This window comes from Talpa occidentalis, unplaced genomic scaffold (genome assembly GCF_014898055.3).
Source record: "Talpa occidentalis isolate TD23 unplaced genomic scaffold, MPIMG_talOcc4v2.1 talOcc4.16, whole genome shotgun sequence".
NCBI lineage: Eukaryota > Metazoa > Chordata > Mammalia > Eulipotyphla > Talpidae > Talpa > Talpa occidentalis.
The window spans coordinates 52,233,416-52,377,594 of record NW_023601653.1 but is presented as its reverse complement, the minus strand read 5'-3'; the positions used below and the strand labels follow the sequence as shown (position 1 = coordinate 52,377,594).

Here is a 144,179-nt window from a genome sequence, read left to right as displayed (position 1 = left end):
CAGTGCTTGTATGCATGTATGTATAAATCAATCAATCAATAAATAAATAAATCTTAAAAAAAAAGGGGACCCTTGAAACAAAATCCCTTGAAAGGGGACCCTTGAAACAAAATCCATAGCTCCTATGATCTATAAGGTCCTGTTTGCCTCCTTCCTCTCAACTCATCCTGCCTCAAACTTAGTATGTGCTAACCACTCTAGTATCTCAGTTTGGTTTTTGATGTACAAGTCCTTCCTGCAAGTACTTCAAATGGTTGCCATCTCTGCTGGAATGTCCTCATTCTCTGGGCTAAATATCACCTTCTTTGAGCTTTCCTTCTTGATCGCTCTTATTAAAGTAGGTCTCCTTATTTTCTACCTTAAGCACCTTTCCCTTACCTTCTTAGTACTGAAACACAAACTGTAACTATTTTGCTTATTTGTCTGTTTGCTATTTTGTATTTGTCTCCTTCTCCAGAATATAAGATTCTCCAGAACCAAGTCTTCATGGATTTATATATGTGTTGGTGTATGAGAGTGCAAGATCAACCCTAATGATAATTTTCTAATTTTCCTTCTTCCCATGATATTACTTTCCTTTGGATATAAAATTCACTATAAATAATTTTCAGAAAATTTCCCACCATGCTTAATGAAAGGGAAGACCACCTGTTACCATCTAAGAATATATTTTCTGTGTCTCCAATTTACCAGTAAGGTAAAGCATGACCATCATGTTCCTTATTATTTTCCCAGAGTTTACACAGGGCTTAGCCCATAGTAAATATTCAAAAAATATCTACTGATTAATTGGTATTATTATAAAAGAAATCAAGTTTATATCCTCTTGCCTTTGCATATGTATATGGATGTTTGTGTAAGGGAGAAAAAGAAAATTTTGTACATACATAAGCATACACATTCATATCCAACAAGATAGGGACTGTAGCATATGCACCTTTTGATATAAAGGTGATACAGAGATAACATGTACAGATATATCCTCTGTATCTACCTGTGAGACTTGTTAAATAATGATCTCCAAAGTTCGTCTTTCTGCCTGTATCTCTGAAAAAAATCTTTAAAAAGTTTTGCCAACCTTATCAAGTGAATGACTCATTGTGACCTGATAACATGCCATACTGTGGTAGGAACTCAATTATATATATCTTTAGTGGATTCCTATAGGCTTTGTTTTTTTGTTTTAAATTATCTTTTTTTTTTTTATTTTAAAGATTTATTTATTTATTTATACAAGCACTGGGTACAGTCAGAAGCGCGGGAGGGTGAGAGCCAGAGCAGAGAGCAGAACAGGCAGAAGGACCAAGGTACACTGCTGAGGGGAGCAGCGGGTGGCCGGAGAGGTCTGTGCGCTATGTGGGACCCTCGCCCGGCGGCTGGGAATCGAATTGGTGCTGCAGAGGCTGCGGGCATCTTCACAGCCCAGCACTCAACTGCTGCGCCACCGGGGAGGCCCGGATACCTATAGGTTTTGAATGTCTATTTGAATTTTAGTTTTTCACTTGACTAGTTTCATTTGGATATGGCTTACTTATTTCAAATTTTGAACTAAGTCTTCATGGATTTATATATATGTTGCTGTATGAGAGCACATGATCAACCCTGATGATAATTTTCTAAATTTCCTACTTCCCATGATATTACTTTCCTTTGGATATGAAATTCACTATAAATAATTTTCAGAAAATTTCCCACCATGCTTAATGAAAGGGAAGACCACCTGTTACCATCTAAGAATATATTTGCTGTGTCCCATGACAGGTCCTAGAGTGGTGTCTGCAGCCAGTTTCCATACCTAACCTTCTTTGGGAATGTCCCATCTCAACACTTACCCTACTCGGTTTATGTGATTTTTACCTTTATGTGTCATCTTGGCTGAGTCATGCTACACAGATATGTGGCTCCACATTATTCCAGATGTTTCTATAAAGGTCTGTTTAGATGAAGTTAACACTTAAATCAGTAGCCTCTGCATTAAAGAGATTACCCTCCATACTATGTATGGATTGGTCTCATCTACTCAGTTAAAGAGTCTTAGTAGGAAAAGATCACCTTCCCCCAAAGAAGAGAGAATTCTTAGAGCAGACGACCTTTGGATTCAAACTACATTACCTCCAGGTCTATATTGCAGATTTTGGACTTGTCAGCCTCCAGTTCCATGAACCAATTTCTTAAAATTTCTCAATAGATTGACAGAATCATAGGTAGATCTACTTATACACACACGTATTCTATTGGTTCAGTTTTTCTGAGGAGCCCTAACCCTAAATGGGTTTCCATCACCAACACATTTTCAATTTACTTCCCATTTTTAACAGTATGGTAGCAGCTACTAACAAGACTGAGACTCATTTTCCAGGTTTAAACATTTACGGAAAACAAGAATAGCTGTGATTGAGATAAGTAGAGGGACTGCTGTGCAGTAGAGGTCATTACTCTCTGTGGCCTCAAGTCTCACCCTATCACCCTTCACACCAACTCGAAGGTTTTAGGTTCTGTAAATGCTGTCATGCCCGAGAGCTTGGCTATCCAGGCTCTCAGCTCTCTGCTTCTCTTTAGACCAGCTCTATTGACTTTGGTCAGGTGAAAAGCTTTTCGCCACTTTAGTTTCCCCATCTGTTTGTGTAATGCTTATTCCTCCAATATTTTCAATTCCTTCCATAAGCAGGTGCCCCAGAAAAGCAAGTATGGTTATTGATCTGGTGCTGTCCCCAGAGAGGCTCGAATAACACATCTCAATCCATTCCCCACTTTGTCATATATTAAAAAGCTGCAGATTACCCATATTTGGTTTGGGTTGTCCTTTGAAAGATATGACTATAACCACAAATATGCACAAAGCACTCACAGAGGACTCTTGAATCAGAAAAGGTAAGTCCTTCCCTCTTCTTGCCACAATCTTTGATGGCAATGAAGAGTGTGTTTACTCAAGTTTACAAAAGGGAACTGGGTTTGCTCTGTTTCAGCAACAGATTAGGATTTTCAAAGAAATACTAGCAATATAGGTCATTTTTATTTTTTTTTTTTGAAAGAGCTTTGAAGCCAGGCTGAAATCTTATCAGTGTGTCAAGATTTTAAAATTCCCACCTGCACATCTCCCTCCCTCGAACTCTTGAGCGGCTGCCGTCTCCTCTGTTTGTGGATTATGTGTGAACATGTGAACAAAAGCAGAGCACACACTCAGCCCTAGGCACTAGAACCCAGTAAGTCATTTCCATCTCCTTGTGGCCTATCTGGTAGGCAGATTCAAAGCAAACATGAATTCCTAGGGATATATTACAGATATATTACGTGATTAAATTGTGCTGGCTCACCTGCAGTGGATTTGCACTCACTCTCTCTCATAGCGCCCATTTTTCCAGCAGTAATCTTCCCAAAGGGAAGCCCTGCTCACTGGGCTCTTGTTAAAAGGCGTGCAAATCTCAACACTGCAACCATTTGATGCCACAAATGTGATTGTAAAGAGAGCACAAGAGAATGAGAATATTGTATTTTCATCACTCATCAACAGAAGGCTGATACGTGTAATATACCCACTGCAGTCCGGTCTAGTGTGCATATTCATCTGTTCAGGAAACACATCAAATTACTCCCATTACACAACCACGTAAATCAGGTCACAAATCAGCTCAGAAAGTAAGGTATGAAGAAAAGGTCCTCCAGAAAAGAATATGCCTCTTGTTCTTTTGAGCATCATAGTCTGACTTTTCTAATTTCTACATAAACCAACCAAAAAGCTCTGGTTTTTGCAATGACAACTCACTCCTATAGGATGCGTACATGTGGGGGCATTCATGGAGCATGCGTGCAGTCCCATTGTAACTTCAGAGCCTTCTTTCGGCTGAATAGGATTCTTCCCCAGCTCTCTTCCCATCTGACCCTAAGGGGCAGGCTGCTGAACTTCATGCCCCATGCCAGCACACTAAAACCAGAGAATTAAACGCAGAGAGAGTCACTCAGCAGGGCTGGCGCACAATAAACTTAAGTCACACCTCTGATCTAACTTAATGTCTTCATATATTTTCAAAAGGGCAAATTTTGAGTAAGCATGGAACATTATCTGCCCCCTGGCCCACACTGCAGTGCTTCTCTTCTGCTCTCCTGGAAAGTTGGAGCCAATTTTTTTTTTTTACCAAATAACACCCAAGAAGAACTTGCTGTCTACGTGTTATTTTCCCAGCTCAATGTCACAATTATTTAGTGTGTGGAGCACTATACGTCTTTTAATTTCCTATAATCCCTACCCATAGTAGAATGTGGAATTCCATTTATTCTATTTTAAAAGGGATGAAGTCATCCAGGGTGGAAACTATGACCTGATTCAAAGTACTGAAATGCAGCTATGTCTCAGACTGGGCTCTGGCACATGGAGAAGTATAAATTAAACTCTTCTGCAGACATTTGATCTCTTGCTATGAAAAGGAATATTGTGTTTCCTCTGTTTAACAGTCTCCTCTGTCCACTGTGAAAAGAAGCCTGTTTGCTTAAAAAAGCGTGGCATATTTTTTCCACCACGAGTGGCATTGCCAATGAAATCACAGCACCCACCTAATGTGGTTCTGCGAATCTATCAAGAGAAGCCAATGTTGAAATCGCGGTCACTTAATAGGAGACAAATAATGTAATTATAGGATGACTGGTCACAACCACATCTCTGGATGCCAGAACTGGCAGCTTTTGTTCTGTGCTCACTACCTGCAGACAGCGCTACGCAAAGCAAGTGAAACAGACAGCCTTGCCTCCTTGTCCCAGTCCCCCTGGCTGCACACCAGAGGCTGCCCGCACACAATGCTGGGATAGCACCACTATCCACATTTTCCTGGAAGTGCCTGCTCACTCTATCAGTTAAGCAGAAATATTCTCTCTTCTTTTGCTGTCTGCAGATCCTGTGTACGTTGTTAACATCATCATCACTCTGATAAAAACTCTGAAAATTTCTATGCTTGCCTACAATGAAGATGCCCTATGATAAACCTTTGGTTGGTACCTGGTATGGGGAGGGTCTGTGTGACTGAGTGAAGCAACACTTTTATCCTGGAGGAAAACTCTCGCAGAGGCTTTCACACTCCGTTCTGCCCTGTGGAGGTGTTTTGGGAGTTACCAAAATCTCGTTTTTCATATAACATCAGCAATTTGTTACTCTCTTGCCTTGAACTATCCTCTCCTACCCCCAGGGAAGCTGGTGAATTACGAAGGTGGAAAACCTCATAGACATCTTCTACCTCGATCCCTCTGGCCCCTGTGGAAAGCATTGCTGCTCCTCTTCCTTTAAGTACTGGGATTTTGGTGTCTGACTGCTAGAAATATAGTCTGAAAACCATTGCTGGCAAGCATGTTTAGTGCCTTCCACATATTTTATTTTTAATGACTTTTATGCAGAGATGTTATAGATGAGGAAGAATACTTGGTGGGTAACACATACCCCAAAGATGCCCTTCATTATCTTAAGCATGTAAAGTCTATTGGAAGAAACAAAGGATGTATTTTTTTTTTTTTTTTTTTTTTTTTTTTTTAATAGAGGCATGTTATTTATTTATTTATTTATTTATTTGTTTGTTTTGTTTATACATGCACTGGGTACAGTCAGAAGCGTGGGAGGGTGAGAGAATTCACCAGAGCCAGAGCGGGGAGCAGAGCAGGCAGAAGGACCGAAGTACACTGCTGAGGGGAGCAGTGGGCGGCAGGAGAGGTCTGCGCGCCATGTGGGACCCTCCTCCGGTGGTCGGGGAGCAGCCGGGGATCGAACCGGCGCTGCAGAGGCTGCGGGCAGCTTCGCAACCCAGCGCTCAACCGCTGCGCCACCGGGGAGGCCCGGATGTATTTTTCTTAACTAAAACACCAATAAAAATTTATTTCAATTTGTAATGAAAGGAAAATATAGGCTGGCCCACAAGTTTGTTTGTTTTTTTTTTTTACCCCAATCTAATTGGCAATACTTTCTTTAGTAAAGTGATCTGGAGACCCCATAAAATATTTGGCACTGTTACTTTTTATATTGCAGTCATTCCGTATGCTGAAGGGGCCTACAAAATGATAGAATATGTAATCACAGCTATTTTCTCATTATTTTGATGCTAAGTTTCTGTATGATAGTGTCCCTCTTAGAGCTTAATAATCTATGGTGAGTTGAAGAATGATGCCTTGCTCAGTTAGCTCAATCATTTTTGTGATGTTTCTCAAAGTTCCTTGAATATCAAGAACATCTGGAGCTTTTGACAGAAACAGATTCCTAGGTCCAGAACCACACCCATCAAAATGTATAGGGGCATGTGTCATTATCTGCCTACCTAACAAGCACCCAGGATGATTGTGAACCTCGTAGGAGTGGGGAGAAATAACTGGAGCCTGGCCTCAGTGAATACGTGCACCCCCCATTCCACCCTCTCTCCCTTCCTCCCATCATCCCAGGGACGATCCTACTCAGTCTTGGCAACTGCACACAGCAGTCCTGCCAAACCACCAGAATAGCTGAAGTGATCAGTTTAAGATCAAAAGTGAAATACGTTCCATCTGAGTGACATACCAGATATGTAAAGAAAATGTGCTTTTCCCATATAAGTAACTATAAGAGCATTAGCATCTCCCAGATAGCCCCTTCATCTTAATGCATTTTAAAGAGAAAATAACTGCAGGGTCTGACAGCTGAGATGGGGGAGCCTACGCTGTGTTTATCTAGATTTTGAAAACTTTCATTGTGCAGTTTTGCATTACCCCCACGACTCTGGGGGATGTTTCTGAGTTTTCTTTAAATTCCTCATAGCTACTACTCCCCAGATGCTAAGGTACTGGAACGATCACATACTTACCCTTTTGAAAGTCCTTCAATGAAAAGATTGGTGTGTGTCTTTGGGGGTGACAAATGACCTTGCTCAATAAATGAGGCACTCACTTTCCAAGAAAAGTGAAATATTGAGTGGCTATCTGGTGAATTCAAACAGTGTAGACAATGAAGTGAAGAAAGGCAGGTCCAGAAAATATATATTACCAGTGTGATGAGATTCACTTTGGGACCCGAAATGCACAACCGATTCATCACTTTGGACTTGGAATTTGCAGACTGGTTAGTGCTCTGCCTGCCCACTGCTCAAAACCCTTTAGAGACTCACAGTCTCCTACAGGATCAAGTCCAAACCACTTACTGCAGCACAAGAGATGCTCTGTGGATCCAGCTTTCTCTCCGCCTCGACCTTTTTGCAGCCTCAACCTACATTTGTTAAGTCAGCCTCTCCAGATCCTGCTATTTTTTTACCTTTACTTGTAGAATCCCTTCTATCTGGAATTGCTGTTGCTGCCCTTGTCTTTAAGACACAGCTTAGGGCTTGTCTTTTTAGGAGTCAGTCCATCCTTGAAATCATCAGTGTCATGATAATGTCCAAGTACTAAGATGTGAGCAATGGGAGCAAGGATCAGAGGTAAGAGGAAGCTGGTGGCCTGTGTCTCTCAATGCCCAGTGCAGTCTGGCCCACAGAAGGTTCTAAAAAAGATCATTATTGACTCAAAGGATGTCAGTCAGTCTTGCGAGTGTGTGTACATAGTTAAAACAATGAGACTAGATTATTCCTGCTAATACTGTTTTTCTATTGTCTGATGTCCTTCAAAAATGACCACAGTAATTTTTTTATTACATCCTTGGGAAGAAAGCCAACATTTCAAAAAAAAATCATTCCATTCATTTTGGATATAATGTATTTGTTTGGTATGCAATGCAATTCTCTTTTTGCCTATTGAATGTACATGTAAAAAATTAGTTGCACCTTTTTCTTTTGAGGTGCTTAGTAACCGTGTTGTTTCAGATACAAAGGCCTACAGAGCAATGCCCACTGCCCCGTCAATGGGGCCTTTGTTCTCAGCGCTGTTTTGGTAGGAAATGGTTGCTATTTAGGTCTCCAAGAGGGAATATAAACTATGCTCACCTAATCAAACAGACCAGTAAATACAGCAGTTAATCTGACAACTTCAAATTCCTGAGTTGCATTCTGTGAAACAATTTAACACCAACAATCATTTAAAGCCTATGTAAATCATAAGCCTTTGGTTACTAAGAAGTTTATTGTATTTTATTCCATTTCATTTCATTAATTACTGCAAATGCCTGGTTCTAAATCATATTTCGGCATGGAGATTTCTTGTTGGTGGAAAAGAAAAGAAATCACGCTGGAAAATACAGCATTAAAGCTCAAAAATAAAACATGGCATCCAGATGTCAAAGAGAGGAGGGAACAGGATGGATAAATATATGAGAGCAAAACATTACCCTATCATATTGGAATGCTAGAAAGATTCTCGATCCCGAGGACAGGAGAAACCCTACTGTAGGTCTACAGGGCTAATGAGCTAGCTTGTCCATTGTTTTCATCTCTTCAGAGTTACTTCAAACAAATCTGTGGCTGTGAAATAAAAAGCAATACCTGTTTGTTCAAGGTATTAACAGGTTTATAATGCCCTTACCAAGTCACCTTGAAGGGTTACTTAGCACTTGAAGAACAAAAGTACTGAAACAATACTTGCATGAAAAAAAAGTTCCACCTAGTTCTGAAATGCAATATATAATACTTTAAACCCAAACAAAAACAACCACCAGGGGTAGAAATACCACCATTTAGAGCCTACCCAGCTGTTCACAATGGCAATAGCCTCTTAAAACTATGTCCTTGCAGTTTATCAGGGAGCAGAGCCCAAGTACACACAGCATGTATTAAAAGCACTATCTGAACTATTCCTTTCCTCTTGAAAAAAATCTAGTGTTTCTGGTTTTTAAAGGCACCATTGTCACTTGTGGATGAATGTTTATTTTACTGTCTCCCACACAGTGGAGGGAATTCCACCTATAGTGACTGTAGAACACTGGGACAATTTGAATACTCTCATCAATGATCATTAGAGTCAGAATAAATAAACTTTTATGGCACCAGGGTTCCTACCCTTCATGGAAATTATTGTTAATTTATTGAATCAATAATCTTAAAACAATAAATCATGATGTCTTTTGTTTTACTAAGCCTCTTCACAGTGTGTTAAAAAGCAAGGACTTTATAAATATTGTAACAGGCTGGAAGGAGATTTTTTAACCAAGTCTTTGTATGTGGTCAGTTATGCAAGAGATTAGACTGGAGAAGTTAAAGGTGTGTTTGCTGGGGGGGGGGGGGGGGCATAGACTTGAATATGAATAGAATGAGTAAATTCTTAAAAAAAAAAACAATTCATAATAATCCCTATACCATTTAAAGTGGCTGAGCCAGGAATCTGGATTCTTTCTCTCTTTAATTCTGCCCCTGCTTGAGGTGATTTGTTTTTATTCTTCAGTCGTCTGAGAATTATTTCTTCTACAAGCATATTTATTACCAATCAAGGAGAAGGATTTTTGGTGGATACAGGCTGGAAGCTGGCTGTCCAGGAGGAATACTTGTTCTCAATATTTTTCTCTTACCCACATTCTCATGTTTAATCTGTTCTCCACCAAAACCCTTTAGGAAAAACAAAACTTGGAGACTCATTTTGGATTTCAAACCTCCTAACTCTCTTGATATCTTAAGGATAAGATCCAGTGCCTATAACAGTGTTTGGCACATGGCTGCTTCTAAACCAGATATAATATTCCTTCTCTGGAGCCACTAACCCCTCCCCTCTATCCCCCCACAACACACAAGCTGAACAGGTCATGAGAATTGTATCCTCGAAATCTTTATTAGTTTTCTCATTATGTTTTTACCTTTCATAGCCATCAAAGTATCTTTTGGGTACCTATTCATCCTGTTCCGAAACTGTACCCAAATGCAAACTCTCTGGCTTTAAAAAATAAAATATAATGGAGAAAAGTGCACATTTGGGGTAATATCTACAGATGAGACATTACTGTAGAAGCGATGTCCCAGAAGCACCCACTATCCAAAGCTTTCTGTGTAGATTAAGCTCCTCTAATGGCTCTGCAGCTACTATCTACAATTATCTGCACGCTAACAGCATCCCTTAAAACATACGTAAGGGATCTTTGAAGTCGAGCTCTGCATACCTTAATTACGGAACCAATTTGGGACACTATTTGTTCCAACATTTTTTTAAGGCCTTCCCTCGATTATAAGAACACATCTAATTCAGGTTTATTTTTTTGTGCTTGGAGACCACACACTTGATTGTAGGCACTTGGAATGGGCCCCTCGGGCACCAGTGTTTGCCCCACACTCTGCTGGGGGTTTTATAGTTTTTGTTACAGGACTGACCTGAAACCAGAAATATTATGCCCTGAAGCTGAACTGGTAACATATGGAACTGTAATAATTTAGTACCTAACGGACCCGCCAAGGAGACTAGAAGTCAGTCATTCATGGGATTTCCACCAATCATTTCCAGCAACAACTCTGAGGAATTCCCTGTGGGTTCAGTAAAATCTCGAGGACTCTTCCAGGGATTCTGAAGAGTTCAAGAGATAAGCCTGGACCACAGATAAGTCAAGAGATCCAGTGTGTACTGAGTACCTGTAATATGCCATCACTGACACAAGGTGAACTGAGTCCTCCAAGAGCTGAGCCTTTGGCAGTCACTCTCAGAGATCTACTTGTAAGAGATTGCTCCACCCAAGGAAATTCTTGGACCTGCTTTCATTTACAGGAAGACTGGCTAAAGTAATGATTCTAATTCAGTGCTAGCCCCCCAGATGTCACAAAGCAGCTCCAGAGCCCTGGAATCTGGCTGCAGAATAAGGAAGAGCCAATTCTATGAGTATTAATTACATTCAACTGCTGACAAGAATCATTAGGATTTCAGGCCCTCTGTGAAAACTGTCTCTAATAAACATAAAAGCTGGCTACAGGAGTAAAGAACTGGCAACTATGTGGTGAGCACTGGCTTAGGAGACACACATAATTTCATTTTGAGTTCTTATAACAGCTATAAGTAAAGTGTTGCAATTTAGATTTTAGAAATGAATAGAGCTGCAGAGGAGTTTAGGGATTTGCCCAAGGTAACAGTCACTGAGCTAGAGGTTGCACCTGAGCCTTCCTGGTCCACAGGCAATCCTTATGTCAAGAGACCATGCTGACCAGCTTCTAAAATTATTGTAATTATGATGTTGCTTCAGCTTGCGTTTATTCAGGGACTCAGCAACACACAGGCTCAGAGAAATTAATCCAAAACTTGCCCTTATGGATATTTCACACTCTGAAATTCTCATAAAGAATCAATACCCACTATGTAAGCACAAGATTCACAGAATTCATTCATAAATTGGAAGCTTCGATATTGATTTAACATTAATGGATCTATTAATATTAAAGCTAATTAACTATGTCTAACTTTAGTCTTAATGTTTATGCTCATTAGAATATATTCTGTCTTCAAGTTGAGATTCAAGCTACCTCAGGAAATAAGAGGAAAAGATGTTATATAAATATATACACATATACATATTGATATATATATATATATATATATATATACCCACTTATATATGTCCATCTAGATAGTTAGCGAGCTAGTGTCTATTAATGTGTGTATCTGTCTGTCTGACATTTATCTATCCATCCATCCATTCATCCAAAAGTGAATCTTAGGGAAATCCAGCAACAATCATATATATGGTTTTCACACAACTTAAAAACATGAACGATCTAAGTCACCTCTAGAAATTGAGTTATTTTGTTGTTTTGTGTTGTGGATACCAGTTTTCAATGTTCAGACACCCTTTAAGGAGTGAGGCTCTCATCCTCCCACCCAACCCTTGCATGTCTGGTCCTGATGTTTGATAATTGAGACCCTCTCTAAGAGTCACCACTGACAAAAGGGAGCCACCTTGCCCAAAGTTCCACACACCCTAGGGGAGGTCCTCATGAGGCTGGGCCCATGGCTCCATGCACAGGTACAGAGGCTCTGCCCCTGTTTCACTTAGTCTTGGCTTTGGGGGGCACTTCCAGCTCCAGGGCTCCTATCAGATCAGATGAGGACCTGTTCTCAGATCCAACTGAGTTCAGTCTCTGCCTAATACTGCTTTTCTTTCTCCATTACAGCTGATTTCCCAGGAAACCCTTCCCACCAAACCTCCTAAACACAAATCTCAGAGTCTGTTTCCAGAGACTTGAACTAAGACCCCTCTGAAGGCACAGAAGCTGATGAACTCTTTCCTGTAAGTCACTTAACCCTGCTCTGCCTCTGCTTCCTCTATTCTTGTCAAGGCCAACCAAAATCATCACCCTGAACAAATGCAGTTTCTTTCTGTCTCATGGCTTCTATTTGTTATGGCTTCTGCATACCCATAACTCAAAGCTTTAATTTTCTCTTGGTCCTCCATGGCTTACCCAGCATCTGCCTTGGTCAGGCAGTTTTGGTTTAAAGTAGACCATCATTCTACATGTCACAGGTCATACAATGGATTTGGTTAATTTGGGCTAAGTTGTCTGCCAGTCTTTGGTATGTCTAGTTGGAGGTGATCTAAGGTATAAAATGTGGCCAGCCTTCTTAAGAAAATGAATTTTTATTAGTAAAGAGAACCACATATGACATTTTTTCTTAAAGGAGCTGGACTTGGCTGGCCATGTAACTAACCTATCCATTGCACTTGCTTTGGATATTTGTGTCTCCCAAAAAATGCATACATTGAAATCTGAACTCCCAGTGGGATGATACTATAAATTGGGGCCTTTGTGGGGTAATTAGGTATTGAGGGAGGAACCCCACAAATGGGAGTAGTGCCTTTCTAGAAAGAGGCACAAAAGGCTGCCACTCTCTCTGCTCTCTGCAATGAGAGCGTGGAGGAGAAGATGCCCATCTGTAAAGCAGTGAGCCCTCCCTAGATACAAGAAAGTGAGCCCTCCCTAGATACAGGCTCTGTTGCACCTTAATCTTGGACTTCAAAACCTCCAGAACATTGAGAAAGTTACAGTTATTGTTTAAACCAGCCCATCTATGATAATTTGTTAGAACAGCCCAAACAGGCTGAACCAGCATTCATAGACCAAGTCTAACTCTAATCAATATATCAGATATGTAGGAATTAATTCAACAAGTACTTATTGAGCACCTATTAGTTAGGCTCTATTTTAGGTAAGGCAATAGAGCAGTAAACAAAATGACAAAAACTGCCCTCACTGAGTTCACATTATAGTGTAAATGATAGGAAAAAAAAATAAGTAGTTGAAATCCAAAGGGAGTAACAACAAGCAAGTCCAATCAATTTATACCTCTTCACTGAGAAAACTTCCTTCCAAAAGAAAAGGCAAGTAAGTCAAGGGTACCTTCTACCTTCCTCTACTCATCCTTTCCTTAGAGTATTAATGGGCAGGGAATAGAAAAATAGAGGTTAAAAAAAAACCCACAAAGTCTTAAATAATCCACTTCACTAATAAAGTTATCTGGTATAGGACAGTAATAAAAATCTTAGCCTGAGAGAATTCTTTTGTCTGTATTCAGACCATTTTAGCCAGTCATTTATAATTTTTAGCAACATTTATATAGCATTTTTATGGTTTAGAAAGCATTCCCCTTAAATCATTCATTTGGTCACTCACGCAGTAAGAATTCATCATTTAATAATGTGTGTCAGGCCTATATTTCATCTCCTTTCTTCCACATACAGCTCTGAGAGGAGAGTAAATATTATTAGCATGCATACCTGTGTACCAGATGAAGTTGGAAGGAGAATAAAGCCCTTGGATAGATCACAAATAGAATAGAAAAACTTAGGCTTTAGAGCCACTCTGACTTAGACTGTATTTTTCCATATTATATGTGCCTATAGGGCTATCCTTGCACATACAAAACAAAATTTTCCTGAGGTCATGGACAAGAATGCATGCAGCATAGTAAGGTGAAGTGAGACAAGTGGATTCAAAGAAACTTAGGGAGGAAGGATAAGGGTAGGAGGAAAGCTGAGAACAGGCAGCAAATTCAAACACAGGTATGTATGTTAACTGTGCTAACAAGAGCTTTTATAAATATTAAAGTTGGGCTTCAAAACTTTTATGAACTTTGTGGCTATTAGGGAAAAGATGGAAACAGAAAAGAAAATAATTGTTTTTCAGTGAATACATTGCAAGACAGGAAAAGAAGGAAAGAGGTAGAATTTATAGCTCAAAAGAGGATTAGAGACACACTGTGTATACCCTTCTGGATCCTGACATAAGCAAACCAACTGTAAAAACCAATTTCTGAAACTATAGGGGGGGGGTTTAAAAAGATTTATTTATTTGTGCATATAAGAACTGGAGTACCCGCCAGAGGTGTGGGGGTGAGAGGATCCACCAGAGACAGAGTGGGGAACAGAACAGGCAGAGCGACTGAAATACACTGCTGAGGGGAGCAGCGGGCGAGTCAGGAAAGGTCTGCTGTGCCATGTGGGTCGCTCCCTGGCCGGCTGGGGATTGAACTCATCTTCAGTGGCTGCGGATAGCTCCATAGGTTGTGTCTTAACCTCTTGTGTCATGAGGGAGGCCCCCAAATGGGGGGATTTTAAAGTGACATCTTATTAACTATTAAGAAGCTGCTAAATTACGTGTGATGATGGTATTAAGCTGCTCTTTTTAAAAGAGGTGTCACCTTTAGGATACATACTGAATTATTTACAGTGGAACAGAAACAAAAAAAGAAGGTTCCTGTTCACATTTTTGCTGTTACTTTGTGCCAGTTACCTTATGTTTTTCTCCTATAAACTGAAAGAAATGCAAGCTATTGCCTGCATTTTTTTGTGAAGATTAAATGAGACATGTACAATTGATCCTTATGATTTGTGAATTTCCCTACTCGCTCTCCTTCCAATTTTCATACTGTAAACTCGTGTCCTTTTCATGGTTGGTTTAATGTCATTTTTTTTTAATTTTGTTGTTTTTTTTGTTGGTGATCTGACTGTTAACAATGGCTACATGTGTGATACTGAAGTGCTAGCTAGCGTTTCTTAGCACAAGAAGGATGTAGTGGGCCTTCCAGAGAAAATCTGCATTTGTTTCTTTTTCTTAAGCTTTTTTTTAATAGAAGAACTGGGGTGTACGCCAGAGATGTGGGGGTGAAAGGATTCCCAGAGACATGATGGGGAGCAGAACAAGTGGATTTACTGAAATACACTACTGAGGGGAACAGCAGGCAAGACAGGAGAGGTCCGCTGCACCATGTGGGTAGCTGCCTGGCTGGGGATCAAACTCAAGCCATAGCTGTGAGAGCACTGAGACTAAATCTGTAGGCCAACAGGGAGGTCTGAAAATCTGTGTGTTTAATAAGCTTTGTTCTGGCTTCAGTTGTGATACTGTTGACTGTGAGTTCAAGAGTAGAGAATCAGTATAGCTTAAATAAGGTGTCTTTAAACAGAAACACACATAAAACAAGGTTTTATGTATCAGTAGACAAGTTGTGGCCAGAGGTTCATCAGAACTGAACCTTGTATTTCCCCCAGGAGCAGTTGTGCAGTATTCACTAATTCAGCATTCACGGTAACTCTATAAATATAACTACCATTGATAACAAAAATCACTGCATACCTAAAGCTTAGGTCCATGCCCACTTAGAGCAAGTATTCCACAGATTTTTTTTTTTACCTTTTCTCTTATGTGACGGAGATCAGCTCCAAACCCCCTTCTTCAGACTCATTTCCTGGTTTCTTTATTCTTGACTTAACCTCTAAGACTGTGAGTAAATTGTCATGTGTAGAACACACAATTTGATCAAATCAACCTTTATCTAGACATAAGTTTTCCAACCTTTAGTCAAATTTTCTTTCTTGGGGGTCACCTTGCTCAACAGAAAATGCACTGGATTTGGGGTCAGAGAGCCTGCACCTATTTCTTGCTCCTCAATGAACTATGTGACCTACAGTGATGTCTAATACACCTAGTAATTCTCAGAGATAATGACGTAAAAGAAAATAGAATAAAACTTCATGCTCTTGTCGGAGCTTGGGAAGAGAAACTTAGGGCACACATGGAAAGCAAGTTTGAAGCTACCTTCCTTGGTTCTGCATCATTGAATGTTGCCTGTTCCCATCATAGGGGAAAGCTCCTAAGCAAGTGGAATATCCCTCACTATGATTTCAAAATAAGCATTTGTTTCTGGGATTCTGAATGAGTATGTCAGGACGACTCAACTATAAGATCAACATGCTGCCTGGCATAGCTATTTACTACAATGTTCACTGAGAAGAGTAGGTTAAAATAAAATGTACTCAGTAATCAATCCAAAATTCTACTTAGAATGATGTTGTTCACACTTTTGGTATTCCATGGTTCCTCCTTGAATTTCAACCAGACAGTGAAGGGCAGTTCTCATGTAAGTTGATGGCATCCTAGCCTAAGTGAGTGCCCACTGCATCTCTCGATTTTCTGCCACAAGCCTTTTCCCTAAACCTCAGGAGCTTGATCAAGCTATGAGTAGAGGAGACCCAGAAGTGCAGGCAATTAATGCCTGGGCAGAATCCATGTCTAGCAAGTCATGAGTGCCTAGCTCCCTGTCCTCCAAGGCAACAGTTCTGAATAGCAGTGTACATGCTTCCTTGGAGGGTTGAGCTCTGGTTCCTATAACAGTAAGTAGCTCAGTGATTTATCCTTTATTGAATTTTCACCTTCCTGTTTCATTCTCCCAACTCTCACCTTCCCAATAAACTCCCTGTACCCAAATCCTTGTCTCAGTCTCTGCTTTTGAACGTAAGGGGAACCACCTGGCTGGAAGAACAGACTTGAGCTCCATTTGCACAGCTGTTTATATTAAACTAAAACAATCCCATTGCCTGTTTATAGGCACTGAACTGATAACAGATATGTGATAAATAGGAGGACAATATGCTTATGTCTAAATTAAATCAGATGTCAAAAAAATTTTTTATGGTAGCTATGTTGCCCTAAACTCCCATCTATTCTTCTGTCTGATTAAGGATCTTGAGTGAGAAAAAATAAAATAATTCTAATCTTTATCATCAATATTTCTCACTCACATAACCAATCAGGAGTTGACTGTTACTGAAAGACACTGCCAAGACATATAAACTGTGTCTCAGCAGGTGGGGCTTGGAGGATGCTTTAGTGTTTAGCTCACTTGTTATGAAATTCAAGGGAATCCATGTCATGAGAAGAGTCTGTCCTTCTTGTCAGGCAAGAGAAATGGGAGACTGATTCAGTGACCTGGATATAGTCACAGTACAGAAATAGAGCATAATCAGCACATTAACGTATTAACACAGAACACATTGACATAAAATTAATTTTCTTGAAAATCTGATTTAAAAAAACTTGTATACACTAGGTATGTTACTGTTATACCTTGGAAAATTTCAGGAGCCGCTTCTTTAAACATTACTACTACAGGGCCTCCCCAGTGGCACAGCGGTTGAGCGCTGGGTTGCAAAGCTGCCCACAGCCTCAGCAGCACCAGTTCAATTCCCCTGCCACTGGGCCAGGGTCCCACATGGTGCGCAGACCTCTCCTGCCACCCGCTGCTCCCCTCAGCAGTGTTATATCATCAGTCTGCCTGTTCTGTTCCTCGCTCTGGCTCTGGTGAATTCTCTCACCCTCCCGCGCTTCTGACTGTACCCAGTGTTTGTATAAATGAATAAATATTTTTAAAAAATTACCACTAAAATGAAGGTCTTCTTAAACATGAAAAATACTTGTTACATTCAAATTGGATAAATATATGTATTTGGATACTCCTTCCTTAGAAAAAAGGCAGATATACTGTTGTTGCTGCTATGTGAAACTGAAGAAAGGAGCTGAATGAAAGGAAATTAGTGGCTGATTTTTAACTTTTTAAAAATATTTATTTATTTATGCATACAAGAACTGGGGCGCAGGGCAGAGGTGTGGGGGTAGCTGGGGGTGAGAGGATTCACCAGAGACAGAGTGGGGAACAGAACAGGCAGATGTACTGAAATACATTGCTGAGGGGAGCAGTGGGAGAGTCAGGAAAGGTCTGCTGTGCCATGTGGGTAGCTCCCTGGCCAGGGATTGAACTCGTGCTGCAGTGGCTGTGGATAACTTCATAGGTTGCATCTTAACCCCTTGCGCCACCCTGGAGGCCCTGATTTTTAACTTTTAGTAATATCACGAAAGATCAGTTTATACCTATTAAGAGATTCCCTAGGATGTCCTGTGCTAGACTCTAATCGATCACCCTTCAATTGATAGTATAATATCAATGGCTTAAAATATAGTCTTCTCTGAGTTTTATGAGAGAGTTGCAGTGCTGGTTTTGGCATGGAGATCTAGATTGCTTTCACTCTACTGAAGCTCAAGAAAAGCTGAATTGTTTGTACAAGACTTCCATCCTCATCCTCGCTGGCTTGGATTTTGTTTTGTTTGGAAAGGGGTGACAAATAAACAAAACCCTCTATCAAAAGCAATGAGGAAGTCACAGTTTACAATATATTCTCTTTAAAAATGTACCATCATTGCTTTTATTCCTTATATGGCAGTGATGTGTCCATCCCTACATCCTCTGAATGTGGAAGACACAGTGGTGAAATCAGTTCAGCTTCCTATTGCCAAGATCAGGCAACACATGAATGGCCCAGTTAGGAGTATATTGCATGTGTTCTGTGAGTTTATTGTAAGTTGGTGCTGGATTGGTTTTGTCTCCTCCTCTTCTAAAATACTAGAGACTGATCCCAAACACTGCTATTTGATGACAAAAAAAAAAAAAAAAAGTTTGGCTATGCTGCTTTTTCCACTCATCCGTAGGTTTCTTCCAGCATGCTCTGATTTTATGCAGTGTCTAAGCAGTGGCCTTTCACAAACCTGGAGAATGGAATAGGTGACATAGTCACCACTACCTACATGCACCTGCTTTACATTCCAGTAGTTTCCTCCATCACCAGAAACCCAGAATCCTTGGCATCAACTCAACTGACTGGTCCAGGAAGAATTACATAAATTGTTTTGGCATAACTTCTCCTTCTTTAAAATGAAGGAGAAACCATCTGAAGTTCAGTGCTTCAGCAAGGATATGTCACTCACACTGATAAACACCTGAGCATAAACACATTGCTTTGTGAGTGAAAGCAGTTTGAAAATGGTAATGTATGTTCCATGTAAATGTGCTGATAATTTTACTTCTGGAATGTTTCACTGCCCGTTGGTGGTCAGGCCTTAAAGTGTCTTGCAGGTTTGTTTGATGTGAATTGGTGGATAGATGTTCATGAACCCTTCACATACCTCCCTCTGCTAAAGGCAGTACCAAGTTTTCCATGACAAACTACTGAGAGAATAGTTTGATGGCAGAGTGACATTATGCATTATACATTTTTTTAAAAATAGGCTTTTACACAGAATTCAGTGAGAATTATAGTCTAATGTAACACATTCATTCCTTCATTGACCCATTCATTCCTTCATTATGCAAACATTTACTCACCACCTACTATGTGATCCACACTCTATATGCCCTGAAAATTCAAAAGCATCTAAGATAGCTTTTTCTTTAACAACTCATGGCCTAACAGAATCAGATGATAAGGGCTCATATAGGTGTACAGAGGGCTAGAAGTATGGATGATGGATGGTGCAGCAGTTGTATTTTATAGTTCCGTGAGAAAATCAACTTGCTTTTCATTGCCTCAGATCCACTTGGCCTTCCTTAAAATATCTTCTCTGTAAACTAAGAGAATTCAATAAGAATTTCTGCCTTTTAAGACACAGGTGCCCTAGCGTAGGGAAGAAAAGGAATATAATCTATTTTTGCACACATGGCTGCTGGATGGGCCATTGCCGTGGTCAGAGTAAAGTCTGAAGCATAAATCACCGTTCTTTCTGCAGCTGCACCTAAGCATCTGATGCTCACGTGGGGAAACAAAGAGATGATGAAAATCTCTTTCTAGCTGAAAAGTAGGAAAGATGAGCTTTCTCTAACTTTAAACTTATTTTCCTTTTTTTTTTTTTAAGATTTTTTTATTTATTTATACAAGCACTGGGTACAGTCAGAAGCGTGGGAGGGTGAGAGAATTCACCAGAGCCAGAGCGGGGAACAGAACAGGCAGACTGAAGAAATACACTGATGAGGGGAGCAGCAGGCGGCAGGAGAGGTCTGCACGCCATGTGGGACCCTCGCCCTGTGGCCGGGGATTGGACCGGCGCTGCAGAGGCTGCAGGCAGCTTTGCAACCAGGCACTCAACCTCTGTGCTACCAGGGAGGCCCCCTAAACTTATTTTCCTTTTTTGGCAAATTCTAAGAAGAATGAACTATAGTCTTCTCAAAAGGCATTATTATGCAGAAAGAGCATGGAAGAAAGACTAAGAGAGTGAAGAAGGTAAGGGAGGGAAGCAAGGAAAGGTAGCAAAAAGGGAGCAAGACAGGGAGAAATAAAGACTTGCAGGATAGGTACAGTATTTATAATAAGAGAATTTTTTTCCTACTATAAAAAATAACCACAAGTCATATCAATTAACACAAGAAGTAAAAAAATGTTGGAGAATAAAAACCTAGCCCACAGTCCTTCCTTAAATCGACTTCATCACTGGACACTCATCTATTATTAAAGGTACTGGGTCAATCTTCACTTGCCTGCCTGTCTACCCATTAGCAAAAGCTGCATGTTAATTTTCCTGCATCTGATTCTGGTGTGCAGAGCATGCTGGCCCACTGTAATAATAACTGGGTCTTTGGAAGCAGAGAACTAATGACCACAGCATGTAGTTCTCCTGGAGTGCAGAGCACAGCTCACAAAAGCGGCAGAGTGAGACACAATCACATGAACTCCTGGTAAGGATTATAGAGGTCCAAAGACTATCTCTGAAATAAATCCCTTTCAGAATACACCTCCCATCTTCTACATTCTCTTGCATCAAAGCATTTCTTGACTATAGTCAAGCAAACAAAAATTAAAAGGGCATTAACATGCTCTAAGGGAGATTCTAACTCTATTAAAATAAAAGACAGGTCTCCTTTCTTTGCTTAATATTTATTGAATGTTTCCTAAGACATGCAATTTGCTACAATTCTCTCAGGTTTGTCACAGTGATGAATTAATACAGTTGTTAAGCACATCAAATAAGATTTTTTTTCCTGGAGGGAAATCACAGAGGAGGAGAATTGTCAGGAAACTGTTCTTGAAGCTTATGCTAAATTAGAATCATTCATTGTTGCCGTGAAGTTAAATCATGAAATTTAAATGGTAACAACTTCTCAGTATTTTCTTTAAATTGGTATTTTATTTTGGAACATTATCTCTAAGTAGGAAAATAACAACAATCAGTCATTCAATCAACATTCAATCATTATCAATGACCCACTACGTGCAACTCGCTGTTCTGGGATCTGGGGAACAACAGTGAGTAGACTGTGTGGAGTTGACTTTCAACAGGGGGAGATGGACAATGCACAAACAAATAAGTGATGATAGAAGGTACATACATCTAAAAACTCTCCCAAACATCTAAAAGCACTGAGAAGGCATTAAAATACAGCAATGGGATAGAGAATGGCTGAGTCAGTGTGGGGCATGGGGGTCAGTTTAGTGTGTTAAAGGAGACCCCTCTGAGCTAAGACAGGATAAAAAGAAGGGAGATGTGTAAAGAGCCTGGGGGTGAGGACTTCAGACAGAGGGAATGGAAGTGCAAAGGACTTGGTGCAGTGAAGACATTGATATTGGAGTGTGTTCTGTGTGGCTCGACAGAGCTCGGGCACATGCATGTATACTGTTTCCCTCAAGCCTCACAGAAAGCCTGGAGCAAGGGTTCTGCCAGTGGCACTATTCTCACCTCACCTATGACAGATCAAACACCTAGTGGAAGATCAGATGAGGTCTGAGATGCCAGTGCTCTCCGACCATGTGGATGCTTCTCTATGTTTCAGTGATGATGAAAAACACACGCAGCATCTGAGCAGGTGGTTTCATGCTATGACCAGCTCCATTTTTTCTCTCTTTCCTGTATACAGTGGATAAAGTTTGAGCTCTGAGTCCAACAGATCTTCATTTTACTCCAGCCCTGCCTCAGTTTGGTCCCTTCCTGCCGGTTAAATAGATTTGTCCATTCTCCCATTAGAGCCAAACCCTCCACTTGGACACTGGGTCACAGTCCCTCCTGCCTACTAAAGAGATGTTCTCCCCTCTCCCCTCCACCATAAGGTTTTCTTTCTTTTTTTAAAAAAAAATTATTCATGCATACAAGAACCGGGGTACAGGCCAGAGGTGCGGGAGGGTGAGAGGATTCACCAGAGACAGAGTGGGGAGCAGAACAGGCAGATTGATGGAAATACACTGCTGAGGGGAGCAGCGGGCGAGACAGGAGAGGTCTGCCATGCCAAGTGGCTGTCTCACTGGCTAGCTGGGATCGAACCCACGCTGCAGAGGCTGCAGACAGCTTCACAGCGCTGCACTCAACCACCTGCACCACCAGGGGAGGCCCCACCGTAAGGTTTTCCCCCTTAGCTGGGTCATCCCCACCAACCTGTTTACATGTGGTTATTTCTCTCATTAGAATATTCACCTGTCTCCATATCTCCTGTGATTAGCTTGCCATTTTGTTGCTCTTCTCTTCATTATTTATGCTCCAAAGAGTTGTTTATACTTACTGTCATCAGCCCTTCTCTTCCAATTTCCCATAGTCTCTGTATTCCCACTGATCAGGATGAAAACCTTAACTCTCTCATATAGCTCTTACCTAATCTGGCAAGAAATTTAATTAGTTCTACCTTCAAAACACATCCAAACACTTCTTACCATCTCCATAGTTACCACCCTGGTCCAAGTCCCTCATCTTTCACTGGAATTATGGAGAGTTTCCCACCAAGCCTGCCTGCTGCTATGTTCTGTACCTGGTAAAGCATCCAGAAGGATCCTTTTCAGAAGTAAGCCAGGAGCAGACTCTTCTACTGAAAACTCTCCAAGGGGTTCTCAACTTGCTCTGATTAAATCAGAGGCCTCACAAGAGCTTGTGAGATCCACTAGATCTAGGTCCCCCACACCCCTCCTGTGACCTTATTCTTATTTCCCACCCTTATTTGCCCCTGACCCCTCTGTTGGAAAACAAATTCCGCAAAGGCAGGGATCTTTGCTCAGTTCACTCATGTAACCCAGGATCCTGGAGCAGTACCTGGCACAGAATAGACATTAGTGATGTACCTGTGGAATGGATAGTTCTGAATAGTCCCTACCTACCTAACACAAAGTTGGATGCAGATTTGCCTTCTGAATATAATGAGTATATAGAATTTCCTCCAACTCATATCACATCTCAGTTACTGAATCACTTTTTAAAGACATAAAGATGCAAGGTACAAACTTCCATTTCACTCTTGGCCCTTCATTAATATCTTTCCTATATGGAAAGGCTGTTACTTTGGCTTAGTATAAGGGTCCTGTCTACGTCGAGAGGAAAACTACTTGGTATTTTTCAAATTGCAAGTGCACCAGTTCTCCAAGGCCTAGAAATAGGAATCTACTCAATCTACTATTGAGTTTCTTTTTGAGTCAGTGAAAATCTCCATGAGAACATACTATATTTCTTAATTCATTCATGTAAAATAGAAAATGTTTCCTTATAATATAAAAACTGAAATTTTCCTTTTAACATACTTTGTAACGGTTTAGTAATTGGATTAGGATTTTCTGGATTCATGAAAAATCTTTGAATACACATCAGTGATGATGATGAACACTGGGGTGCTCAAGTTATACGATCATTTTGCAAGATATGCATAAATTATCATGCTTTACACCTGAAATTAAGCAATATTCTATGTCCCTTCTATCTCCATTTTTATTTTTAAAAAAGAAACAAGGGTTTTTAAATATAGGCATGGTAGAGACTAAAAGTAATGTAACTTAGTCAAATAAAAATATGCAGAAACTGAAGCCTTCAGCTGAATCATCAGACATCAATCTCAAAAATATCATTGCTCTGAAGTGTCCCAATTCTTTAATTCAACAACAAAAACTGTTAAAACAATTGTATTGGGGTGGGGGGTTGGTCTAATGGTCTAGAGTTAAGTGCACATTATGAGAACTTCCCTATCTCTCCTGTCACTCACATGTCTAAGATTATTTTCAAAAAATCAATTTATTCTCAACATGTATTTTACCCACTTCAAAATTTTTCTTCTTGGAATGCTCACAACTTTGAAAACTGGTTATTAGTCCTGATACTGCCCCCAGTTCATTCTCCTGCAAGGAAAGAATGAGTAAGGAGATCACAGACCCTGGGTACAAGGCAGATCTTCCACAGCCACTACAGCTCAGCAGCTTTTTAGTTCCAGGGGTGCAGCCTCCTTAACCTCGAGATCTCTGCAGGGGTTGCTTCTTTTGCTGTAGAGAGCAGGATTCTCCATTTCCCACAATCTCTACAGAGGTTGTTACAATTGGGGATTGAAGGAAACCCACAACTGATTGTCAAAGAAAGATTATGGGTGATCTAGTCTTCATTCAATTCCTTACAGCTCAGGCCTACAAATATATATCTGACTTGCAGACTTGGCACCAGTACCAGTGTGCTGTGCTGTTCACTCAACCTTGCAATTACGAGGAAAGATCTGGACACACTCACTCCTAGACCGACTTTCAAACACAAGTGAGGTGTAAGAGGGTGGAAAGGGCATTCACAAACTTCATGAGTCCATTTTTAATGATTTAGTTAAAAAAAATTAGAGAGAAGGGAGTTTGCTTGATATGTGGTATGTTAAAAGATCCTGGATTATCTGTGTAAGTTTATTTTTGTTTTGTTCACCTTTGCTGAATTAACTTGGGGTGTGTTGTAGGCACATATTTAAAATACTTGATTTAATTTGCCTCCTATGGTATAAACTTCTTCATAAAAACATTAGTTACCCTGATCTGAGTTTCAAGAGTATAATTAATATATTCTGGATTAAAGTAAAAATGCATTTGAACTCAGTTAAAAGACATTTAGTTTAATAATCAGTTTAAAAATTTTGACTGTGTGAGATTTTTAAAGTGAAGTATTCAACTTGAGGATTGTTTACCAATATTGGAAGAAATCCTAACTTTTTTTAAAAATAAGGCCTGGATTGCGATTTCTTCAGCCCTTTGTTAGTTTGTCTTCCTTCATACACCCACTGTGCTTATTTCTATAACATATGGAACTTTATACATTAAAGCAATGCTGTGTTTGTAAAAAAAAAAAAAAAAAACTACTCGTTTTAAATTCCAGTTTTTATTCCACGTATGCTATACCCTGTTATAAAAAAGTTACAGATCATTGCTATTTTTGCCTAAATTTCACCCTACAGACGTCTCTTTATTAAGAAAGGAGAGTTAATGAAAAGAAAAGTAGGGCTTCTGTTTATATGGCTACAAATATCACTAGGGAAATATTTCATGTTTACATTTTGCTGAACTATTTATAGCGAGGACACATACTACAGTAAAACCCTCTTTTCCCCATATAATGGATATCTTTGTGCCTGAATTCTATATACTTATATGGTTTACATTTTTATCCAGTCTGACCACATTTCACTCCACATTACTTTGTTCTGTAAGCCCAGCTATATTATAGCAGCACCTTCTGGCAGAACTGAGACACTGGAAATCTGGTGAAATAAAACGGTGTCTGCCTAATGGTGTTTTGAATGATTATCAGGGAACTCAGACTAAATGTAGCTATTTAACAAATCTCTCACATGGATGGTTAGGGACTTCTTGTTTACCCCCACTGGTGATAGGTGAAAGCTCTCAACTTTAAGTAGCTGAATTTCTTCCTCTAAATTAATGGCTAATACCCATTGCTGTATTTTAACTACTTAGCTTGGTGTGTTCATAAGTGTAAATCTTTGATATGTTTTTTGACTGAAGTGCAGTATCAGTGAATGAACATTTGAGTCCCTCTCATGGTCATTTAAATCGATGTTAATGAAACTGGTTTCTCATAACCTCTAAGCCCCCAGCCTCACCCACTCTGCCCCACCCCTAAGCATCATGACACATAATTCTTCACCCAGTCCTGTTAAGTAGATAAATTCAACACAAATAATTTCTATACATTCTAACATCGGAGGATGAGAACATTTTTGCTCCTGACATTAGACTAATTAAATATTCTCATGTTCTATGGCTCTGCTGTAAGTTGTAATTATTGCCAGCTTCCATTTCCTCCATGGGCTCTGATAGCTCTGCCTTCTCCCTTACTTAAACAGACTGCAGAAGTGAATTTTTAATTAATTTATTTCTTCACTTGCCTGATCTATGATGACTTCTATTTCTTTTTGGTTTCCTGATTGAGTCCCTTTAAATGTTCCTTTAGTTTCACTAATTGAAAAGCCCAAGCAGAAAACATTTTATTCAGAATACACAGTAGCTTGGAGGTTCCCTGTGCAAGTATACTGTGGCTCCTACATCTACCTACTTAGGGATGAAGTCTTCCCATGACTGGCCCTTGTGTGAAAGAGGAGGCTTTTGAATAGACAAAGCCTTGAATTGTGCTTAAAGGTGATTAAGAAGTTATTTATCTAAACAGAAATGAGATGTCTTTTTCATATTATAGGTTGTCCCCTTGACATTTCTGCTATTATTCATGTTTCTAGTTGATGATCTCAGAATTTCAGAGCATCGAACGTCCAGCTCCCACACGTGTGTGGTTTTTCTGCATACAGACGTATCATCTGCTTTCACTCCCAGTAGAAAGATATTCATTCTTAAGGACTTTGTTTGTTTCTGTGCAGAAAATGAGTTTATTTAATTTGCTATTTAGAAAAGGAAAGGGATGAAAGTTGTGATTATACTGATATTAAGATCATAGAGTGCTCCTTAATCTTCCTCTGAATACCTCTGAATACATAATTTTCCTCTTGTTCGAATGGGTTTGCTTGAGTATCAAAATGCTACGTTATGCAACACTAGGACCCCAGGTGTTACGCATATTATTATATTATACTGAAGAGAACTGAGTACAGAGCTGTAGTCCAAAGCATGATCACAACACTACTCATGCTTTAAAAAATAATAATAAATATAAAAACCTACATCACACATCCTTAAGACTATCAAAAAAATTGTCTAACAGATGTAACCTTGTTCACTAGGAGCTAAATATAAATAGCTTTGCATTTGTCCAAAGTCAGCACTAATAAGAAAACATAGAGTGAATAATGTGCAAGAAAAACCATGAATGGCATCTTTCACTGCCTTTCTTAAGTGTCACACTACACCACCTATGAAAAACAAACAACAGTGCATAACCTCGTTTGCAAGTATCTTTTCCCTGTAGTTTCTTTAAGTCACTTTCATATACTGTGTGGCCTCAGGGTGCTCAGTGCTTTTGAAGGGGGATTAAAGTTCACATTTTAATTTTTTAAGGAGATGTAAGCAATTTGATATACAAGATAGAAAGTATGTTTCATTGTTCTCTAAATTGTTAATAATAGTTACTTTTGAATTAGAGCAACCAAATCTTCTATGTCCTGGAGTTCATCATGACTGATGAAGGTTTTCTGAATCTCAAACTATGTGATTTGTAGACTTTTCTTGAGTAACTGTTTCAACCGTTGTCATATGGTCCTAATTATTTTAAATTGAAGGATCTGGCTGACAAAACTAGAAACGTGGATGCTTAGCACCATCTATTGTTCAAGAACAAAACAACTGTATGATAAATAAAGGGGAAAGTCACTTGAGAGGCAGGAAGTTTAACGAGAAGATTCCTATTCATTTTCTATGACTGCTGTAACAAATTATCATAAACTTATTGGCTTGAAACAACATACATTTATTATATTGAGTTTTCTAATTTTAGATCTGCAGCAAGACTCTGTGCTAAAATAAAGGTGTCTGCAGGCCAGCATTCCTTCTAGTGCAGAGTCCACTTCTCTACCTTTCCTAGCTTGTTGAGAACATCACTTTTAGAAGCTACCCATATTCCTTGCCTTCTAGCTCCCTTCCTTCTCTGTCAAAGCCAGACACATTGCATCTCTCTGACCTCTGCTTTTAAGTCACATCTCCTCTGATTCTGACCTCAGCTAGGAAAGGTTCCCTGCTTTTAAGGATTTATGTGATTAGGTTGAAGCCATTCACTTTGTCCATCCAGAACAATATTTGAATCTCCAGGCCCTTAACCTATCTGCAAAATCCCTTTTTCTACATAAAGCAACCTATTCACAGGTTCTGGGGATTAGAACCCAAACATCTTTGGGGAGACATTCTTTTGCCTGCCACAGAATCTGAGAGAACATTAATTAATATCCAAAATTTAAGTCCTTGACTTTTGGGAGAGGCCGTCCAATAGTGGTGGTATGTTATTTGTCACGGGAATATTCCAATTGCAACATTTGTCATGTTTAACATTTTAGTTCTTATGAACTCAGGCTACAGTTTGTTAATTTTCTCTTACTAATGCATATCATGTAAGCAGTCTTAAAGTGACCATCACTTAGTCTTCTGGATAAGTTTAATATACCTAAAATAGTAAGTCCACAATAAGTCCTTATTTCCTCCTATCTCCCAACACCAACCTTTGCTTCTCACACTTTATCATTTCTTTTTTTTTTTAAAGATTTATTTTTATACAAGAACTGGGGTATAGGCCAGATGCGCGGGAGGATGAGAGAATTCACCAGAGACAGAGCAGGGAACAGAACAGGCAGACTGACTGAAATTCACTGCTGAGGAGAGCAGAGGGCGAAACAGGAGAGGTCTGCTTCGCCATGTGGGATTCTCACCGGCTGGCCAGGATCGAACCTGCGCTGCAGAGGCTGTGGACAGCTAAAACAGTGCGGAGCTCAACTGCCTGCGGCACCAGGGAGTCCCCCTTTATCATTTCTTGACCTGGTCACCAATACAGATGTGTGCACGCACACACAGGTATATACATACCATCTATACATATCATTACACCCAATAAGGATTGTTATTTTTCTAGGGTTTAGTTTCTGTTCTATCAAGAGATTCTGTTTTGAATGTCTCTTCTAGAACATAAAGATAACTTTCCTACCTGCCTTGTTACACCGAAATGCCACTTGTCACTATTCTTATTCATTTTCTTTAGCAATGCTATTAATATGTTAGAGTACTCAACTTTCAATTTTATTGTATCTATGACAGCAATATAAATACATGCTCTGTTGGGCTCTCAGGATGTTGCTGGCCTTTCATGGCTAATCTAGAAGGAAAAGGACAGGCATTAGAGAAATGCCCAATAGTCTTGCTCTACCCTAACTAAACCCTCATTTGGAAGGAGATCTTGGGTGTAGTTGGAAACATGATGTCATCACTTGTCACTGACCGGCAACATCATTCATAGTCTTCATTGTGCTGACCCTTAAATATCTGTGGGGGGACAGGAAATACCTTAAATATCTGTGGGGGGACAGGAAATGGTAAGTTCTGGCCAAACTTGCTCTGGGATGTGTTTGATATTTCTCACTTTGAGATGGGAAGAATTTTATAATGCCTCAAATGTAGTAGTAAAATTAAGGAACTAAGTTTTTGAAAGGCCTTGAAAACTTATGTCACCATTCACATCTATCAGATCATCACTCGCAAAGTAACTAGAATGTATATAAAGATTATAATTTATAAACCATGTTCCCAACCATCTAACTTGAGAAGACACTAACCCCCAGAGACAGTTATTTGATAGATGAAGAGACTAATGCTCACATCTAATTGACTAGGATGCTAAAAGAACATGTTTGCTGACAAGGACAAAGAGAATTATCACTATGATATAATGCTGGTGGTAGAAGACTTGTTTTTTCTTCTGTCAAGTATAGCCAGTCAGGTTTAATGTCAGTGCCCATCTTATTAGTAAGTAAATAGTAATTTGATGGCTAAATCTGAGACTCCAAGCAATGAACTTATACAAGCTGGAAGTCTATTTCTATGACATGGGTTGGCTCTGTTTTGGGTAAATCCTGAGCCAGGGTGCTGTCAGCAACACAGGCTCCTTCCATGTTCTGCTTTCCAGTCCCTAAGACAATGGTTCCCAAATTCTACTGCACATTGGAATCACATGGATTTTTAATAACACTGATGTCTGGTTCCCATCCCAGGTTATTGATTGGTCCATAATGTAAGCAGAGCTTTGAGAGTTTGAAAAGCTCCCTAAGTACTACTAATGTGAAGCAAATTGATCCAACTTTTCAGAGGGCAGTTGACAAACAAAACACTGAAACATGTTTTTTAATAAAAATTTTTGTTCCATCTTAAATAACTAGAATTACATAGTAATGGAATATGTGTGTCTATTGGGCTCTGCACAACTTCTCAAAAGCTAGAATTGTATGGAACATCACCCCCCTGTTTCTTGTTCTATATTGATTTTCATATAGTACTTAATTTTTATTACTGTAATCACTGAAAACCCAGCTTTGCAAAAGTATGACATCATCAGCAGGAATGTAGCACATACTAATGTTGTAATTGTAACTGCCATAGCTATAGTTTATGATGGATGCCAATGGAAACAATGTTTCTTGAGAATGCTTATAGTAACTGTGGCAACCCAGGTGTTTGCTACAGTGCACAGGGGTGTCTTGGCACATAGTTTGGGAACCATGAGTCTAGGGGAGGAGCCAATGTAAACAGGGATTTGAACTTAGTTGCCTAACTCTTGAGCCTGTATTTCATATGCTTAATATAAATCTTTGATATAAATTTTATACTGTAAATAATGTATTTTTAAGGAAAAGTTTAAGATGGTGAACAAAGGTTGAAGTAAATATTCATCTGAGAGTTGTTTATGACAGCAATAAATTGTAAAATCTATGGCAGAAATGGCAGGATATTCAGCAAAATCTATTTCCCCTGTTTCCCTGGACATACACTGGTTTGCATTTCCCAATTTTTCTGCTGATAGAGAGGATTATAAGACTGTGTCATGGGTGATGGAATGTGATCAGAGTGACAAACATCTTCAGGTTCTGATCCATAAATACTTCCCATGTGATCCTTTGTGCTCTTTTATCCTGATTGGTGAGATACCAAAAAATCCACTGAGGAATCTCAAAGGACTAGATGATAATAAAAGAACCAGAGGAAAGAGCGGGGTCCTTCCATGGAGTGACCATGTGGAAGACTATACCCCACCAGGAACATACATTCTACTTTGTGTGAAAAGAGATAAAATTTTACTGTGTCAAGACATTGAGATTATGGGCTACAGAGCTAGAGTTGATCCTAGTACATAATTTGGATGTCTAGTAATAGCTAAAATAGTCAAAATTAAGTGACTTTCTTGCAACATAAACTTACTTTGATGACTTGTTGATCACAATCTGGGCAGTAGCCAAACCAGAGCAGATATAAAAGTATGCAGTATTTATATTCTGCTGTATTATTCAATTGTAATCCCAAACTATTGAGTGAGTGCAGTACAACTCAATTTGATCGCAACTTTTGTTGCCTGACTTGGGATCATTCTGGTTTACATCTCTGGTTTTGACCCTATAAGTAGCAAATTAAAAAAAGAAAAAAGAAATTCACCAGGAACTAAATCCTTAAAAAAAATAAAACTATGCATTTTGACCAGTGCCTTCCCATGGAAGCATATATTTGTAGAATTAAGATGAATTAGGGGCTGATTAAGCCAATGACTTGGTGGCTTGAATTCTAGACACAATATGCAATCAAGGAGTCATCCATTTTTTTCTTGAACATCTCCAATTCTGGGAACTCAGTGAAAAGAGGCTAAAAAGCAACTTGGGCTTTCTGTATCTATTTTACAGAACTAATAATAAAGATAAGAAGATAAAAGTGGTCCAAAAGGAAAGCTAGTATTTACTCAATGCACTTTGACTAGGTCCTGTAATATCCATATATATTATTCAATCTTCACAGCAACCCTATAGGGTAGAAAGAGAATGGTTTGCGGAGTGTGAGGAAAGGCAGTGAAACTCTTTTAAAAATAAATCCTATGGGATCCATGTATAAGCAAAGCTGAGAATGGTGTTGGTGTTTGAGGTGGGATATGTGGAACTTCGTAACAGATTTCTCCTCTGCAAGAGCCTAGTCTTTTCAGACCAGTTTGGAGATCAGTACCTCCTTGAATGCATGGTACATGGGGTGCTTGTTGAAAATGCAAATTCCCAGGTGCCAGTCCAACCATTATTATTCAGAAAGACTGATGTGGGAATGTTGATTACTGAAATGCTCTCCTGGCGATTGTGATGTACAGCCAGGTTTGGAATGTGTCAATGAAACTACCCAGAACAAGCCCTCCAGGCTAAGACAGTTGAATGAATTCTACAAATAATGTATCTCTCAGGTACCTAACAAAGTAGGCCACATCATAGATTGATGGATGTTCTCTATTTAGCAACAGAATAATGTGGCAATGAAAAGGGTTTAAAGTTATATAATTATAGGATGACCAAAACTTGGTCTGGGAATTTGGCAAAAATGAAAAATTCATTTACAACTACTGTAGAAAAAGCAGAGTAGTAGCCCATCTCCATGCACAGCAGTCATAACAGAGGCTGCTAAAATTGTGGACTCCTCGGTGAGTTTCTGTGTTTGATTCATGCCCATTGATTTAGCTGTTTGCCCTTGATCAAGTTTCTTTTCTTTTCTTATTTATTTGAAATACAACTTTATTCTGATTCTAAATGAAAAGGAATGGGGATGATGGTAACAAGCAAGATTTCACCACTGAGTATTGTGATGTGACTGTAGCAGACTTACATTTGAAACTCAAGAAGGAAACAATTACATTCCAAAATAGCTAAATCTGCAGGTCCAAAAAATGAAGGTTTTTTAACTGCCACATTCACTCCAAAGTCCATTCATCTCCTTCAGCATCCCAAAGATTAAGCACATGTTCTGCTTCATTATATAATAGAGTGGCAAACAGGCTCCACCAGTGACATCACAGGATTGTTGGCATTAAAACTAGACTCCTGATGCTGTACACTAGCTTCATCCTCTCACAGGTCACTGACCTCACCTGGGAGTGCAGTTGTCTGAACATTCCCTAAATCGTGCTCATACTGCGTTGCCATGGCTGGGTCCATGACAACCTCTGGTGCAGCAAGAGCAGGCATGGCAATGAACTCCAAGTTAGGGTCTCCAATTAGTTTTCTAGCAAACCAGAGGAAGAACTTTGCAAAATTGTAGTTACTTTTAGCAGAAATGTCATAGTACTGAAGATTCTTCTTTCGGTGGAAGACAATAATTTTTTGCCTTAACTTTCCTGCCCTTAATGTCCACTTTGTTGCCATACAACAAATGAGGGATGTCTTCATATACTCATGCCAGATCTCTGTGCCAGTTAGGCACATTCTTGTAAGTAACTCTAGATGTTACTTCAAATATTATAATGGCTCACTGGACTTGGATGTAATCTCCAACCCTCAGTCTGCCTGACCAGCTGTATCCCACACATTGAACTTGTTGGTGTGGAACAGGAGGGGATGGACCTCGACACCCAAGGTAGCTACACACTTCTCAAATTCATTGGCAAAGGACACTTCACTTGGTTTTCCAAGTGCCACCATCACCCTCCAACACAAGTTTGAACTGGACCTGCAAATCTCCCTGGGCAGCCATTGCAGTGTCCCTTCCAGAAGCCTCTCCAGACCCATCTGACTGAGGGCTGGAAAGATGACAGAAGCACAATTAAAACATCTGGCCAAGTTTCTTACTCAGAACATAAGGAAGGTCAGGGATCCCAGGACAGCTGCCACCATTCCCAGCCACCTGTAGTACTATGTTGGGGAACTCCCAGGAAGACCTCAAAAATGCCTCCGTGGATATGTTCAGCAACTACTGGGGAATAAAAGCTCTCCCTTTCCATACATTGCAAACCTCATGGTAGCAAAAGCTTACCCAAAAGCACTTGGGATAGAGATTCTGAAAAGTTTATCTCCAGAGTTCTCTGCTGCAGAAGCAGAAGGTAGAGGGGCTGAGTGAGCTGAGTTGCTGACAGACAATCTAGGGTAATCTCTCTTCTGCTGCCATTTTTGCAAGGCTATTCAGAGTCCAAAATTTGCCACAGCAAATGTTTGCAACTCCCTACCACAAACACAATCACTACAACAATCTGGCAAGTGGGCAGCTGTAAAGAAGAGCTACCACATGCAGTGTGGTAAGGGCTCATGACCTGCTTTCTATGATTTCTGCCAGGACTTGTGGGCATGTAGCGATTTCCCCAGCTCACCTACACTATTCTTTTACTCTTCTCAGGCAGAGAGAAGTGGGTTTTGAGAAAATGTTATAGCAGCATCACCTCGGGCCACTTGAACCGTTTGAGTCGATGGTTTCTTGACTTTGTGTAATCAGTTAATGACTTCACTCGCTCCTCTGTGCCGTCCCCACTCTGCCCCGACATTACACAAATTCACATCATGACAGTCATGTTTGGAAATGATAGACATTATTTCATAAGCCTTATCTGTCCCTGGATCCTTATTCAATATAAAATGGAATTAGAATTAAATTGATATCTCACCCCTTTGGAAAAAGACTTCACTGAGTGTGTGTGTGTGTGTGTGTGTGTGTGTGAGTGTAAAGTAATTTGTACAAGTTAGAATTATGTCTAGGAACTCACAAATCACATCAAATTTCTACCTAATCAGCTGGCAATTAAGTGTTCTTAGGAAATGATAGATTTCCCATGGATATTTTAGAGTATGGACATAAAAAATAAAATCATGAGAGAAGATAAGCCAAAACATGTCAATATTAGAACTTTCAGATATAGTAATGAGCCAAAGTGAACAAAGTGTTCATGTATAAAGCTTCCAAGATAAATTCCTCTCTAGACTTTTTCACCAAATATTTTTAAAATTGAAGGCATTTCTAGATACAAGAGCCTGTGGAGCCTGGGCACCGAAAAAATTATAATGTTGTATAAGATGTTCCAAATTACTACATCCAATTAAAAATGTTTAATGATAACTTTATAAAAATGACTTACATACTGTATAATAAAAGAGAACACACCCATCTTGAAACCCAGCTAATGAGGGGAGGATTCAGAAGATGAAATTCTTGTTTTCAAGCATCAAACAATGCACGTTAATTTTTAAATGCTTAACTTCTTAACAGCAAAAAATTGCAGTCTTCTTCAATCACTCAAAGAATGCCACTCCATTGCATGCAATCATTGCTTGCTTCAAAGGATTGGTGATGGCATTTTCTTTGGTCAAGTTGTCCTTATTTCCACCCCAAAGGTTAAGCATTATCAAATCACTTGAGAGGTAAGATCATACTCTTTAAAAATTCGCTGTATTTTTCTTTTTCTACAAATGTGCTGACAACTTGATATATATCACATCAAAATTGAGTTCAAAAATGATCAAATATTGTGTCTTGTAAGTAAAGTCATTTATATAACCCAATGTTTCTATTTTCCCATTTACTTCTACGTTGATAGAGACAATGGCTGTCACTGCAAGGAGCAAAACATTACATTTCTTGGTCACCAAAGAGGGGTCAAATGTATCCTCTTTAGCTGCCTCCAGAAATTCATCAGTATCCTGTCTTTTAGTTGAAATATCTTCACAGTTCCCTCATGATCCAATTACTTCTAAAAAAAGATTTTTTAAAAAGATTTATTTATTTCTGCATAACAAGAACTAGGGTACAGGCCAGAGGTGTGGGGGTGGGGGTGGGGGTGAGAGGACTCACCAGAGACAGAATGGGGAACAGAACAGGCGCATCTACTGAAATACACTGCTGAGGGGAGCAGAAGGCAAGTCAGGAGAGGTCTGCCTCTCCATGTGGGTAGCTCCCTGTCCAGGCATCGAGCTCATGCTGTGGTGGCTGCGAATAAACTTCTAAAAAAATTTTTAAGGCTAAATTAAGTTGAGAATAGTGGTCATATAGTTATGAGCTTGGACCTATTCGGTATCCATATGATGCGAAAGGTCTTCAAAAAAGAATCAAGAAAACAGTCTGGGCCTTAAAAGATGCAGGGAGAGAAGACTCCTAAGGAGAGAATATTTTAATTTCTGTAGAGAACTATTTATCTCAAATATTTTGTTAGTGAAAACCCACAAAAGAAAATACTTCCTTTTGAAATATTTACCCACAAAACTTGTGTCTTACAGGTATGCATAAAATGTTGTATGCAAGGACTTACTCCCATTTTGCACAAAAGTAACCAGTAATTTGGTTAACACGTAGCCTAAACTAAAAAAAAAATAAAATATAAGGACCCTTTTTTTAAAATCCATCAACCTCCTTTCTAAAACATTCCCTCCCTCCCTGCGTGGCCATTATTCCATGTCTCCTCTGTCCAGTCTGGCATCCTTTTCCTTTCACACCTGAGTGTGACCCTGGTGACCTCTCTGTGTCACTGGCACACCATTGAGAATCCCAAGTGGAACATCTGTGGTCAGTTCTTTCTGTCGTAGCCATCTTTTGTTCAAACCAAGAATGAAGGGAGTTTTTCTCAACTAACATGAAGTGTCAAAGTCACATGGCTAAAATAAGTCATTTGAATGTCTCCGCATTTCCAAAGAGGATAACATATGCATATACATTAAAAGAGAAGGTCTCCATGGCCAGGCCATCTGCTGCAATCAAATCACATATCTCCAGTGCCATATTAGGGTTGCAAAATCGACATTGATAAATAGAAGAAATAGGTCCAGCAAGCCTTCTACCAGAATGAGGAAGTCAGACATCCCTTATCTGGCCAGCTGTACTCACATACTATAGCTGTGAAAGCCTCCTGGAATAATCTTACCCATTGTTGACAAATGAAGGTAATATTTGACTTTCCGGGCCTCCCCTGGTGGCGCAGGCGGTTGAGCGCAGCACAGTGAAGCTGTCTGCAGCCTCTGCAGCGCCGGTTCGATCCTGGCTGGCTGGCGAGGGGCCCACATGGCACTGCAGATCTCTCCTGTCTCGCCCACTGCTCCCCTCAGCAGTTTATTTCATGTCTACCTGTTCTGTTCCCCATTCTGTCTGGTGAATCCTCTCACCCTTCGGCGCATCTGACCTGTACCCTGGTTCTTGTATAAATAAATAAATAAATCTTTAAAAAATATATTTGACTTTCCCCTACCCTTCTTCCTCATACAAATTGTTCATTTCTCAAAGAAAGGACATCATTTTCTGTTTACTACTGTGTAGAAATTCTCGGGAACTTGCTGTCAAGGACTAGAACTTTAAAGACAGAAAAAGAACATTAGTGATTCAGCATCAAAACAAAAAGCATGAGCTGCTGGAGACAGTGTTTTCATTCAGAACAAATGAGAACTAACCCCAAATATGTGGATCAAGCTGATGAAAGAAACAATACTAACTAGGAGAAGATTTACATTCAGTGGCTGGGGTTACTTGATTGTGATTTAACTTCTGTTTACGCCAGGTGGGTACCTGCCATAAATACCTGGTCTGTCAAACATGTATTTAAAACCACATTTTGTGATTTTCAGACTGAGAGTAGACATTCATTTCTCTATCCTCTATAAAAATTCCCTATGGGAGCTTATTCTCATCTTTGAATTCAAAATACTCCTAAGTTTTGCTTCAATATAACTGCTCCAAGAATACCACAAACATGTCCATGCTGGAAACTTTCTGTCAGAAATGATCAAGGAAAAAGGAGCCTGGTGGACAAAGTTCTTCTGAGGAGGGAGCAAAAAAAATGCATGTTATTACAATGCTTTGAAGCTGACTGAGAGCAGCTCTTTATCTTAAACTTCTATGCAAAATGAACATCCTCAGTGGGATGAAAAAACATTTCCCAAACTTTCATACTTGGAAATGCCCTTGTCAATAACAAGAACTAGAAAGTTGGATAGTAAGGACATCCCCAAGATACAGTTGTTTGTGTGAACAAAGCGTTTTACAAGTGGGGAATGTGAAACACCTCTGCTAACGTTAATCCAAGGAAGCTGTTTCAAATATACAGGCCATCTCTGTGCTGAGATGTCCTCACTCATTGTTCTGACTCACAGACATCTGGGGCACTGAATCCAGGTAAGCAAGTCTTCAGCAGAGCCTGGCATTCCATTTTATATCTGGACATTTTATTTGGGAGAAAGCTGCTAGTAAGAACCCCTTGTTGAGCTTGTGAATGCAGAGTTGGTGACCTGCTGGAAAGACATTTGTTCAATGCATCAAAAGGTTAGGTCTTAGGCAGCATGGTGACCTGCTGTGGCTTATTGAGCTTCCCTTCTAGAAGTTTTGAGCAGAGATATTGAGAGGCTGTTTGGTAGTGATCATGACTCTAAAGTGCAGAAGTATAGGAGGGAGCACAAAGCAGTCAGTCCCAGACTTGTAGGTTCAGACCATGGAGCACTGAGGCACTGTTTATATATTTTCCTTCCTAGAATCACAATACTTCAGATCACCACAAACAAAATAATTAAAAATTAAAATAATAACATTTAATTCCCATCTCATATTCAAATTACTCCAATTTTCCCCAAAGGCCTTGACAGCTATTATGGCTCCCTGCTTGTTGCCAGTGACCTGATACACCCTAGGTCATCCCCAACACCACCCCATCCACCCTGACTTAATTACTTTTATTGAAATTATTATTGAGATAATTGTAGCTTCACATGCTGCTTGTAAAAAGTAGAGCAGAGAGATCTCAGGTATACTTTATTCCCCGTGATAAGTAATCGTTTATGTCACTGTCGGGATATTGACTTGGAGATCATGCACTGTGTTCATTCACATTTGATTTTCAGAGTTTACTTGTATATTTGGGAGGGGGAGATGGATGGGTGGGGTGTTTAGTTCTATATCTGCATTCATTTCAACTAAACTGAATGGGAATCCTGCCATCTTCCTGCTGTTGTAAAAAGTCATCTCATTGTGTAATCTCACTGAATACTATGGATTAAGTACTATTCTTATCCCCAGTATGTGGCAGTGGCAGAGCAAGGCCAGTTCACTTAATGATCCCTCCGCGCATCTCTACTACCAGTTGTGTCTCCATTGTCTTGTGAGCTACACTATGACCTGAGGGGATGAGGCTGGGAACACACTTCTAAAACAACTGTGAAAGTCACAGCCTCTTAGGGAGGGGGGTGCGGGTGTACATTAATCTGTATGGTGCACTTATGGTGGATATGTAGCATTATGTGTATGGGGGCTTTGGTGGTGGATGTGATATGATAACATACTTCTGACGAGGTGTCAACCGTTCTCTACCTCCAAAGACAAGACATTGTTGTGGACCAACGTTAACTCAATGAAATAAGACAATATTTTAAAGAAAACCCATAAAACTGAACAACACAGAAAGTGATCCCTAAGTACAGTTTGGGTTTTAGTGAATAAAATGTCTTAATATTTGGTTCACTGACGGAAATAAATGTGCCACACAACCGCAATAGGTTAAGAATAGGGGTTGGGGGAGGAAGTATATGAGAACTCTCTGTCTTCTTTGCTTAATTTTCTAAAATAGCTCTAAAACAGACTTATAATTTAAAAAACATGTTAAGTTAGTAGCCCTTTCCAGTGGGTCAAGCTAACAAAGTAACTGAAAATACTTTATCTTTGGAATTCTCCAAACTGTGGAGAATTTGTTTTTCTCCAGCTGCCTTATGTTATCCAAAGTGGTAGGAAAATAGTGACAAAAAGTGAGGCACTTAGAGGATGCCCTGGGGATGTCTGTGGCTTTCCCCCCTTTTTCTCCCCTGCACCAACCTCAGCAGCTGAGCAGAGTGAAGGCAAACAGAGCAAATTGTCTGTAATTCCCATCCATTCCTGACCCCCATGGAGTTGGAACTTATGCTCACTTATGCATTGTTACTAGAACATTAAATCTTAAATGTCAAAATAGTCTTCAAGGCAGAGGGAGGACTTTGACATGGTGCCCACAAATCTCTTTTCCATACTGTTTGGCTGCTCTGAGAGAAAATTTGCTACTGCTTTTAAAAATACTGTTTTAATATTCCTGTGGAAAATAACAAAGGGAATATTATGTTGAATCTTTACCACAAGCAGAAATACTTATTTCTGATGGAAACAATATTAGCCATGAATGGCATGGAAAATATTATCTAAACTTTACAGTGGGTAAAAAAATTCATCTTGTATCTCAAGTGTATTGTTCACATAGAACTATCAGGAAAGTTGCCAAAGACTCCCTGCCTGGGAACGCGTTCCTTCAACAAACACCATGGTCCTGGAAAGATTGTACCAGGACACATTATCACATAAAACCAGAGAGGCAAATTAATCTTAGCAGTTATTAGGAGGAAGATATTTGAACATACCTGACCTTCCTCCACCCCAAATCACAATCTAGTATTAACTGGAAATCCTTTTCATTGACTTTGGAAGTTGTAACCTTTGAAGATAATCTATGAATATGCATATGGCCTTTAGGCACTTGAATTGCCATTTCACCCAATTAACAGATAATTAAAAATACTTCATGTGAGTGCCTTTTCCACATTTCTTTAACACCAAAGAGTGAGCAGTGCCTGTAAGGATGTCGGAAGCAGCTCACATCAGTGGCAGGTGCCAGGGACAACCAGAGCGAACACGGCCAACTTCCTTCCCGCTTTGTCACCTGACCCGCCACCTTTGCTTTCTAATGATCTGCCATTCTCCTTTAACTAGTTAAATAGCTCTCTTTGATTTTCTTTTTTACTTTTACTGAAGTATCATTGGTTTATAATACTATATATGTTCCAGGTAATCATGATAATTCAAAATCTGTAGGCACAACATTATGATCTCCATCAAAAGTCTAATCTCCATCAACAACCATTCAATTGACCCCCTTTACCAGTTGCCCACTCCCCATATCCCCTTCCCTCTGATCTCATAATCTTAAGAGCCTGTTCTTAGTTAACTGGTTTTGATGGGACCAGTCATGAGATGTTTCCAAAGTTTCAATATGTTGCTAGTATCATTTTCATATACAGTACCATGGATGGATTATTTTCAGAACCAACAAGAAATAAATCATATTTACAGCTAATTGGTAGTAAGATCCATTTGTAGATCATGTTTCTATCTTTTCCACACTCATCAATGGTAGGAAAAGGGCACACATAACCTCAAGAAATAGAACTGGACTTGATATAATAATCAAATAAATGTTTTAATGGATTTTTTTTTCTATAACAACCAAGATAGACTACATTAACCTATGATAATAAATAACCTTCTCTCTCAATGAGTCCATCCAGGTTTATTTTTCATTCAGGCAACATATTCAACAAGGTCAGACTTGCATGACAGAGGCTTCATGCTAACTCCTAGTCCTATGATGACTGGAACAAGGAAAAGGAAATTTGCAGTTGAGTGCACCCATTAAATGCTTCCCTTTGAAATGATGCTTGCATTTCCACTCACATATTAGTGGCTGAACCAAGTCATTGATCAATCTTAGCTTCAAGGGACAGGAAACCAGCAATCTTTACGAGAGCTGGACAGGAAAAAAATAAGAATATTTGTAAAGAGCTTTAATTGTTATCATACTGCCTATTCCTTGTGACTTTCCCATGGGGTTCAGCAATACAGTATAGTTGGGTGAAGATTGAGAACATAGCATTGAGTGTTTTCACAGTATGAATGACCCTGAAAGTACAAGGTATACTGCCAGCGGGAAGCAGCTGTTGAGCCCATGAGTTCACTTCATGGTTCTATTTGCCACTGGGAAGGGAACTGAAAGCATAGTACTCATATATGACTAAAGAATTTAGCTCTGGGAAGATAGGCGAGTAAGATGTAATTCCTGAAGAGTTTCTCATCAAGAGGGAGAGGCAGGTACTGCCATAAACCATTATTTTCATCGATCTCTACTGTAATTCAGAGGAGGTTATGAAATCGGTGTCTCATATGAGAACACTCGGTTTTCTCTTCTAAGAACTCGTCTTTGTTTTATGAATTATGAAAGCCTTTATCTTCCTCTGACAAGTTGGTATGCTTCTGTTTGTAAACAATTAGAATCTATTGACTTTGCAGAGAACCAGGTTATAAATTTTTTTTAAGATATATTTATTTATTTTATATAAGAACCAGGGTACAGGCCAGATGCGCGGGAGAGTGAGAGGATTCACCAGAGACAGAGTGGGAAACAGAACAGGCAGACTGACAAAATACACTGCTGAGGGGAGTACCGGGCGCGACAGGAGAGGTCTGCCATGCCATGTGGGTCCCTTACCGGCTGGCTGGGATCGAACCAGCGCTGCAGAGTGGCCAGGATAGAACCGGCGCGGCAGAGGCTATGGACAGCTTCACAACGCTGTGCTCAACCGCCTGCGCCACCAGGGGAGGCCCCAGGTTATAAATTTTGAATGAGCCCCAAGAGTTAACATATTTAACTTTTTTTCTCCTTTGTAATTAATTTTTAAATGGTATTATATTTGTCCTTTTAATAAACTTCCTCAAATCCTTTTTTGAATTAGATGGGGAGTGAGTGAAAATTAAAGTTATAAAAAAGTCCACTTAGGATAGATTCCACAACAGATAAAATTCCACAAAGCAATGAATACCCCCAAAGAACACTTTAGAGTATACCCCTTGCTCAGGCAAAACAGAGATCTTGCCCCAAGGTTGCCTGCCTACCTGCATCCATAAAGCCATCTCTTTTTTTTTTTAATTTTCATTTTTTTATTTTGCAACAGGAATTTATTATTTTTTTAATTTAAATTTTATTTTTATATTCTTTTTCTTACTAAGCCTGCCCCTTTCAAAAGGCATATTCCTGCCCTTTAAGAATTCCCCATTTGTTCCTGTTTTTCCTTTTCTCTTTTTAATAAACCTGCCCTTTTAAAATTCAAAAAAAAGAAAAAAGTCCACTTAGTTAAAATCAGAAGTTTTCCTGGTTACAATGTTGTATCATAATAATGCAAGATGTTACACTAGCAGAAACTGAAGGATATATAGGATCCCTGAGTATTATTTCTTTTCTTTTTTTTTTTTAGAGGCATTTTTTTTAATTATTATTATTATTATTTATTTATTTATTTGCTTGTTTGTTTATACATGCACTGGGTACAGTCAGAAGCGCGGGAGGGTGAGAGAATTCACCAGAGCCAGAGCGGGGAGCAGAGCAGGCAGAAGGACCGAAGTTCACTGCTGAGGGGAGCAGTGGGCGGCAGGAGAGGTCTGCGCGCCATGTGGGACCCTCCTCCCGTGGCCGGGGAGCAGCCAGGGATCGAACCGGCGCTGTGGAGGCCGCGGGCAGCTTCGCAACCCAGCGCTCAACCGCTGCGCCACCGGGGAGGCCCTCTTTTTTTTTTTTTTTTTAAAGATTTATTTATTTATTTATACAAGCACTGGGTACAGTCAGAAGCGTGGGAGCGTGAGAGAATTCACCAGAGCCAGAGCAGGGAGCAGAGCAGGCAGAAGGACCGAAGTACACTGCTGAGGGGAGCAGCGGGCGGCAGGAGAGGTCTGCGCGCCATGCGGGACCCTCCTCCGGTAGCCGGGGAGCAGCCGGGAATCGAACCAGCGCTGCAGAGGCTGCGGGCAGCTTCGCAACCCAGCGCTCAACTGCTGCGCCACCGGGGAGGCCCCTGAGTATTATTTCTTACAACTGCATATGAATCCATAATTATCTCAAAGAAAAGCTTTTTTTAATGAAATCTACAATAGTCCCCCCCAAAGTGGGCTGACTGCTTGTACTGATACTGTAAGTCTTCTTAAAAGACTTGAAAAATGGCAAGATTCTCTTTCAGACCGATAGACCATCAATATACCAGGCAAAACATGAGATTGTGTCAGAGACCTGGAAAAACAGACAGGAATTAGTTCCATGAATTGATAAAAAAAATTCAAAAGATTCATAAATCAAGTCTTTCCCCCCCATCCTCCCTGCCTACCTCCAGTGACCATTTTCTCCAGCTAGCACTCCTTCTTTCCTGCCTTTCTTTCTCTTTCTTCCTCTTCTTTCATTTGTTCTTACGTAAAATACTATTAAATCTCTCCTATTGCCAAGGGCTATGGGAAGCAATTGCTAAATAAGACAGAAAAGCTATCTGCCCACATAGTGGTATATTTTAATGGAGGAGATAGCAGTTGAGATGTGTGCCTTGAGGAACACTGAGAGAGTGCACAGATGGGGTCCTGGGGACGAGGGGCCACCTTCAAGTGGTCACCTGAGGAGAGGAAGAGAAAGGACTAGAGTTATGAAGAATGGGATGGGAGCAGTGCAAGCAGAAGGAACCTGAGCAAAAGGCCTTGACTGGATCTTCATGAATCTGAGAGTCTGGTAGTTGGCCAGTATGACTGGCAGGTGGTTAGTCAGGAGAAGTGTTGTTCCAAGCGTTCTTGTGGGTGACTTTCAGCCAGGATTAGCACAACCACTTACATCTGTTCTAAATTAAACAAATTTGTTGTTGAACTAGTAAACTTAGAGTAGTTCTTTGACACAACTGCAGTATGTATGTTTTTGTTGCCATATTCTTCCATATTTGATGTTCATTGAGAAAACTAATGAGCAAGGACATCAGGCAAATCGGAAAGAAAAGTAAAAATTGTAATTGTCGCTGCAGTTCTACATATGTAAATAAAGCAAAAGAAAATCCATTTTTTCATATGCTTAGGACAAAATATTGTCCTTTTTTTTTTATTTCTCCCCTTAGGTCTTGTAAAGTCAGGAACGGACACAGTGCAGGTTTTCTATGATCCAGCAGACCAGGTAAAGGAGGAGTCAGAGTCTTCAGTGGCTTTTTGCAGGCTTTTATTGGGATTTACCCGGTACACAGCAGGCAGGGTGCTGGGGGGCCGGAAGGCTGGTAGGCCTCCCAGCCCCCAGCAAATCTTCACTCTATCTGGGCTTTCCAGCGCTCTCTGCTTCTCTCTTGGCTTCTGCTGCTGCTGGCATCCCAGTGACGCCACCCTTAAAAGCCCAGTCTTAGCCCAGGTGAATCCCATCTACCTCTGCCCATACCCTAATCCAGGTGTCCGCCATCAGGTATGCATTCAGGACCACAAGGATCCAACATCTATTTTGATGGCGGGAGGGCAGAAAAGCCTGACATTTTTTCCTTACCCTATAGGTGTCATCTCCTTAATTCTTCCACTACCATAGCACCATGAACCATCACCATAGTCCCTGTGCTGTTCCCTCTCCTGTTTTGACCCCTCTCCTGCCCCCTCCCTGCTGTGTGCCTCAGATCTATGGTTTGCCTGCAAGTTTTGTCTTTTTCCTGATCCTTTGTTAGGTTTCCCTATATTCCCTCTATAAGTGAGACCATCCAATATTTTTCTTCTTCCTTCTGACTTAATTTGCTTAGCCTGCATTCCTATGTTTATTGCAGCACTATTTACAATAGCTATGAATGGAAACAACTTAAATGTCCTAAAGCAGATGAATGAATCAAGAAGATGTGGTATACATGCACAATGGAATACTACTCAGCGATCAAAAAATAAACTCATACAATTAGCAGTAACATGGATGGAGCTGGAAGGGAAATAATATCTCTTGCAAGGGTAGCACTATCACCTAAATTTACATTGAAGACTAAATGACTCTCCTGGAGAGAGGTTATCTCCTAGGGCCTACAGGGAATTGCAATAGAGGAGAGGATTAAACATTAATGGTGGTATCTTTTTTATTAAAGTATAGCATGGGTGCATGGATGAGGAAGGCATTCATCTTTATAATGTTTTGCTTTTGTATATATTTCTTAATAGCTTAATTTTTTAAGTAGTTGATTATGCATTTCTTACACTGTCTGATAGAATGTTCCTATTTGGTTTCATTTGGTAGTTTTTTTTTCTTTTTTCCCTACATGGGAATCCTAGTACTGTTCATTTATTTGGGAACATTTTTGAGCATTCCCAGCCCCAATGGCAAACTGGAGAAACTGTATTAAACAAAGATTGTGAAGGGGAAGAGGAAAATCACCTTGGTTGAAAAGAAAAAGACACCGAAGAAACAACTGCATTTGATTATCCATAAGGAGCAAAGCATGTGGTTAAAAAAAAAAAAAAAAAAAGCATAGTATCTGGAAATAGAAAAAGCATGCCTCTTAGAAAGACTGTGTCCCTTCTGTTGACCAAAATATTACTAAAACTCATTGTCCACGCCTGGAAAGTGAAAATAAGCAGAGAGCTGTGAGAGAATTCTTGGTAACCGAATAATAATATTTCATCATATGGAAGGATGGGATATGGAGAAATTTAGGTTATCTTCAGTTTGCAGATGTTTGTCTGTATATGGAATATAAAAAATGTCTTTGGCAGCAAAAAGGATTTAGACTTTAGATTTTTAAAAATACATCTTAACACTTTAGACATTAGAATGATCTCCTGAAAGGACCAGCTGCATCTCCTATTCTGGTGATAGTTCAAAAGGAATAAATTTCCCATCGCTATGTCAGTTTAGATGCAATCCAGCCCCCATATAAGAATTACTTCTGGTCTAAATAAAAACGAGGAACCAAATTTCTGGTAAAAGTTAAACCAACTGACTTGACTCTCAACATTTGAATGTCAAGTTCTTGAAATCCTACTAAATTCAGAACTGGGGGAAGAAACACATTGGCATGGGTTGGGATTCATCACTACACCCCAGTACCATTTAGGACAATTGGAGTTTCACAGGTTATCAAACAACCAGCCGGTGACTACACTTCATTAACCTCAAATTTCAATTTAAAGAGAGTGCTTACTTAGGTAGGTCTTCCAAGAAACATAACAGCAGCCGCAACTTGGCTGGGAATCTCGTTTATCTTTCTAATTGTGCATTTATGCCCAGCGGCTCTCCAGTGACTAAATATAAAGAATAAATAGTGTGCAGGAATTCAGTAATTAAGACTTTCCTGTTGTTTCCTGTGTGGTAATTTTCACAGAGACCACCAAGATAATTTATTCACATCAGACTGAGATAGAAAGGAAGTGCCAGGTGAAAACTCAGAAAGAATTAGTAATTTAGGAAGCACATTTCATAATCAAGTCCACGTATGTTGGGTTGTAAGCAAGTTCAAGATGACCTTGAGTCCAATGATGTAAAAATCACTTCCATTCCAGGACTGAGTATTTATAAAATTGATTCTGTTTTTTGAATGAATCTTATCTCCAACCTCACAGTAGTTTCTTTGTATCAATAGTACCTTCATTTGATATGACTTTGGTCCACTGAGATGTCTTAAGATCTGCTCTTTCAAATTTGAAGTTGCAGATCAATCATCTCATTCAAGTTCAGAATCTGATTCTATAGGTCTGGGGAGGGCCTTAAGAGTCTGCATTTCTAACAAGTTTCCAGGAGATGCTGCTGGTCTGGGAACGGATGCTTTGAATAGCAGGGTTTTAGATCATTTCTAAGCCCAGCAGGTGCTGTTTTGGACTTTAAAAGACAAGTTCAGAAAAATTAAATTAAATTAAGCCCAGGCAACAGGAAGCTAGGATGATTTTCAGTGCTAAATGGCTACCTCCTTTTGCCAAGAGGGAGCTCTTACATGTTGAGACCTCAAGAGCAAGCTGGCAGATGAAAGCAGCAGCAGGCAAGCCTCCGTGCTGTGGAGTAGGAAGCGATCAGTCCAAACCACTATGTCCAGGGGCTTATGGCAAGCTCAGGCCTAAGCAAGGCCATTTTCGATAACAAGGCAATACTATCTGGTTGATGGGGGTAAGGGTCCATCCAACAATAACCATAATCAAACAAGGGACTGTGATTTTGTTCCAATGGTGTCAATCTAGATTGAAACTGGACCCATCTATACCTGAATGGGAAGAGACAAAGCCCAGGCTTGAGAAGGTGGTTGGACCCCTGTCAAATGGGCTTAAGCTTTGAGCAGGGTGCCTCTCAGAGAACTGTATCAGGGAAGAAGGTCATCCATTGGGATGAATAGATGCTCAGGGTGAGCATGGGATCAGATCCAGGGGCTCATCTGAGAAATACCAGATGCTGGTTTTAGGGTGGCAAAGCTAATTTCATGCCCTTGACTGTCAATGCACTAGGAGACCTGTTTCCAGGAACTGGGACTCATGAATTGGGTGAGACTGAGCCTGCAGACAAGAAGTCTTCCACACTTGCAGCTAAGTGGTGCTTAGCCTGCTAGAGGCTTGGTACTGGGAAGGGGGGGAGGTAAAGGTAGAGTAGATATATTACCAGAGAATTTTGATCTGGGAAGATAGGAAAGTGAGTAAGATGTAATCCTTGAAGAGTTCCTCATCAAGTTCCTATCAGCAGCCACTGCAGCATGAGTTCGATCCCCTGCCAGAGAACTAACCCACGTGGCATAGCAGACCTCTCTTGTCTCACCCGCTGCTCCCCTCAGCAGTGTTTTCAGTGGGTCCGCCTGTTCTGCTCCCCACTCTGTCTCTGATGAATCCTCTCAACCCCCACACCTCTGGCCTGCACCCTTGTTCTTGCATGCATAAATAAAAATAAATCTATTTTTTTTAAAAAGAGGGAGAGGCAGACACTGATAAAAGCCATTGCTTTCATCAGTCATCTAGACTGACCAAGTGTGAAAGCAGAACTGGCTAGGCCTTCCTGCACTTGACTGAAAGCAAGCCATCCAATTAGTGTCTAGTAAGAAGAGGTCCTTGTTGAATAGTATCAGGAGGAGGTTTACTGCCTTGAAGCAAAGGTTGCATCAGACTGAGGGAGAGGAGAAGGAAATACTCTTGCAGAAAATGTGAATATTAACCTTGCGATTACCATAAAAGCAAGTCCAAGAAAAGTACTGTTCCTTCCCTTCTTAGGAAATATGAGATCACCTTCTCCTTGTGTGAGAACCACCTGGTGAGGAGCTATTTTGGATCATCTGTCTCCTCACTTAACCTCATTTGGCTTCCTATTGCCTCTTAAATTGCCTTGTCAGATCTCATTGGAGAAGCCGAACAATTTACTCCCTTTATTCAAGAGTTTACAAAAACTGCCTTGTGGAATACAACTTTGATATGTGGAGATATGCAGTGACTAAAACTCCAGGGACTATAAAGAGGATTCCTAAATTGAGTGTGCTTGTGAGAGCGTCATTAAGTCTGGCGGTGATCTGGTGGTGGTGCCATGTGAGGTCAGCAGGGTCCAGGTGACTCCTGCGATGGTCAGGCAGCCTTGCATGTAGTGAAACTGTGAAACAGGGTGACTGCTTACCTGACAAAAGAACCTGTGCCTTCACTATAGCAAAAAGAGGGTTCTTTTCATTTGCTGTTGATATTCTCAGTGCATAGATTCAGACCAGTAACAATAAGCTGGCAATATCTCATGGAACATTCGATGGTCCAATATTGTATCAGAAATACTTCCCTCACTGACAGCTGAAATTTCACTTGTGACATTTCCTCTCTGAGTTGGTTTGAGTTGTTTAACCCTGCCAATTCCAACTGCTACTAATCCCTTACACAATGAATACTTTTCTGAATACTGGGCATGCCTTAGGTTAGATAACTGAGGCAAAGGGAATAGTATGTGATTTTCTTCATTAAAAGAGGAAACTATAAGTGAGAATGTTAAGAATGGTCTTTGTTGCTGTATTATTCAGAATTCTGTAGAGAAAGAGACCTCTATCTATCTATCTATCTAAAAACTGTATGTACATATTATATGTAATATATGTTACATTACATATTATATAACATTAAAATATAAATATACAGTATATAATTAATTATATTAACTATTGTTAATTGTTGATATTAATAATATATTAGATTTATTTAAAGAATTGGCTCTTCTACTTATTGGGCTTGGTCCATCCACAATACACAGAGTAAACCAATAGCTGAGAAATTGAGGTAAGTGTTGGTGCTTCTTGAGTCTGAAATTCTCATGGCATGCCAGGCAGGCTGGTGGCTCAAGCAGTTTCTGTATTGCAGTCTGAGCCCAAACTCCTTTTTCTTTTGGAAATCCCTGCTTTCACGTAAGCCCTTTACCTGATTACATGAGGCCCACCCATATTATGGAAGGTAATTGGTTTCACTCAAATTCTACCCATTTAAATATTAATCACATCTAAAAGAACACAATCTGCACAGCAATATCTAGGCTAGTGTTTGTCCAAACAGCTGGAAACTGACACCTAAAATTAACCTTCACAGGTATATTCATGTGAAAGATGAAACATCATTCATATTTCTAAGAAGTAAAAACATCAAATTGCTTTTCAACAATTATATCAATCATTCCTTAATCTAGTCCCTGACTTTAACTTCCAGCCTTGAATGGGTCACACATTTCTAACTTACCCTAAGCAGGGGGTCCTGGGGAGCTACATGATGTCACTCATCTTGAAGTATTTGTGCAGTGGAACCAAGGACACCACCTCCACTGGCCATAGGAAGAGCTGGTCACCATAGCATCTTCAGTAACATTCGTGTGAAGTATCCAGTAGCCTTTCTCTCTTTGGTTTTATTTATTTATAAGAAATTCCATCAGTTCATACTTTACACATGAACTATCATAAACTTTTTACAACATTAATTCATTGATTCTTATAACTCATGAGGTTGGTACTGGGATGATGACCTATTACATATTTTGTACCACTTTAACTAACTGGTTTAAGATCCCAGGATCAGTGGGTGGCTCTTAACTAGTCTCCTAATTATTAGGCAATCTTCATGCTAAAAAAGATGTTTGGTTACAGCCAGCCATGGCTTGGAAAAATCAGAGATTAGAGAGACTATCCTCCACCTCTGCTTCTCATGAATATTGTTACTAACAATGAGAAATGTTTAATATAATAGATTAGTATAGCTATCTTTGAAGCAAATGCATCTCAATCTCCTTAATTAGCCCAATTTTAAAATAGGTCTCTTGTGTTTGGGATACAATGAACCTGAATCTTGCAACTCTAAAATATTTTCATTAGAGAATCTCATAGGTTTTCTCAAAAATTCTATTGACCCAGTAGTAAAGACCTTTGGAGACAGTGACCATGGGTTTGAACCAACACTTTCCCTGTTGTGTCGGGACAGCTAGAGAAGGAAACCAGCGACCATTAACCCATCAAAGTCTACGTCTTAGTGTGGGTTTTTTGGTTACAGAAATATGACCCCACAAGTCATCAATATTATAAATAAGTTACAATAACATTTCATCTAAAGATAAGTTATGGTGTATAGCAGCTAGAATGAGTCATACAAATGGGGTATAGGCCAGAGGTGCAGGGAGGGGTGTGTAAGAGGATTTACCAGAGACCGAATAAGGAGAACAGGCAGACTGACTAAAATACACTGCTGAGGGGAGCAGGGAGCGGGGACCGGCGAGACAGGAGAGGTCTGCTGCGCCATGTGGGTAGCTCCTTGGCAGGGAATGAAGTGCTGCAGTGGCTGCTGGATTGCCCCATAGTGCTGAGACTTGATCCCTTGTGCCACCAGGGAGGCCCTGGAATCTGATTCTTGATTGTAAAAACTATTCTGGTTCAAACTGAATCAGCTTAGCAGAAAAATAATTATAAATGTTGAAAATCCACCCCCCCCACCCTTTTTGTTTCTGTTAGTAAACTGCAGTAGGAGAGACACTTTCTGCCCTGAAGGAGATGGCTGTCTTAGCTGGTAAGTCATGTGAGCGGCAGTGGGTGCATGTTATCCTGTTCAGGCATGACGGCTCCATCTCTCTCATTCCTGCAGGATATGAATGTTGACACTGTACAAGAACTTGACTAATAACTTTCCGTGGACCTTCCAAAATATATTTTCTGGATAAAAATCTTAAAAAAGGTCAATATTTTCATGGGTTGACAGGGTCCAGAAAGAGAGTCACTAAGTACTGCTGAGACTAAGTTCAACGTATTGAAAATCTTTAGAGGTTTTTCTCTACTCACCATCACCAAGACAGTAAGCAGGAAAATGAATATTAGCTATATGACCCTCAAAGAGCCTGCACATGACTTCATTTTCTCAAAGGCCTGTGTAGGAAAAAAAAAATCTACACAGGCTTGGTTTGACTGAAAGGATGCATCTCACTGGTGTTCTCTACATTTAGATTGAATGCCTTTCACTTTACTTAGTTCTAAAACTAGTTAATGACATATGGGGCCTATTTTATCAATGGGGTAGATTCACTGTGACAGTGAATGGGAAAAAGTATTCTATTTCCCTTCGGTGCAAAATTCAAATGACCAGGCTTAATTTTACTGAGGACACTCCCATCCTTATCCAAATGTTTCAAAATATGAGACTCCCCAGTTGAATGTTTGCAGGTTTATTTGGTGTGCTCAATTCTTTTCACTCCCTCAATGTCATTTTGGTTTAAAAAAGCCCCCATTGCATTTACATCCCACGACAGAAACCTTGGAACATAATATAAATGTCTATTAAACATTATTTCATACATCTAACAATGTTGATTCAAGAGACTACACAAACAGGATTCCTTTAAGTTGTTTTATTGATGACAGGAACAGAGCATAAAGATTTGACGAGGAACCTGTAAACAATACAGTATGTGAGCAAAATACAGTTATTCAGGTCCTTCAGACTTATACAGAGTTCTTGCACACTAGATGTTTCATCTATGACAAAGACTTTTAGAATGTTTAATTGTGCTTCCACAAAACCTTCCCAAAATGAGGTAGTTTCCTTTGCCCTCTATATTTTCCACCATTACACGTTCAGTGAGCTTAAATCCTTTAACATAACATGAACACTTTTTCATGAAAGTCAAGCCCTATTTACAAAATCTCTTTCAACTTCATTTTTCTTATACAACTACAGACATGTGAGATTGGCATCAATAAGTATTAAACTTAGATGCAAGACAATACAATCTAAACACCCAAGAGTTACACAGATTCTTATCTTCTCTCAGTCATCATATTTTGTAAGCATAAATTCTTCAGAACAGTGGGTTAGGCTCCTTGTGTTAGCTAATTGGGAGCATGGTGGGTTCATTTTCCTAAGTCACCAGGAGACATTCGCAGAATTCTTAGGTACACCAAACAAGTGAAACTTAGGTACACCAGATAGGTGAAGCTTAAGACTTGATCCAACATCTTCTCATAGCCAGATTCTTAAGAGAATGCCTGTATTCTTCATGAACTTATCAATGAAGTTGGAACTGAGTCAGAATTTGTATTCCTTTCTTAACCCAGAGAATGTCTTTAAAGACTGTTGTGAAATTAGCTGGAGAAAATTGCAGTATGTTGTTGCACACTTTAGTTTAAAAACTAACTATAATATTCAACTCATTCCCAGATTAGTTCACCTTCATCAAGTGATATGGTGGCAAATCATATTTCTAACAGAAGACTAATCACAGTCTATTTATTGTCACTCTTTTGTTCAGTCTCCAGAAGTTTCACAAATCTTTGGATAAAGGGGTTGAAAAAAATGATACAACAGATCTTACCCACTAGGCAATTATGAAATAAACTCTCATTCCAAATGGTAGTAATTTAAAGCAGTTACAATCTAATCTGACCATCATTACTTCAAGATAATAGCCTAATTCTAATATTTGATAAACTGGCTGCTATACTTATTCATTTCCTGATTGGCACTCTGACATCATTTTGAAAGGTGAAACTCTTTATGGCTGGCACAACAGGAAGCAGTTCCTCACACAATATATAGAAGCAAGTCTGATTTTTCCTCACTCTTTCATGCCTTGCTTTCTCTACTTTCCAGTTGTTCTTGAATTTTTCTCCTTAATTCAATAGTGATCATAGGAGACCCAGCCCTTGTGAAAGGAATATGCAGAGAAATCTGTCAGTGAAACTACATTTTTTTTTTACTTAATTTCCTACCACAGCTCATGGTCCATTATTAGCATCACAACAGCCAATTCCATAAGCTGAACATTATGCAAATTAAATTTTAGGCCTTATTAATGGGGTCTACATAGTGTGAAAAATACATATTTCAGACAATAAGGTTATTTTAATCTTCTGTTTTTATCCAGCAGATCTTAAAGACCACTTCATTTTCTAAAATTGAATTTCATGCCTCTGTCATTCATTAAAGCAAATATGCTTACATGTATCTATTCTTGGGGAAGGATTTACCCCTAAAATGATAATTTTCTGTTGCTGTTTCACTATAAACTTCCCAAATTAATACTGATAACTCTTTAATGATGGTATAGGTGCTGAAGATGAAAAATAAGTCATTTCCATCTACCTTCGTATTTTTAAAAGGGCCTTTTGGCAAATGGTGAAATTGAATCTTTTTGCAATATTTTAATGGTCTTTCTTTTTTTAAAAGATTTATTTATGCATACAATAGCTGGGGTACAGGCAAGAGGTGCAGGGGGTGAGAGGATTCACCAGAGACAGAGCAGGGAACAGAACAGGCAGACTGACCAAAGCACACCACTGAGGGGAGCAGCGGGCGAGTAAGAGAGGTCTGCTGCATCATGTGGGTTGCTCCCTGGCTGGTCAGGGATCAAACTCGTGCTGCAGAGGCTGCAGATTGCCTCATAGCACGGTGCTCAACACCCCCCGTGCCACCAGGGAGGCCCCTGCTCTTTCTTTTTTATACCCTCAAACTGTGAAAAATTACTGTTAGGTTAAAGTTATTCTTGCACCTGTTATTTTTTTGAGTGACTGTTTCATCTTTAAGCTAACACTCTGAATAGTTTGATTTATAATAGACACTTTCAAAAAAATCTTAAGAAACACTTTTCTATTTCAATGTTATTTGACTTGGAGGTCAGAGAAGATGCTGTCATTGAGGTGTTCTTTTGTTAGTTGGACTATGATCGTTCAATATTGCTCCAAAAGATGAAACTAACAAATATACTAGGTTGGTAGCTGAGAAATAAACCATGTAGGCAGTGGCTGAGTAACCCTTAAATTACAGTCTCACCAAGCAGCTTCTTATTATGGAAAGGATGTTATGGAAAAAGGACACATTTCCTTAAAAAATGAAATGAAAATGTTCATCATGATTTTTTTTTGATAAGGGATGAGCTCTGGCCTTTGTCTCCTAATTATCTAATTGTATTAAATAATGCTTTTATACATAAAGATTCATTCAAGTAGTAAAAATTCTATGAGGGTAATACCAATAAATATATATGCTCTAAAACTAATTTCCTAATCGCTATTGCTGCTTTTGTTAGATGCACATTTGTGGGTATTCAATCAACATTTATCAAATTAACTGGTCAGATTAACTATAATCTCTATGATCTTTATCAATGAATAGGTGCCTCACTTTTGGAGGCAAGTATTTGGAAAACAGCTGAACAAATTCTAGTTTTGACAAGACAAAGTGACAGGTGTTATAAAGTGTTCACTAAAATTACCTGGCACCATTACTATTTATAACTTAAGCTTTCACTTATCCACATAACAAATTGACCTTGTAAGGAAGAATTCTTTCATCATGCTTAAAAGCAGGGCAAGAAATAACAGGCCCTTATGATTTCTCTAACTCATCTAAGCTCCTTGCTTTAGTGCACCTGAGGAATATTTTTTGCTCTAGAAATGTTAAAAACTATTATTCATTGAAAGTGAATGAATATTGTTTTTCTGCATAAGATGCAGTTTTTCTTAAGTACATTAGTAAGCTGAACATATGATTTTAAAAGGAAACTTTAAAAGGAAAAAGAATACAGCGATTAAAGATGAAAAATCAGTCACTCCCTTCTGCTTTTGTGTTTTTAAAAGTTTTTTTTTTTTTGTGAATGGAATGAGGAAAATAAATAGGCTTATTTTAGCAGCTGATTTCAGACCAATTTCACACTACAATTTTGTTGACTAGATATATCCATTAATTGCTCTCAAGTGCCCAACTGTGCTCTGATTTGAGGGAAGCAGGACAGTTTGTAGGTACAAATATATCAAGCAATGAAAGTGGTAAGATGCAGCTTTACCCCAGCGTGTATACAGTAGGCTTCCCCAGTGGTGCAGAGCCCTAACATCCAGGTTATATCGATGTTATACTCTGCTTTCTTGCTGCTACCTCTGATTTTATTTTGCTCTTTTAGCATTCTTTTAAGTACAAAAAGAATAGAGGGTGTTTACTAGATTAGAAAAAACATGATTCTCTGTGAAAAAAATTCTCAGTCATTTATTTTTCTTTCCCTTTTAACTTTGCCTTTGTACTTTTGAAAGCAAGGGCTAAAGCAGGAATGATCCATTTATTCATTGCTGCCAGCTGTGTTCTGTGAGAGACCTTGGGACACATCCCTGAAGTCACTCTTCTTCTGGCATGTCATGAGTAGAATCACTAATAAATGACTGTAACAAGAACAAAATTTTAAAAGCAAATATCTTTAGGTGGTATCTTTAGGAAATGGACAGGTTTTCCTATGTCTGCACACATCATTTCAAAATCCACTGATATCTTTTGGTAATAGCTGACAAACTTGATCTGAGATGTAAAAACTGAAAAAAAAGTAGTAGGAAGAGAACATGCAAAATAAGTTAATCATTATCATTTTAAGTGCCACCAGTTCTGTTTATATTCATGCACATGTGAATTGCTGAATCTCATTTGATCAACCCAATTAAACATTAAATAATTGCAGCCAATTATGCAAATATCAGCAACAATATTAATTTGTTGATCTTTTTGAGCAGATTAGCCTCACATGTTCCTAATGCTAGACTATCTTACGCCTTAAATGATCAATTAGTGTTACGATAACTAAGTCTTGAAGAATGGATAATTGCCTAGTTATAATGTGCTACTCACTGTATTAATCCACTGCAATTAAACAAATAGTGCACAAGGAAAAAAGATGTGCAGATGTTCCTTTTAAATCTATTTAATAAGTTAGTGTCAAGGTCAATTTCCTGTTTTATTACTTAAATAAGAATGACAGATTGTGTTCTCGGCACTAGGAGACCTCCGGTTTTTTTAAAGTGTATCCTTAGTCTTCACTAAGTCCAGGAGAAGGAGATTAAAATGCCCTTAAGGGTTTTAGGAAAGAAATCATACAAAGACAATGTCTAGACATATTGTTCTCTAACTTTTACAATGAACACATCTTGCCATACTAAATTTAGAGATGTAGAGTATAAAATGTATTTATGGCAAACAAATGGCTTCCATTTCTCATAGGAATGTGAATCTAGTTATTATATGCTACTTGACAGGCTAAAATTACCTGGAATTCTTCTCTAGACTATGTTAAAAATGAGGTCACAAGATTTAGGCACAGCAAAAGCTTCTCCTTCGAATAGTGCTTGGTTGAACATGTGTAGAAGACAAAGTACCTAAGGTCAGGAATGAACAGACTCTCCCAAGACTTCAAATCACCAGTTAAAAGTCCTCTAAAAGATATTTTTACCATTTCTTTTCATCTTTTACTTCCCTAATTTTCATTTCACCATTCCTGTCTAAAAAGACCCTGTGGCCAAAAGTCTTGGAAAAGAATCAAAGCCAATTTGTTATATGCTGCTAAATGCCTTAAGGATTTTTTTCCCAATGCAACAAACTTTTTGAATATTTTCCCCTTGCTCTGAGAAGAGAATGAAATATGATCAGCAAGATGAAAGTCTGTAGGACTGAGCGAAACCAAAATATAATGTCTGAGAATTGACCTTCTGAAGGCAAACATTTTCTGTCAAGATTTGAATTTCCTCTGGATAAAACAGGACCCAATTTTGACTCACAGTTTCTAGACAAGGAAAACAGCATCTATAATTAATAGCTCCCCCGTACCCTTGTTCATCCAATCCCCGTTCTTTAGGAAAGAGCACCTCCAAAACCAGAGTACAAAAACCAGGGCATCCTACCTTCTTTGCTTTCTACCAAAGAACTAAACAAGGTGATATATTTTGTATTTAAAACTCACTGCTTGCTGTTCCATTTGGTGGGTCTGACACCATGACTTCATTCTAGAGCTATAGCTTCCATTCTAAGACACGCTTCAATGTGACATAATTTCCCCAACAAACGGTGCCTTTGCATATCCCTAATGGCTTAGCCATCCATGGAAAATAAGGGCCATATACAGGAAATATACACCATGTCACAAATTCAAATAAAGAGGTTTCATAATATAGAAACAGAAGGTACACTTGTCTAGAAGCTGAGACCTCACTCATTCACTGAATGAGCATTCATTGGAATGCTCTTATATGCCAGGCATTGGGTAAACAAAGATCTTTAGGGAACAGGGCCCCTCGGTCTCGTGGAACCTGACAGATCGCAGATGACACACAGCGTGGAAAGGGCAGTAGCTTTGATGTGTGTGTGTCTTGTCACAAAGATGATCGCAGATGGTGACACCAGGAAGAAGGGAGAGGCTTACTGTAAAGCAGACCTGGGGCAACTGTAAGTAAGTATGATGGGAGGGATCCAGTCTTTCAAAATCTTGATTTAAAAAGAGCAAAATGCTTTCCAAGGAAGAAGCCTGTGAAATTTACCATGATCGGTTTTCAAACACAGAAAAACTCATTTGGTTTAGGAGCAGAATATAACTTACCCTAAAGAATAAACAAACATTTATGCATCTGCGTGAAGTATGGAGGGAGGCACTAGATTATTGAGGAAGATTCTATGTGTGGCTTACATTATCATCTTTCTAAGAGAAGGTAAAGTAAGCTTCTACTACCAAGTTAACAAAACACCATTTGATGATTGCAATTTTCTCTGGCACGAGGAAGTCCTCACCCTGGTAACACACTGATAATACAAACTACACTAAGTATATCTACAAACATGTAGCCAAAGAAATCCATCTTCATTCAAATGCAACAGTCCGTCCAAATAGCACGCAGATGGATCCTGCATTTTCCAGTCAGGACACTGTGATTGTCCAGTCACTTTCTTCTCTTCCGTACTACAACAAAAGCAAGAAAACAGGTTTCAGTATAAAGGCTAATGGCACAGGAAAAACTTATGAATAAGCTTCATAATACAACTAGTGGTGTACAAAAGGTTCACTTCTGTTGGAACCTTAAAAGCATATCACATCAGAAATAAGATCAGCGGGCCTCCCTCGTGGTGCAAGGGGTTAAGCACAGCACTATGAAGCAGTCGGCAGCCTCTGCAGCACAAGTTCGATCCCCGGCCGGCAGGGGCGCAGCAGACCTCTCCTGTCTCGCCCGCTGCTCCCCTCAGCAGTGTGTTTCAGTCAGTCTGCCCATTCTGTTCCCCACTCTGTCCCTGGTGAATCCTCTCACCCCCTGCATCTCTGGCCTGTACACCAGCTCTTATATGCATAAAATAAATAAATATTTAAAAATTTTTTTTAAAAAAGAAATAAAATTATAGAGAAAGAGGAAAGGAAGAGAAGAAAGGAGGAAAGAGAGGCAGGTACAAGGTGTCATTACATCTTACAAAAATCAGGAACGAACACACATAGGGTGGTAAAGAGGACAGTAGTTCCACAACTGAACTCAGTTATTTCGCTTGGAGAGCCAGAGCTAAATACAGAATGGCAATGACAAGGCAGGTAGCTGAATACAGAAGGGACCCACAGCAGCTTTAAAGAAATATGGGCCTCCCCAGTGGTGCGGTGGGTTGAGTGCAGCCCTGTGAAGCTATCCACAGCCTCTGCAGTACGAGTTCGATTCCCAGCTAGCCAGGGAGATACCCACATGGTGCGGCAGAACTCTCCTGTCATGCCCGCTGCTCCCCTCAGCAGTGTATTTTGGTCCGTCTGCCTGTTCTGCTCCCCAATCTGTCTCTGGTGAATCCTTTCACCCCCCCCCCACACCACTGGCCTGTACCCTGGTTCTTGTATGCATAAATAAATCAATCTTAAAAAAAAAGAAATAATTTTTTTTCTCTCATTAATTTTTTACTTTTCTTACATTGTTGTTCATTTTTGTACAGTATTTGATTTCTCCCCTCAAGTGAGGTCCCCATAAATTTCCATTACCACATCACCTATGAACCATCACTGTAGTCCCTTCTGCTTTTCCCATCCCTGTCTTGAGCCTTTTTCCTGTCCCTCCCCTCCTTTAAATCTCAACTCTATAGTTGCCTGCAAGTATTGTCTTTTATTGATCCTTTGTTCGGTTTCTCTGTATTCCTCCTATAAGTGAAATCATCCAATATTTTTCTTTTTCCTTCTGACTTATTTCACTGAGCATAATCCCTTCCAGCTCCATTCATGTTACTGCAAATGGCATGAGTTTATCTTTTTTGATTGCTGAGTAGTATTCCATTGTGTGTGTGTGTGTGTGTGTGTGTGTGTGTGTGTGTATACTGCATTAAGAAATAATGTTTGGAGTATATCCCCATGCCATTACCATTAGGCTCACTTGGTACCTATCAGAACTGCAAATTGTCAAGTCCCACCTCAGACATATTAAATTAGACCCCGAGGGAGGGTGCCAGCAATCTGTATGTCAATAAAGCACTTTCGGTGATTCTGATAGTTTGTGAATCCCTGCTCTAAAAATTCCCCTTCTCCACAGTGTCTTATGTTCATGGACAATTGATAAGTCCTGTAGACATGAACAGTGACTTTGTTCTGTAAATGAAAATGGCTCATTTGTGTTATGTTAGCATCTTGATGTTTCTTAATCCTTTAGAAGTTATAGAACTGTGTCATAATCAGAATTAATATTATTTACCTCAGCAAATAATTTGCTTTAGTGAAACTAAATTTTAAGACTTTAAAATGGAATTAAGTGAAACAAAACTATTCTGGATGTCAGAAACAGAAAATTAGTTTATTAGTTTTGGTCCTCATTTTGGTCGTACATTCATTCATTCAACAAACATTTCTGTATTTAGATGAGCCCTCAATCTTTGAGCACAGTTGACTTAATGCCAACTGTGTGTTTAAGAACAGTCTAGATTTATCATCCCATAAAACCCTCACAGTAACCTCTGATAGCCCATGGCACAGTCAAGCCCTTTTTATGCATTAGAAATGGAGTAGTAGTGAGATATATTTGCTCAAGTATGCAGTCAAAAGTGGTAGCACCCAGTCTCGAGCCAAGGTCTCTCTACACCAATTCCATGTTCTTCATCACCCTCTCGATTCCTCTCCACAAGTTATATGACATGTGTGCAGGTTGATTGCAAGAGACCTCATCCACCCAGAATAGGTGCCATTAACTCTGCCATTATGTGTTTCCTAATGCAGATGAGTTCCCTTCTTCACATAAATTGCCTTATTAGTTCTAATATAATTTCAGTTACAATTAATATAAAACATCTGAATTTCTGAATTGGAAAAAACTTGAATAGTCATCTAAAATTCAGGGGATAAGCCAAGAATGAGTGGGGCTCTGGATTTTATATCAGAATATTTCCACTTTTGTTTTGCATATTGGGATTCCAGAAAAGATGTCCACTATAGAAAGTTTTGCTCTGTAAAAATCACACGTGAAGAGCAATGAACTTCCTCTCCTCTATCTGGCTTATTTCATTTAGCATAATCCCCTAAATGTTCATCCATGCTGTTACAAATGGAAATCTTTCATTTTTCATGGCCAAGTAGTATTCCACATCAGAATCCATTCATCTGTCAGGCACTCCAGATATTTCCATAAATTGGCTAATCTGAATAGAACAATCAACTTTTAAGCCAAGCTTCTCATTTTATATATATAAGGATACTGAGTCTTTAGGTGTCAATCACAAGCCCAGTTCTACTGACTCCATCTAATGCTGTCCCTCCTTCATCATTGTGCTGTGTTTCTCTTAAATAACATTAAAGACATTAGAGAGCAGAATCTGTTGGTAAAAGATGCCGGTGCCAAGAATGGGTCTACCTACTGGTTTACATGAAAAGAAAAATGAAGGAAGCCCCAAGACTAGAAGTGACTTGGTTAACCATCACTCTTGCCTAACAGAGTGGGCTCCCACTTACTGACTATTGATTATTTATGAATGCTAGATAAATATCCCCAGATTCTGTCTGATTTATGTATGGTATCAAAATGACACCAGGTAACAGCAGAATGTGTTTTATTCTTTTTTTATATTCTCATTAATACATTAAATACTTTTGCCATTAGTAATGATTAAGAGTCAGCATATTGACATTTTAGCAGACCTAAGGAATTGTGATTCATGATCACTATAATTTCATCTTGAATTTCATCAATTGAAGTAAATTTGCTTTTAGTTATTGTTTTAATTTTTAGAAATAGTCAAAACCCATTTTGGGTTACTATGACAAGCAGGCCATATCACTCTACGAGCCTGCATAACACTTATTAAGTTTTAGCCCCCACATCCTGTAATTTATGCTTTTTGTAAAATCGTAGCCTTCTGAGATGTAACCTACAGATGTGATTATACAGGTAATTCATAATTCTAGACCTAGGCGGTTAGCAATCAAGCTTTTCATTTGACTGACAGATAATTCGATTTAATTTTTCAAGGCAAAATAATTCAAAGAAGAGATGATAGATTATAGCAGAGATAAAAATTGTATCTGTCCCTTAAGAGCATGTGTCCAGAGAAGTTTAGGTGCTAGAGAAGGCAGGTCTGCATTACGTCATTGTCAAAGTCATCGCAAAACCACTGCAGCAGGCCCATTTTATACTTGGACAGTCTTGCTACAACTCACACTTACCTGACTTCATTCCCAGTAAACTGAGCTAAGCCTGAGGATGGTATTTTGAGCCTATGCTAAAGTCTATGAGTGTGATGTGCAAAATCATCATCATTTCACAAATCCCAGTTAGAACACTAAACCAAAATATGACTAATGACAAATTCAATACTTCACATTAAATGTAGGTATGGATGGCAAATAAATTTACTGACCTTTACTAAAATGCCTCTTACTTTCAGCAGAAAATTCTAGCCAACACAAAAGGACTTACTCCCTACAATGCCAGTAAAAATATATTCAGTGCTTAAAGAAGCAGTGATGAATACATACAATGGAATATGCTCAGCTATAAAAAGATGAAATCCTGCCATTTGCAATGATGTGGATGGGCCTAGAGGTAATTATGCTTAATGAAATAAGTCAGACGGAGGAACATAAACACTGTATGATTTCACTCATATGATTTCACTATATGCAATAACACAGAGATCCCACGCAAACAAATGAACTAAATAAAACAAAAATATACTTTAAATTATAAAATCAAATTAGTAGTTATCAGAAGGAACTTAATGTAGTATATACTGATGTTGATTTATAATGATGCACACTTGAAACTGACAGACTGTTAGAATCCAATATTATTGCAATAAAAAAAAAATTGTTATATAATCAGTGGCACCCACCAGGTAACTATTTGCTATTCTTTATTCTAAATCTGATTCAACAACTGTGCAAAACTTTATAATCCCATAACATGTGTATCAGGGAACAAGGAGAGGCCGGGAAATTGGTCAAGGCCTGAGTCACCAAGGCAATCTGGAAATGTCCCCTTAGTGTGCTCACAGACAGGAGGACAGCTCAGGTCATGGGCGGGGAAGGGGTTGGACTCTGCAGCTTATGTAACTAAAAGTTACCCAGCTGTTCCACTGACAACAAGAACAATACAATAACCATTAGTGATTATGTACTCTTACTGAGCTGTGGCCACTGGTAAGAATAGAGATTTTTAAATTCTACCTGCTACCCTGCAATCAGCACAGATCCTGCCCCTATTCCATTTGGACTATTCTTTTCCTACATTAAAAACAGCCCACTCTGTCAGTCTTAGCAGTTATTCCTTCTGCTTTCTGAAACATCAATGCCAGCACTGTTTGTTCCCCAAATATGCTGCTCTTGCTATTTAAGACTTGGGTTCTAGTTTCTATCCTATCCTGATAGCGATCTCTATGTATATCTCATCTTTGGAAAAATCTCAACCTCTGGCCTTTTTAAAAAAAATAATAATAACATTATTCAAGACTGTCCTCCCACCTCTTCTCAAAATGTGTGAATTTTTTTTGGCATTTTTTTATTTTGTTTCTTAGTATTTGCTCGGTGTCTCACTCACCCATTCATTCCTTTATTCATGTATTCAAGAAACAAGACAGGCATGTACTCTAGCCCAAGTCCCGTGCTTAATGCTTGGGTTACAAGAAGAGAATCAGATGATTCTGACGGTCAGACAACCAGAGAAGAAATTCAAAGTCATATGTAACAACCTGAGATGCTGCGGGAGCTGGAGCAAGAAGCAGCAGTCAGAGGGTGAATTTGTTTGTGCTGGAGAAATAGATTTGTTCAAGAGACATTTAAAAGGTTCCCAAAGGAGATGAGTCTTAATTATCTTATCAATATCTTATCAAGTGGGCAAACTGTAGAAGGGACAGAAAGCAGGAAGGAAGAACAAAAAGTAGCATGAACTGGAGAACAGAGAACACCCCAAATGGTAGAGCATAGGTGACAAGGATGGTGAGTAACTAGAATAGCAAAGAGTAGTGGAAGAGAAAGAAATGTGGGCACAGGTGTATGTTCTCCAAGTTTAAGCTTGGTGAAGTATGAACACAGAAGTGTCTTCCCTTGCTGCTTAGAAAAAGAAAGAAAAAAAATCCTGTCATTGGAAATGTTCCCCTGTTAAGAAGTATTGGTAGGGCAATCAAAGACCCAAGGAACTGAATGGATAATTAGCCAATGGGATGAATACTTAACCTCAGAGATTCCCACTCATCTACAGAAGTACACAAGTGAAATGAAAATGAAGTCTGTGGTTGAGAAGGAATTTCCCCCCTAGGTCACACTGGCATGGATCTCGAGGGCTCTTTGGTAGTTGCTCTTCTCCTTTTCAGGAGAACTGGTAGCAGAGTCCTTTGGAGAAAACATCTGTTTCCATGTAATGTCAAGACGAGATCAAGTGCAGAACATGATGCAATTCTATGCTTTTCTCAATAATTACTTAAATTATTTTTCTTGGAGCGAAACCGACAACCTGGTAGCTTGGCTGACAGCACCAATTTGCCATCTTGGAAGAGAATAATTTTGAAGCTTTAAGTTCCATACCCACAGGCTTAAAATAAATGAAGAAGAAAGATGTGGTCTCAGATTCAGAATGGATGGTCCTTTGTTACTTAACAATTTGGAGCCGATCTGGTGCTTGTGGTTTGTGGTTTAATTCAGAATCATTGTATTATGTCAGGAGTCTTGTGACTTTTCCTGTCTTCTTTGTTCAGGATGGAGCTTGGAATGTATTATTTGTTTTAGTATTACTACCACGTACTTACCAGCTAGGACAAAAAGAAATTAACTTCTACTGAGCCACAGGCACTAAGTTAGATAGGGAATAAAGTACATAAGAGGAAAATGTTTTATTTCTTCTCATTCGCTGCTTCATATACATCTTTTTTAAAGATGTGGTCTCACATTTAAATTGAATATTATTTTGTCCTTCTGTATCAGTGTGTTTTGACTTTTCCAATTTTTGTCCTTTTTTTTTTTTTTTTACTATATCTCACCAGAAGAGTCTCTGGCACACTGTCTGCCATTGATATACATATTTGTTGAATGAATGAATGAATGAATCAGTCAATCAAAAGCATTCATCTGAGTCACCTACATTCTTTGCTTCTGTAATCTTGACTTTTAAATATTCTCATTCTGAGACCTTTTATGATGGCTTCCCATCTTGACCCAAAATGATCTTTGGGCTTCCCTTAGGAGTCTGCAATCTGCAAGTATTTTGTTAGCAGTCAGTGGGGATGACACACACTTCTGCTCTTACCTCCTGATATTTCCTTCCACAGTCAAAGCTTCCTAATTATGTTGGCTGAACATGCTAGAATTTCCTTCCAATTCAAATTTAATAGAGTTCAATTTTTTCCTCAGTCTATTTAACTACTTTTCTTTTAATCCTTTACAACTAAATAAAATTGTACAAATTTTCTTATTTCACATTATCTCCAAGAAGTAACCTCACCATTCTCATTTTGTATATTAACTGTTACCGAATGAAGCATTCTCTTCTGTATAATTTGTTCAAGAAAATGTTCCAAAGTAATCTCCCTTTCTCCTTATTATAACCATACTTCCTCCTTGCTTAAAAATCTTTCAATTTCTGTTTTGGATAACCTAATCAGTCATATATACTTTAATTCTGTTTTTTCATTTGAGCAAAACACTATAACATGTTACCTTCAGCATTTACCCAACAGCTCTAAAATATCAAATTACTGCTAGTAGTCTTTAAATACAAAAGTAGAAAGCAACTAGATGTAAATTTCAAAATTTAAGACATTAAGTTAGTCCTCTATTTAGCTTACAGAAAATCCCTATAGAAAGCCTTTGTAGAAAAGTGAAAGTAAGACAGATTCCACACCCTTTGACCCAACAGTTACAATCTAGGAATTTATCCTAAAGAGACAATCAAGGACACACTGTTCATAACAGTGAAAGAATAGCCACTGGTAGAAATGTTTGTTCATTAACAAATTTTTTTTAAAAAGTCATGGTAAATCATAAGGGAAGGGAAAGGGGTGGGCATATTGGGGCAAAGGGAACAGATGTATGGTGGAGGATGGAACTGGATTTTTAGTGGTGAACTTAATGTAGTATAGACACATGTCAATGTCCAGTGATGCATGCCTGGAACGTATATAATGTTATAATACAGTGTTACTTTAAAAAACATGGTATAACAATAATAGAATTTAATTGAACTTTAAACATGGAACTGAGAAAATTATAGATATGAAGAAACTGGTAACAAATTCCACACAATCCCATTTGTTTAGAAAAAGCATCTATCTAAAAATATATAAATGTACAAAAACAAAGAAAATAATCCAGTCAAAAAATGGGCAGAAGAGCTAAAAATGGGCAAAGAGGAAATACAAATGGCCACCAGGCATATGAAAAAATGTTCAATGTCACTTGCAATCAGGGAAATGCAAATCAAAACTACAATGAGATACCATCTCACACCAGTGAGAATGGCACATATTAAAAAAACTAGCAACAACAAATGTTGGCGAAGATGTAGAGAGAAAGGAACTCTCCTGCACTGCTGGTGGGAGTGCAAACTGATCCAACCACTATGGAAAGCTGTGTGGAGATTCCTCAATCTACTAAAGATAGAGCGTCCATATGATCCAGCAATTCCACTCTTAGTTATTTACCCAAAGGACACAGAAACATTAATTCCAAAGAGCACCTGCACCCCTATGTTTATAGCAGCACAATTTACAATAGCTAAGCTTTGGAAACAACCCAAATGTCCAAAAATAGATGACTGGATCAAGAAGATGTGGTACATACACAATGGAATATTACTCAGCATTCAAAAAAGATAAACACATGCAATTTGCAGCAACATGGATGGCGCTGGAAGGGATCATGCTCAGTGAAATAAGCCAGAAAGAAAAAGAAAAATACCGGATGGTCTCACTCATAACAAGAATCTAGAAAACCTAAATAAGGGACCAGGAAAAAAGAATAACTATAAGAAAGAAAAAAATCAAAATCAACAAACAACTATGAACCAGAGACACACTTTGGCGGGGGGGGGGTGGAGGGGCGGAGAAAGGAGGGATTAGGGTCAAAATCAGGGGGTTGCAATTGTATGGGGAATATAAAAATAAAAAAAAAGTTAAAAAATTTTTTTTGATTTCCAACTTATCTTTGAGAATAATTTAAGACACAAATACCATTAGGAAAAAAAAAATATATATATATAAATGCTTACAAAATATTGAAAGTTGAGACATTAAAAGTTAGCTGTGGTTATATCTCAGTGTTGGACTCCCAGATAATATTAGTTTTCTTCTGTGCTTTCCTTTACTTTCAATTTTTTTTCTGTTATAAAAGTGTGCATTCTTGGGCCTCCCCAGTGGCGCAGCGGGTTGAGTGCTGCGCTATAAAGCTGTCCGCAGCCTCTGCAGCGCGGTTTCAATCCCGGCTGGCCAGGGAGAATCCCACATGGCGCGCAGACCTCTCCTGCCATGCCCGCTGCTTCCCTCAGCAGTGTCTTTGGTCCGTCTTCCTGTTCTGCTCCCCACTCTGTCTCTGGTGAATTCTCTCACCCTCCCGCACCTCTGACTGTACCCACGTCCTTGTATAAATAAATAAATCTTAAAAAAAAAAGTTTAAAAAAGGTGTGCTATTCTTTTAATGAGATTTAGAACTGTAATCAAAATTTATGTATGCATATTTCAATGTTACATAATTTGGAGTCCTAGACAACATTTCACTTTTTCTCCTCTTTTTTTTTTAATATGCATTTATTTATGTGTAGAAGGAATGGGGTGTAGGTCAGAGGTGCAGGAGTAAGAGGATTCACCAAAGATAGAGGGGGGAGCAGAACAGGCAGATTTACTGAAACTGCTAAGGGGAGCAGTGGGCAAGACAGGAGAGGTCTGCTGGGTCAATCTCCCTGGCCTGGGATTGAAGTCAGGCTGTAGTGGTGATAGTGCTGAAACTTGGCCCCGAGGCCACCAGGAAGGCCCTCCTTCTCTTTACTTATTCATGTATCTTCTCTTCCACTTCTGCTTTGTTTATGTGACACATACTTTCAGGAACATATTCCTTAAACTTATTGACCCCCAGGTGGGAGTATTTACTCTCTTCTTTCCGTTCAAATATGATTTGATTCTAACCTGTGATTGAAGATGAAAGAAACCCTTACCTGAATATCAGTCAGTTTCTCCAAGAGCCTGCTAGCCAGCTTAGGCCCATGCTCCATAGTTGGAATATGCAGAGTCTGTGAACATAAACCAGACATGATGTACTTTGAGAATATTCCCATATCAGTGACAAGAAGGAAGACACTCAACTACAGTATGCAGAAAGACAGCCCCCCTGAGATGAGGGATGTTACTATGAGAACCTGCTTGTATGTACTAGCTTCTTATGCCAGATTCTTTCCTTCTTTTTTTCTTTCTTTCTTTCTTTTTATTTTTTTGCATAGAACAACTGGGGTGTAGGCCCAGGAGGTGAGAATTGCAGGAGGTGAGAGGATTCACCAGAGACAGAGTAGGGACCACAACAGGCAGGTTGACTGAAATACACTAAGAGGAGCAGCCAGCGAGACAGGAGAAGTCTGCTGCATGTGGGTTAGCTCCCTGGCTGGGGATCAAACTCAGGCTGTAGGGGTGATAGCAGCCATCAGGGAGGCCCCTCTCTTTTTTTAAAAACTGTCTTATGGGGCCTCCCTGGTGGCGCAAGGGGTTAAGATGCAACCTATGAAGCTATCTTCAGCCACTGCAGCATGAGTTTGATTCCCGGCCAGAGAGGTGACCCACATGGCGCAGCAGACCTCTCCTGACTCACCTGCTGCTCCCCTCAGCCCTGGATTTCAGTCAATCTGCCTGTTCTGTTCCCCACTCTGTTTCTGGTGAATCCTCTCACCACCCCCCACACACCTAGCTTGTACTCCATAAATTAATAAATCTTTAAAAAAAAACTCTTATTTTTATTGAGGTGGTGCTGGTATACAATATTGCATATGATTCAGAGGTATAGGTTCACACCTCTTCAGAAGTATGACTTTTTCCTATTCAAATCTGAATAAAAATAAACTAGCCAATGAGAGATCACTTTTTGTCTATAGGCTGACTTTGGGGCACAGCTGGTTTATATGCCAGTCTTCAGTCTGATTTGAGGAAACAATGAGATGCAAAGGGTATCTAAAATAGTGGCTAAAAATCCTACCTCTTCCAAAAGTCTGAGAACCTACAGGGATGAACAAGTGGCCGCCATGTGAAACCCTCTTGTCAGAGAGTGAGAATCCAAAGCTATTTGGCCACAATTAAAATCAAGTCATTTCAGGGACTTAAAGAAAGCCAGTGTATGCCTTCACAAAGGGGGTTTTTAAACCTACCTCTGTTCCAAGCCAACCTCCAAGGCCACAAACTCCACCATGTTGGAGAAGATGGTTACATTCAGGGCTGAGAGAGATTTCATGTCTCTAATTTATACCAAGTTGTGCCCATTCATGCCTCGCTGGCTAATGAGCTTTTTGATGTTTGATTTTAGTAGACAGAGTGTGCACTTACTTTTCTTATTATGTTTTTTTAGGATAATTAGAGGCACCTTTTGGCACTGACTGCCCCCAAAAACACGACCTTAAAAGTATGTCAAACTTTGTAAACTTATTTCTAGAAGTGAAATAATACTGAATTTAAAATATGAGCTCATGACAACTTTAATTCATTAAAAAGGTCAACGAATAATATATTACATAGGTATTAATATATTATACTAATATATTATAACATAACATAATATATTAGTAATATAATATACTAATATAATATAAAACAGAAACTTTATAATCAGTACAATGTTGAACTATCACAGACTCATTCTCCCCTTGAAACAATGAATCTGTGGACAGACTTATGTCAGGAGCCATTTCCTAAAAGTAAGTTAAAAAACCTCAACAATAAAGCAGTCACCATTATAATCAGCAGAAAAAGACAATTCAATCAGCTGAGGAAAAATAATGTTGAGTTTACAAAGCAATAAAAGTATACTCAATATGAGTGACATAATTGAATTCATAACTTGAGACTAAAACCCACATGTTCTTAGTTACAGAATTAGGTGATTTTTTTTTAAAAAAAGATTTATTTATTTATTTATTTATACAAGCACTGGGTACAGTCAGAAGTGCGGGAGGGTGAGAGAATTCACCAGAGCCAGAGCGGGGAGCAGAGCAGGCAGAAGGACCAAAGTACACTGCTGAGGGGAGCAGCGGGCGGCAGGAGAGGTCTGTGCAACATGTGGGACACTCGCCGGTGGCCAGGGATCGAACCGGCGCTACAGAGGCTGCGGGCAGCTTCGCAGCCCAGCGCTCAACCACTGTGCAACCAGGGGAGGCCCTTAGGTGATGATTTTAATCGTATTAGTTTTGTTAAAAAGGGGAAAGCAAAAAAAAAACTGACAAGAAAATAGAAGTATTGCACAAATAAAGTCAGGTTAGCTTACTGGGAAAGAGAATTTCTACCCACGAAATGTTTGAATTGTTTTGGGAAGATTTTAATAAATGTACCAGCTTTACCAAATGAAAACTTTTTATAAACTGATCTAAATAATGATGATGATGATGGTGATGATGAATATAGGAGTTGATCAAATTCATTTTGCATTCCTATTGTAGTAGTTTGGAAGTATTTTTTTTTTAAGATTCATTTATTTATGCATATAAGAGCTGAGGTACAGGCCAGAGATGCGGGGGTGAGAGGATTCATCAGAGACAGAGTGGGAAACAGAACAGGCAGATTGACTGAGATAAACTGCTGAGGGGAGCAGGAGAGGTCTGAGGGGAGCAGGAGAGGTCTGAGGGGAGCAGGTGAGACAGGAGAGGTCTGCTGCACCGTATGGGTCAAGTCCCTGGCCGGCAGGGGATGGATCTCAAACCACGCTGTGCTGTGCTGCAGTGGCTGCGGATAGCTTCAAGTGCTGTGACTTAACCCCTTGCGCCACCAGGGAGGCCTGGAAGTATTTTTGGAAACCAGAACCTGAAATCTAACTACCTTCCCTCATGAGTTGGTAGAAAAAAATAAGTGTGGAAATCAACTGGCACATCTTCAATCCCTAACTTGGCAGAAGGAAGATATGATACTGGCCTAAGGAAGATACTGACTTTCCCACCTTTTTGAACATACATGAAACCGGAAAGATGATCCTAAGTAATTTGCTAACAAAGGTTCATGAAGACAAATTGCCCCCCAATTAATGGAATGACAAGTTAAAACAAAAAAATTTTGCATCCTGGGTCCAACTAGCATGTCATTCACACATTCAAAAAATTAAGCTATAGGCAAATGTTTGGGAATGATGGGAAGAGAAGAAATGCTGCCTTACCTCACCCTTGTGCAGTATCTCCGACACTGGGCAAACCACGCAGGCAGTACCAGAGCCAAACATCTCCCTCACTCTGCTGCCCTCCAGGGCTGCAGTCAGCTCATCCATGGTGAGGTACCTCTCCGACACCTTAAATTCACCCTGTGTGGAATGTGAAAAATAAAAATATACCGTAAAGGAAGAGCCATCTGAAACAAAGCCTGCAAATTTACCCTTATCCCCATCGCCTTATTTTCCTACTTTATATTCTGACTGAATTCAGATAATGTCATAATCATCTTGGAGGGGGAAATTAAGGGAAGCAACACTATCTCACTGGAGAAAACACTGAGATGAGATGTCCCATCTACTGCAAAGTCACAGAATCTCCAAATGAGATGATCAGAAGTAAAATGTAAGATTATTCTGACAAACCACTTGGTCTATTTTCATCTATACCTGCTTTTGAGCTTTTTATTTATTGTTATGGGTCAAGTCTCCCAAGTTATGACACCCTGAGTAGTGCTTAATGTCTTCTCCACTCACACCTGAACCCTATGTTATTACAAGAGACTATATTAGTCTATAATATCAATAACTATAGCTACTATTTATCTAGCACCCATTGTAAGCCAAGTTCTCTCATTTTTCAGGTGGGTGTTATTTATAGATGAGGAAATTAGGGTTCAGGAGGCTGACTGACATCCCAAGACTATACAGCAAGTAAATTGCAGAAAATCTATTTGAACTGAGGTTTGATGAGAACTGCTTCACATTTGGTCCTCTTTTTATTGTGTCTTTTATGGAGTAAAAACAAAAACTCAGTTTAAATATTTAAAATTTTCATAATTTTAAATCACTGAAGGTACATTTTGATTTTACTTGTGAAAATGAATTGTCCATTCATAGACATATTGATCAGTGGCTCAGTAATAGGAATAGTGAACTAGGATTCAGTAATATTACCTGTGAACCCTAAATCCACTGATTCAGCTGACTTTACATCATTTATCCTCTTCCTTCTCTTTTAGGATCACATAGGTTGAGTTTCAACATAGAATTTTTGGTATAATTTCTTTGCTTTTTGAATTATTTGATCATTTTATTTTCTCAAGGATGGAAAATGAAAAAAAATGCTGATCCTTTTTAAGCTATTCAGTTTATACAATCTGTTTAATAGTCATTCTGTAATCTGTTTAATTCTTATTCTTTTATATTAGTGATTTAAAGTTCAAAGTTTGCCAATAGGCTATTTGAATTAAGGATAACAAAGAATGGATGTATTTTTTAAAATAAGAAGAACACATTTTTTAAAACCGATAAATGCACAGGAGATGAAAATGGAAATCACAGGCAAGATTCAAAACATGAACTTAAGAACTACATTTGGAAGGGCAACAAAATATGTCTACAATATAAATAAGACTTTCTGAAAGTTTCAGCCTATCACAGTTTGCAATTGCAATGATGTTGTCCAAAGGTAAATAAAGAAATAAAGAAATAAAACCATCCCACAAACCAGCCAAGTTAACTGAAAACAAGCTGAGTTCTGTGTTCTGGATAAGGGGGAGGGGGAGAGTCTCTTGTAAATAAACAGAATTGTTTTTCCTCTGCTCACCCTTACTTATCTTTGGACAATTTCCCCTGTCTGGCAAGTAATGGTAACCCCCCACATGCCTCTTGGCATTTATGTCTCACTGTTTTAAAATAGCTTTTAAAATAAATTACAGCTAAGGAGTCAAGAAAAAACTTCCTCCATAATAACCTATTTTTCATGCTAGCAAATCATTAGTGTGGGAAGCCATTTCCACTTGCAGCTTGTCATCAAACCTTCTGTACTTGGTGGATTTTTTTTCCTTTAATAAAACAACAATTACCGAGCTTCAAAAATACATCTTTCCAACTGCAAACATATTTAGGACAGGGCAAGCTGTTTGAAATTATACCAACAGTTTGTAAATGTCATGCCCAATGTGCCAGCCAGCATGTGGCAGTTGGGTCTTGTCTACTTCGGGGTTTTGTAGGATTATTTATAGCACATTTCTTCTATTTCCAAAGCCTTTTCCAGAGAAACTGTGCTGGTACTCTCCTAGATAATGCATGTGTTTCTAAACATTTGTCCTATTAAGACTGTTTGACCACAGTCCGTCCAAAGTCTTTTCATAGTCTCTAGAGACCATTTGAACACATGGGTCAAAAGTTCCAGCCAAGGAGTTTGGCCAGATAACCAGCTCATTGAGAATTCATCTTGAGTATGTTATCACGTCATTTCCAATACCAAAGGGTTGAGCACACTTGTCTGTATTACATAGATCAGAAAGTCTATGGAAAATAACTCTTAATTTGCCTGGGTGTTTGACTTTAAAATATGCCTGAATGTGAACTAGGGAGGACAAAGGGCAGGAAGGAGGGAGAAAGAAGGCAGCCAACTAATAATGTATGTTCCTAGACATTTATAAGTCAATAAAATATCTTTAACTTCCATGACAAGCATGGTGACAACGGAATAAAGAAAGGAAGGGCAGAACTAGTATCACTACTATTTGGGAACAACACATTCAGACTTGCAAAGGTAAGGGCTGCCCTGATGGGAGCCCCTGAAGCAAAGACCAGGTGAGCTGGTAGGAGACAGGGAGCACAGCTGGAGACTAGCGCTGGCACACTCCTTTGCTGGGACAACTTGCTAAACTGGTTTCTCTCTGCCCTCCCTATAAACAATACTTATTTGATAGTCTTGCCAAGACAGTTCTTCTAAGAGAGTTTTTTTCACTCTAGTTAAGCTTTAAAGATTAGATAACATTGGTTGGAATGAGAGGATATTATTTCAACACGAAGTTGGGCTTATTTTGGTTACGTTTTGTTTCATGCTTATAAACAATGTTCAAGCCAAAGGCACCCACCCACTTGTGTGCCAGGTCCAGAATGCTCTGCCTTGTCACTCCTGGAAGAATGATGCCATCTAGCGGAGGGGTTGCCAGTTCTTCTTCTGTCAATTAGAAAATGGAATATTTTCAAACTTGAGCTGTATTAGCCTTGCCTAATATCAATAGTCATTTTTTATAACTATTTCTGGCAATTTTGCTAGTAAGGAACATGAAGATGATGTTACTGTATTGCATCATCAGATTTCCCAAATCAATTCAATTCAAGTAGGTCCTTATTTTAAAGATACATATAAATATATATGAAAGAAGAGAAAGCAAGCCACTCATTTAGTCCTCTCCAATTTAGCCAATAAAAAAGAGATAATTTTTCTACTGACAATGAAAGTTTTTTTGGAACATGCTGAAGAGAACCACGCTGAAGTCAACATTTACCATACTAGACTAGCACTGATCAGTGATTAGAATAATGTAGAGAGGGTCTTTTTAGCAATACTAGTCATTACCAAGCCTTATAATAATACTGCGGAAGAGCCCAGTACCTGTGCACACATTGCCCTTTGCTGAGACTGTCCATAATGATTTTCAGACCTGATGAAGCAGTCACATCAAATAGAAAGATGCTGACTTCACCCTCTGAGATTCAAATATAATGGTCTCAGGGTGGGTGCAATTTGTATGTGGCTAACAAGGTAAAAAAACAAAACCTCACAGGGCAACCTTGGACAACCAAGGTCAAGACTGCTAACACTGGGAGGCTGGATATCTGCAGGGTGAGTGTGCTCTGTTTGCTGTTGCAGTTCTACTTGGAAAAGATGCCTCAGGTTCTGAGCATACTCCTCGCCTCTCCACATCTGGTACCCAGGGATGTGAATCTTGTGACAAATGCAAACCCTAAATCATCAGTTTGTGAAGAAGTAGGACTTTATACAGAGGATGTGTTGCTCATCATATGTTTATAAAGGAGTTCACTTGAAGGGATCACCTGGGAGCCAAAGCCATACAGAAATCACACTGGCGTCTTTGAGCGCTTTTTGGCAGCAAAATAGGACTCACCTGTTTAAGTTCTTTCAGAATCATCTCATGCAATTTGTACATTACAGAAAAAGAAACTGAGATCCGTATCAACAAGTCACTTGATGTGTGGTTGGTGATACTGGAGGACAGTCAAGACCAGAGCCTAAGGGACCCGAAACTGGCCTCTGCCTTTCCTCTGGTCTGGGCTCAGCCACTCTGCTATGCTTACATCAACATCCCCCACGGCCAAGCCATGTGAAAGACTGAAGCTCTATTCATTCCCATATCCCTAAAACTCGGCATCATGCCTGGCCCAGAGTGGTCTATAATATATGTTTTCGAATAAAAAATAAATGAATAATCCTCTTTGCTAGGCTATAGCAGTATGACTTTTTTGAATTTTGTTTCTAAAAATCATCTGCTGGAAACTGCTTTCTGGAAAGAAGAAAATTTGTTCTTGGCAGTGTTCTTGGGGCTACTTTTTGTCATGTTTAGAAGTGTTGATCTCAAAATAAACCTGTTTTTTGCAATAACTAGCTGGATGTATACTGTGTGGATCTATATGTGTGTACATGCACAACACCGCCCTCAGAGACAAACACACGGCCAGTGCCCCAGGAAGGTCTGGGTGCTCGCTGAGCTCTAAGACCACACCAAATTAAATAAAAACAGTGGCCCTTTTGCAAATGCAGTTTTGTAAAATATATTTAACACCCAAAACTGTAACCACTAGCCTGAGGTCAAGGAACAGAACATCTGTTTCTCTGGTTGCCAGACAGAGATGATGACATGACAACATTTGGGTGAGAAATATTCATTTTCCTCTGCAACCACAAACATGCTCACAAGAGCCAGAACTAGCTCCAGATTGCCCAACATGAGGAAAACAGAGCCTACAAACGCAGCTTGTTTTTGACAGAAAAATCATTTTTAGGGGATGAGGAATGTAGAAGCAATAACAGCAGGATTCATCTGTGACTTCCCAAAGTCAGGCACTAATGGGAACCAGGAATGTGGGTTTGCATAAATGCCCTAACCACTGTCAGCACCGTTAGTCATTTATTCAACAAATATATCCTGAGTGTCTCCCAGGAGCAGCTGGCTGGTCCAAGCACCATGGATACAGCAGTGACCAATCCGACAGGCCCCCTGCTCCCTTTCTAGTGGGCAAGAGCTAACAATCATGTTAAATAGTATGTTAGATTGGTGGGGGGTGGGTGGGAAGGAGAGTGATGGAGAGTGCCGAATGAGGGAGTTGGCGATACTTACTACGGAGTTCTTACTGGGAATGAAATATGTGGGCAAAAGCTTGAGGGCAGAGAAAGATCAAGCGCTGTTGCCTCCGAGGGCAGAGGGCTCCGGGCAGAGTCAGTATAATGTGCCTGATGTGGGGAAAGCTCATGGGTCCTCAGGGGACTACAGTAGCATCAGCTCTCTTGGCCATGACCATTCTTCCCAGTGGGACTGAACTCAGTCACGAGGACTGGGGCTTATTTTCTGGGTAACTCATGTTCAATACAAGATAAAAGTTTTTCTAACAGTGACAAGCTAGTGTGCGCAAGTTCCATTACTCGTCTCAGAGTGAAAATGAGAATGGGGTCTCTGTGATCTTAGCACCATGCTTTCTGTTACCGAAATCAACATCCACATGATTTCCAGACCATGTGCTTCAAATCGTCCCCTCACACAGCACTATGCTGTGCACACAGATTCTCTCCTTTGTTTACCCAGCTGTTCCAAAAACAGCCATTCTGGAAAAATGGCTGGTTAAGACAACGCACTCTGCTTGTAACCCCTGTTGAAAGTTTGTTGAAAAAAATCAATATTTTGTTGATTTCTTAAAAACTAATTATTTATATGTTCCCAAAACCACATGGTATAAGTCAAGTCACCACAGAGGTGCTTCAGTGTCTGTTTCCTTTGCTCAAATGTTAGTCCTGATTTCTACTTCATTTCTCTCATGCTTTCCTTTCTCCTTACTTCAAATTTTATTTGATCTAAAGGGACATAGTCACATTAAAACTAAGGCAACGCAGGCAATCATAATCTGAATAGAAACTCTTAATGGTATATATTATATAAGTCAGAAAACAAATTCACTCATTTCTTTCTGACCTTTAAAAGCAATGAAGAAAATAGTCCATGATTATTGTTTGAATAAGGGGTGATTTTTCACCAGGACAGTTTCTATTTAAATCATGTAGCTTTGATTCAGACTGTGTTTAAATCTTGACATTTTCCATCCACAAATAATGATGTTACCACTTCTGTATGATGCAACTGTTTTTGTTGAGGTGTGTCTTTTGGGGGGAGAATGGGAAGAAGAGCAGGCAAGTGGGAGAATGAGTTGAATCAATCTATTGTCAGAGAGTTCAACCCTGGTCACCTTGCAAGCTTGCCTTTTGATATGTCTTATGCCATAACTCAAATTTAGAAATCACAAATACTCCAGTATAAATTTTGTTTTTAAATAGTGCCCAGTACAAACAGCAGGAATGGAAAGAGCATGGTGTGTCACCGGCTTTTCATATGCCAAGGGTTACCCAGGGCCTAACTCAGGACAGGGCGGATTCCCCACACCTTCTGTTTATTCTGCCTCTGACTGGAACCTAAGCCTCATCCTCTTAGTCTCTGCAACCGATACTCAGATTGCTATGTAACTCTGAAGTCAGCCACATCTGAATCATCATTTTCCTCTGTATGTAGCCAAATAACAAAAGAGAAATACAAGCTATTGGAACTGCTTTAAAAAATAAAAAAATCCTTAAAATTTAATTGAAATGAATACCAAGTTATAAGTATTTGGACATGTGTCATTTTACATTTCTAGTCTTCACACTCAGTGCTGTGAAGTGAATAGTCTAGGAATGTAAACAAGTCTAAAAATATTTTTAAAGTTTTTATGGCTACTAAAACTCTAGAGGAAATGAACACACCTATCTGTATTTTTCCCTTACATTTGTCATTTAATAGAATGCCATGGACTTTGCTAGCACCTCACCAAACCCCTCTGTTTTCTGCCAACAAATTTAAAAATAATAGCAAATGGAGATAATGAGCATTCAGGATAATAAAGTACCAAATTCTAAAGTAAACATATTAGTAGTCCTGAATGAACCAAGAGTTAAGTAAATCCCCAAATGGACCAATTTGTCCTTAAAGTAGTATACTTTAATCAAACTAAGGTTCAGAGTAAACCTGGAAGACTTCTGATCAAACAGTGTATAAAAGGCACCAACTGTTAGAAGAGTAATAGCAGCAAAGTACAGTAAATTTCATTTATCAGCACAATTAATAGAACGACCACATTTACCACAATACCCCTTTATGCATACAGTAAAATGGTGAATGACCACTGAAATGATCTGAGACCTAGCTCCAAAGGCAAGGGATTTTAGATAGACATTAAAAAAAAAAAAGTGTTGGGCCTCCCCTGGTGGCACAGCGGTTGAACGCTGCGCTGTGCTGCGAGGCTGCAGCCTCTGCAGCGCTGCTTCATTCCCCGACCGCCGGGGAGGGTCCCACAAAAAAAAAAAAAAAAAAAAAATGTTAAGATGACAAAGGGAGAAGGTGGCAAATCTTCTATTGTAGGGACTGAAATTTGACATCTGAGTGATAAGTACATCTAAAGCTGAAACAAACAAAAAAAAAATTTTTAAGTTCTATAACTTCAATTCATGTCTATTTGGACAGTAAAAGCACAGTGATTCTTAGCCTTTGGAATTTTTCTAGTTTACTCCTTCTAAGGTTCAAGTGTTTTTCTTTTCCGTTTCATTCAAATTATTGAAAGATATCAAAGAGCTGGAATCTGAGTGGATTACCTCCATCTTCATTTATCCAGTAAAGAAAAAGATTCATAGTTCCAACTTCCGTTATCTGATTGTCCTCTCCATAGAGCCACAGTACCTGCTGACACCCGTTATCCATTGCTTCACATTGGGCAAAAAGAGATGAGGCATAATTCCTTTGAAGAAAGAGGAAATATACTGATCACGAATCTACTTCAACCTCAAGCACTAAAATCCTCAAGTCTTTAATTTACATGTGGTTATAATCAGTGTTCTTTCTCCTTCTCTCTCTCACACACAGACACACACACAGAGAGACACACAAACACACACACACATACACACACATTAACTGCATAACATTAAAGAAAGCTCATTAGAGAACTAAGCGATCTAATTGCATTCATTTGCCATAACATAGCAAAATATTATGGAACTCTAACTTGAAAGTAGTGATGATACATGAACACAGGTAAATAACCTAGTTAATAACAGAAGTTATTGAGGTTTTTTCACATACCAAGCAATTCTCATAAATTATTTCATTGAGACCTCCCATGAATACTATGATCTAGCCATTATGATTATATCCATAGTTCAGATGAGAAACTGGGGCTTAGAGAAGTAACTTGTGTCAAGTTATAGCAATTAAGTAGCAGAGCACAAAGCCTGTGCTCTTAATGGAGACCTTTAATACATCCAAGAAATACCCAGTACCCGATATGGAAATCCCCCCCCCCAAAAAAAGGGGACAAAATGGTAAAAATGCTGCTTTAACCCAAAAGTATTTAGAAAATCCCTTTTTTCTCAACCAACACTTTTCATCTTGATTATTCAAAGTCAAGGAATAAATACCTTTTATAATAATAAATATTATTATTTATTATATAATATAATATAATTATATTATATATAATTATATAATATATAATATAATATTATATAATTATATAATATTATTATATAATATTATATAATAAATACCTTTTATAAATGGCAGTACAGTTCAACAGTAGTTTATTACCTGATTGAACTTAAATGGGAAAATTTGGGAGGCATCTACACAATAGGATGAAAGTATTAGATAGAGCCTAAGAGTCCTGAAATAAATAGGATGTTTGCTTGCCTCCCACTGGTTGTATAATTCACTCTCCTTGACTCTCAGAGAGCTGGAGCAAACAGTGTGAATAGCACTACCACAGGACAATCAGGACTAGCAAATAAGCCCTGGACCCACATTTGGCCTACAAAGCCCCCAGGAATACATATAAATAATCAATCAAGCATACAATAATAATGACTGCAACGTATTAATGTTATCTTCTACAAAATACCCCTCGAGACTTTTAATGACCTTTTTTTACATCTGGGCAAGATTAAATGTGAAGTACTGTCTAATGGGACATAAGCACAAGAGTCATATGTTACAGAGGCTGTCTGCTATTAACTGCCATGCCTATCTGCACAACTTCCTACTCTGTTCTCTTTGGTCCTTCTTAAGAAACCAAGTCATTCTGCTTGAGTTGACAATCACAGCATCTTGCCCTGCACAAGTTAAGGGATGAATATATCATCTAAGCTGTTCACATAATTCTTCTTTGAGTTCATTCACTTTTTCATTTAAATTGAAATAACACTGCATTATATAAGTTTCACATGTGCAATCCATACAAATCAACCTTTCTAGGTACAACATCAAAGTCCAATGTTATCCTTGACCACACAGTTGACCCTTTGACCCAATTTACCCCTATATCTTTCCCCCTACTCTTCTGGTAACCATGCATTCCTCTAATAGTTCTAAAAGTTTACTTTTGTTTTATTTAGGTTGTCCATTTGGATTCCCTATATACCACATATGAATGAAATCATATGGTGTTTGTCTTTCTTCATTCTGGCTTATTTCACATAGGCTAATACCCTCTAGTTCCATTCATGCTATTGTAATGGCAAGATTTCAACCTTTCGTTCATAGCTGAGTAGTATTCTGTTGTGTGTAGATGCATGTGTATATATATATATGTGTGTGTGTGTATATGTATAGTATTCTGTTGTGTGTGTATATATGTATGTGTGTATATATATATATATATATATATATAGTATTCTGTTGTGCATGTGTGTGTGTGTGTGTCCTAATATACCCCATCTTCTTTATCCAGTCATCTGTTGATGGGTATTTAGCATTATATTAGAAATAATGCTGCAATGAACAAAAGGATGAATATAAAGATATATATAAAACATAAACAAAAACAAAAACACTAATTTGCAGATATATATATATATCTGCAAATTAGTGTTTTTGTATTTGGAGGGTAAATACCCGGAGGTGAGATAACTGGGCCATGTCGAGTATCTATTTTTCATTTTTTGAGAAATCGCTACACTGCTTTCTATAATGGTTGCACCAATTTACATTCCCATTAACAGTGTACAAAGGGTCTTCTCTCCACATCCTCACCAACACTGACATTTCTTAGCTTGCATAACAGCCATTCTCAAAGATGTGAAATGATATTTCATTGTTGTTTTGATTTGCATTTCCCTAATAGATGATGGAAATCTTTTCAGCTGCATAATAGTCATCCTTAGGTCTTCATTGGATTAGTGTCTATTCAGATCCTCTGCTTATTTTTTTTACAGTTTATTTATTTATGCATACAAGAACTGGGGTACAGGCCAGAGGTGTGGGGGTTGAGCGGATTCACCCAGAGACAGAATGGGGAGCAGAATAGGTGGATCTACTGAAATACACTGCTGAGGGGAGCAGCTGGCAAGACAGGAGAGGTCTGTTGTGCCATGTGGGTAGTTCCCTGATGGACCTGAGATGGAACTCATGCTGCAGAGGCTGCAGATAGCTTCTCAGTGCTGTGCTTAACCTCTTGCACCACCAGGGAGGTCCCTCTGCTCATTTTTTAATTGGGTTTTTTGTTTTAGTTGTTGAGTTTTATGAGATATTTATATATGTTGAGTATTAACCCTTTGCCAGACATTAATATCTTTTCTCATCCAGTAAGATATCTTTTTATTTTGATGATAGCTTTTTTCACTGTGCAGAAACTTTTTAATGTGGTGTGCTCCCACTTTCTACTTTTGCTTTAGTTTCCTTTGTCACTGGAATCAGTTTCCTAAAGACCAGTATCAAGGAGCATGTACCTATGTCCTACGTGTCTTTTGGTTTCAGGTCTTACAGTCAAAGACTTTAAGCCATTTTGAATTAATTTTTGTCTATCTTATTAGATAGCTTTCTAGTTTCATTCTTTTACGTGTGGCTGTCCAGTTTTCCTAACTCCACTTATTGAGGTGACTTTCCTTGCTCCACTATAGGTGCTTGACTCCTTTGTCATAAATTAGTTGTCTACATATGTGTGGGTTTATTTCTGGGCTCTCAATTCTGTTCTATTGAACTGTGTCTGTTTTTATTACAATACCATGATGCTTTGTGGTATAGTTTGAAGTCAGGGAGCACAATACCTCCTCTTCTGTTTATTTCTGTTCTTTTTTTCTCAGGAATATTTTTGCTCTTAGGACTCTTCTGCAGTTCCAAATAACTTTCATGATTTTTATTGTATTTCTATAAAGAATACTATTGAGATGTTGACAGGGATTGTACTGTTTGTATACTGCTTTAGGTAATATAGCCATTTTAATGCTGTCACTTCATCCAACCCATGGACACAGAGTATATTTCCATTTCTTTGTGTTTTCCTCTATTTTCTTTTTCAACAATGTCTTACAGTTTTCAGGTCTTTCACTGTTTTGGTTAAATTCATTCCAAGCTACATAATTTTTTTGATGCAATTGGTAAAAGAAACTTTTCCTGATTTCTCTTTCTGCTAGTTTATTATTTGCATGTAAAAACACAACAGATATTTGTATATTAATTTTGTAGTCTGTCATTTTACTGTATTCTTTTATCTTTTCTAATAGTTTCTTACTGGAGTTTTGGTATTTTCTCTCTATATATTTTTATGTCATCTGCAAGCAGTGATAGTTTTACTTCTTCTATTCCAATTTGAAAATTTTTCATATCCTTTTCTTATCTAATTGTTCCAATTAGGAATCCCAATAATGTACTGAATGATAGTGGACATCTTGTCTTGCTCCAATTTTAGAAGATGTTTTCAGTTTTTCACTATTGATTGTGAGTCTGTCATATACAACCTTTATGTTGAGATATATTCTTTTTGTGCCCATTTGGTTGAGGGTTTTAATCATAAAATGATCTTTGTATTAACTCAGTTCTCATAGGAAAGAAGGGTATTATTATAAATGAGGAAACTGAAGCCTAAAACAATGGTGTAATGTACCCAAAACTGTCAGATTTTTAATCCAGGTCTTTCTGACTTCAGAGTTTTCAGTGAAGTGCACAATGAGTACAAGGAAAAAAAAAATGGAAATGGAGGGGGGAAGGAGGAGGGTAAGAGGACCTGATTCATTTTAAAGTAAATACAAAATTCAGAGATAGCCCAGGAATTAAGATGTTCCTGTGGTTAAAACAAATAAAATTCATCTTCTTCTAGCACAGTGCTTCCCAACTTTAGCTGCTCATTTAAAAATAGCCTGATGTGGGCCTCCCTGGTGGCATAAGTGGTTACATCTTAGCACTATGAAGCTAACACCAGCCAGCTACTGCAGCATGAGTTCGATCTCTGTCCACAGAGGTGAGCCACATAGCACAGCAGACCTCTCCTGTCTTGCCTGCTGCTCCCCTCAGCAGTGTATTGCAGTCAGTCTGCCTGTTCTGTTCCCTACTCTGTTCCTGATGAATCCTCTCACCCCCTGCACCCCTGGCCTGTACCCTAGTTCTTGAATGCATAAGTAAATAAATCTTTAAAAAAATTAATATATAAAAATACCCTGATGCTCAAGCCAAATAAACCAGAATCTTTGGTGGTGGGACCCCAACACTAGTAGTTAGTAAAGCTTCCAGACGATGTCATTTTGCAGCCACAGGTGAGAACCACTGTGCTGGAACTCTCCTCTAGCTGCATATCATTGTATAGCTTTTCTCATTTATGTATATTTAGAAGTAAAAGGGTAATATTATCTCTGGAGGCTTCAAAAAAGTTGAATATTCTTAAAATTTTTAAAAATGCATTGTAAATTGGTATAGCCTCTATGAAAAATGGCCTGAAGACTATTCAAAAACCTGAAAAATAGTAACACATGATCCAGCAGTTCTACTCACTCCTAGGAATTTATCTGAAGAAGAGGAAAACACTAATTCGAAAAGACATTCACACTCCTGGGTTCATAGCAGTATTATTCACAATAGTCAAGAAATAATAACAACCAAAATGTCCATGGACAAATGACTGATAAAGAAATGCACGCATGCATGCACGTGGGCCCACACACGCACTCACACACATGCACACACACACACACACACACACCAGAATATTATTCAGCTATAAAAAATATGAAATCTTGCCTTTGGGACATGAGTGGAACTTGATTATGATTATGCTACATGAAATAAGTAAGAAATTGAAGGACAATTACTGGATAGTTTCTCTCATATGTGGAATATATATGAGAAGAAAAAAACAACTAATGAAACGCAACAAGTATAACTTTCACATAACAAGGTGGTGTGAAAATAAGGTGGTTTCCAAAGGGGAAGGGGAAGTGGGGTGGGAGGAAAGGGTTCAACATGAAGGTGTGAATGGCACTGGAACTTTGGTGGTGGGTGCAGTGAGACATAACAAGGTGTGAGCTAAATTCCTGAAATGTATATGGTAAGTCAACAGTAACTTATTTAAAAAAAAAAAATTCTCTCCCTTCCTCATTCACTTTGAAAGAAAGCAGTAAGTTCTTGAATTTATGAGAATCCATAGCTGTTTAATAAATACCAACTGACAATAGAGGTCTTAAAAAAAAGCTTGGAAGGTTACTACTGAATTAATCAGGTTTAGAAAAGAGCAATAATACACAAATCTAAGGCTGCAGCCAAATATCCTTGGCAACTAAATTAGGTGATAATAAATGTAGGATCATTTTCTTCCCTTGCATTTCTCCAGGTTGAATGAATAGAGAGTTTTAGAACTTCTTGGAAATGATAGGGAGATGGATTAAAAATCTATCTTTTAGAGTGATCACTGCCTCCCCTCTTGTCATTTTTTTGCTTTTATTTATGAGATCCAATGTTGTCTTCTCTGAGATTTCAAGTCAACTTCATTGGCCATGTTCTACCTGAGACTAATGAGTCAAACTATTACATGTTTCAATAATAGATTTTTTTATATCAGTGCTAGGTTTACAGAAAAACTGAGTAAAAACACATTTCCCCAGGTCCCAACCCTTCCTTCAGTTTCCTGTATTAGGAACATCTTGCATTAGTCTGTTATAGTATTGATACATTATTATGTATTGATACATTATTATGAATTAAAATCTGCAATAACATCAGGGTTCATTCTTTGTGTTGTAGAGAAGATATTAATTTTTAATGTTTCACTGGCCTATCATGATCATGTAGTCTGTATACTATATGATACCATCTTCATAATAAACAACAACCTACCCACATATCAAAACTCAAGAATTCCTTGCAATTTCTCAATGTCCCCTATGTTCCCTAGGCAACTAGAAAGCAAGATTTATAGCAGAATAATGATTTTAACTTATGTTTACCTCTTCATTAAGAATGCTGACTTACTTTAATATGTACCCTAAAAGAATTTGAACACTAATACTAATCCATGCTGCCTGTGAGGAATTCTGAACAGTCAAAAAAGAAACCCAGAAAGTAAACAAAAATAGTTTCAACCCAGTTAGCTTAGGTCACAGTGAGGAGGGAAGGTTCCCAACCAGAAGGAAAAGAAAGTGACTGTTACTTGAATGAATTCCATTAGGATTTTTCTCCCCACACAGGAAATGGTTGCTGCAATTCCCACCAGGTATGATGGAATATAGAATTTTATTTTATATAAAAGTTTGTAGAAAGGAAACAAAAAACAGAAGACCATGAGGGTCGCAACCCAGCTGTCAGTATCTCTCTCACACCTATCAATGTATCATTCTATTTCCCCGAATCTACAGTTTGCCACCGAGTCACCTTCCAGGATGTCACTGCCCAGGGAAGTGATACCCATCAGCACTTGATACACACAAAGGAAAAGCCCACACTGGATCATTCAGCTCTTCTTGTTCTCCCATAGGGCATTCCCGATACACAGCCAAGTCCACCCTGAAATTGTCTAACACTTTTCAAATGTGCTTTTATTTCCAGCCAACTACATATGGCCTATGAGACTGGCCTGACAGAGCCAAGGCGGGGCTGTCCCTCAGCCAGTTGGCAGCAGGTGCGGCTGCAATCTGTGACAATGAAGACAGCACTTCAGAGGAGCAGGCACCTTCCCCAGACGACGCCTGGGAGCCGAGTGACAGCCCCGGCCTCGCCACCAGATGCTCCTCTATGCCAAGCGTCAGCCAGAGGACCAGACCCCAGGGCACTGCATTCAAAGTACAGTTTTATTTCTACTTTATTGACTTATTTTAGTGCTTGCCTAGTATAACTCAGTGTTTCTCCCTTATAAAGGACGACAGGTTATTTTTGAAACAGCTAACGTGTTTTAATGCTAAGCAAAATAAGTCAGAAGGAGAAAGACAAATATGGGATGGTGTCATTTATACATAGAATATAGAGAAACAAAACAAAGGGTCAGACAAAACCAAATCAGTGACAAACCCTAGAAAATTGACTTTGGAATCGAGATTACAAAAGAGGGAGGGGACACCATGGACTGTGTTGGAGGATGCGGGCGCCTTGGAGGGGTGTGATGTGAGGTCCCGCATCAAAGGTATGATCTTATGCCTCTGAGTCAATACAATGTTGTGAACCAGTGACTCCAACGAAAAAAGAAAACCAGCTAGCACATTTAGAACACTGACAACTCAGCAGGAAACAAAATGAGCACGGCAATTTGCAAACTGACATATATACTTGTATGGAAGTAAAAAACATTAGCAACTTACCCTCCCATCTTGCAGTCCCCAGTGCCACCTTTCCAGGCTCGGACGTACTTGGGATTGGCCCAAAGGGACACCGGATTAAAGGTACCACTTGAAAAATAAGGTCCCACGGGGCTCAAGATGACAAAAAGCAGGGCTTTGGTAGGCTTCTTGACTCCAAGAGAGGGCTGCAGGCAAGGAAAATTACACACAACCATTCATTTAAATGGAGACTCCAGTCTTAAAATCTAGGCTAGATCTATAACTATCTCCTGGGGTGCCACCAAAGGCAAGAGCTGGCACTTCTAAAATTGAATTATACAAAGGCTGGTGGTCTGTTAAGAGAAGGGAGGGCTTCAGTTTGATTTTGGTTTGCTTTCTGGGTTACTATGATTTTAGTGGAAAAGTAATTGTATACATTTTTATGTTTGTAGGGCTTTTAGAGGAATACCATATTTTAATGACTACCTGTATGAGACATTTCAAGGTTACAATGATAGGAACTGAGAAATGGGAGACCCCAGACCTATGGTTTTAGTCTTTGGGGGTGAAATATGTCGACTTGTCTAATCTTCCTGATGCAGGCTGTCAGACTCCAGCAGGAAACGGGCTCCAGTGAGGAGTCACTGACTGTGGCAGGTACTAGAAGGCTAGAGAGTCACTTCCCTAAAGGTGGAGCCACCACACCAGATAAATATCCCCAAATAAGGCAGAGGATGATTGACTCGAGAATCAGGATCATGAATGGCAGAGAAGATAGACCTACCCACAAACACTGGAAAATCATGTCATCACACAAAACCATACAAATGCCTCCAGCACAAGAGCAACTAACTGTAAGTCACTGACTGTTGATTATCAGGAGGAAATTTGTGGGACTGAAATCATTTAGGCTTACATATCAATTGCAAAGTCATAAAGGGTGGTTTGGGTGTCACTCAAGACCCCAGGAAATCAGAAGACAAGGCAGAGCTTTAGCACTCTGAGTCCTGGGATGAAAAATGAGGGTCCAGACTGGACCTGAGGGTTTGGTTTGGCTGGGTGGGTGGACTCTGTCACAGAAAAAAAAGGAGAGTAAAAAAGGAGGTTCATTTCCAACTGATTTTGAGCTTTCATCATGTTTGATTAAACTGTCTGAAGGTGTATTTGGAAATTATTTGGTCCTGACTTTTAATTATATCCACCCCCCTGCTACCTACTGACCCACAGCCCCTCAGCCTCCACCTGGAATCAGGTCATCAAGAATCAGACAGACAAAATATATCCATAAGCATTAAGAATGTGTTTGTACATGTGCATGCTGAAGCCATGGAAAAGGCATGCACAGCCCTCAAGGCGCGGGAGGATGATGATTCTACCACATTCCATGTGGTCAGGACACCACCAGGCTTGGGTGGCACAGAGAGAACAGATGAGGGCTGAATAGTCGATGACAGACAACCAAGTGAGAGGAATGAGCAAGCAGGCAACAGCAGGTTTTGGGGTTTTGCTTGTTTCTGTTTGTTCTTCAGTGGAGCTGAAGAGGACTTTCCAACAAATGAAAAGGAACTTCATTTGCCTTTTTGGGTTTCATTGTTTGGGAAAGTAAACCTCCAAATAATACACATTTTTACCTTTCTTCCCAACTTTGATAAAATTGACTATCCTATATATGCACTTTTACTTACCTATTAGTTAAGGAAGTACAATCAATACCTTCTCAGCTTGAAGCTGAGTGTTTTAAAATTTTTTATAGAGTCTTCTGAGGAATTAAGGAAGTTTCTCAAGGTGATTGAGGAATACAATGTACAGGACACAGACTCAATAATTTACAAACTTCTAAGTGTCTGAATGAAAGAGTTTCTTGATGGACATTTTATTAGCCACCCCGTGAATGCCTGCACTTCTCGAACTCAACTTGTGGTTTTTTCAACCTGCATAATACTAAAAATAAAAAGCAATAACTCATCACCATTGAAATGGTCTTCGGAGATCCATTTCATCTTATTCATTTCCTTCCCTGATTTTAACTGACAGTGAGCTTGCATTTTTCCACTAGGTGGTGGTAATGAAAGCGCAGATGGAAAATGGAATAATTCTATGCATTAAGTCTATTTCTAGAGAAAAATCTCAATAGCCCTTAAATGATACTTTTTTTTTCTCAGCAAGCAGGCAAATTATAGAGTAGAATTTTTCAAAACCAAGAAGAAAATGTGTTTATTTGTACTAACATCTTATTTTCTGAAATTAAAGCAAGTTCCAACCATGTTTTACAAGCATCTCAAGTACTGCAGTTTATCACAGCTTAGTCACCTTCATCCTAAAATGGTTACTTATGTCAACTGTCTTTTCATCAAAAGAACTCTGACTTTACCAAAAATAGCTACTCTGCTTCAAGAGTGAGAATAAATAAAGTGTAACTGTGCTTTGGGGAGGAAGCGTGAAGTTTAAGTCTGCTTTTAGCCTCAGGAACCACTATTTGTCCTTTGTCTTAACTCTTCCTTCTAATCTAAAAGTTGTAGTACTGCTATAGTTAAGAATATATTGCTCATTGTGAAATGTGAACCTATGCCCTTAAATCATACTCAGTGTTGTAATGTTGTAACTAAGTGTTGTTGAATGAATCACAAAGAAAATAACCACAGTGACAGAGCTTCTGGTCAAATAAAGCAAAAGCCATTCAAATAAGTAGAAAATATGGAAGAACAAGGACTCAGATTCAATAAACCTTATTTTGATTTTTAAATTCTACTCTAATAAGATCTTGGATATCTGAATACATAGGAAATGAATAAAGTTAAAAAATAACATAGAAAATGTGGAATATAATATCTCAGAAGCAAAACATGTAACTTCTCAAGGGACCAGCTGACTTTGAAGTTGAAATGTTGATGTATTCAAAAAAGTAAACTCTTCATACTTTACAAATGATGTCTTGCTACTTGGTATTACCTACTTGGTATTAAGTATGTGTATATTTTGCACAGAAGGATAAGAAACTTGTGTGTGATGGAAAATAAACCAGTTTTTTGCAGCAAAAATGATCACTTCTTTCCGAGTGAGCTGGAAAATGTCTTTATAGAAAGGCAGGATTTCAGAGGATTATCTGAACCAAGGCAGAAAGCAACTATGAACTAAAGAAAGTAACATTAGCCCGTGTTTTGGCTGGGACGTCTGGAAGCGCACTGGCCATGTGGAGTCTTGAGGATAATTCTGCTTCAACAAAGCAAATAAGACACTGAAGGAATAAGGTAACCGGGATAACGAGAACAGTTTTCAAAAAGAATCGGTGTGACTTTTTTTTTAACTCCAAAGAACAGCTTAATTTTTTAAAATCCTGTCAATTCCTCAAAAAGGAAGATTAGTTAAAGAGAAAAATTATGAAGACCATCAGACTGAGGGACACTGGATGGAACAGTGCTCCACGTAGGGAGCTGAGTGTGAGTCACAATGGAGAGACCCCAATTTCATGCTGTGTCATTAGAGGAAAAACTAATCAGTTGGGTAAAAGATTTTTAAAAATCAACCCACAACATTTATACAGTACTTTTTGGTTACTAAGCCATTTCACATAACTAAGTTATTATCTAATCCAACAATCCAGGAAGGTAAGCATTATAATTCCTATTTTAAAATTGGAAAAAGTGAGGTGCAAAACAAGTGGTCTTCCCAAGGTTTCATTATTAAGCTCTAGACCTTCTATTCTTTTTTTAAAAATGTATTTATTGATGCATATTTTACATCATTGTTCTTTTTGTATAATATTTGATTTCTCCTCTCAGGTGTAGTTCCTGTAAAATTCCCACCACCAATTCACCTGTGCACCATCACCATAGCCCCTTGTGCTCTCCCCACCCCTGTTTTGACCCCTCTCCCTCCCCCTCCCCTGCAGAATGTCTCTGATCTATAGTTGCCTGTTAATTTTGGTTATTATTTTTTTATTTTCCCTGATCCTTTATTTGGTTCCCCTATATTTCTCCTATAAGTGAATTCTTAACTTAGAGCTCCTTTTCGAATACCAGTTTAAAAAAAAAAAATATATATATATATATATATATATATATATATATATCAGTGAAGTGCCCCGATATCCTAACCTGGAGAGCATTTAAACCAGCATTCAGCTGTTCCACCCTCAGCTTCAGCTTCATGTACCCCAAGCACAGACCACACTGAGCCTTTCTGTCACCCTCTGGTCACTGTCTCCCCAGAGATACTTCCTGCACAGCTGCCTCTACCAGGAACACTCTATTCCCCACTTTTTAGGGCTGCAATGTGTGTCTCACCCTTTCTCTCCAATTTATGGATTGAAGTCCTAACACCCTAAGTGACTGCATTTGGAGATGAGGCCTTTAAGCTATGGAAACAACCCAAATGCCCAAAAATAGATGACTGGATCAAGAAGATGTGGTGCATATACACCATGGAATATTAATCTGCATTCAAATAAGATAAACTCATGCAATTTCAGCAACATGGATGGCACTGGAAGGGATCATGCTCCGCGAAATAAGCCAGCAAGAAAAAGAAAAATACCGGATGGTCTCACTCATAGCAGGAATCTAGAAAACCTAAATAAGGAACCAGGAAAAAGACTATAATAAAGAAAAAATCAAAATCAACAAGCAACTATAAGCCAGAGACACACTGGGAGGGGGGAGCAGAGAGGGGATTAGGGTCAAAATAAGGGAGAGGGATTGTATGGGGACTATAACCAAGATGAAAATGCATACATTGTGCATAAATGAAAAATGATGTAAACATATATAAAATAAAATAAAAATGCTCAAAAAATAAATTTAAAAAAAAGAAAGTTAAAAAAAAAAGGCACTTAAAGTCAAATGAAGTCAAAAGGGTGGGCCCCTAACCCAATAGGACTAATGTCCTTCTATGGAAGATCAGCAAGGGTACTACATCCAGTCCCTGCTCGCTCCCTCCTCCTATTCCCTGCTCCCTCTCTTTCTCCCTGGCCCCTTCCCCTCAGTTTCCCTCCCCTAATCTTCCCTCTTTTCCTCTTCCCTTCCCTCCTCTCTCCTCTCTCTTCCCCTTCTCCTTCTTTCTCCTTCTCTCCCCTTCTCCTTTTACCCTCTCTCTGCACAGAAAAAGCCACAGGAGAACACAGGAAGAAGCCACCCACTAGTCAGGGAGGGGAGTTTCTCTAGAAACCAGCCCTGTTGGCACTTTGATCTGGGACATCCAGCCTCCAGAAAGAACGGGAAGAAGCATCCGATGCTTAGGACACCCAGTCCATAGTGCTCTGTAATGGGGCACCAGCCCACTAAGATATCCTGCCTCTCCTCAGGAAAGGCACACCCCTCTAGTGCCAAGTAAATGTCATTTAAACATCAGTTCAGGAAATGAGCACTTGACAAGTTTAGGTCCTTGTAATATGTGCCGTTGTGCCATCCAGTACACCCTTAAGTTTAGATAAAATACCCATGTTTTCTTACAGCTCTTAGGTAATTCTCTGCTCTTGCAAATCTCTAAAACAACATGAAATACATGATCCTCTTTGTCCCCTAAACACAACATCCTGTGTTGCACTGCTAGGTGTTCACTATTTTTTTGAAGCTTCCATCTTAATAAGATATTGTTGATAGCTGAGAAAACAACCCTTTCCTAAGATGGCTATTTACCATACTTGAATTATTTTGTTGTTGTTATTGTTTTTAAATCTGACACTAATTCTAATATATTGCATTGAAACCATAGAGAAAAAATGTTCCTTTGTCTATTGCCTGCATAGTGCTGGCCTTTGGATTAATAAGTAGCTAATATGTAGACATCCATGAACACCATGGGACAAATAAATATTCTAAGACTTGGTATAAAATAGATGATAGAGTTTATTTGTCAGCCTTGCTCAAAGAGAAAGAAATTATATATTTAACACTTGGTAAAAGAAGAATGAGTGCTCTACACCCAAGGCCTGATTTTCTTCAAGCATTCAACAAATAACAATTGTTAGTACTACTTTTATAAATAATAACTGATCACAGTAATAACTGATCACAGTAATAATAATTTATAAATATTATTATTTATAAATAATAACTGATCACAGTTATTATAAATAATAACTGATCACATATAGATAACTTCAATATGCACGGATATAGGGGTTTTAGGATGACATTAAGATGATTGTAGCTGTGACCACAGAACTGACATTCAACATGCAAGGCTGGAATCATAAAGAATGGACACTTGGGAGAAAGATAAGGACCTGGGAAATAGAGGTTGGTGAATTTGAAATCAATCTTAAACAGACATTTCAGCAGGGATTGTTAAACATGTGGTCAAGAACACTTGATGGGGAAGTACTGGGGAAACTCAAAAATGATTCATCCTCAGAAGAGTCATACTTCATTTTCTTGCCTGAAGTGACCCTATATGCGGGGTCAACAAACTTCAGCCTATTGCCTGTCTTAGTGCGTGTGTGTGTGTGTGTGTGTGTGTGTGTATGTTTTTTAATTTTATCAGAATACACTCACTTATACATTGCTTATTGCTGTGTTTACTCTACAAAGCAGAACTGAGTAGTAGCTGAAGAGACTGTGAATATTTACCAGTTGGATCATTATCCAAAAAATAAAAAAAAGATGTGTTGGTCTATGCTCTGGATGACAGGAGAAAGCTGCGAGAGGGTTTTCCTTGTTTCAATTAGGGAGAAAAAACAGAATCTCCTCTCTGGGTCCTGATCTAGTCTAGCACTCAAGAGTTTGGCTGTGTGTTTCCACCCAGTTCACTAGCTACGCACAGCACTGGGACTGGAATAGAGACCCACCAGGGAGCTGACAGCTGCAATGAAGATGTACCTTCAAGAAGCCATTTCTGACCACCACTGGTCAGGAAGAGGACCCTGAGTGGACTGATCCAGGGGAAGGTAAGAGTTTGTAAAAGACATAAGCATCGATGCAACTACCGTGCATACTGGGTAAAGATGAGAACTGTTATTATATGAGGACCTGGGAAATCTAGCTGGTGACTTTAAAACCAATCCGAAGTAGAAATTTTAGCCTGGTGGTGTGTTTGGAGATCCCTCTTCTCATCACACATCACTGCCTGCCTAGGCTTCCACCTCAGAAATAAAACTGTGATAGAAGTAGAATTTGGGAAATGTTTCACTGTTTCAACAACCTTTTGGCACTTTCTATTGGATCATTTCCATCAGCTTATAAATATGTCAGAATATCATACACTTAAATCAAATATACCAGTTTACATCCATTTCTCTGCTCCACTGTAGGGAATTCCTTAAGAGATTTGCACTTACCTACCATCCTAACTTCCCTCCTCTCAGTCTCTTTTTTTTTTTTTTTTTTTTTTTAAAGATTTATTTATTTATATAAGCACTGGGTACAGTCAGAAGCACGGGAGAGTGAGAGAATTCACCAGAGCCAGAGCGGGGAGCAGAACAGGCAAAGGACCGAAGTACACTGCTGAGGGGAGCAGCGGGCGGCAGGAGAGGTCTGCTGGAGGAGAGGGACCCTCCTCCAGTGGCCGGGGAGCAGCCGGGGATCGAACCGGCGCTGCAGGGGCTGCGGGCAGCTTCGCAACCCAGCGCTCAACCGCTGCACCACCAGGGAGGCCCTCTCTCAGTCTCTTTTGAATCCATGACATTCAGGTTTTAAACCCCACTGAAATCAAAGCTCATCAAGGTCACCAAGAAACTCCAGGTTTCCAATACTAGTAGTTCTCAGGTCTCATCTCACTGTCCTGCGGGTGGGATTTGTCACCGTTGCTCATTGCTTCCATGTTCTTAGCTCGCTTCCAGTAAACCCAGCCCTCTGGCTTCTTTCTCTGTCCTCTCAGACTCCTGAGCTGACTCCTCTTCATCATCCTTTCTTCTACATGCTGGTATGTCCCAGAGGTTGGTCTTTTCATAGCCATCTACAGTTCTGCCTTTGATATGGTCATCCAGGTCCTTGGCTTTTGAGGCATTTTATTTTTTGACTGGGGTATGGTTGGAGAGGTATGACCTTTATTGAGCTTATTCACTACAATGGAAATCATGTCTAAACAAACCTAAATGTTTGTTACTATAACTTCTGCATCACAATTAAAATTCAAACAGCTTTTTATAAAAGCAGTCAACTCAATCAAAACCTACTACTTCAGCATCAATAGCTTCTTTGAAGCCACAGTAACACTAAAATATGGTTAGGATGCAAATGCAGAAATTTGGTTGGTTGGAAAGTTAATTAAGCTTCCAACTTGCTCAAATAGAATTACAAAAAAGGAAAACTTGCGTTTATTACAGAGATACAGTCAACTGGACTCACCAACACTGGACAACTGTTAGAATATGTAGAATCTTGAAATAATAAGGAATCCAGGCATCCTTCAGATAAGTTTTCTGTGGTCCTTTCTTCCCAATCAGAGATTTGTAGTTGTATGGAATGACAACCATAAACAATTGTAGCCTTGGGCCTCCCCGGTGGCGCAACGGTTGAGCGCTGGGTTGCGAAGCTGCCCGCGGCCTCTGCGGTGCCGGTTCGATCCCCAGCTGCTCCCCGGCCACCGAAGGAGGGTCCCACATGGCGCGCAGACCTCTCCTGCCGCCCGCTGCTCCCCTCAGCAGTGTACTTCGGTCCTTCTGCCTGCTCTGCTCCCCGCTCTGGCTCTGGTGAATTCTCTCACCCTCCCGTGCTTCTGACTGTACCCAGTGCATGTATAAGCAAAAACGAACAAACAAACAAAAAAATAAATAAAACATGCCTCTATAAAAAAAAAAAAAAAACCAATTGTAGCCTTGATAGCAGAGTCCAATTCTTCATCTCTATGAATAGCCAGTTGCAAGTGATAAGGGGTGATGTTCTTTACCTTTAAATCCATTGATGCATTTCCTGCCAATTCAAGTACTTCTGCGGTAAGGTTTACAGCACAATGGTGGCACCCACACCAACAAGGCCATGTCTGGTGGTCCTGGACTTCAGAGTCAGTGAACACAGCCCACTGGGAACAGCAAGCCGGCCCACTATGGGCAGGAAACAGCCTTCTGCATCTTGGCTTTCCTGGTGCCTTTCCCAGAATTGCTGCCAGGCATTTTGAATTCCACTAAAGCTCAATCAAGCAAAGCAGAGAAAGGGCTGGTTTCATAGGAAAAGAGAAGCTGTTCTCTTGAGGCATTTTACACTAATATCACTTAAACTCCAAACTCCCCTTGAATTCCAGGCTTGTACATCCATTTGTTGACTTGATATGACCAGATTCAGAACTGAGCTCACCAACCATCATCACTCCAACAAATAAATGAAAACCCTTCTCCCTCACTTTTGGCACAACAAAGGTCACAGCAAGTTGCTATGACCCGAAAGGAAAACTTGGCATCTCTCCTCTCACATCCAGCCTATCAGCAAATGGTGTGATCTACAATGAGTATTTTTGGATACGTGTCTTCATGTGAACTAAGAGGTATGTCTATAGTATAAATTTCTTGGGGAAAAAACCTGCATTTTTAAACTTCCCAAATTTACTTTTCCTTCTTTCTGTAATTTACTAATAAATACCAGTTCTAAGGTGTGTTATATAGGCAACACGATGGTTGATGAACAGGACAGAGAGTGTGTAAATTATGCTGCCATAATTCACAGATTCTGAGATGCCCATTTTCCCCCACATTTAACACATATGAGAGGTGGACTCAATATCTTAAAATACTGAAAGTACTTCCAAGTGCAGTCGTTGGTGATGGTGTACATGTTGACATTGCTATTTAAGTCTTCAAAATGTTAGAATATATACTTGATATTAGTGAAACAAATATTTGTAATAACATTTAAAAATGAGGGCCTCCCCGGTGGCGCAGCGGTTGAGTGCTGGGTTGCGAAGCTGCCCGCAGCCTCTGCAGCGCTGGTTTGATCCCCTGCTGCTCCCCGGCTGCTCCCCGGCCACCGGGTGAGGGGTCCCACAAGGTGCGCAGACCTCTCCTGCCGCCCGCTGCTCCCCTCAGCAGTGTACTTCGGTCCTTCTGCCTGCTCTGCTCCCCGCTCTGGCTCTGGTGAATTCTCTCACCCTCCCGCGCTTCTGACTGTACCCAGTGCTTGTATAAATAAATAAATAAATCTTAAAAAAAAAAAAAAGAATATGTTTAAAAAAAATAACATTTAAAAATGATATTCAATTATTTTCTTGCAAAATAACAAACCAAGACCTCTAATGGGTCACATTGTTGGTAGAGATCCCTAAGAAGATAAAGCCTTGTTACTTTTGTTATTAAGATATTGGAAAAGGGGCTTCCCTGGTGGTACAAGGTGTTAAGAATGCAACCTATGAAGCTAACCTCAGCCACTGCAGCACGAGTTCGATCCCCGGCCAGGGAGCAACCCACATGGCGCAGCAGATCTCTCCTGACTTGTCCGCTGCTCCCCTCAGCAGTGTATCAGTCAATCTGCCTGTTCTGTTCCCCACTGTGTCTCTGGTGAATCCTCTCATCCCCTCCCCCCTGCACCTCTGGCCTGTACCCCAGCTCTTGTATGCACAAAAATAAAATAAATCTTTCTTAAAAAAAAAGATACTGAAAAAAAATGTGCCTCTCATTGGCCAACCAGTGCAACTGATGACAAAAGAAATGACAGACTTCCTCAGAAAACATACATTTCAAAAAATCTGAGGCCAATATGACTAACTCATGAATGACTCAGAATTATTGGGAAAGCATTGTGTCATAATTTAATTGGTAATGTTTTCCACTTTGGTACATAAAATACCACTTTCCACTTTTGGTACATAAAATGGCATTTATCATCACTTATGACATGCTGTATTTAATAAAGTATATATGTATAATAGAATATTTTACAACTAGGAAAATTAAAAAAAAATAAAGATAGATCCAAATGGACCGATATGGAAGACTCTCCAGAGCACACCATAAATGTGCAAAAACAATAACACAAAAATGTTCATAGCATGGCTTCCATTTATAGAGAGGAGAAGAGAAGAGAAAACAAGACAAGAGAAAACAGCTCTCCTCCATGGAAACTGCATATCCGCAGCTGGCGTTGTAAATCAGGAAAGGGTAGGTCACACCAAAGTAGTGATGGTACAATTTGGAATCCATATGGAAAAAAATAAAATCAAGTCCTTAAGCTCACAAAGGTTCATTTACAAATGAAATACTGGATTTCAATTTAGTAGAAAAAGCAAAACTTTAAAACAGAACTAAAGTATGAACTTGGAGTAAGGACAGATTTCTTTAAAACACATAAAAATCACAAAATATAAAGAAAACAGGAATTCATTTACATGGAAATTAAGTACTTCTGTTCACCAAAAGATATCAATAAGAGAGTGGAAAGGAAAGATACCAACACAAAAGCAAGTCACAATGGTTTACAATGCAGTTATCCAACAAAGGATTTGTGACAGACTGGGAAGCTATTTATGATATATATATGTATATATCTGAAAAAGGATTTATACCCAGAATATATAAAGACTGAAAAAAATTAAAATGACAAGTCATTTTTTTTTTTAAATGGCAAAAGACTTGCAAAGGCACTTCACAAAAGGAATTCCAATAGGCAGTAAGCAAATGAAAAGGAACTCAACTATTTGTCCTCAAGGAAATGCAAATTAAAACCACAGGGAGCTAAGACTGCATGTATCAGGGTAAGAAAATACCAATGTTAGCATGAATATGAAGCAAGTAGAACCTTCCTATATACATTGCTGGTGGAAGAGTGCATGACCTGAGGATATGATTACAACCAAACTCCAAAGAATAAAAATAAATATAATAACAACAATTATCCCCTATGATAATACTGAAATGGACAAGAACAGTCTCAAGAAGATGTCCATTAGTAGGAGAGGTCTGATAAATAACAATTGGATCATCACAGGCTAATCACTGCAAATAAGCTGGATCTTCAAAAGGCAGACAAATTTTAAGGATAATAAAAAGGAGCTATTAATATGAAACTCATTAATAGTAGGCAAATGCAATTTAATATTGTTTCTAAATAGTGGAATGAATATTATGTGTGTGTGCATGATTACAAAAGAATATATTAAAACTGCTGCTGTAATAAGTAGTTTTCAAATTCTGTTCAGATTCATTTATGGAGCTTAATTGTGAAGGGAAAAGATGATAAGATTATAAGTATAAACAAAGACAAAGAATGAAGGTGATTCTCTTCATAGAATGGTTATGATTACAGGTTAAATTATATGTGTAATATAAAGATTTTACAAGGTGATAAAAGGATTAGACTTGTCTATGAAATTTGTATCTTCTTACCTCCCTGTGGAATGACCCAGAAATCTACAAGTAGATTGTTTTGCCAGTAGGTTTTTAAAATGTGAGCTCTAATGAAAATTTCATACTGAAAGACTTCCAATGAAACTGTGAGAGGGGAAACTGCTGATGTGAAATGATTTTAAATGCTCTGCATTGTTCAAATTGTATTGTGTGCATTTGAGACTGGTATTAACCAAAAGCAAACTGATTCTGTAGTGGAACTGAACTCCAGAAATTTGTTTAAAGCACTCCAAATGTAGAAGTACAGAGATAACTAAATGAGAGAAATTAACAAACCTCCACATGAGCCAAGGCCAGTCTGTCTTTGAGTGGCAATGGCATGCAGCTCTTCAGGGGACAGCCTGGGGCCTGACCAGCGGGCTGGGCAGCCTCTGTCCCAACAGCCTCTAGGCCTGTGTCTACCATCAGACTCAACCCTTCTCAATGATACTTGTTCTCACCACTTATGTAATTTAACAGTGTCTCACTCCACCACCTGTCATACAAAGTAGAAAGAAGTAGGATGTGGTAGAAGACTTTCAGTGCCTTGGTCATGGGTGTGTGTGGAAACAACACCTTTAAGTCATAGATAGTATTGTGGACCAATGTTACCTCAATAAAAATTAAAGAAAGAAATAGGACTGAGGTAAATGGAGAAAGTGGAAGACTAGGGCCAATAACCAGACAGTGGAATCTCAGAATGTGTGGTTATGCATATTTTTGCCATTGACCATGGTCAAGGCACCTGTACACTTAGGGAAATCACTGATTAAAGTTGTGTGTATGTGTGTGTGTGCACGCATTCACACATATTCACGTGGCTGTACCTCCCTGAAGTTACTAAATAAGGCAAGTTTGGATAGAATAGATGACTTAAAAACCAGCAAAACCCCTCTTTTGTGGATGTAGTAGTATTGGGTATTCAGTGTTGAAAATGACAGTCACATGATTTTAGTTTCTTTTCTGGTAAAGTGAAAATTTGAGAACTGTTCCTATAAATGTTGCTTTTTATTTAAGTATTATGACTTTATATTTTACCTTCTTTTCCAACTGAAGTAGTTGACTTACCAAATGGTAACAGTTATTTCTTTTAATTCTTATGACTTGGACAGCTAACTTTAAAGTATTGATTTTGAAGTCCAAAGCATTATATGTAAGTTGAGAGAGTGCAAGAAAAAGAAAGTACTTGGCAGTGTTTTTAGTAGAGTTTTTTGAATTTGGTGGGCATCAGAACCACAACCCAGATCCACTCAACAGAGTCTTGCAGGATAGGGTTAAGGTGTGGATCTTAAACAACTATAATTGTGGAATGCAAACACTTGAGGACTATCAACAGAGAGTGTTATTGTTGATTACAGACCAGACTATAAACTCAGATTCAAAACCTTATCTCACTCTAGATTCCAAAACTCTGGAAGTCTAAAGAATTTACTAAATCACAGCTCTAGACATGTTAGATGAATACAGACTGCTATCTTTCATAAACTGACATGGAAATTCTTAACAAAATAATACCACAAGATATAGAGTCAATTCACTATAATCAAGAGGGATTTAGCAGAGGAATGCAAGATATTTTATTATCCAAAAATTAATTAATTAATATAATAAAAATAAAAGATAAATCCACATAGTCATATCAAGAGATTTGAAAAAGTGTTCAACAAAACCCAACATCCATTCTGACAAACTCTCTCAACTAATGAGGAACAAAAGTATCAGATCTTAGAGAGGGAAGGATCCTCAAGGGCAACTGGAGGCTAGTGCTTTCAGATCAGTAATGATGTTTTAACAAAATTTAAAAAATGTCTTCTCCTTGTCATAAAGTTTAAAAATAATATTAAAATGCCCAGGAATATTAAAATATCAGAAACTTGCGAAAGAGTAGATGACTTTTGAAATTATTCCAATTCTTTAAAGCTTATTAAGGAGACTACAATTTATGAAATTCATTGTCTAGATTCACAAGTCTTTGAAAAAGCATCAGAGGATACCAAAGGACCACTTAGGTATTTATACCATGGCCTGGTATATTTTCCTACTTCTTACACTCATATCACCTGGTAGAAAACCTGGTAACCACACAATTACCTAGTAGCACAAAGTAACTAGATTGCAGTAAAAGAGATGTGTCTCATGCTTGCTGTTCTGAGAGATTCCCTTATGCTACATCCTCTTCATATGCACCCACATTCAATTTCCCCCACATCTGTGATTCCTCATTCTCCTCCAAGGAGAAAAATACAAATGACAAGTCTTTGCAGAGCACACTCACCCACACAAGTGGCCTCGCTTCCAGTCATAACCTTCTTTTGCAAAGCCACTCAACTAACAGACTGTCACCTCGTAGGCAGTCCAGAGGTAGGGTTGTTTAAACCTTCCATAACACCTAAGTAAACTTTATTTTCAATATTTTCTATAGGGGAATTGGACTCTCTACTCCTAATCCTTTACAAATAATTGCAAGACTTCAGGAAAATGAAATGAAAAGGTAGCATCTCTCCTTACCCTAAATTTTAAAGCCATCATCACTGCTGCCATAGTGATAGGCTGTCAGGAGGGAAGCAGTCCACTTAGACCAAGGGAATTGTGGGACGCCTTGGTCATGGGAAGGCAAGTGGTCCCTCAGTGTGTGCTGCTCTTTCATTTACTCTTTTATGTGTGTATCCATGGCTGTTTTGTACCAGTGCCCCCCAAATTCTAAAATATTTGCTATCTGACCTCTAAAGAAAATTTTCACTGATGTTTTGTCTTGAGAACCAAGAGAAAGGAGTCATTCCTGGTGGGGAACTGTTTCAGAGTACAAACTGAAATTTTCCCAAAAGGGTAAACAATGATAACTTGCCCACTGGAACACCCCCACACGGAGTCTCTTTGTACCTCAGTTCCAATGAATGTAGGACGGATATATAGACTAGCAGATGTTGAATATGGAACCCATTCTTGATCCAGCTTCACAAGTTGCTGAATACATTCTAAAAGCTCTTCCTTGTCAAATCCCTGAAAGAATGAGAACATAACAATAACAAATACTGGAATGTTTTTTTCTATTGTAGCAATAAGAAATGATCTTCATGGAAGTTTTAGATTGTTAAAAAAGCAGTAATAAAAGCAACATGAATTTTTTCCATGATTTTCCTCTCAAAATTGTGATGGGATGATGGATTATCTATATGGAGAAGATGAAAATGTGGGTCCCTACTTCTTGCCATACCCAAGTATCAACAGTAGTTGGATTTTACACATAAATGTAACAAAACATTAAGACATTTTGCAAAAAATACAAGTTACCACTGTCTTTTTAAGGTAGGAAGTGATTCTTAAGTAGAGACAAAGAATGAATCATAAAGAAAAAAACTAGATAACAGTTTGTTGAAAACTTAAGGACTTCTGTTCTTCAAAGGACATAAGAAACCACAAGCTGGGTGGAATTATTTGTGACATATATAACCAACAAAGCTTAACTGGAATATGTTAAGATATGTGGAAAGTCAGCAAGAAAGAGACAGATAATCTAATAGGAAAGTGGACAAGAGAAAAAGGGTTTTATATACTAGATAGGTGATAATTTGCAAAATAAGTAGGCTCTACTCAAATGGCTAGGCAGAGAAACAGATTTTCAGAGATGTGATGGGTTAAAAAGGCAGAAAGGCATCAGAAACCCCTCAACAGAACTCATAACGTTGGGATTTGACTGTCTCTATACAGCCTCTAAGTGCTATCAGAGTAGAGCTGTCACAGAAACCGGGTTTGCCATCTGCAGGACGAGGCATCAACCTGTATCACCTGCTCAGCTCTCTGGTACTGCTTTCTAGAGATAAGACTTAGTGGAAAGAGAACTTGACTAGGAATCAAAAATTTGCATCTAATTTTTTGCCCTGTCCTTTGCTCTGTGTGACTTCAGGCAAGTCACTTAACCTCTCTGGCTTGAGTTTTTTCTCTGTACATAGGTGCTATTAAATTTACAATATATACCGTCTTGACAATGGCTTACAATTAGGATGAAATAGAGGAGGAATGTAAAAACCACTTAACAGTTTATAGCAGAGCTGATGATAAATGCTGCTTCTCCTTCACCACATTATAAAATGTTTCCTCATGATCTGTCTGTAATGGTAGAAGGGTGAAACCAGGACTATTCCAAAAAAATTTCCCTTCTGCTACCATGTTGAAACCTGTGAAGGAGGCATTTTAAAAACATGGGGGAGAAGGTAGAGTGGCTAAAATGGAATCATAACTTGGATTTAGCTGGGGTTCTTCAATGCACAGCTTGGGCTAGGTTCCCAAAGTCTAGGTACACAGAAAAGCTCAGAAAGCCAGCCTGGTCCTGTCTCAGGGAATGGAAGTGATTGAAGTTACCTCCTGCCGAGAACCTTAGGGTCTGCACCCAGCCAACCTTGTAGGGAATTCTCCATAACAAACAATGCCTTGGCCATGGTCATAAGAAGCCTTTTTGACATCCCCTTTTTTTTTTTTAAAGATTTTATTTATTTATACAAGCACTGGGTACAGTCAGCGTGGGAGGGTGAGAGATTTCAAGAGCCAGAGCGGAGAACAGAACAGGCAGACTGACGAAGTACACTGCTGAGGGGAGCAGCAGGTAAGACAGGAGAGGTCTGTTGAGCCATGTGGGTAGCTCCCTGGCCAGCAGGGGATTGAACTCATTCTGCAGAGGTTGCAGACAGCTTCACAGGTCTGCGCGCCATGTGGGACCCTCGCCGGTGGCCGGGGATCGAACCGGTGCTGCAGAGGCTGCGGGCAGCTTTGCAGCCCAGCGTTCAACTGCTGCACCACAGGGGGAGGCCCTGACATCCCCTTTTTAAAAATAAAACATGGAGTAAAATATCAAAACACTTAGTTAAATCACTATGTGCCTGCTGATATCTAAAGCAATCAGGCCAAATACCTTTATAACACCCCATATTTTAGCTTTTAGTACTTTAATTGTACATGGTCTTTAAATTTTATGTGTTTGAGCTTGAGGCATTTTTTTCCCTTACACTCTTATCTCCTATATATATATATTAACTCCTCACACTCATAAAGAAAGAGTATGGGGCCTCCCCTGGTGGTACAGGAGGTTCAGCACTGCACTGTGAAGCTGTCTGCAGCCTCTGCAGCACCAGTTCGATCCTGGCCGGCCCGCGAGGGTCCCATGTGACATGGCAAACCTCTCCTGTTGTGCCCGCTGCTCCCCTCAGCAGTGTATTTCGTCAGTCTGCCTGTTCTGTTCCCCGCTCTGTCTCTGGAGAATCCTCTCACCCTCCCGCGCATCTGGTCTGTACCCCAGTTCTTAAATAAATAAATAAATAGATAGATAGATAGAATTGCTAAAGGCGATTGTTGGTTTCTTGTGTTTTTACTTGACTAATTACAAAGTACACCAGAAATAACTTGTATCCTTATGGTTTGTACTGAGTTTTGATCTACCTATTGAGAATTGATTTGTCTGATGGTATATTCACAGCGACCCACTACATGAAAAGAAATAAAAATACACTCGAAAATGTACATACCGGCAAAGTTGCTCTCTTAGCTGATCGGTACATTCTCTCCATGTTGAGCTGTGGCCGAAACAGTCGAATTTTATTATCTACTCCTCGGAATGCCTTCAATCCTTCAAATAACTGAAGAAAAAAGAGAAATAAAACTTAGGGCTTAACAAAATGAAAACAATCCCTGCGTTCAAAACATTGTGGGTGCTCATCTCCTTCATCATGGAGGACAGGACAGGATAGGACAGCAACCAGAGATCCCTAAATCTAGAAAAGCCAACCACTGACCAGGCTGCTTAGAATAACTAGGATAAAAAGAAGTCCATATTATCAAAATATGGTGGTAATTCAGACCTACCCTGTGCTTAGCAGGAAACAAGCCGCTAAGTGTCCTATCAATGGCTCCACCCAAGAAAAGCATATCTACACAAACTGTTTCAGCTATTCGGACAATGGAGCTGGAGCCAGAGACCCAGGGCACCTTGCCCCCCTCCATACCCATGTCTCTTCTCATTTATCTGGCACATTCAAACTCTGGAGTGTAGGGAACCTAGATGTGACCAGATCTGGTTTAGTCCCCAAAGGCATAGAAACCAAGAAGATCAAGAGCGTACTATGGTTTGGCTATGTCACCTTTCACAAAGTACCGCCCCCAATAAAATGCAAGGAAGGAGTGAAAAGACTTTAAAGTAGGCATGCACAGAACAAAAACAGTAATTTTAGTGGGGAATTTTGAAACAAGCGGTCTAAATAATTAACAGAACAAATGGGCTAAAACACAGAAAAGACATGGAAGATTTAAACAATAACAAGCTAATCCAGTGGACACACACAATCCTGCACATACCACATGTTCTTTTCATGTGTTTTCCAACACCTACATAATATTGAATTCAAACAATAGGAACACATACCCTGTATAATTTGACTTACACATAGTCCAAAAAAGAGGCAAAACGGTAGTGTTAGAGACAGGTAATCTCAAAAGAAAAGCAAAGAAGTGTTTGTGCAGCAATAAAGATAACAGTGCATGAGAAGATACAGGATGTGTTATGTGGAAGGGACACTGGACTAGATATGACAGTCAGGTGGTCTACTTCTTTACTAGGGTGGTTGCTGGATGAGCACTAGTTTATAAGTATTCATTACAAGTGATTTCCCATAGGCCAGTAGTTCTGAAAATGGGGTGCCTGTAGCAATAGGATTAACCTGACCTTGGAACTTAAAAAACTGAAACTCTGGGGATGAAGTCAAACGACGCTGATACAGGCTGACACTGCCCTAGGCTTTATTATATTCCTTCTTTTAAATTTATAAGCACTTTCTTATTTCCTTTGTGCTTCACTATCCCTCGTGAAATGGGAAGGGCAGCTACCATTCTTATTTTGTCATTGAAGAAACCTGACTTTGGAGTGAATTGTCAAAGAGCTCATCTAACTTGATACAACAAGTTTAGAAACACAAGTTGCAGATGGAAACATAGATTCTCGAGTTTGACATTTGGTGAACATAGTGGGGCAGGAATGTGTTTCCAAATTATTCAAATTTTTAATTCTAAACAAGCCAATGGGAAGGTCTTTGTATTTGTTGAGGGTTATGTCATGGGAATAGGAAGTTAGCATTTGAACCCTGGCTTCTCCTTACAGCTGTGTAATCTTAGTCTAGAAACAACTTTTCTGAAACTGCTTGTAGGCAGGTTGCTTCTATTATGATACTGCTTCAGTTACTAATAGTCGTGAACTGCTGTCATTATGATGTATTGACATTACTGGCATAGTTCTGTATGCTTAGATCAAATGAACTTATTTTATTCTTCTAATGACTCTTTGAGATAGTCGTAATCACCACCTCAATTTATCGGTAAAGAAACTGAAGCACAAAATTATTAAATCAATTGTTCAAGTAATAGAACTCCCTGTAAAGAAAGAGAGACAGAACGAAAGTCTGACTGTTGCACCTAATGCTTAACCATATTCTGTCTCTCTTAAAATAGTTAAATGAAAGGACCCATTATAATGCCCCTAGTATAAGGCACATACATGGCAGGGATTCATAAATAAAAGTAGCTATATTATTATTATGAATATTGACTAATATTATCTTTTAGCCCTTAATAGGTAGGTAGGGATTATTTTCATCACCCCATTATTCTGGGAAAGATATCTGTAACACATTAGAGATACAGAAAATGAAATGGAAATCAAGGGAATAGGAATGTAGTAAGTATCTGGCTAAGTGTGTATCCTGAAAAAAACCAGAGAAGGAATTCTCTAAATATTTAACATTAGCTCATAATTATTCCGCTTATGCCTGAAGGAGCATATTTAATTACATGTGGTTAATACACATAACTACACATTATTGCTGGTCATAAAATCATGCTATTAGTATTAAAATCTAAACATAAAACATTGTATTCAGTGACCCCTTCTCAATCGTTAGAAGAGCTGAGAAAAGAGATGGTTTAAAGTATTAGCCATATCGATTGGCTTTTTGATTATTCATTTTCTTCCAGACTATCCTTCCTGTTTGCTCTAGATGACTTTTATTGACATTAGAGGAAAGTCAAGTTTATCTAAAATTTCATTTCTAAGACTCACCTTCAATCCAACTGTTAATAGGAAAAGTTTTAAAGGCATTTGTGACTTTCTTGAGTAAATATGATGGAGGCCCTACTGCCCCCATGCTGTTCTAGATAGAGGTGGGCAAGCACCTCAGCATCTTTAACCCCACGTACTCACTTCCACTGCGTAGTGGAAAGCTGATGAGCCTGGATGCAGTGACAGGTTTTGAAGGGGCTTGATGTGTGGTTTCTCCCATCCAAATTCTGAGGACCACTCTACTGTCAACATGTGGTCCGTGAAAACAGTTCCAAATACCAGACTACTTGGGTCCGGTTTGGCCTTCAAAACAGTAGCTTGTGTGATGATTAGATCTTTAGCCTGGGGAAGAGAAATCAGCATCATTAAAGAGAAGTAACTGAACATCACCTGGGTGGATGATACAGAGGGTCAAAGGGCCACTAAAAAGTGACTTGACTTTTTTTGGTCCTGTCCCCAGAACGTGTTTATCTTATACCTGGAAGCTTGTATCCTTTGATCTCCTTCACCCATTTCCCCCACCCTGATCCCCACTTGATTTTTAAATATTGGCAACTAACTCAGAAATGTAGCAACACTATGTGAGCCAATCCAACCATGTCTGCATTAGGACTTGTCCTGTGGTCTGAGATCTCTGCCTAATAGACATTAGAAGCAAATGTCAGCGATATTTAGAGAGATGGACAAATAGCAGGTGGAATCAACCGATGCAAAAAGAATACATCCCTTTCTTGACTCCCATCAAGGACTCATGTTGAGCATTTAGAAAAGAAGAAAGAGGTGTCTTCTCTAACACAAACAACCACTTATAAAGAATTGTTAATTAATGTTAACGTCGTTGAGAAGTGAACCTTTTGGCCATGGTTACACTCCAACTTCCCCAAAGAATTCTTGGCATGAACCTTCAAAACCCCCTGGGTGCTCTGCAGAAGAAATGAACAGAGGGAACCAAATGTTTTGCCCTTTGAAAACAGAGACATAGAGAACGAACACTAAGATATCAATCCTCTGTTCTGTGTTGAGGAAACAGTGAACAAAGAGCCTCTTATTCAAAGACCGATAAATAAGAGTAATGGAAACAACTTTGCACAGCAGTGTCTCACTAAGTCTCCACAGAGCCAGCTTGCCCATACAAATGGCCAAACACATGAGCGTGCAAAGCACAGACAACGCCAGCACTACCTGGATAACAGCCACAGAACACAGACAAAAAACACAGGGGAAGGATCTTTTTGACCAGTAAAAACCAACATAAACCAGGGCCAAGATCCACCTGTTGAAGTGTTATAAGGAGGTGAAACTTCACTGTTTTTCAATACACAGAAACCCTCACCTCACCCCCAAATCAGTCATAGAACATCATTTTGCATCATCAGCTCTTATTGCGAATTTTTTAAAGATTTATTCATGTAGGGTACAGGCCAGAGGTGAGGGGGGTGAGAAGATTCACTAGAAACAGAGTGGGGAACAGAACAGGCAGACTGACTGAAATACACTGCTGAGGGGAGCAGCAGGTAAGACAGGAGAGGTCTGTTGAGCCATGTGGGTAGCTCCCTGGCCAGCAGGGAATTGAACTCGTTCTGCAGAGGTTGCAGACAGCTTCACAGTGCTGTGCTTAACCCCTTATGCCACCAGGGAGGCCTCTTACTGCTATTTTTTGAGTGATCTAATTACTTCTGATTAATTCACTGCCTTACGGCTGTCTTAGCCATATGATTTATTATAAATGATAATCAGTTTTATTTTTAGAAATAATTTTCAAGGTTGAAAATATGTTCTGAAACAACCAGAGAGCTCACATTACAATCAAACATCAGGCATTAAGGAGAGCACATTACTATAAGTTTAAGGATAGTTTAGCAATGCTACTTTGCAATACACAGTAAAATGCTGAATTGGAAGAAATGGGCCTTTTTCTATCACTAGTACAAGTAAGCCAACTTAAAACCATTTTCCTAGTGCAAAAAAAATGAATTGATTTAAAGGAATATATTCTAGGTAAATTGGTTTGATCGATGAATTTCATTTCTCTCTCTTTATCCTCTAGACCAGGTAGGATGTTAGCCAAATTCACCTACAGGCCAAATGCAGGTGCCAGCCTGTTTTGTAAATGAAATTTTATTGGATTACAGTCACAGCATTCTTTTACCTTTGTCTGCCATAGTCTACCAGTGACAGAAATCTAATAGTCCTCAAGCTTAAAAGTTTTCCAGTTCTTCTAGTCTGTTTACTCAGGATTTGAGTATTTGTAGTTAATTCATCACCCACTGCCCCAAAGCTGGTCTCATCAGGAAGGCAAATGCATCAGTGTCTTTAACTCCACGCACTCAGCTCCACTGCGCAGTGGAAAGTTGATGAACCTGGATGCAATGACAGGTTTTGAAAGACCATGCCCTGCACACATGATGGTAAAAGTTCTCTTAAATACTAAACCTAATGTTTGTCTGATTTCAGATGTGATCCCTAAGAAATGACAGACTCGTGGGAAGAGGTTGGCCATGATAAATTCAAGTGAGTACAATTCCAACACAATCTTTTAGGACATGAATGGCTCCCCAGAGTACTTGCACTATGAAGCACTTGTAATTTTTCTTTACTTTGTTTTAGTGCTTGGGGTAGCAGGGGGTCCTGAGCTAAGCAAATTCTTGAATCATGTAAATATAGTGAGACAGACTTCGTACAAGTTTTCATTATTAAGACTACTAAGGAGGGCCTCCCCGGTGGTGCAGTGGATTGAGTACAGTGCTGTGAAGCTGTCTGCAGCCTCTGCAGTGCGGGTTTAAGTTCCGGCCTGCCAGGGAGATTCCCACATGGTGCAGCAGACCTCTCCTGTCTCCGGTCTCGCCCACTGCTCCTCTCAGCAGTGTTTTTGGTGGTCTGCCTGTTCTGCTCCCCATTCTGTCTCTGGTGAATTCTCTCACCCTCCCGCACCTCTGGCCTGTACCCCAGCTCTTGTATAAATAAATAAATCTTAAAAAAAAAAAGACTAAAGAAAGTTTCTTGGTAAACGGGGAGGTAATAAATAAAAAACAAAGAGAGGAGAGAGAAGGTGAAAAGGGAGAGCAGAGTGTGAGAATAAGGGGTGAGACCTGGTTGAATTGGGGCTATACCTTAAATATTGCAAAGTTGCAGACCTCAACTTTTTTTCAATAACAACCTTTTGGTTCTGCAAAAGGAACATAAAAGGTGATCCTCCCTGCTATTTCTATCATTAGCTAGTTAATTCCATGAGTTAATCAACAGAAAGCCAATAACACATCATCTTAATACTTTGAAGGATTTTTCAGCTCTTCAGTCACCTGCCTGTAGGGAAACAACAGACAATAAATATAGACCTTAAGTGACAATTCACTTAAGAATGTTTTAAACAAACAAGACTCTGAGGCTTTCCCTCATTATCAGACAATTGCAGGATGATTCCTTGTTCCTTTCATTCTCATCTACTTTGTTCTGAATACTTGCCTTCATGTTCACTCAGTGGGCACTGGCTCCATCAGCACTGGGCTTGGACGCTGCACTACATGAGCACAGGAGGAACACAGTCAACAGATACATGTTAGGGATGACTGATGCTGTAAAAAATGAAAGTGCAGAAGGGGAAGAGTGGGAAAGAGAAGGCTTATTGGAAAAAGCAAGGCTGACATTGGAGTGCCCTTGAATGAAGAAGGCAGGCCAAGCAGGTATCAAGGAGCAAAGAATTGCAGGGCAAGGAAACAGTGCAAAGACCTTGAGGTGGGAACATGACTGGCATGTTCAAGAAACAGCAAAGACCGTGGATTCAGGAAATGAGGAGGAAGTGGGGTAGAAGAAGATAAATGCTCAGAGGCACTGAGGCTTCGGAGTAGGGAGAAATCTGAGAGGACCAGGAGGCCATCATACACCGACCTCCCAATGTACAGCCAAGATTTTATCCCACACCCCTTACATCCCAGGAATCTTGACATAGTTCTGCTGGCAATTCAAGGAGCCCTGGCTTATCTCTCCTTTCCAGGCATCCTGAAGGAGTCAGTAAGAATACTACTGAAGGCATGACCGCCTTACTGTAATTTCCTGCTGTATGAAAGGTACAAAGGAGTGCAATGGGGAAGCTGAGGGGGACACTATAACTGGTGGTAAAATGTAGGAATCTGGATAATTCTGAGCTTCTTCCCTGAGTATCACACTTGCCTCTCTGCATCAGTGAATCCAACCTGGACTCAAATGAGGGGGAGATTTAAAAATACTATCTGAACCCCATTCCTGAACCAGAATCTCAAAGATAAGGTGTGAGGGGGTGGTTCCTTGTTTGGTTTCAAGTTACCCAAATGATTCTAAGTGCACAGTCAGGGCTCAGCCTCTCTCTCTCTCTCTCTCTCTCTCTCACTCTCTATCTCTCACACACACACAAACACACACACACACACCCCACCTTCCCTATAAAGGAATGGTGCCCAGCACTAGCAGCTAAGTTTATGACAATGCTCACGCCCAGCCTACAATCAATGCATGAAAAAAGACACCCAGGAGTGGGCTCCATGACGATTTGTTTCAAGTTCTACAGGGCATGCCAGTCGCGGGAAGGGCTTATGAGATTCAAGTTGCAGGGATTTGTGAATTCTGACACTTTACTCTTTAGTAATCCTGCGACCTTGCTGATGTCAAATCAACTTATCTAAAAGGAAACATGTAATATTTCCTTCCAAACTAGGTGCCTATTTCTGGTATCACCTTCCTTTCTACTTTACTTCTTAAGCCTTCATCTATTAAATGAGAATAATATATGTTTATTACTTTACTTTAAAATTCTACTGTAAAGAAAGGGATGACAATGAAAAGCAAAAAATTCCCATTTATACCTGGCAACAACATCCCCACTTCTCAGAAATAAGCTCCTTTAACAAATTCATGGTGGCTTTTCTCTATATTTTCTTTGCATCTTTCTTGCTTTCAAGGTCATGTATCATTCTTGCAACATTCTTCCAACCCTGCTTTGCCAAGTCAGTCACTGAATTCATGCTTTCAAGTCTCTCTTTAATAACTCTTACACATCACTTTCTACCACTCCCTCAGTTGTGAATATCCTATATCTTTTTTCCTTTAATCCCTCATGAATATAATCACGTTTGATCATGACCTCCAGGGTCCATGAAATAGCACAGTGGCTACACATTCCATCCAAATATTTTAGCCCAACAGTCAAAGATCCCATGTATGGCACTGCCTTTTTCAATTCTACTTTTCAATTATGTTTTTTCATAAACCTTTTACTTATCATTTAGCAGCAAAGTTAATCAAAAACAAATTGGAGTGGTTTTCTCACATAACGAATTTAGAAGAGATAAGCCTGGCAACACCCATAAAGTCAAGGTCTGTGATTTTCTTGACCTTTTCCTAATGGTCAAAAGAAGATGGTTATAGTTGTAGCTTCCATTCTAACAAGCTAATCAATGTTAAAAGAAAGAAGAAAAGGGCAACACCAGACACATCTATTCCCTTTGACCACAGAAGCAAATTTCCCCAGGTATCCTTGTATCCCTCAGTGGTTAGGAAGCATCAACATGGTCCCTATGGCTGCTAGACAGGCTGCAATGCAAACATGCCACCCAGGGCTGGGGGGAGCCCTGCAGACAAAATCTGGTTTTGTTAACAGGAAACATGGCTGGGGTTGTATTCAGGGTACATATTTGCTAGCATCAAAACACCAATTAACACTTAAGCAGTTTTGTTTCCATGCACTGATGTGAAAGGAAGGAGACAGAACAACTTCCACCCTTTCTTGTTCTCTCTCTGCCCCTTCTACTTGTAACACTGAGCAATTTTATACATGCTTTTTAAAAACCATTCTCTTATTTTACATTTCCTTTCCAAACATGGGTAAAAGTAACAGTACTTATAAAATCATTCTTGTCCTGCATAATTAGTGACTTTTTTCAATTGATCCTTCATGTTTTCTGATGATTTCAAAGTCATACCATATGTTTATAGAAAAATTTGGAAGACTTCAATGAGAGGATTATGAAATACTGATAAAAAAACAACAAGCTCCTCATCAACCTTCGTGGTGGGTAACCATTTGCTCAGAAATGGGGGACTCCCATAGTTGGTAAATCCAGCTTGGATGACAGCACCGGAGCACTACTGTAGCCAGTGTCACCAAGCACACCACTCAATATCACACCTGTACTTCTCTGCATTGACCATAAACTTTAATGTCTCGAAGATCATCTATGCATGACACTGCATCAAAAACTGCATCACTCTCTTTTGCAATTATTGCATTTTTCTTGCTCTATTTTGGAAAGCCTAAGGAGCTATGTTTGTTATCTTTTTTTAGAGACTCTTTTAAAATGTAATAAGTAGACATCAAGAGGAGAATTTCTGATTTGGATTATCACATTCTGTGGAGATCTATCTATAGGAGGAATTGAGAGAAAGAGAGGGCTCATCACTTTTAATCAAAGAAGAATCTGGAGTCCAAGAATGATTCTCTAGGATAGAAACACAAAGTGTCTCATTACTGGACCCTGTTGGATATGGCATACTCCCTTTAAAATGAATGCCTCGGGCCTCCCCGGTGGCGCAGCAGTTGAGCGCTGGGTTGCGAAGCTGCCCGCGGCCTCTGCAGTGCTGGTTCCATCCCCGGCTGCTCCCAGAGGAGGGTCCCACACGGCGCGCAGACCTCTCCTGCCGCCCGCTGCTTCCCTCAGCAGTGTACTTCGGTCCTGTCCTTTGCCTGTTCTGCTCCCCGCTCTGGCTCTGGTGAATTCTGTCACCCTCCCATGCTTCTGACTGTACCCAGTGCTTGTATAAATGAATGAATGAATGAATGAATGAATGAATAAATGAATAAATCTTTAAAAAAATAAATAAAATAAAAAATAAAATGAATGCCTCAAAATTCAGGAAGAGGGCCATATGAAAACTACCCATGAGAAACCCAAAAGACAATTTAAAAATTATAAATGGGGGTGATCATAAAAGAGATAGAAAAATATATCAAAAGCAAGATGGTCCTCTAAAAAAGCCATCAATTTCTCCTCCCAAGCTATTGATTTCATTTCCATGTGCCTTGCACAGATGGACTGTGAATACAATCATCATTAGCTCCCATTTTGATATGTAATAGACCAGAACCAAATGTTAGTACACCATCCCTTTAATGAAAACCTAATCCATAGAAATCTTAATATCAAAGAGATTATTGATACTATGAATTAATTCTTCATTTTGCAAAAAAAAAAAAAATCTAAGTAGAGTCTTTTAAGGAAAAATTGTATTTATCTATATTGAGGAACTTACTCATTGTATAAGATGATACTTAGGGATATAAGTATCAAGTAGGAGTCCTTTTTAACTTATTTTTTCAAAGACCCACATCTCAATATCTAAATCCCGAAAAGGCATCAGAGCTTAGTCTTTACAGACTAGCAGAGTAATAGGCTATAGGGTTATAGAGGATATTGCCTTTAAAGGTCAAGGAAAAATAAAGACAAAACCCACAAACTTATTTTAGGAAGGAATTTAACTCTATTTTAGTTAGTTTTTTTTTTTTATTTCTTAATTTTGAGAGCAGAGACCTACCCTTGAATTTAACTTTGAATTACCAATGCCTAGTACAGACCCTGGCACATAGTAAAACCTGTGTGTGTGTGTGTGTGTGTGTGTGCAATTGATGAGTCAAGTTCTCCCCCTCTCTGAATCCTGCCAGGATGTGAGGTCATTAGGACACTGTGTGCTGTGGATGACAATTGACAGTGACTGAAGCAGGCAGCAGGAGGGCAGACTGAGGCATAAAGAGAGAAACAAAACCCTCCACTGGTGAGGCGGGAGAATGATTTATTTATAGAGAAAATAATAATGCACCTTACACTTATATTTTTATAACCTCCAGTGTATTTTAATAAGATTCTTTCTTATTGCTCTTCACTATTCCCTTATGAAGTATAAAATTATTTAATACATATTAAATCCAATTATTCAGAGAAAAAAATACATTTACTGTAAAATGTTAGGCACTGCTTAAAGAGAAAAATGTAAAGAGAAATTTTATACAATCAGATAAACCTCAAGGTTAATATTCACAAATTGATTATTTTATGAGAAAAAATTATAATTTATAAAGTAAAATAAGCAATTAGCTGCCAGGTAGTTTTAGATGTGACGAATGTACTTCTACTCCCCCAATGATTTTTCTCCCGATGGGTGGAATTTAAAATGCACGGCAGCATAACTAAATACTGTATAACCCCCACGGTGAAAAGTGCCCCAGATCTCACCAAGAAATGGATTTATTCAGTTGAACTGTTGTGTCTCTTAGCCTCTAGCAAAAGGCTTACCTTAAACGTCTCCACCACCTCTTTGGATCCTCCTTCTCCGGTACATTCCGCCAAGCATCCGTTATTGCAGTCCTTAAAGAAGAATTAAATCCAGTTAAGTATAGCTTGATTTATGATTGGGGCCTAGGGTACCCACTATCACTCACCATTACACTGTGCGCTCTGCTTTGGTACCACGCAAACAGGAAAAGGAGCTCAAACACCCAGGCAGCAGCCCAGAGCCCAGCGCCCTGGGAGTGCGGCCCTTGCCTTTCTTCTCTGCCCGAGGTCGCGTCGGTTTCTGTCCTCCACCGCTGGCTGAGGGCAGACTGGTTAAGTTCCAGGTTAGCCCTCAGAGCCAGGGTTCACCAGCCAAGAACAGAAGGCGATTGTCTTCCTTATATCCGAGCAAATAGTCTAGACTAGGGTTTTAAGCCATTTATAGAAAAATCTCCCGGGCGCGCTCAGCCTCGTGGTCTTGTCAATCACGCGCGCACAATAGCGAGCCTGGAAAAAGAATCCGGACCAGAGTGAACCATTTTCTCCACCGGCGGGGTCGTGCAATGCAGACACATCTAACCCCACGCATTAAAGGCAAAAAACCTCTTGGAATTAGGTTGTAATTTAAAAGCTGTTTAATGACACAATGGAAGCGGGGCCATTGGGAAAAGGCGCGCGCGCGCGCGCGTACACACACACACACACACACACACACCCACGAGCTTATTCTGCTAAATTACTATGGGGGAGAAGGGGGAAAAAGCATCCAAGGAGGCAGAAGGCTGCGGTCAAAATATTTTGGGGTGGCGAAGGCACGCAGGATGTGACTGTCAGTTCTGGAAGCCCAGAAATTCCTCTCCCTCTCCCACCCCCCTACCCCCAAAGCGTCTTCCAAGGCGACCCTCACGTCCCGGTGGCAAAGGGAGCCTCTCCAGGGCGGATCACCACCTGGTCGGCTGGGACCTCTTCGAGGCGGAGGTCACAAGCTAGGACGCCAGATTTGGGGCAGGGCTGGGGGGTGGGCGGAAAGGAGAAGCCTGGGTAGAGGCGGAAAGGCAGTGCGCGGCTAAAAAGGACGGTGCAGGAAACTGCAGCAATGCCCTGGGCCCGGCCCGCAGGTTTCTGAGAGCTAGGGTCCAATCCGCCCCCCTTCTGCAAATGCCGGGGCTGGGGGTACCTGGCCGGCGAGGGTCCCGGCGACGCGGAGCGAGCTGGCCATAGGGAGGCTCCGGGAGCGCAGGGCTGCGGAGAGACGCGGCGGTACGCAGCGCGCTGCTGGACGCAAAAGCCGGCAGCTCGGCCAAGCCCCGGCGCACAGCCCGCGCTGTGCCGCCTGCCACCGCCCGGGGCCCCGCGCCAGGGCCAGGCGCAGGGCGCGACGCAACTCTTCCAGCATCCCTCGGGTCGGGGCCTCTAACCGTCTGATTCCAGGCGTTCTTCGGTCGGAAAAGCAAAGCCGCAGTCCCTGCCACCAGGTCCGAGCAGGGCCGGAGAGAGCGCGCCACGAGCGAGCGCCTTTCCAAGCTCAGGCACTTCGCGAGAATCATTCTTCAGCAAAGTGCTCCTGGGTGAGCAGTCAGGAAACGCCTCTGGCCAAGGGGAAGACCACTTGGGGGAATTTAATCACACTGGGGCAGATTTTCCATCGACAAAGGCAGTTTCTGCCTCCAAGACTTTGCAGCCCGCAATTGGCCATTATGCTTTGGGTTCCTGCGCGCCACAACCACCCGCCTCCCGCACCCCGCCCGGTACACACTGAAGGGAAAGAAGGCAGATCCGTAGTTCAGATGTCTTTATGCCATCTACCCCAGTCAGATTTCTAACTTGGGCTTTTGTGGGGCTGTCAGGCTCACATCCCCTGAAAATCTGTTTCTGCCCAAAGACTTCAAAGTTACTTACACAGGTCTGAACCCATATTCATTGTTTGAGGGCTACATTGACCTTGAAGTGCTCTCAACTGTGTTTGACGGTTTTTGACACATCTGTGATAGCAATATTTAGAAAAGGTCTGAGGAAGTGTTTGGAATTCCGCTCCTTTTGGCAAGGAAAAGGGAAGACCAGCACAGCTCTTGTCTGCTCCGCTATCTTCTCCCAGAGTAAATTAAGAGCCTTCAGCTCTTTTAAATCAATTATGAATTATGAGTCTTCCATAGGGGGTGGTCACTTGGACTGACTTGATCTTGGGACATGGGGAGGGTAGTTTATTCTGGGTGAGTGTGGTTAAATTCAGCGTGGTTTTAGAATTGATTTCATACAGCCCTAAAGACAATACAGCTCTCATCTTATCAGTTCAGAAAAGAACATGCTCTACTCCCTTCTTCCTGTCCTTTCATGCAAGTCATTAAAAAAAAAAGCCTGTAACACTGAGTCCCCAGGGTCACAGGGTTGCTGAAACCCAAATTCTTTTTTTTTTTAAGATTTATTTATTTATTTATTTATACAAGATTGATTGATTGATTGATACAAGCACTGGGTACAGTCAGAAGCGTGGGAGGGTGAGAGAATTCACCAGAGCCAGGACGGGGAGCAGAGCAGGCAGAAGGACCGAAGTACACTGCTGAGGGGAGCAGCGGGCGGCAGGAGAGGTCTGCACGCCATGTGGGACCCTCCTCCGGTGGCCGGGGAGCAGCCGGGGATCGAACCGGCGCCGCAGAGGCTGCGGGCAGCTTCGCAACCCAGCGCTCAACCGCTGCGCCACCGAGGAGGCCCTCTTTTTTTAAAGATATGTAAAATCATATTTAAAAGTATTTAAGTACAGATTAAGTAAACTCTAGAGCTACCAGTTTGTGACCCCAGCTGAAAGCTTAAGAAGAAGCACCCCTGAAAGAGTTATAAACTTCTCACATTGGGAAGGTTGATTTAAAGCCTGCTCATTTAAAGCCTGCTCATTTAAAGCCTGTTCCAAAGACAGACAATTTTCTTGCTATTTTAAATGTTACCTGTAGGTCCTCCTTTTTCAGCTGAGTAAGCATGTATAATGTAAGGGTGTTATTAGAGAATCATCACGATTCCACCTCCCTTTAGAGACAGAGCTGCCTGTACTGCTTCCATTTCCTCCCCTTTCAAGGGACTGTAAGTTGACTTCTGCCCAATTATTCCACCTAAACCAGTTTCCTAATAGCCTTCATTTTGCTTGACCCAGGGATTTTTTTTTTTTTTTTTTTTTTTGTCCAGTGCATTGACCTTAATTACATTAGGGCAGATTTTCCATCTACAAAGGCAGTTTCTGCCTCCAAGACTTTGTAGTCGGTGATTGGCCATTGTACTTGGGCTCTTGCATGCCATGCTGACAACACCCAAATATATACACACCTAGCCTGAGCAATAAGTAGTTACAGTCAAAAGTCTGTCTAAAATATTTATTATGTGGGGTCTCCCTGGTGGCGCAAGGTCTCCCTCCCGGCACAATGAAGCTATCCACAGCCACTACAGCACGAGTTCGATCCCCAACCAGGGAGGTGACCCACATGGCACAGCAGACTTCTCCTCTCGTGCCCGCTGTTCTCCTCAGCAGTATATTTCAGTCAGTCTGCCTGTTCTGTTCCCCACTGTCTCTGGTGAATCCTCTCACCCCCCGCACCTCTAGCCTGTAGCCCAGGTCTTGATGCGTAAATAAATCTTTCTTAAAAATTAAAAATAAAATATTTATCATGAGTCATGTGTGTGACACTTGTGAAGTGTGCCCAGTCAGGTAGAAAAAATATTACTTGTGTTAAAAAGCATTAACTCATCCCACAAGGTAAAATTGCAAATCTAACAAGTGCTACCTGTGCTTTAAGCACCTCTAAAATGGAATGTAACTGACCTAGAAAGGCCTTGGGAGGATTTCCAGCAAGGGGGATTCTTTATACAAGCACTGGGTACAGTCAGAAGCACGGGAGGGTAAGAGAATTCAACAAAGCCAGAGTGGGGAGCAGAACAGGCAGACTGATGAAATACACTGCTGAGGGGAGCAGCAGGCGCCTCAGGGGGGCCAGGGATGGAACCGGCACTGCAGAGGCTGCGGGCAGTTTCGAAGCCCAGCGCTCAATCGCTGAGCCAGCGGGGGAGGCCCCAGTGAGGGATTCTTGAGCAGAGAACTTAAGGATAAAGAAAGAAGTGTCCCAAAGGAAGAAGAGATGAGAGTGAGAGTAAACAGCATAAAAGTGTCTTCCAATCTGAAAGGACTTCTCTGAGAAGGGAAAAAACCTGGTACCTACAAAGAACCAAACCTGAGCCAGAGGCTACAAAAGACACAGGCAGAGGGAGTCAGCCCAGGGAGACTGGAAAGGCAGAGAGGGCCAAACCTGCAGTGCCTCACAGAGAATTGGCACTCCTGTGATAGCTTATACAACTCATTTCATGAAGCACCAGACAGATGTTAGAAGTAGTCTAAAAACAGACACATTTCCATCAGTTATCTGTAAAATAACTCAAAAACAATGAAACAGTGTAAAATACAATGAAAGGCCCTAGAGAATCCTAGAAACAAGGAAAAACTATTGAATGGTTAGAGTGGGTAGGGATTGGGGATGGAGGGCTGATGGGCTTAAAGTGCCCTCTGCTGTTTGGAGACTGGAGGAGGAGGACTTCATGGTGGGGAATGGATCTATAAGGAAGTTATTACAGACCCCATATGAGATGATGAGATGGACTCGATCCTTTGTATATGAAATGACCCTCTGAATATGTTGGACTTGGCAGGTAGTACTGATGGAGAGAAGCAGCCAGATTCAGCAAGCTTTAGATGAACTGGGCATGCAAAGGAAGAAGGGAGGAAGATTCCCAGCAGGTGCTTTGCATTCTGTCTGCTTCTCAGGTGGGTGATAGTCACTGGAAAAATGGAAAACTGACAGAAGGTATGCTCTGAGGGGATGGAGGAGGAGTATGGCTGGGAGCAGACAGTTTTGAGCTGCCTCTGGACTGGACTTTAGAGAGATGCCTTTCTGAGCTCCAAGGAGAGTTCTGGATTAAGGTAAACATTTGATGAATCCCTGGCAAGTAGGTGGTAACTGAAGCAAAGGGTGGGAGCAAGAATGTCCTCTCTGTACCTTGGTTTCCTCATCTGTCAGATGGGACAATTGCAACACTTCGTAATTGTCAATAAGGAAGGGTGACCACTACCCACGTGAAATATGCAAGTGACTTAGAGCCTTACCTGGAAAATCCTAATTCCTCAGTAATTCTGGCATGTTGGGTACTCATTTCCTTATCTAATAGTCAAAATAGACCTGGCACACCATAGGTTCTGTTGTGTCACCCTCCAGAGAGGTTAGCTGAGTTTGCAAGATCAAGCAGCCCTAAATTAATTCAACCTGATCCCCCAAGGTATCTGGTCTTGACTGCAATTATGACTCATGCCAAATGTCCAAATTCTATAATTGCACACCCCTATCAGTATAAACGTTAGCACATGTGACAGATTATATTTCCCAAGGATCGGACTGTTCTTCCAAAGATGACTGTACATGATCTTCCTTTACATGTGCTCTTCTACTTGACCCCACCATGGGGTATAGAGATTATTTTCTCCACCCTTTGAATCTGGATGGGGCCTGTGACTGTTTCAACCCACAGAATAAGGACAAAATATAGAAGTGAAGCTGTTCCAATTCTAGGCATACACTTTACCTACACTTTACAGTTTACATACACTTTACAGTATCTACTTCCTTCCTCATGGAAGGCTCTTGGGAATCCCCCACTTGGATTCCAGTCACCTGCTGGAAGAAGCCTAAACCCCATGGAGACACCATATGCAAACTCACTCACCCATGTCCCTCGATGAACAACCAGCCAACATCCAGTCTCAGCCTGATGAGAGGATTATTTTGACCATCTACCCCAGTCGAGCCTTCAGATGACCAACTAAAGCTATAGGTGACACCCTATGCCCAAAAATACCCAGCTGAACCCAGAAAATCTACACACCATGAGAGATGATCATATAGTATTGACCGAAGCCACCAAGTTTTGGGATAGCTGATTATATACCAAGTTAAACAAAACAGCCTGCAAGCCTAACATATGTTTAGCAATTGTGAAAATAAGAATAAGCAGTGCACAAAAGAGATGGGATAAACATAAAATAATTAGCATTGGAAAGTATCTTACTAATTATGGTTTTCTTCTACCATTCTTGGCTGCAGGCCCAAAATATACAAGAGCCACGTAATCATTAATGATTATAGATCTAGATATAAACAGTCTTCTTGATCTTATCAAAATTCCACATCTGTTCTGATTAAATCACCATTTAAATCTTGGAGTATGAATAATGGAGACCTTGTAATAAGAATGAGAAAAATATTAGCTGCCATGATTTGTTTCCTTTCTTCAGTATACTATTAATTTCTTTATTCTGTCTTAAAGCTTTAGCATTTTTATTTGCATTTGTTTTGTTTGCAGAAATCTTTCATAGTCAGTATTTCCTTTTATAAAGATTAAATATTCACACTGACTGATATAATCTGTAAATCTCCTTAACCAGGCTCACGTAAGCTGGCCCAAATCACAACCAGCTGGAAAAGAGCGAGAGCGTGAGGTTACATAGGCAACCTCTCCCTGGGGCAGAGGAAATGCCCTTGCACCCCCCCGCCACCCTGCCAGCTGCCCAGAGTCTGTGACAGCATCACCACCTGACTACAGACTGAACAGAGTGGCCCATGTCACCCCAAGTGAGTTAAATAGAAGCATAGTTTAATTTTTCCTACATGTTAGATCTAATATAGTCATGTTTCTTTTCTTTTTTTTTTTTAAGATTTATTTATTTATTTATACAAGCACTGGGTACAGTCAGAAGCGTGGGAGGGCGAGAGAATTCACCAGAGCCAGAGGAGGGAGCAGAACAGACAGAGAGACTGAAGACACTGCTGAGGGGAGCAGCGGGCAGCAGGAGAGGTCTGCGTGCCATGTGGGACCCTCACCCAGTGGCCGGGGATCGAACTGGTGCTGCAGAGGCTGCGGGCAGCTTCGCAACCCAGCGCTCAACCGCTGCGCCACGGGGGAGGCCCTAGGCACATGTTTCTAAAGGACGTTTTGGTCAAGGAAGGACTACCTCTATGACCTTGGGAGTCCCAGTAGGCTGGTCATCTAGGGCTGCGTAATGACACTGTAACAATCAAACACCAACAAAGTCACCTATGAACATCTTCCTCAGAATGTGTCCCCATTATTTCGCCTCTGACTCCCCAGTGGTTGCACCTTGTGGGTGGCACAGAGCTCAGTCTATGGTTCTGAGTGTCCTGGAGCAACACACCTCTTAGGCTGCTGTCTCATTCTGTCTCTCCCTGGCTCACCTTCTCCTCACTCTTGTTTCCATTTTCCTGGGTACACTGGAGCCTTGGTGTGCAAGTTACTATGTCCTCCACATGCCCTAAAGAGGAGGGACAGGTGGACAAGGAAACAGATACCTGAAGATTCGTGGCAGAAAGATTAGAAATGCCATTTCATGATTGGAAATAAACAAAGCTTATAATTTGGCTTTTTAAAGAAATAGAATCATGGATCCATTTCTGAGAGAGAGAAATTAATTCTAATCCAACGAAGCTTGTGTTTTAAAATCTCTAGTATTATCTGTATGACTTTGGAAGAACATTTTGTTTCACACCAATAATCTAGTAGCTGTTCTGCTCTTAAGTGCAGATTAGTCAACTTTGAGGAAATTAGCAGCAAAAGGAAAAGATATCACGCCACAACCATGACAGATGTACTGAGTTTTATTCATAATTGTTAGGTTCTCTATTCACAGTAGAAACCCCAACATACTCCCTTTAAGGTGAATTGATTTAATTAAGTAGGTGGTAACTCAAAAATATGAGAAGGGGGCCTCCCTGGTGGCACAGCGGTTGAGTGCTGGGTTGCGAAGCTGCCCGCAGCCTCTGCAGCGCCGGTTCGATCCCCGGCCCCCAGCAAGGGTCCCACATGGCGCGCAGACCTCTCCTGCTGCCCGCTGCTCCCCTCAGCAGTGTACTTCGTCACTCTGCCTGTTCTACTCTTGGCTCTGGCTCTGGTGAATTCTCTCACCCTCCCACACCTCTGACTGTACCCAGTGCTTGTATAAATAAATCTTAAAAAAAAAAATATGAGAAGGGAGTGGTTGATGATTGACAATTTGCACCAAAGTGAGACATAGGGCAAGTTAGGGTAATTAGGCAGTTTTAGGGACATTGCAGGAAGGGACCTCTGAAGAGTTTAGGAAGGCTTCAGAGATAAGGACAACTAGAGGAATGTAACTAATTCCACTGGGAAAAACAAACATCCAAGGACCAAGGACAACACTGTTAACGCTGGCTTTGGTTTCCTTCAGGTGATAAAGGGAGGCGGAATTTGGAGAAACGGAGAGTGGTTTAATTAGGGCAGCAGACTCGTGTCTGGTAGGCCACTGTCCTCCCCTTTGTCAGTGTGCAGGGATATTTATGCAAGGGGGAGATGAGAAGGGGTCAGCACTCAGACCGGTGGGTGGCAGCCTGTTTTTCTTCAATAGCTGATGTTTAACTTTCTCTTCCCTAAAATGCAGGGGTACTCATCTAGGAGACTGGGCCATAAAGATAAATCTATCAAACAAGGGGGAATGTGCAACAAATGGGGAAAGACAAACCTGTTAGAAAAGAAATGTGAAGATTCCCCCCCCCCCCCCCCCCCCCCCCCCGCTCAGTAACAGATTTAAGTGAGACAGCCAAGAACTAACCAATCACAAAGACACTGGTGGAGCTTTAGAATAATGAGGAAAGAAGGTCTATATCCCCTGAGGCACGACTCCACTTTGGCTTCCTTGCCCCTCCCTGGCCTGGTTTCATGGCCTGGGAGTCCCACTTTATTCTGTTCCTTTTCTCCTCAATAAACTTTTTCTTTCTCTAAACAAACCTGCCTCTTCTCGCTTGCTTGCCTGAGCGTCTGCGAAGTTCCTGCTGCGGTTTCGTGAGACAACAAACCGTGGGGGTCTAGTGGCTGGGGCTCAGCGCTGCCCCTGCAGCCTGGGATCCGTTTCTGGCTGGGAGACTAGGCCTGACAATTCCGGTATCAAAAGGAAAAATAGACAGTCATCCCGCATTTCTACAAGGGATTGGTCCCAAGATTCCCGGAAACACCAAAATCCAGAGATGCTCAGGGCTCTTATATTTGTACATAACTTATACACATCCTCCTATGTAGTTGAAATCATCTCTAGAATATTTAATAACTAATATGAGGTCAAGGCTCTGTGAATAATTGCTAGACTATTGTTTAGGGAATACTAAAAAGAAAAAGAGTCTGTACATGCTTAGTACAGACTCAAGCACCAGAGGCCTAAGGCCATAATGTGGATTTCCCACATTGGTTGGATGGAGAATGTGGGACCTACAAATACAGAGGATTGACTTTAGGCATTTTGGAATACAGGAAACTTTTGAAGAGTTATTGAAAATGATTTTTCTGGGCGTGTAATATATTTTCAAGAAAGTATAAAATACTAACTTCTCTGCAATCCCTTTTGCTTTAAGATGTGTCATTCTGTTGGAAGTCAGCTAAGCATTTATCACTTCCTTCTATATGCAGTCATGCCAGTTGTGCAATGGACACACAGACAGGATGAGAGACTCCACCAAGCTATCTGGCGGTGAACTTGTCCAGGCATGCCTCATGTAACTGTCACACAGTCTTTATAAGCCTCCAATACTCTAATTTTATATAGTGAAATAAGGCAGGAGTGTGAGACATGAGTACCCCCAGGGTCAGTGAAAGACCTGCCGTCTTCACTGATCCTCACTGCCCTGAGGATGGAAGAGGTAAAAGTCTTTAAAAGCTATCATGACTTCTGCTGCGTGATCTGAATTCCTGCCTAATTCAGACTATATGGCAACACCCACCGAAACATCGTTACTCACCCCCAGTGGGAGAGGCATTGCAATGAGATAGAATCTTGGAGGCTGATTGGGTTTTGGAAACTTGATAAGGGGTCTCACTGACACAACATCTGCACCATGCATGTCTTCGGGCACTAGGTTTGTAGCTTGCTGGGCAGTTTGAGGAGAAAGAAAGCAAAGCTTTTCGTTTGTCCAGTGAAGAGAAGGGCATGCTGAAAGGAGAGGTGGGAAGAAACTGGCAAGATGCTCCCTCCCCAGATGTTTTTCTGCTCACCGGGCTTGGGAAAGACTTGCAGGTATCCAACCTGGAAGTTGGCTTTCCAGAACTTGTCTGACCTGCACTGCTTTGCCAAGCCTTCCTGTAGCCCCAGGGTATGAATTCTGCTGATTAGAGATGCTTGTTGAACCTGACATCCACTAGGCCAGTTACGACCCCTGATGATGGACTGCTTGTGGGTGTACCAGTCTCCTGTCTCGGCAGTGACCTCATCCGATGCACAGCCAGGAAAAAATATGAAATAACAAATAATACTATCTGAATGAATTGATCAGAAAATTGGTATATATCCACTGTTTTTGTTTAAATTGAAAATTGCTATGTAAGGGCCTCCCTGGTGGTGCAAGGAGTTAAGCACAGCACTGTGAAGCTATCCACAACCTCTGTAGCATGAGTTCAATCCCCAGCCAGTCAAGGAGCCAACCCAAATGGTGCACCAGACCTCTCCTGTCTCACTCGCTGCTCCCCTCAGAAGTATATTTCAGTGGATCCACCTGTTCAGCTCCCCACTCTGTCTCTGGTGAATCTTCTCACCCCCCGCACCTCTGGCCTGTACCCCAGTTCTTGCATGCATAAATAAATCTTTTTTAAAAATTGCTACATAAGCTGCTATATTTCTCTCTCTCTCTCTCACACACACACTCACACACACTCACACAGAAAAAAAAAAAGGGAGCGAGAATAGAAAATAGATGCCAATGTAAACTCAGTTGTGTTAGGAAAGAAAAGATTTTAATGGGGTCATTTGTTCAGATTCTGTGTCATAGATACAGTGAACCTTACTTACTAAAACTGTCTTTATATTTACAAGTTATTTTGCCTACCTCACCAAGTCCACACATTTCTGGATAGACATTAAAATATATACTTTGGAACTTTTTCTGAACTTCATGAAACCAAGAATACTAAGTTTACTACCAGATTTTGTTTCAAGTTCTAGCTCCACTATCTAGTAGCTAAATGACCTTGGGCAAATCTCCTAATGCCTCTAAATCTGTATTTATGTCTCCAGACCTCAGCCACCTGTCCCACAGAGGTCAAAAGAAAATACGTAAGCCAGAGTATTGTGCAAATTACAGACAGTTTGTCACAGGCGTTCCAACATAGATTGAGTTGTTCCAACATCAGGTTATTAAGCTGAGAGGAGGGTCCTGTGATGCAGCAGCGAGGCACCCACTCAGGAGTGACCTTTCTAAATGCAATAGCTTTGCATGCCTGGGCTAGTTACTTAACCTTTCTGTGCCTTGACTTATCCATGTGTTAAATGCTATTATTAAGAGAGTTTTCATGAGGACTAAATGAGATAACTCACATAAAGTCTGTGTTGGCTCTCAACCTGTTTTAGTTGTGATTCTTACAGCAAAGTTACAGAGTGAATCTACATTTAAGGGATCTCAATGTTTCAATTTTTTAATTGAAGGAGAATTTTTTAAGATTTATTTATTTATGCATACAAGAACTGGGGTGCAGGCCAGAGGTGCAGGGGGTGGAGGGTGGGAGGATTTACCAGAGACAGAGTAAGGGGCAGAACAGGCAGATTTTACTGAAATACACTGCTGAGGGGAGCAGCAGGAGAGACAGGAGAGGTCTGCTGCGCCATGTGGGTTCTCTCTCCAGCTGGGGATCAAACTCATATTGTAGTAGCTGGTGATGGCTTGATATCATTGGGACGTTAACCCCTGTGCCTCCAGGGAGGCCCCTGAAGGAGCACTGCATTGTAACACTAAGTTTCCAGTGAGCATCTTTACCCTACATGAAGCTCACCACTAGCCATCCTTTATCTTACAGTTGACCCTTTGGCATGACTTACCCACCCCCACCCTTTCCTTCTGGTTAACACCTAATGGTCTAAAAGTTTATTTTTGTTTTATTTAGTGTATTTGTTTGGTATCTTTATATACCACATATGAGTGAAATCATATGGTGTTTGTCTTTTTTCCATCTGACTTATCTCACTAAGCATAATCCCCTTTAGGTCCATCCATGTTGAGAAAATTTGGCATCTGTGAAACCTCGAATTATTCATCATTTGAGGGAGATGAAAGCATCCATAGGAACTTTTTCTCTCCTGTGGCATGACTTCCTCAGACCCTGCTGCCAGCTGAGAGGTAGCACTTTGCCCTAAGACTCTTCCACCACAGGTGCCAGCATGGCATTAAGAGGTTCCCAATTTTGCACTGAGGCTCCTGCCATGTTTGAATTTGGTGCAGTACTCAAGTGACTTAAAACTCACTTTCCCAAAAATTCTAATTAATTTATTGCTCTACTTTTAAAATTTGATATAGAAGCCCTTACTAACGATGATGACATGTAAGTTAGCCCAACACATAGCAGTGTCAATTTACCAAACTGATATATTATAGAATTTTTAGTAGACAAATCTTGCCACAGATGACTTTTATTTTTTTTTTTTTTAGAGGCATGTTTTTATTTATTTATTTGTTTGTTTGTTTTGTTTATACATGCACTGGGTACAGTCAGAAGCGTGGGAGGGTGAGAGAATTCACCAGAGCCAGAGCAGGGAGCAGAACAGGCAGAAGGACCGAAGTACACTGCTGAGGGGAGCCGCGGGCGGCAGGAGAGGTCTGCGCGCCATGTGGGACCCTCCTCCGGTGGCCGGGGAGCAGCCGGGGATTGAACCGGCGCCGCAGAGGACGCGGGCAGCTTCGCAACCCAGCGCTCTACCGCTGCGCCACCAGGGAGGCCCACAGATGACTTTTAAATAGCAATTCGCTGTGTACATTTGAGCATGGTTAGTCTACAAAATAGAAGTAGATGTGACTTTACAATAATGTAACTATTATATAAACATCAACTCAAGTGTGGGCATTTCTCTCAACCAGCCCACCTTCTGTCATAGACAAAGATAGTAGTAAGTATTTGAACCCATATGTGTTTTGTGTTGGCATATTATGTGTGTTAAGCCACAGTGATTCCAGCTACTTGAAAACATCAGAGTAATACCCTGTACTTGGGATTAATTATATCTGATCCAATAAATTAGCCCATGACAGGGCTAAACTTCAATCCATCATCACGATGAAACTCTTTCAAGGAGACAACAGGACACAGAAGTAAGGTTTAGACATGGAAAGTTGGTAGAAGGTAAAGGAGACTAGTGAGAAATCACTTGGGGAAGGGTGTAGTGTGATGGTTATTAAGGAGTTTTATGCCCATAACTTAGTGTATGGGCAATGGGAAACCTTTTTGAGGTACTGGATTGAAGGTATTGTATGAGATAGCATTTCCCCAAAAAGATATTTAGAAGGGGTTGGAGCAGGGGGAACTGGAAGAGGGGAGCCCCACTGGAAGCCTACACCAGTGTTCCGGGGCCAATCCCAGAATAAAAGAGCAGACAATAAATGATAGGAATTCTGCATTCTTCAAATATGAACACTGACTTGATGGCAGACCAGAGAGCAAAAATCCATAGTCACTCTGAGGCTTCCATCCTCTCTCCCATCAAGTTATAAATAAGCATTCCCAAGGGAGTTGTGAAGGATACACAGCTCTTTCAATACCATTTCCAAATGTGGAGCTGCACAGCCAAGAGCCAGTGTGGCCAGGAACTCAGCCTGATTTATACTTCACTGGAAAGGTGGTGATTTATACTTCACTGGAAAGGCGACTTTCTGCAATGTCCAGGCTTGTTACATACCAGCTGGGGTGCATTCTCGGGGTGGGGGGGAAGTACTCTGGATCAGGAGCTACACCATGTAGCTGCAGCTTCTTGCATCGTTTTAACAAGACACTTGACAACCCTCCCTCCACCTCAAGGTAGCCAAAGGCCAAACTTTGTAAGACGAGTAGTTGTGAGGGTGTCAATCAATTTATGATTCACCCTTGGTAACATTTTGTTTTAATAGCTTCCATTCGTCACTCCGTTAATCCCTCATGACCCCTCTCACCTCTGTAACTTTCTGCAGTCCTGTCTGCTTACACTAAGGTGCAACCAATGCGTGAAGAAGAGACAAGGAAAGGAGACCCGTCCTCACCGGCTCAGGCCACTCTAACAAAATACCACAGGTTGTGCAGCATTTAAGTCTCAGGATTTGGAGGCTGGAAGTGCAGGATTGTGGTGCCAGCATGGCTGGGGGGTAGGGAGTGGGAAGATCTGCTTTGGGGTTGCACGGTCCTCGTGGTGGTCTCACATCATGACTACACAGGTGAGGCAGCATCTCTCTGGAGTCTTTTGTATAAAGCACTGTTCCCACAGGTCCCACCTCCTGGTACCATCGCCTTTGGGGTAGGATATGTGCATCTTGTGGGAGATACATTCACACCATTGAAAAGCTCCCCAAAGATTTCATACTTGTTAGGTGATGAAACTCTCTCTCTCCCTCTCTCTCTCTTTCCCCGTTCTTTCTCTCTCTCTCCCTCCCTCCGCCCCCCCCCCATGCTCTTTATCTCAACAATGAACTACTTCTTCCAGAAGAAGACATTTGGTCCAAAGACCACCTCCCTCTTTGAGTCTGTAGCCTGACTGGTCTGCTGCAGATTGTGAACTCGAGACCACAAAGTCAAATCATATATATATATATATATGATATATATATGTGTGAACAAAGGCCGTGGATAGCCTCACAGTGCTGTGCTCAACCCCCTATGCCACCAGGGAGGCCCAGTACAATCTTGTTTTAAGTATTCAAAAAATTGTGGAGCTAGCTTTCAGATTCATTGAGCCGACTCCTTAACAGGAGTCTCTCTCTCCATCTCTGTCCTATTGGCCTTGTTTCTCGGGAGAACCCTGCCTAATGCAGTAGATTTGGAAATCCTCTAAATAAAAAGTTGTAGAGATATTATATATAAATACATTGATATAAATATTCTTATCTGTATAGAAACACAGAATCTTTAGTGTGTAAATAATTATAAATATGTTATTTACATTTATACTTATATATAAATTTCTCACTTGTCTGTAAAATGTGGGATGGAATAATCAAAACCACCTACAAGTTCCAAACCATATTTCAAACCTAAATTCTAATCTTTATTCCCTTAGTCAAATTTTTATCTAAAACAATAGACATTTGTTTTAAGGTGTTTGCTGATGATGAAATGACCAGAAATCCAGTTATAGAGAAGAAAGAGAAGAAACAAGGAATCTGTCCAGACAAGCCAGGTCACCAGACTAGAATAAGTAAAAATGCTATTAATTATCATTACGAGACCCGCATGGGATTCCAGATGAATGTGGTAGGCTGAACACAGGAGCCTTTTTTCCGCCTCTGTCCAGAAATTCACTGAAACAACTGGACTTAGCGTCTAGCCCACAAGGACAAGAGAGTGAGCATCAAGGCCACAGTTATGAGCGGCCGCACATTTGGGAAAGCAGAAAGCTGAGAGTGGAGAAATAATGACCCTTAGAGGAGACGGAGTGGAACCAGAGGAGGAAGGAGATATATATATTTTAAGATTTATTTATTTATTTCTATAAGCACTGGGTACAGTCAGAGGCGTGGGAGGGTGAGAGAATTCACCAGAGCCAGAGCGGGGAGCAGAGCAGGCAGAAGGACCGAAGCACACTGCTGAGGGGAGCAGCGGGCGGCAGGAGAGGTCTGCGCGCCATGTGGGACCCTTGCCGGTGGCAGGGGATTGAACCGGCGCTGCAAAGGCTGCGGGCAGCTTCGCAACCCAGCGCTCAACCACTGCGCCACCGGGGGAGGCCCTATATATATTTTTAAAGATTTATTTATTTATGCATACAAGAGCTGGGGTACAGCCTGAGGTGGAGGGGGGTGTGTGTGAGAGGATTCACCAGAGACAGAGTGGGGAACAGAACAGGCAGATTGACCGAAGAACACTGCTGAGGGGAGCAGCGGGGTGAGTCAGGAGAGGTCTGTTGCACCATGTGGGTTGTTCCCTGGCTGGCCGGGAATTGAACTCGTGCTGCAGTGGCTGTGGACAGCTTCATAGTTTGCGTCTTAACCCTTGTACCACCAGGGAGGCCCAGGAAGGAGATATTGATGAAAAGCCAAACGCTCTCCCCCGAGAAATCCCAGGGGCTTTCATAGGTGACCAGCAAGGCAGTTCTGGTCAATTTCTGGAGTCATTTGTTGATTGGCATTAATCGAGGAGGGTATAATCAGGAAGAGCCTCATTTCTACATCCCTTCTATCCTTCCCCACCTCTCTTTTGAACCTCCCTCTCCACCTGAAGATGATCAAGATGGCCCTATTGTGTTTGCAGCCAGTTTAAGTGTTAGTGCACTTGTGTCTTTCAGGATTTCAACGCCAGTGTAGACTGCCATGAAAGTTGGCCCAAATTGGAAACACGTTCTCTCTGCAGAGACCCCAGGTCCCAGAGCAAGCTCAGAATGGGGAAGTTCCAGCCACAGTGGGGCCCTCATCTCCTTTCCACTCTCCACTGCTGCTTCTGGATCCCCCCAAGTCATGTGTGGACTGTGAATGACTGCACATGGGAATGGCCTTATTTGTCTAGGACTAAATAATACAGCATTGCCTCCACCCCCAGTAGCAAAAACTCAAGTGCTGGCTTTGTATATAGCATCAGGGGAGCATTTATGGATTCTTCACATACTTTGTGGGTCCCACCACCAGAGATGCCTGCTCTGACACCCCTTCAGCTCCTACTGTGGCCTGGCTCCCTCAGCAGCCCAGCCCCCTCACCCCAGCCTCCTTGGACAAAGCCCTGCGGGTGATTTTAACCGGGTTGGGGGGGGAAGGGGGGTCTCCGAGTCCATACAACTTATGAGGTGTAGACCCCTCTCCTGACTCTCCAACACAGCACCTGCCAGCCTGACAGCCCAGGGGGGAGCCAGGCTCCTGTGTGTACCCCCCTGGAAGAGAACTCCTAAGGGAGCACTAGTGCAGTGCTCTCAAGAAATCTCCAGGAACCACTGCAGACCCTGTCAAGGAGACACACACATCACCTCTGGACTTGGTCAGGGAGCACCGTGCTAGAGACATGGAAGATCACTCCCTCCTCCTACAGGGCGAAGAAGGGGAACTGCCAAATACTTTATCCTGGGATGAGCCCAACCACAATCCTCTTCTTCTCTGCCTGCTCAATCATCACTTCTCTCTTAAAAAATAAATTACAGCTAAGTAAGGAGTTAAGAGTTGCAGGGCTGGTTTTGCCATCCTTGAATGTTCTTTGGATGCATCAAACCGCCTGCTTGGAATATGGACATACATGTCCCTCTGCACTCAGCCCTGCTGTCTCAGCGGAGCCGCCGTGCCAGGTCCCATCCTGTCTCAGCCCCATACAATTCAGGTTTGTGAACCTGAGCCTGCAGTCTCTACCCCACCCAGCTTGGCGGCGGTAACCACCTCTTCCTGATTCCTGCAGGGCACGGTACACTCATTCACTGGAGAAAGGAGCCGCAGGAGCTCCCTAAGCATGGGACACCCTGTGGGCACTCCCCCACCCCATTCTCAGGTCTTAGCCCAAACCTCACCTCTCTTTGCTGCTTCCCTGACCAGCCAACGGGAATTGGTCCTGGCTTCCCCTTCCCTCTGTCGCTATAACATCATTTCTTTGTATTTTCTTCTTATTGCATCACTAGTTACTTTGCCTGCTGCCGTGTGAGTAAACTGTAGTAGCATCAGTTCATATTCTGTGGTACTGATTCCAGACCAGGCATTCTTGTAAGAGCTCCAGGTTGTGAATCGGGCTTGGGGTACAGGAGTTGGCCCCAAAAGGCTCTGGTTCTTGCCTCCAGGAGGAAATAACTCAACATGGAGACCAGAGTTAGGCCGAAAAGCAAGATGAGAAGGACAGGTAAACTCTCTGAGGAGAGAGAGGTCCCAAGCATGAAGCTACTGAGGGGACAAGAAGCAGGATATGGTGTATGGGGGGCAAGGGGAGGGAGTCTGGACTTTGGGTATCTTCCAGTTGTGTCTCTTATTGATTGGTTGAGGCCTGGGGTCTCCCAGGTTATAGGGCCCACTGGGTCTCCCAGGCAACTTAGTCTGTTGGTTTTTTTTTTAAGATTTATTTATTTATGCATACAAGAACTGGGGTACAGGCCAGAGGTGCTGGGGGTGAGAGGATTCACCAGAGACAGAGTGGGGAACACAGCAGGAGGAATGACTGAAATACACAGCTGAGGAGAGCAGCGGGCGAGACAGGAGAGGTCTGCCTCATCATGTGGGTTTCTCCCTGGCCGGCCAGGGATCGAACTCGTGCTGTAGAGGCTGCGGATTGCTTCATAGTGCAGTGCTTAACCCCTTGAGCCACCAGGGAGGCCAACTTGGTCTGTTTTTGATGGCATTGGTCTACTGCCTCCCCATTATGTGTGTTATCTGAACAATCAGTTTTCACTGGGTTGGGGCACCCTAACCCCAACCGATTGTTCTTCCTTCAGTTTGATAAATCGGATTGGGGCACCCTGATCTTAACTGACTACCTGTACCCATTTCCTAACTTCCTCATTTAGTACTTTTGCTGGATGCATTTTCACAGTAAGCAGTTTGCCAGTAAAGCCATTTTCCCATAAATGAGAAAAGAAATATAAAAGAGGGAAATTCCAAAGGACAAAGTGGAAAATTAATAGCAAAACTTAAAAGACAAAATATAAAATATTCAAAAACATCTAAAAGTGTGGATTCATTGCTATCCTGTGCAAAGAATTGACATTCTTTTGTGGAAAGTACTTTTTTCTGCTTTTTTCATTAATAGTATTATACGTTTCTTTTCAATGATCAGGTTTACTGGAAAGTGAAATCCAAATGCAAAGTCAGAACGCATGCTGCTATACTAGAAGATGATCACATACCAATTTGCAGAGATAAGTTGGCTTCTTATCTCATCATTAGGGAAAATGAAACTGAACTGACAACCAGTTAATTCTTGTAGCAAAACTCCCAGTCATGTGCTGTAAGGACTTTCCCTTTAATCCTTGCGGCATCAGTGAGGTAGATATGATTAATACTACCATTTGATAAGCAAGAAAGCAGAGACACAGTTAAATAACTTTCAGGAAGTTCCTGCCTGGGAGCAAAAGCTGGGATCCCGCACCTGCAGTCCCACCCCAGGCACTGCCCCCCACCACCCGCTCCTATGCCCTTCCCTGTAGATGCCCCGTTGAGTAGAGAAGGGAGCCTGCTCTTCATCCTCAAGACTTTGACCAGTGTCTGATACCTATATAGTGAGTTTTCTCCAAATGTCTGTTCAATAAATGACCTACAATCATCTGAGGGTATCACGCTGTAGGGGAGGGAAAGAAGTGGATAACATTTGTTCCCTGTGCTATGAGTGGTGTCACTGAACCCCATCTCAGATCCATCTACCTTTAGGCTGCTCAGGTTCTTTTCGTTTTAGAAACTCTTGATCGAGACATTTTTCTTCTTTACGGGCTGTGGTTTCTTTTGTGGCTCCATAACATCATTATTATTTGCCTGATTGTGTGACGGCTGTATTAGCAATTGTCCACCACCCAGTGACTGGAGGACATAATGGCCCCACCCTCCGATCTTTGTCCCAGGTGACATGGGTATGGCAGTGATTGTTCCTGTGCATCCAATGAGTTGCCTAAAGGACATGCAGAGGTGTGATGGGCTGGTGTAGGCAAGCACAGGAAGCCAAAGACTCTCCTCATTGGATCTGGAGTCCACAGAGGAATCCAACACTTAAACAAGCAAGAAAAAATAATCTGTTCCCATGGAAGAATATCCCAGAGTGGCTTAAAGGGTAAGAGTTTAGGCAGCCAGGAGAGAGATCTACAGGCATGGAGCCAGGCATTTCTATTTATAGACTCCAAACCCAATACGAAGGCCCAACAAAACCAACCTCTTCCTCTATATGTTCCCACACCACTTGTATCCACTAGTTCAAGCACCATCACCAATTCCTTGCATCCCAGCATCCCCCCATTCATGCCATGAGCAGCTCACCTTAGCTTTCTCACCAGAGCACACTTTCCTAAGGGGAACCTCCTAAGTTCAGCATCTTGGATCATCTGGAGAGTCTGAAAATTTCCCAGATCATCAAGTACTGGTTCCTTTATTTTCATTAACGGTTTTCCCCCTCAATGTATCTCTTTCCTCTTGCATTTTACTATAATTGGCAAGGAGACACCAAGCTGTGCCTTCCATAATTTGCTTGGAAATTCCAGAATTTACAAATTCTGCTTTCCATGTTTTCTATGTAGCCGAGATCCCTGTTTCTCTGGTTTCCATGAAGACGCTCCTCAATTCTTTCTAAGCCCTCATCAGCAGTGCTTTTAACATTCATATGTTTATAATAATGATGCATGCCTGAAATTTATGTTATAATGCAATGCTACTTTAATAAAAAGAATATTTTTTTTAAATTCCCCTCTCTTCCAGGGGTCTATGGTCATGTAGATATTCTATATAACATACTATCTATTTTCTCTGTCATGCTCTCACTTCCTTCTGAGCCCTCATCATCACCTTGAATGTCCATATTTCTCTCCCAATACTAGTTTCAAAGCAAACAAGGTTTGTCCTAGCATGTGTCTCCGAATTCATTGATTTCGCTGCCTAGTTCAAAATCAAGTCTATCTTATTAGGTATTGGCCACAGCATCACTCCATTCCCATGGACCAAAATTAATACTTGTTTCTTATTGCTGCTTTTAAAAATACCACTAATTCCATGACTTCAAATAACCAAAATATTACCTTACAGTTGTGGAGATCAGATCTCCTAAATTGCCAGTAGGGCTACCTTCCTTCTGGAAATTCTAAAGTAAGAATCTGTTTCCTTGGCTTTTAGAAGTGCCTGTATTCTTCTTCTCTCGTGGCCCCTCTTACATCTTCAGAGGCAGGGTGTAGCATCTTCAAACTCTCCCCCCACCCCATGCCCACCCCATGTGGAAATGGCATTGGGCGGGTGAAGGAGACCAGCCATGCTCTGGCTTTGATTCTGGATGGAAAAAATGAGCAAACTCTGCTTCAGATGATGGCAGGGTAATGACCTCACCTAAGGTCAGAAGGTACAGGAATCATTTCAGGAAAGTGAAGGAGATGTGTTAGTGGTGATTTGCAAAGGGGACTGTGGGCAAATTTGATGAGGAGGTGGAGTGAGGGACTGAGTCAACAGAGAAAACACAGAGCATTGAAAGAGCACGAAGGTGAAGGAGGGCATTGTGGAGGGAGTGTGACATGGGGAATTTAACTGGCTGCCAATGTTTTGAGTTCTACTAGTTCATTCCCTGGAGGATGTTGGCTGCCCAATCTCTATTTTTTACCGTTGATCTGAAAGGGAGATTAGGCATGCTTTTCTTGGTGGTAAAGGAATGAATGACTGCATCTTGGTCCAAAAGCCTGGGGTTGGGAGAAAATGGACCATGTCTGTGCCCAAAAATACCACTTTCTTGTTCCTCAACCTTTCATGCTCCTGCTCAAACATCACCTCCACTGTCAAGCCCTCACTGATTTCTCTGACTAATCTTTTTCATCCACTACTGTTCCTGTGCAGACACCTCTTGTAGCACCTATCGTACTTTATTGCATTACCTTTCATGCATCCCTCTCCCTGAATAGAGCTTTTTCTCAAAAGGAAAAATAAAGCGTGAATTGTTTCCATTTGCCTGTCTCCTAGCACAAAGTCAGGTAGTCTAGGCTTTGTGGTTAGAGGTACGTGTTTAATGAAATGAAACTGGAATCAATCAATCGTTTTTTGCCAGTCATTACTGTACTATGTAAATGTTTGGCTTAAAGAAGCATCCGTGTGTTCTCAGACGCTACTGTACCTTGGTGTGCACATTGTGTGTATTGTTTTGACTCTATAAATCCTTTTCAGTTAAATGCAAACATTTAGAAATGTTGTCAAGATATATATCCTTGATTTTAACTAAACTGTGCTGATTACCCAGCATTACAAGTTTTCTCGATAATGGCTCTATAGTCAAGCTATTTCCACTACCAGGCTTGATTTTTTTTTCCATTTATTTTTTTATTTTCAATTTTGTAAATAATAAGCTTATATGCAATCTATAAACATATAAAATGAAAAGGGTCATGGAGATTTCCTCTTATCTTTATAGAGAGAGCTTATTCATTCTTCCCTCTCTTCATTTTCTTTATACCTCATTCCTTTTTACATATGATGACTACGTGGGTGACTGTCAATTTTTTGTTATTACAAACAATGCAGCAATAAATACCTTTGCTCATACTTCATCTCACACATTACAAGTAAGTACAAGGTACTTCTAAGTAAACTAATATTAATGTTGAATCGTTAAATGTATCTCAAAATAACTACTTAAAACTCTGGTAGCTTCAAAGGACTTCTTGTTCCCAACTTCCAATTCTTCCCTTTAAAGAGCCCTTCTAAGTGATAACTTGATGGGTTAGTATGATGTTACAGGAATATTGGCTAAGAGAAGGGGCCAGGTCGACCAGTAGGCACGTGCGTGTAAGAGACATGCATGTAGTTATTAAACTTTATTGATCTCCTATACTTGCATAACCACTGAATGGCTGCCATGACTAATGGAATATTTGCACTAATGTTACTAAACAAAGAAAGTGCCAGTTTAGTTAATAACATTGTGCTTTATAACCAAATAATCACTACATGATTTTTAAAAAATAAGCATAATGACTGATGGCAAACTGCCGGCTTAGCCCAGCATAGGTGTTGATGTGTGTAACCATAGGGAAAGGGAAATTAGTTAATTATCAGGAAACTTTGAAACAGTGAATCTATTAGGTGGCAGAACTGTCCAAATGAGATTTCAGAAATCTTGATTCTTGAGTTATTTAAGTGGAACAGAATTGAAACCTGGAAAGTAACCGCAAAAGAACAATCCTTCTTTGGCAGAAGTCAAATCCTAAAATGACCTAATAGTTTTTTTCTTTGAAAATTACAGTATTCAGTGAACACTGCCTCTAAGAGCCTCTTTTGTTGGATTTGTTTCTCAGTGTATGCATTAATGAGATTGCCTAAAAACAGCATTGTTTGCAGCAACAGCAGCAACAGCAGCAACAACAACAACAACAACAACAACAAAAAACACGTTAAATAGTACTGGAATTGGTTCTCATATCCAGAGATTTGGTTCTGTATTCCAAGTCAGTTTCCCAGGGTATGACAGGGACATTCCTTTTGCATCCTGCCTCTGTGTGAAAGCACGGTGACACAGCATCCTGGATTGCTATTTTACACTTCCTGGTGCTTGGTGCTTATTGTTAGGTAGCACCTTTCAGTATGGAATTTCCAAAAATATATTTATAAGCTACTTATGCTTATTACAATCTACTACAGTTTTATCAATAAAGATCTGTAAAAAAAAATCAATCAGAACATAGCACGTATTTAAAGTGAGTTTAGCAGTAGGCACTAAGACACACAAATACTGTTCTTTGTGGTGCTTTTTATAATGCTCCTTCTTTTTGGAGTCGATTAAAGCTTTGACTCCAAACAAATCCAGATGTGGAGGAATATGCCACAGTTCAAAGCCCGGAGGTGTTTGATCCACACCAGGCTGACCTTGCAAGTACAGAGGACATTGAGCAACACAGAAACCATGCAGTTCCTGGCAATGCACTGGCTTCCTCCATGCAGAATGGATGACTCGACTTTAAGTCATCCTTCTATCTTCAGAGAAACATTTATGATGATTTCTGATCCCCAAACTAGTGTCTAGTCCTAAAATCAAATAAAAAATTTCAATGGGAATCAGCCAAAATGGAATGAATGTCCTTGGGAAAGTCACCCTTCCTGCAGTGAGGGAATGCTAAGACCAGGGGAGGTAAAGCATCCTTGGCCTCACACCCAGACCGTGTTGGGAACTTTGCTCATCATGCAAGAGTCATTGGTGGCATGTTTGGCCTAGAACATTCCAACAGATGCTTTTTCTGCTTAGATTTAGAAGGACTCAGCAAAAACTTAATTCTCTAATGATGTACTAAGTCAAATAACATCTACAGTCAAAATGCCAAACATTTATCAGATTAAGGGATTATCTTAAATGCTCTTAAATGTTCAGATATGCATATCAAAATAAAAAATGAATGGTTCTTTGGGAATGAAATATAGAACTTACTGTTAATGGAACTATTTGAATTTCACAAGTATTCCACAGTTTTTCAAGGACAAAGAATCACATGTCTGGGGTATAATTTCTCCAGAATTTCCTCCATTTCTTTCCTATCTTTCCACTTTCTTCTTTACTTCACTTTTCTCTTGTATTATTGGATCATGATTATCCTATTCTTTAAGACTTGCTCTCTCCCATTATTCATAGAACACAAGAAAAATATTTTACAAAACAGATTTTCCCACAAAAAAGTCATGGCCTTGGTAACAGAAGGATGTTTATGTGACGTGCTCTGCTGTATGGGAATGTGATCTAAATTCAAAGTTGTATTCGGGCTACAAGTACTCAATTTCAAGAGGTAATATCATTATGCAGCTTATGAGTCTAAGAGTACTAGAGGCACAGGTTCACTGGAAACGTGGGGTTACTGCAAAGTGACCCCCTCAGCTTTGCCTTTAACACTGACATTGGGGGCGTCACCCACCCTTACCATAAAAATGTCTGCAGTTATGTTTATGAATCCAAGCATCCCAAAGGCTTAATTTTGAAACACTTGAAAACGTTGAGTTGTACCTCACAGTATGTTTCAACTCATTGATAAAGAATCCATGATTGGCACTGACTTGTGTCACCAAATAGGCTACAGAGACTCAGCAAGATCCTTGAGGAGGAAAGTTTTACCAAGTGTTATGTTAAATGTTCAGAGCATTTGGCTGACTGTTAAGGAAATAAGTTCCATTACAGACTGCCCACATTGACAACTATAAAATGGCAGACCAGCCAATATTGAGAGGAACTGAGACCAGGAGAACTTGGGGAAGGGGAAAGGCTGAGACATGGGACAGTGATTTTAAAAAATATAGGAACAGAAGGAAAGAAACAGCTCCCAAGAAAATAGAAGTGTTTTACTGAAATGTTGCTGAGCTAGTCACCACCTAGAGTAAGATCCAGTTACAGGATAATTAGGGAATAGAAAAACAACCACCACGAGACTTCCCGAGCATTTAGTACCTAATCAATAGTCTGGCACATTGGACACCAAGAAGTCTGACAACAGTCTATAGTCACAGACAGGGCAGAAGTAAAACGGGAATCCTCCCTTAGACCCCCTCCTCCTGTCAGTTCTTTCCTTTTGCGTCAATAAATCCACACTTGCTTGCTCTCACATTTGGTGTGGCTGCTGTTATTCTTCAACGGGCATACACACCCGGGCCCACGAGCATCCACTCTCCTACCAGTCTCCTGCTCAGAAAGAATGATCATATCATATAGAAAGAAGTCGATGCCTGGGATAATGATGTCTATAATGGAAAGTACTACATTTGACTCTGATGTGGTAACCACATCTCCTAGGGCACAGACCACTGGGTTTCCCTGGGACAGCAGCTGTTATTTAAAGAAATTATGGCTGCCAATACCCAAGGGGGAAGGGAATAGAGAAGCCTCCAGTGCCACCTTCCTATCCTCTCTAAGAAGCCATTCAAAGAAGCAGACACCCTAAAACCTCAAAAGATACATCCAACCCAAACATTCAAGACGGCCACAGCTTAGAAACAATGCTTTGTTGATGCATAGAAAATAGTTAACCCATAAGCCCAGACTACTAATAGTAGTTAATAGCGCTGCTATTAACTTTCCCACTATTCACTTACCTGGTCTCTATCTTATTATTAGAAATAAGAAAAGAAAAGTCCTCATCAGAACTAAGAGACAAAATCTAAAATAATGAATACAATTTGGAGATACCCACTCCTGAAGGAGACCCTAACTTTTAGTTCTCAGCACAAAGATGTAATCAAATGACTGTTTTCAACTTTCTTTCTTAAGGTTTTAAACACATTTCAAATAATTAGGCCTTATTGGTTTCAATGAGCTGAGGATTTCAAAGAACTCCTCGCACACAAATGGAAAGTTTTCTCAATTCACTTTTCTTTCTCTCTCTAGTTCTGACATCAAATGAAGTTATACAATGTGGAAACTCACTCAATTAAATGTTGGCCAGAATTAAATTCTAGCCCTTTTCGGCCTCCCTTTTTCCTTTTTTTTCACCAGTGCCCTTTTTTTTTTAGGCCTGCTTAACTATCTATGCATCTCTGAGCCTTATCTTAGAGGCTGTATCTAGTATCAGCGCTTCCCCCCCACCCCCCATCTCATCCCCTCCACATACCAAACAGTCCTGTGCCCCCTCCTTCCCTTCCTTAACCTCAGCCACTGGCAATGAATTCCACATGCAGGTCTCTGTTTTCAAACAAATCATGATTGCAAGACATAGGTGAGAGGTTAAGTAGAAAGGTTTTTGAAATAATAAAGACAAAGCTACCTCATGGGTGCCTTAGGTCAAACTAAGAAGCAATTTCTTTCCTGCTCTTATAAAATATCGGAAAACAGAAACAAGATTTCGTGATGGTGTCTTTTAGCCTCCTGTGCATAAAAGTACCTTATTTTAAGTCTGGGGTTTTGGATTCCCTCTAAAGCACCGATGTATTTACACACACACACACACACACACACACACACACACACACACACTAGAACTCCACATGGGACAGGGAAAGTAAGAAAGGCAAGACTGTCTAGTCTTTGAATTTTCTCCTCTTACACACTAATAATTGAGTGTATTTTTCAACTGAAATTAAACAGGCAAGAAATGGAATAACCAATTAAACAAGCCAGGAATGGAATAACCAATTATAGAAGAAAACGGCTGCCACATTTTTCACTTAGCATTTGCATGCTCTCCTTTTTAATACGAAGCGCTGTTTCCCTTCAGTTCCTGTTTAATCTTAGTGGAGACATTTGTTTGACTCAAAGGGCGCCATTTACATATTATTTCTTGTAAATGAAAGTGGCTCTGCGTGAGATCTGCGATAAGCCCGATGGAGAACTGTGCTTCCTTCAAAATGTTAAAAGATGGTTTCATGTCGCCTAAAAGGTCTGACTGCAGACGGGCATCTCTTAGTTCCCAGAAGTTCGCGGGCAGGGCTATTTGCCCTTCCCTTCAGCTACCTTTTAACAAACTGCTCTTGCGGGTTTTTTGTCTCTGCGCTGGTGCTCGGCGTGAGAACAGCTCGCCGAGCTGGTTTCTACTGCAGCTAAGGTGATCATCCTCGGTTAGCCTAAGAATAAACCCAGCGGGGTGTTTCACGAAAGAAAACCCTTAGGCTTTATAGGATTCGTAACTCCTGGAAGCTCTCTTTTGCACAAGAAACAAAATAAAAGGAGCCTCTGTATTTAATGGCCATAGGCAGCGACCCCTCTTTTCCCGCTGGGGTCACCTAGGGCGGCACCTCCCTCCTCAGGTACGAGCACATCGCTGGAGACCCCAGCCGGGATACGGGACCCCCGCCCCCCACCACTTCTCCTGAAGCCTCCACCTGTGCACCTTAGAAATTAAGAACAGCTTCCTCTTCCGTTCCAAACTTCAAACAGGCCGCGGGGGAGGGAGGTGCGAGCAGCCTTTTATCTCCATTCACAAATGTAGCGGCGAAAAAGCCCCAGCGGGTACATCCTGAGAGCCGAGGTTAAACCCAAGAGGACTGCGAGGATCTGACAAGCCTGCGTGGAAAGAGACCCTGCTGGTCCTTCCTCCTTCCCCTACCTGCCAACCCTGCCGCTGAGGACTCGCGACCTCAAGCTACACCCACATTTTTTTTTTTTTAATTCTTAATGGCTACAGGGATGATGTTCCTGTTTGTCTTTATTATTATTATTATTATTATTATTATTTTTAAGATTTATTTATACAAGAGCCGGGGTACAGGCCAGAGGTGTGGGAGGGGGTGAGAGGATCCACCAGAGACAGAGTGGGGAGCAGAACAGGCAGACTGACTGAGATACACTGCTGAGGGGAGCCGCGGGCGAGTCAGGAGAGGTCTGCCGCGCCATGTGGGTCTCCCCCTGTCCGGCCGGGAGTCGAACCCGCACTGCAGAGACTGCGGACAGCTTCACAGTGCGGCGGTCAACCCGCTGCCCCTCCGCGGAGGCCCTACACCCACATTTTTGTAAGATACAGTTACCTTCATTATTCCGTTGGCCGCGGCCGGTGGAGCTGCGCGCTGAGCCAGGCGGGGGCGGCGCGGGCGCGGGGGTCGGGGCTGGAGCTCGCGGCGGCCGCGCAGGGCGAGGCTGGGGACGCGCTGGGGTGCGGCGACCACACGTGGCAGGCGGGAATGAAGACCGGAGACCGGCGACCGGAGATCGCGGGCCCTGGGGCAGATGACATCAGCAGGAAGAGTCTCGGAGCTGTGTTTCCCCCAGCCCGCCCCCAGAGGGAAGATTCTCTCTAGCGCAAAACTCCTTAGCGGCGCCCAGCACCCACCCTCACCACTCGCTACTTGGGGAGGGGGGGCCTCACCTTGTTTCCAGCAGCTACCCCCCTGCAGCCGGTGAATGGGTGCCTGTGCGCGCGGATCCGCCCGTGGGGACGTTGTGTGGTGAAGGTAGGGGTGTCCAGAAAGAGGAGGGAAGAAGCGTCCCAATCAGCCTCGCGTTCCCTCCGTGGCTGGCCGCCCGCCCATCTCGCGTCCCACTGCCCCAAAGTAACTTTCCCGTACACCCTACTCCAAACTGTGCGGCGGATTCCCATCAT

At 40.4% G+C, this 144,179-nt stretch overlaps 1 protein-coding gene and 1 pseudogene across 4 annotated transcripts; both read right to left on the bottom strand.

Moving 5' to 3' along the window:
* Window positions 1-32,769: 32,769 nt before the first annotated feature.
* On the bottom strand, window positions 32,770-33,391 carry LOC119248313 (GTP-binding nuclear protein Ran-like; annotated as a pseudogene).
* Window positions 33,392-52,052: 18,661 nt separating this feature from the next.
* Window positions 52,053-143,652, bottom strand: BCAT1 (branched chain amino acid transaminase 1). Of its 4 annotated transcripts, none has more exons than XM_037514218.2 (11): window positions 143,608-143,652; window positions 115,532-115,603; window positions 107,358-107,558; window positions 104,638-104,748; window positions 102,002-102,121; window positions 86,920-87,083; window positions 78,967-79,109; window positions 74,147-74,232; window positions 71,268-71,408; window positions 68,086-68,160; window positions 52,053-58,412 (listed from the first exon to the last, which is right to left on the bottom strand). In XM_037514218.2, exons 1-11 carry the CDS (start codon window positions 143,611-143,613, stop codon window positions 58,371-58,373), a joined length of 1,161 nt encoding a protein of 386 aa, XP_037370115.1. In that variant the 5' UTR covers window positions 143,614-143,652; the 3' UTR covers window positions 52,053-58,370. The 4 variants fall into 4 exon arrangements, with proteins under 4 accessions (XP_037370115.1, XP_054552351.1, XP_037370114.1 ...); XM_054696376.1 differs by lacking the exon at window positions 143,608-143,652 and adding an exon at window positions 142,974-143,012; XM_037514217.2 differs by lacking the exon at window positions 143,608-143,652 and adding an exon at window positions 116,688-116,793.
* Between the last annotated feature and the right edge of the window lie 527 nt (window positions 143,653-144,179).

Coding starts and splice junctions, on each gene's coding strand:
- BCAT1 (XM_037514217.2), bottom strand. CDS start 116,729: ATGGCCAGCTCGCTCCGCGTCGCCGGGACCCTCGCCGGCCAG. Junction 87,084..102,001: donor CTACATTCATTGGAACTGAG/GTACAAAGAGAC, acceptor CCTTGCCTGCAG/CCCTCTCTTGGAGTCAAGAA. Junction 58,413..68,085: donor AGAAACTGACTGATATTCAG/GTAAGGGTTTCT, acceptor CTTTTGTTGTAG/TACGGAAGAGAAGAAAGTGA.